The sequence below is a fragment of the Lycium barbarum genome, chromosome 2 (assembly GCF_019175385.1).
Source record: "Lycium barbarum isolate Lr01 chromosome 2, ASM1917538v2, whole genome shotgun sequence".
NCBI lineage: Eukaryota > Viridiplantae > Streptophyta > Magnoliopsida > Solanales > Solanaceae > Lycium > Lycium barbarum.
The window spans coordinates 2,013,707-2,157,885 of NC_083338.1; the positions used below are offsets into that span (position 1 = coordinate 2,013,707).

Genomic DNA, 144,179 nt, shown 5'->3' on the forward strand with positions numbered 1-144,179 from the left:
ATATTTTGTTTAATAGAAATATATATGTTTCCTTTCAGAGCTCGAATGGAGACCAGTAATTGTAGATCAGAGAGCCTGCAATGCTACTGCAGCCAAAGAAAACGTGAAGCAGTAGGAAATAATCCGTGTTGTAGTGATCATGATTACATGCAGACTATTAATGTCAATATTGACAAAAGTGGGGTAAAAGAGAGGACCAAAGATGAAGGAGACACTGTTCTTTTCAGATGGCATCAGACTTGTGATATACAAACAAAAGCAGTTCAAACTCCTAATCTTCTTGGCAATGCTGTTCAACAATCTGAAAATTTTAAGGTACTATATCCCTTATATTTCTAGTACTATCGGATTGCTTTTCCCTTAGTTTATCTTACTATCTTGATACTGTTACTATTACTTGAGCCAATGGTCTATCGAAAATAATCTCCCTATTTTCACAAGATAGAGATAAGGTCTGCGTACATACTACTCTCTCCAAACCTCAGCTATGGAATTACACTGTTTTTTTTGTTGTTGTTATTGTTGTACTACCCCTTATAGCTAGCCTTCCCTTTTTCTCTAGCTATGTTGCTCAAATCTGTCCAAACATGTCGTCAAGTGTGTGTTGAATCCTTCAAAAGTTATATTATACTCCTTTCGTCCCAATATATATGGTGATTCCCATTTTGAGAGTCAAACAATATTTTCTTCGACTGCAATATTTTTCGTATGCTTTTTAAATATTTTAATTCGTTAATTGTTGTAACTTATAGTAATTTTTATGTAGTTTTCAAATATGTAATTTTATTTCGAAAACCTTAATAATTTTATGTCCGAATTAACAGTCAAAATTAAGATGTTTGACTCTTGAAATCCGAACTTTGACACATAAATTAGGACAAATCGAGTGTATTATTTGAGGATCTGACAAGAAAATGACATTTTTGTAAAATTTGAGTGCAAACGTATTATTAGATGTTGTGGTCTTAAATATACAATTTCAATGGGAAATTTTCAAAAATATACAGCCCAATATAAACTATTATGCTACGTAGCTCAATATACAATAGTATACACATTATACCAGGGGAAAGCATCATACATAATGTATCAACCTCATATAAAGTGTATAATAGTGCATAAAGGTGTTTACACACAACTATGGGCTAAACCAGCTGGTAACAAACTCAAAATATGGGCTACGTAGCGTAAATATTTTCTTCCAATAGACATAAAGTGCAATTTTCCCAATTTGAAAGAGTGATTATAATGAATGCACGTCATCAAAGATAAAATGAAAAGAGTTTCCGGTATAAAAAGTGTCATTTAAGAGATTAAAGAAAAAGGTGTCATGTAAAATGGAATAAAGAATATTTACTATAGGACTAGATTTTTTTCTTGTTGAAGAGTCGAGATCATATTTATTGCTAGTGTTGGTCATGTTTGGACATGAACGAATACTTTCACAGAAATTTTTGAAAATATGGTGGTGTTCGAATTTTGAGAGTCAAACAAAGCGATATTTTTCGTATGCTTTTTAAATATTTTCAATTGTGAATTATTGTGAGATATAATAATTGTTACGTGATTTTCAAATATATAAATTTATTAAAAAAAACATAGTGATTTTATGTCTGAATTCGCATGCAAAATTTAAAAGTTTGACTCTTAAAATCCGAACCGTGACACATAAACTAGCACAAATAGAGTGTATTATTTGAGGATCTAACAAGAAAATGACATTTTTGTAAGATTTGAGAGCAACGTATTATTAGATTTTGTGGTCTTAAACATACAATTTCAATTATGTGATTATAATTAATGCATGTCATTAAAGATAAAATGAAAAAAGTTCCTATATAAAAAGTTTCATTGTTTATAAGAGATTAAAAGAAAAAAAGTGTCATATAAAATGGAATAAAGAATATTTAGATAGGACCAGATCCTTTTCTTGTTGAAGAGTCGAGATCATATTTATTACTGGTGTTGGTCATGTTTGGACATGAACTAACATTCTCAGAGGAATTTAATGCTGCAGTCTAGTTGTTTTACCTAAAGCTTCTATATTTTATTTATAGTAAAAACTAAGCTTTAATTTGACCATGTTTTGGGTAAAGAAAATTCCTGACGTTAAATCTGGAGCTAGGCTGTTCTTGTTATGATAGAGAATATTGGAATCGACTCTAAAAATTGTAAAATCCCAAATGGATATCAACGAATATGGAAATAGCAAAAGCGATGACTTTATAACAGTGGGGCCTATCATTTAAGAAGTAAATTAAACTGAGTGAAAACTACTGATACCGTGAACTTTTCTCCTTCCTTCTGATCAAAATGCAGATATTTTTGCCATTTAATGGTATATATAGGCGGGGGCGGATCCACCCTGGGTGGAGGTGGCATAGCACTCCCTCGATTAATAAATTTTTTATATACTTATGTTGTAATTTGCTTAAATTAGGTTAAATATTTGATCCTGCCATCTTCAGTCGTAAATTAGACAAAGGTGTCGCGGCTGGTAGAAACAAGTTTGCATTTATCTTAAACATTTTGCGACTCTCGTTTTTCTTTGCACTTTTTACTTCCTTTGTACTGTAATTCCCTTTTCGGCCTCCCAATTTTCTATTTTTTTAAGAAAATTATTTATATTGCCTTTCCTCTTTTTTATTATTTTATCTGTGACCGCTACCGAGAACACACAAATAGAAACTTTAGAATCACTTAAATTAAGCATTTCTCTTAATCTCAAATCTGTGAGTATTTAAATAAAAAAACTTGAGTCTCAATGGGAATTTTGAATTGAGATCAAAATTCATTTTTTTTTTATAATTTCTTTTGTTTATTACTCCCTCCGTCCATGTTTACTTGTCTATATTTGACTTGGGACACTCTTAATAAACAATAAATAAAATGAGAAATGAATTGGAGTACTTCATAATAAGGGTAAAATAGGTATAAAATGGTAAATTATGTCTTGATTTTCCAAACTATATAACTTATAAGTAAAAGTAGACACATATTTTTAGTATAATGGACAAATAAAATTGGACAGAGGGAGTGTATTATAAAAATTTATGCTATTCTATAATTGTTAAATTCAATTTAAATCACTCTACTAATTAAATTGTGATGGAAATTTCGTAAGCACTGCTTAGAAAAAACATGAAATTTATGATTTATTTTTGAGAACTAATAGTTTATCTAATTCTACATTTACTTATGAGGAGTATTTACCTATTGAAGAGTTTTTCTATTATTTTTCTTATTATGATTGGTGTAATTCCCTTATTGAAAATGTTAGTTTACTTGTGCAAATTCATTTTTTAATATACATAAGAGATGCAAGTCCCTTGGTGAAAATGTTGATTTTACTTCTATTGTTAATGGGTGTTAATGAGTGTGATTCCTTGTTTAAGATGCTAATTATGCTCGTTTCTTGATTTTTGAGACGTAATTTTCATATTTGCAAATAAATAAGTCTATTAAGTTGACCCGAATAAACGAAAAAGAGATGGACCAGACCCAAATACATGTTCCTAACAAGATGTACATTGAAGAAAATTATAGCACCCGCCACCTTCAAATCCTAGATCCGCCCCTACATATAGGACCAAATTTTAGGAGACACCTGCTGGCTGTTAATTCATTTGGAATTTGGAACGGTGGGTCTTAAAGGCCTTCTTTCCTAATTTTTTAAAAAAACAAGGATTTTAAGTACAAAATATATTTAGACAATCAAATTATTTAGTGGGTAATTCCTTGCACGAAGCATCTCGCATTCTTGTAGGGTTTGTGAAATGGCCGTATTTCAAAGAGGTGTGATGTAGGTAGTCTACCCTAACACAAACAACAACGCCTAACAATTTCATAGTGATTTTTTTACGACGTGAATCCAAATTAGTCGAGCCTGTAAGTTCCAAAAAAACGGATGGTAAAACAACCAAAATTATTAGCAAGCCAAAAAAGACCATGCATCATGGGGGAATGCTAGAGCGGCTCGACCAGACCTCTTTTGTCAAAAAATTATACTATATATATCAGATTAAAATTATTTTTTATGTATATGTAGTAGCTGTTAATTCTCGTTAGCTTCTTTGTGTGTTTACTCGTTCATATCTTCAATCCTTTTAATGAACCTTTACCACTGCGATGCATGGATTTGCTCCTTGGATCTTAAGTTTCAATTTCTGATTTAACATCTGCATTTTTCATACACTTAATGGATAGTTTTGTTGCTGATCAGTTGTCCATGCAACAGGATGACAACTGGAAATCATCAGAGAAGTATAAATTTGAGAGCTTAAGGAAGATAGAGAACGGAGAAGAAGAAGAAGAAGATAGTTATGGATTGGCATTGTCTCTCTCATTGCACCATCCTAATAATTCTACTCAAAGAATTGACACTTCAGCTTCTATAAATGAGGCAATCTCTTCATACTCAGAAAAGCATAGTGTCAATCTTGACCTATCTATTGCCTTGTGTAGCAAGTGAATGTTAATTCGTAGGGTGAATTTTGTAGATTTCACTGTTGGGGTACTTTAGAAAAAAGTTGGTACTTTCTTTAACTATTTCTTACCTCATCCGTCTAACCGTGTTAATAGAGAAACCCTTCAGTAGACATAGAACATTAAAGAGCCGTTTGGACATGAGATGAAATCATGTTTGGACGTGCAATTTGGATTTCTTAAGTTGCGATTTTTTTTATAAACATAAAACCCCTACAAGTTGTGAAAACCATCAGATTTTCCTAATTCTTATACAATCTTACCAAATGAGTAAATCATAGTTCATAATAAAATTAATACGCTACTAAAAGACCTTTCTAAAAGATACAACATTAATTGATCAAACTTTAGTTCAATAAAAAGGAAAATTTAACATGAATAGTAATGTAACTACTCTTTAATATAATCCTCCCACATGATTGACAAATATATTTTACCAACTTGCAGATTAATATTTAATACAAATGGTTGGTAAACATGATTGGTAAATATATCTACCAACTTATGGGTCTTTTTTTACAAAATATAAACGTATGAGTCAAATTTTATATTTATATTTTTTGAAATCATGATTTCAAATCCCAAATCATGCCTTTTTGAATGATTTGAGATTTCATCTCATGAGATGAAATCGCATGTCCAAACGTTGATTTCATCTCATGAGATGAAATCGCATGTCCAAACGCCTACTAAAGGTCGTGGTAGAATGTTAACTTTTCCGTCTTTAACTAGCGATTTCAGGTTCAAGTTTTAGGAATGGAGTTGTCTTCAGTCGGAAAGGCTTTTACCCCCAATACAGGACTTTTCTACATGAATCCAAATTAATCAAGTCCCAAAGGATGTATTGGACGCCGGTTGAAAAAGAACAAAAACACTAGAGATATAGGGATCAGTAGTTTATCAGTTTTGGGGAAAATATTCCATTTTCAATGTCTCCTCTTTTATGCAAAAACTCAAAACTGTATTTCTTTTTACACAGCTTCCAAGTAAAAGCTTTTGCATAACTAGAATTACTTTGCAACTTCTCACTAGTCTCATAAACTGATTATCCAACAACGAATCTATAGTAAATGTGGTTGAGCTGCAATTCAAAAGAACCACAAGGAAATAAATAGTTCTAACCTAAAACGGGCAAAATTATCAGACACCTGTTGCCTACCAAAACCATCATCTTCACTGCATATACTGGTTAAAAGACAATACAAAAATGAATTTCAAGGTTTCCCCTTTATAGTTTAGACGAAAAAAATTTCAACCAGATCCGGCAAACACCTGATGATGATGTAAAAATAATAAGTTGTTACACTGCAAGGCGTGACATTGAAAGTGCAAGTCGGCAAACAACAACAAAGCCTGTGTCAAACAAGTTGAAATTGACTATATGAATCTTCGCTGACCATGTTTTCTCATTTAAATTCATCTCAAGCCAACATTATATAGAATGCAAATAAAAATGAAAAGTACTAGAAGTTCTGATTCTTCCTACTGCATAAGTAATCTTTAAATAGGGCTAAAAGAAAGCGTGAGTCTACACAACACAATAAATGAGAATGGTTGAGGATAACAGCACAATCAACTAGAAGCTCCCATCTCCTTAAGCTCTGTATTTTATACCAAAACTTACAAAAATCTCCACACTAGAAGATAACTCCAAGTAACTGACAGAGAATTGAAAATCTATGTCCTCTTTGGTATCTGAGAATGAGACAAAGAAAACTTCCCATTCGTGGAGAAACGTTATTTTTTCTTCTTATTCAGCTCTTTTGTATCTGATACTAAGGCCTTGATGCAGAGTCGAGGCTTAGTACTAACAAGTGCTCGTGGAAGAACCGATACACCAACTATGGCTGTTTTATCAGGTACTCCGGAAAGCGGAAGAACCTCAACAAGCACGCAGAGCTGCAAAAAAAGAAGCTAAATTCAGTACACTCAAAGATACGGAGAACGTAAAAGGCTAAGAGCTTTGTCACTTGACGACAAATATTTTGACCTCAGGATCTTTCAAATCCACTATTGAATCTGGGACGATTTCTTTCACTGCTGCTGCTACGACGCTGAAGCATTTGTTGCGGTCCAACAAAGCAAATATATTAGGATCAGTAGAAGCTTCTTTTCTTAGATTCTTCATCTCGGTTTCCTCAATCCCTCTCCTGTTATAGCCAACTGCAAACTATAATGTCATTAATTCTATGTTTTATCTTTTTTCATCAAAAAAAAAAAAGTTTGATGTTTTATCTTTCGAACGATCGACCCACAGAGATAATACTGCTCAATCATTGTAATAAGAAAAAGAGCAATTGATAAAAAGATATATTTAGAGGGTGTTTGGCTAAGTTTATAAGTTGGTCAAACTAGATTATAAGAACCTTTTGGCTTATCTACAATTTAATAACAATTTCAGCCAAAAGCCATAAGTTGGTCACCCTGGACTTACGGTTTTTCAGCTTATAAGCACTTTTAGTTTGACCAACATTTTTTATTATTTTATCCTTAATATTTTTTCTAATTCTCAAAATACATTTTCCGAAACAAAACCTTTAACTTCCTCTCAATTCCATATGCGCCGTTCATCCTTTTCCTTATATAGATACTTTTAAATCTATAATCTTTTTTATAAAAATTAAGAGTATTTTAGTCATTTTAGAAAACCAGCTTATCAGCATTTCCTTTACCAAACATGTCAATTGTTTATTATCAGTTTCAACACTTTTATCCAAACATGTAACTGCTTATTTATAAAATTGATCTGAGCACTTAAAAGTGCTTATCAACGTTTAATGATCATCAACTATTTACAATCAACTAACTCAAAACATACTCTTAATCAACTTATTCAACATTAGTGAGCAACCTAACTAAAGAAGAAAACCTTGGATGCAGAGGATAACATTGAGCTAACTGATAGAGGACCTATTGATGGTAGTTCATATGAACCGAGATGACTTCTCAGGTAAGTCAACAAAAGAAAAATAAGGCAAAGGAAAGCAGAAAAAGAAAGGAACGTGAGTTTGTCGAGCCTGAGTGAATGAATAATATTTCTTAAGAAAGCCAAGGTTTACCTTAATAGTGTTTCCAGTCTCCTTCTGCCTATTGTTCATAAACTGATCAACAAGCTTTGTTACAATCTTCTTAAGTTCCTTCTCATCTAAACGGCATGTACCTTGAATTGGTAATATCCGATTGCACCAGCTGCATAACATGATAAAAGCCATAATCATATTAGTTCTTCCGTATTTAATCTTCGAGAAGCTGTTTTTCATAAGACAAAAAAGTTGTTTTTCTCCAGAAACGCTTTTAGAGCCTTGGCCGAGCACAAATTACTGATCTAATATTGGCAAAAGGGCACGAACTGCTACTCTCCGAGGGTTCTTTTTTTAAAAGCATTTTTGACAAAAAAAAAAAAAAAAAAACACTTTTCAAACTAAACAGATTTTGGAAGTTTGGCCAAAAAGGCTATTAGGTTCTTATACTTATTTAGGTAGTTTGTAACTTGCTTAATTCTCACATCTGCCAAAGTTAGAAGTGGTTCCTAACATTTTTACTATTCCGATTTATTTGGAGTTTTCGATCGGTTTCACTTGGCCCACATAAAGCAATATTGCATGTATAACTATATTAAAATTAGTTTTGAAATCGATCCAAGAAAGTGAGCAACTCACAGAGGAGACTTCAATATTCCAGATTCTATGGATTGAAAAATCTGTGAAACGATGTCAACAACTGCTGGAGACTTGTCGAACGGAAATTTAAAGAGAACCAATCCGCTTCTCGTTAACTTAACAAGTGAGAGAATGTCACTTTTCTCCATAGAAGTACCAGATTCTGCAAGGGGCAAAACAAAGACTTTTTTTGACCCTATTCCGAGTAAACCATTGTCTCAGTAAATCCGATATAATGACGGAAATGGTCCCTTATCTTTGGTAGTTGGTTCAAAGTAGTCCCTTAAGTATCACCTGAGCTGCTTTGGTCCTTCACAGTTTCGATTAAATTTAACAATCAGAGTTCGGTATTTTCTCAGAGGAGGAGTTCGGCCTATATGATTGGTTCGAAGAACGTCTCGAGATTCAAGCAATTGTGGATGATATAACTAGTAAACACGTTCCTGTTTGAAGAACGTCTCAAGATTCAAGCAATTGCGGATGATATAACTAGTAAATATGTTCCTCCCCACGAAAATATATTTTATTGTTTAGGGGAAATTAAGCTTGTTTTTTTAGTTCAAGTAGCTATTGAGTTTGTATTGACAGAGATCAAAAGTGCTCACTTTTCACAAACTCAACGGACCAAAATAGCTCAGGTGATACTTAAAGGACTACTTTGAACCGACTACCAAAGATAAGGGACCAATCCTGTCATTTTCTTCAGTAAATCCACACAGATATATGAAGTGTTAATACCAGAATTCACAAGATCATCAGCTGCAGCTTCTCGTGACCCGTTGCATTCTTCATTATCATCTTCCGTGCATATTTTCCTTCTCTTAGCATCTGGATTTGAAACAATATACTGAAAGAAAAAACAGGAATCCCAACTATGTTTAGCATTCTTTCCGACACGAGGGTCACCTAGATAAATTTAACACCAACTTATAGGTGCAATACAAAATAACAAGGATTTTTAATGGGAAAAATAACATCATTTGAATAGAAAGGAACTCGATAAAAGGTTTCCACAGCCAGCTGCAAGCCACCAGAAAGGTGCATATTACAGAGCTTGTCTAGAACCTTTTCGAAGAAATAAATTAAGAAAGAATTGAAAGTACCGAAGAGCAAAATATAACCTTTTCAAGGATACCAGAATTGAAAGTACCGAAGAGTAAAAATATAACCTTTTCAAGGATACCTATAGCTTCTTTTGTTGCACTTTTCTCCCTCTCTGAGGACAAAAGGAAAAAACTCTTAGGAATACCAAAGACTAAACAAGTAAACTTTTTTGTATTATGACATGCTATGCGATAAATAGAAGCTATGTTATCAGTCAAGTAATGGAGTTATTCACAGTATCCACTTTAAGAAATAAGTTCAAAGTACAAGCATAGAATCCTACCTTTCACTAAAATCCTATCCTCAACATAGGTCTCGACCTTTTTTAGTTATAGGGCACTAAAGACACATTCTTAATCTAAATACAGTAAGACAACATATAACTGATATTATCAATAGAAACTTGTGAAATAAAGCAGCAGAAGAATCTTGAAGCTTTCAGATTCTTTTCTAACCACAAAGACTGGTACAATGGAGCAGAATAAGTCCAAATTTTCAAAAAAAGGCCATGAACATTCATGTACATTTCAAAAGTAGTTCTATGATTTCCTTTATTTTAAAATAAAGGTGGTGTCCGGACCAACTTGCGCTCACCTCGACTTCTTCATGGATACCTGCTATCTCCCACCAGCACGTGTACCGGATAACTCCTCCCTTCCAAGCTTAGGAAAATGGGAAGAAATCACCTATAGAATGCTTTTTGTTTCTGCAGACATTTGAACCCTGGTCTTTAAGGGTTTTTCACTCACTTAACTGACAGCTAGGCCCTACCCTTGGATAAAGTAGTTCTATGACTTATTCCACATGATTTCCTGACTTCGTAAATTAATAAATACTAGCACTACTTGAATGCTGTATCTAATCCCAATACGATGTCCATACAAGATCAAAATTAAGGCGGAATTAGATTTTATATTCATATTGTCCTGGTGGAGAACTTATAAACACATTGGCTATCTTAATTGTTCTATTTCTACCACTTACCCACCTTTTATGTTAATATTTCCTCCTTATCTTTTAGTCAAGTTCTTTTCTTTGAAAAGTACTGTTCTCTATAGCCCAAAACTCATTCTAGCTACTTCCCAACGATAAACTATATTATAATGTATAAACTATATTATAACATATGCATTATCAAATATGAAACACGCCCAGAAAATGTCTGATAGGAAAGATCCTTCAGACTACAAAGAATATTTTACAATTTTTGAGAATATTTTACAATTTCTCCTCGAGTAAAGTAGATGATTTTTAATGAACTTCATACTAATAAGCAAAAGTCCACCAACATAACAGTATATACAACAAACCCCAAAAGTAGCCTAACTTCCTGATTTTAAGGCCTAACTTCCTGATTTTAAGGTATTATCACCTTCGCATTCTTCTCTATACTGCCCAGAACAAAACCTTTAACTTTTCATGAAACAGTACCCCACCTGACAACTGCTTTTTAAGCAAGTTTTACACAATTACTAGCTGAAGCAGATTCCCTAAAGGTAGCTTTCAACAGACAAATAATACCACAAAAATCTTTTCAAAGTTTAAGCATCTGTTAAAACCAACAAAAGAAGAAAAGTGGACACATTTTAGCTAGCAAGATTACATTTTTTCCCAGTATAAGAAAGAATCTAGTGAATCTTCATTCAACAGCACATTCAACAGCACCCCCATTTGCCAAATAATTTCAGTCCCCTAACTGATATACTTGAAAAGCTAGATGAATTTCAATCAATAAACTATTCCTAAACTAGTTGGGGTTGGCTACACGAACCGTATGCATCCAATCCTCTCCATTCTAGCCCATTTTCATTCCAATACTAGTACATTAACTTGTCTTTTTAACCCACCCATAATCTAGTGGACACATTTTAGCTAGCAAGATATCCCTTTTCCAATTATAAGAAGGGAAGTGAATCCTTATTAAACAGCACACCATTTGACACACAATATTAATTTCCTAGCTAATATACTTGAAAATCTAAATCAATTCCAATCAACAACTCTTCAATCCCAAACTAGTCTGAGTCTGCTATACGAACCCTCAGCATTTGAACCTGAGACCGGGTAACTCTGTCAATGCCTTGGACAGATGGAAAGAATTCACCTAGTATTTTTGTTGGCATTTGAACCTGATACCTCGTGGTTCTCAACTCACTTCATTGACCACTAGGATTACACCCTTGAGTGCAGGAAAATGGACACATTTTAGCTAGCAAGATCACAATTTTTTCCCAATATAAGAAGAAATCTAGTGAATTTTATTCAACAACACACCATTTGCCACACAATATCAGTTACCTAGCTAATACAATCTAAATCAATTTCAATCTATCAACTATTCCTCAATCCTAAACTAGTCAGCGTCCACTATGCGAACCCTATGCATCCAATCAGCTCTATTCGACCCCATTTTCATTCCAATACTAGTACATAACTTGTCTTTTAACCCAAATTATGGGTTTTATAAGACCCATAATCTGGCGGACAGATTTTATCTAGCAAGATTACATTTTCCCAATTATAAGAAGGAATCTAGTGAACTTTTATTCAACAACACATCATTTGACACACAATATAGCTGAAATACTTGAAAAGCTAAATCAATCAACTATGTCTCAATCCTAAACAAGTCGGAATCTGCTATACGAATCCCTTTGCATCCAATCCGCTCAATCGGAGCCCTTTCATTCCAATAGTAGTACATTAACTTGTCTTTTTGGACACATTTTTGCTAGCAAGATTACAACTTTTCCATCTATAAGAAGGAATCTAGTGAATCTCTATCCAAAAAACACACCATTTGCCAATCCTAAACAAGTCAGAGTCAGCTATGTGAACCCTGTGCATCCAATCACCTCAATTCGAGCCAATTTTCATTCCAATAGTAGTACATTAATTTGTCATTTAACCCAACCATAATCTAGTGGACACATTTTAGCTTGCAAGATTACATTTTTTTTCCCAATATAAGAAGGAATCTAGTGATTCATTATTCAACAGCACACCGTTTGCCACACAATATCAGGTACCTAACTTATATACTTGAAAAGCTAAATCAATTTCAATCAATCAACTATTTCTCAATCCTAAACTAGTCCAAGTCTGCTATTAGCCAATACCATATGCATCCACAATCTGCTCAATTCAAGCTTATTTTCAATCCAATACAAGTACATAAAATGTCTTTAACGCAAATTACCCAAAATTTAGTGGTGACGCTAGCAAGATTAAACTTTTCCAATCATAAGAAAGAATATAGTGAATCTTTATTCAACAGCACACACCATTTGCCACACAATATCAACTGTTTCCCAATTCAATACTAGTAAACTAAATTGTCTATTAACCCAAAATTGTAGGCTTTGTAAAAAACCAGAGGGTCTTAAAGAAACAAAATGGGAATTCATTTGAGCCTCAAATATTCGAAAAAAGCAAACACCGAGAAATAGGCACTACTGACTGATGGGGCAAGTGATGAGAAACCCCGAATGGGAATTTCGGAGGAGGGAAGAAGAAGCGTTGTAATCGAAACGAGGGATGCTTATTACAGCAGAATGCTGCTCCCATGGCTTCATCTCTTCACTCTTTTCTCCTTCCTCTTTTTCTTCATAATCATCTTTATGAATATACTTGTCTCTTTCTTCTACTATTTTGGTTCCCACTTCAGCCATTTTTTTTTTTTTTTGTTGAGTAACTATGATGTCTTGCTTTTTGTTGAGAGCAAAGGAGGCGCTTCAAGTTGAGGGTTGTAAACCTTTTTATGAAATAATATTAAAATTTAAAGTATAAGACCCCACATAACTAATCTCCAATTTAAAAAAGGGGCAATTTTGCTTTTGAACTATGCAAAATGGAATAGCTTTGTCCTTCTTTAATAGATTTGACCAAACATGCTTTACCATTACTAGTTAAGGTCAAATTTGCTCATGAACTATGCGAAATGAGATAAATTTGATTAATATTTTTAAATGAACGATAAATTTGAACCTTTCGCATAGTTCAAAAGCAAATTTGACCTTTCCCATCTAATTTTAAGTTTTCTTAAAGAGGATTTATTTCTCCTTTCTCTTTTTCCGCTACTAATTGATGGGATAAGTGATGAGAAACCCAAAATGGGAATGGCGGAGGAGTGAAGAAGAAGCGTTGTAATCGAAACAAGGGATGCTTATTACAGCAGAATGCTGCTCCCATGGCTTCATCTCTTCACTCTTTTCTCCTTCCTCTTTCTCCTTTTCATCATCATCTTTACCTCTTCCTTCTACAATTTTGGTTCCCACTTTGGCCATGTTTTTTTCTGGTTGCTTTGTTTGAGTCACAATAATGTCTGCCTTTTGTTGAGATCAAAGGAGGCGCTTCAAGTTGAGGGTGGTACCCTTTACTAATCCCAGACCCCACTTGTGGGAGGTATGTTGTGGTTATTGTGTTGTATAATTAATCCCCAATTAAAAAGAAAAAAAAAGAAAAAAAGGGTCAATTTGCTTTTGAAGGATGTGAAATTGAAAAAAAATTGTCCTTATTTTTAAACGGTGGAAGGTTAATATCTGGTGATGCCACCTTTCACGCGATTAAAGATTAATTTTTTAAAATAAAGGATAAAATTTGAATGTTTCGCATAGTTCAAGGGCAAATTTGACCCTTCAGTCTAATTCTGAGTTTTATAAAAAAAAATAAAAAGCGTTGTAATTGAAACAAGGGTAAAAACTTACCCGCACCAGGTGTTTACACCACACCAATACAACTTATCATGGTTAAGTGATTTAATGAAGTAAAAGTACACATTAATTAACCATGATTAAGTAAAATAATACTACATCCAAACACATAGCATGCATGTATTGGTTTGGTATAAAGATCCGGTGCGGGTAAGTTTTTACATGCAGTAGAGAATGCTGCTCCCATGGCTTCATTTTTTTCTTCTTTCCTCTTTTTCTTCTTCATTATCATCTTTATCTCTTCTTTCTACCATTTTGGTTGCTACTTCTTCCTTGCTTTCACCTTTGGCCATGTTTTTTTTTTCTTTTCTGGTTGCTTTTGTTGAGTAACAATAATGTCTCCCCCCTCCTCTTTCCCTCAGAAGAGATGAAGATGTGGACTATTCAGTAATGTTTTTTTTTTTTTAAATTAAGTATAGTGTTTTATTTTATTAGAAAGAAAGATAAAACAAGGGTACAAACAAAAGACCCCCTTTTCCTATTTGCTAGGTTTCCTATCTAAGAAAGGAAACCCAAATCAACAACAAGAACTTGCTCAAATCACATATGCACAACCTCCCAAACCCAGATCAATTCGCCGATGCTAGAGTGAATCCACTAAATTGTTAAGATTCCTTCGTTGCGCGGAGACTGTCCAAATTGAGAGCTCTTTATCTTCATAATCAAGCAAAATTTCAGCTGAGAAGAAGCCACTTAAGTAATCTCCCTTCTTCCCCAACTAACCCCAATTTTAGTGTGGGTTGGCCAGTTAAGATCTCTCACATTCAAAAGATGAAAGTTGCCAAGATGAGAATGTTGAGATGGATGTGTGGGCACACCAGGAGTGACAGGATTAGGAATGAGGCTATCCGGGACAAGGTGGGAGTGGCCTCGGTGGAAGACAAGATGCGGGAAGCAAAACTGAGATGGTTTGGACATGTGAAGAGGAGATACACATATGCCCCAGTGCGGAGGTGTGAGAGGTTAGTCATGAATGGTTTCAGAAGAAGTAGGGGTAGGACGAAGAAGTATTGAGGAGAGGTGATTAGCCAGGACATGACGCAGTTACAGCTTACCGAGGACATGACCTTACATAGGAGGGTATGGAGGACTCAGATTAGGGTAGAAGGCTAGTAGATAGTATCGTTTATCCTTTCATATTAGTAGTCGCATTATCGCGATATAAGTTCTTGTGATTTGATTTCTGCTACTATCTGTTATTTTCTGTACTTTGATTATCTTATTTTATTTGTGATAGCGACTGCCCCTTTGCAAACTGCTTCATCATGGCTTAGTCGCTTTCGTTATTTTCATTTCCATATCGTTTTGAATTTCTTGGCCTTATCTGACCTCTTTTTATGCTTTTTATTGAGCCGAGGGTCTTTCGGAAACAGCCATGTCGTTTTGAATTTCTTGGCCTTATTGGTAGGAATAAGGTCTGCGTACACTCTACCCTCCCTAGACCCCACGTTGTGGGATTTCACTGGGGGGTTGTTGTTGTTGTTGTTGTCTTAAATCTTCCAAATCTCTCCATCCAAAAACCATGTTTTGTACACTTCGGATATTCTTGCTCCCCGTGAGTATCTATTCGTCAAAAAGCTTTGCGACAATGTTCGAACAGCTGAACCGTACTTAAAGAACGGCGTGTGGGAAGAAGTGGTGGGTGGGATTTTGACCACATTCTGGGTGAGGAGAGCGGTGTTGTTTGGGATTTTAATCACATTTTTACCTGTTACCATTGCATACGTGATGCTCGAAAAATCATGGTCAGTGACGCCAATGACTTTTCTCAGTTGAAAGAAAGACGATTTCGTGCTATTGTGGTAAAGTCATATCTTTCAGTTGACTTAGCACTTCTTAGGATAGTTGACACTGCTCACATAAACATTAAGCCCATAAACATAAATTCACAAAAAGTTTTTGCAAGTGATGAGATGTTTACCATCGGTGCCGCGGGTGGGGTGTGGTTGAAATCTTACCTATCTGGTGTGATTTCTGGGCTGGATCGTTGTGTGTGTTATGCGCTTACTGAGGGAGCTAATTCGAGGGAATTCCATGGTTTTTTACAAACTACAGTTGGGACAACCCCGGGGGTTAATGGTGCACCTCTCTTCACCGGCTCGGGACATTGCATCGGAATTTACTCTAGTTCTCTAGTCCCCGGGGTTGCATAGTTTATTCCCCTAAATAAGGTATGTATTGCCTTAAACATTGTGCTTTATATGTCATATATATAATACTAGATGATGAAAGCCCGTGCTAGCACGGGCCCAACACAAAAAACAGTAACACACTTTTCTTTTTAGTCTGTCTAAAAAAGAATAATATATTTTTATGTTTAAAAATCATTTAACATGAAACTTCCCCTTTTACCTTTAATGAAATGATTTAAACCCACACAAATATTTATGACTTGTTTTAGACAACAAATTTCAAAGATCTTTCCTTTCTTTTTTAAACTTCGTGACTAGTCAAACTATGTCACATAAATTAGGACAGAGAGAGTACCTTTTAGTCATATAATTATGGATTTTTTATTATAGAAAGTATTACAATTCAATTAATTGAAAATATCAATAAATTATGTTACTTAGTCCGCTTCTCCCATATATGACTTTCTTGGTTTGGTTCTCCAATTGAAAGATTTGAAATACACCTGCTCCAATGGGTTTCATGCCATCATCTCTTTCTACTCAATAACACTGAAAAGCGCTTTCATGTGTTAGCATCTGTTGTAGTCTTAAATTTTTAAGTATAAACCAACTTCATCATTTTAAGAAAATATGTGTATACGTTTCTTGACCGTTTATATTTCGTCTTCTTGATGTTATTCCTCATTATTTGTGTGAGACGTATATGTCTAAAATTAGTGCATTTTTATCCTTACCCAAAGGTATAAGTTTTAAATCTTTTGGTTTTATGACTACTTTAGCAGTTTTTGAGTTCAATTTAAATCGCTATTTCTTTTTTCCTGAATTTCTCTTCTTTAAATTTCTACTATTATAGAAGAGTGGGTTTGGTCGTCAACCCACTCTTCTATAATAGTAATTGAAAAAAAAAATTAAGGTGAGGTCCACGTGAAGAATTAGGAGACAATTGCAAATATATATATATATATATATATATATATATATATATATAAACTTATTATCATTATTTAAATGTCCCCTTTTTTTGTGCAATTGTCTCCTACTTCTTCTCGTGGACCCCACCTTAATTTTTTTTTTTAATTACTATTGTAGAAGAGTGGGTTGATAGTTTATATCTTTTGGTTTTATGACTTCTTTAGCGGTTTTTGTGTTCAATTTAAATCGTTATTTCTTTTTTCCTGAACTTCTCTTCTTTAAATTTTCTTTAAGCGTACCTTTACCATTTTTTGAACTTTGAGATTAGTATAGGGTTTCTTTCTCTTTTCAGTTTTCGTTCTTAGCTTAGTTTACTTTCCCTTTTGCCTTTTCTTACTTTATTTGCTGAACCTTTGTTTTTTGATTAATTAATAAAAAGCCCTTGTGGCATCCACTTAAAAAAAAATCATTTAAATGTCCTTTTTTTTTTTTGGTAATTGTCTCCTACTTCTTCACGTTGACTCCACCTTTTTTTTTTTGCAATTGTCTCCTACTTCTTCACGTGGACCCCACCTTATTTTTTTTTTTTTTTTTTTTGTAATTGTCTCCTAATTCTTCACGTGGACCCCACCTTAATTTTTTTTTTTTTATAAAGCACTATTATAGAAGAGTGGGTTTGGTCTAATTACTATTATAGAAGAGTGGGTTGACAACCAAACCCACTTTTCTATAATAGTAGAAATTTATTCTCTTATATTTTTTTTTTGTTGGATTCACAGGCATTAACCAAGGAGCTTTATCTTAACTATCCTAAGGAGTGGTAAGTCAACTGAAGGACATGACTTAACCACAATAGCACGAAATCGTCTTTCTTTCAACTAAGAAAATTCATTGGCGTCACTGACCATGATTTTTCAGCCATCACATATGCAATAGTAACAGGTAAGAATGTGATTAAAATCCCAAATAACACCGCTCCCCTACACCCAGAATGTGGTTAAAATCCCACCCACCACCTCTTCCCACACGCCGCTCTTTAAGTACGGTAACAACTGAAGAATTCAACTGTTCGAACACTGTCGCAAAGCTTTTTTATGAATAGATACTCACGGGGAGCAAGAACTTCCTTAAGTGTAGAAAACATGATTTTTGGATGAAGAAATTTGGAAGATTCAAGACAACCCACACTAAAATTGGGGTTAGTTGGAGGAGTGGCTTCTTCTCAGCTAAAATTTTGCTCCGACTAGCTCGATTTTGAAGATGAAGAGCTCTAAATTTTTCAGTCTCCATGCGACGAAGGAATCTCAACAATTTAGTGGATTCACTCTAGCACCGGTGAATTTTCACTAACTTAATTGATAGCTAGGCCATACCCTTGGGTAAAGTAGTTCTATGATTTATTCGACATAATTCCTTGAGTTGGTAAAGTAGCAACAACAACATACCCAGTGAAATCCCACAAAGTGGGGTCTGAGTTGGTAAAGTAGAGCCAGATAAAAACTAGCACTACTTAAATGTTGTATGTAATCCCGATATGCTATCCATACGAGATCAGAATTAAGAAGGTATTTTATTTTACTTGCATATTGTCCTGGTGGAGAACTTATAAACGCATTTATATCTAGTTGTTCTACTTCTACCACTTACCATCCTTTTATGCTGTTATTTCCTCCTCTCATTTCTTTATAGCCCAAAACTTATTTCTTCCCATTGATAACTACAATTTTCAAGAATGAAATGTGCTATATTCTTGTAATCCTCTTTCCCTGGCGTAGAGTCCTTCGGTAATTTGTCTTGTCTTACTTGTTATAGAAGCTTAACCAAATAAGAAGTCCAGATTCGGATGCAAATTTCTTTCAACCCGGACAATTTCCCCAGATTAATAAAATGCTTAGGCTCCTAATTCAAGTTAAATTGTGAGAGGTTAAGTATTTCAACTATAACATATGGATTATGACATGCACCAGCAAATATGAAACACGCCCAAAAAATAGCTGATAGGAAAGAAGCTTCAGACCACAAAGAATATCTTACGATTTTCTCCTTGAGTAGAGTAGATGATTTTCAATGAACTTGATACTAATTAGGTAAAGCACACCAACATAACAGTGTAAACAACAAACTTAAAATGTAGCATCCAAATCAATTTCAATCAATCAACTATTCTTCAATCCTAAACTAGTCGGAATCTGCTATACGAACCCTATGCATCCAATGTGCTCTATTCAAGCCTATTTTCAATCCAATATTAGTACATAACTTGTCTTTTAAACCCAAATTATGGGTTTTCTAAAACCCTTAATCCAGTGTTGTCAAAAGCGCGCTTAAGCCCTGAATCAAGGCTTAAAACATATTAAGCGCTTCGCCTCGCTTTATGTGCGCTTCAGTGTCATCATCAAGGCTCTAAGACATACTTTTCGTTGCCATTGAGCCTCTCTTGAAGAGGTGACACTAGATGATTGATACTTCACTTTATCGTGATGCTTTTACAATTTCTTTGTCCATATATTTGTTATTCATGCTTACTATTATTAGTCTTGGACTAAACATAGATATATTTGTAATTTTGCACCATTGACCTTTTTTTCACTAAAGCCCCACACTTTATTTGCGCTTTGCCCTTAAAGCCCCAGCTAACCTTAGAGCTTTTTTGCACTTTTCGCTTTTGATAACACTGCCTTAATCTAGTGGACACATTAAAAGCTAGCAAGACCTAACTGACATACCTGAAAAGCCGAATCAATTAACTATTCCTCAACCCTAAACTAGTTGGAATATGCTATACGAACCCAATTGCATCGAATTTGCTCAATTCGAGCCCATTTTCATGCCAATTCTAGTACATTAACTTGTCTTTTAACCCAAATTATCTAGTGGACACGTTTTGAACCAGCAAGATTACACATTTCCAATTATAAGAGGAATCTAGAGATTTTTTATTCAACAACACACCATTTGACACACAATATAGCTGATATACTTCTTCTTCTTTTTTATGACATGGGAACCCGCACTGTTACCCTTCGGGTGCGCACAGGGTAAACCCAGCCCCTATGCAATAGCTCGCAAACCACACAGGAATATAACTGATATACTTGAGAAGTTAAATCATTTCAATGAATCCACTACTCTTCAATCCGAAACTTTTCTGAGTCTGCTATAAGAACATAACCCAACGCATCCAACCAGCTCAATTGGAGCCCATTTTCGTTCCAATACTAGTAAATTAACTTGTCTTTTAATACAAATTATGGGTTTTTTAAAACCAGAGGTTCTTAAAGAAACAAACAGAAAATTCATTTGAGCCCAAATATTCAAGAAATACAAAAAGCAAAGATGGAAAAGTAAGCAAAACGTTTTAGCATCTGGTAAAACCAATAATAGAAAGAAAGTGGACACAGTTTAGCTAGAAAGATTACATTTTTTTCCAATACAAGAAGGAATTTAGTGAATCTTTTATTCAACAGCACACCATTTGACGCACAATATAGCTGATATACTTGAAAAGCTAAATCAATTTACATCAATCAACTATTCCTCGATCCTAGACTAGTCCAAGTCTACTGTACGAACCCTCAACCCAATCCTGTCATTTCAAGCCCATTTTCATTCCACTAGCAGTACATTAACTTGTCTTTTTGGACACATTTTAGCTAGCAAGATTACAACTTTTCCAATTATAAGAAGGAATCTAGTGAATCTGTATCCAAAAAAACACACCATTCGCCAATCCTAAACAAGTCAGAGTCAGCTATGTGAACCCTGTGCATCCAATCAGCTCAATTTGAGCCTATTTTCAATCCAATACTAGTAAATAATTTATCATTTAACCCAACCATAATCTAGTGGACACATTTTTAGCTTCCAAGATTACATTTTTTTTCCCAATATAAGAAGGAACCTAGTGATTCATTATTCAACAGCACACTATCTGCCACATAATATCAGGTACCTAACTTATATACTTGAAAATCTAAATCAATTTCAATCAATCAACTATTTCCCAATCCTAAACTATCAAATCCGCTCCATTCAAACCCATTTTTAATCAAATACTAGTGCATTAACTTGTCTTTTAACCCAAATTATGGGTCTTGTAAACAAAATGAAAATTCTTTTACTCCCTCCGTCCCAATTTAAGTTTGACTGGACACAAAGTTTAAAGAACAAAAAGAGATTTTTGAATCTTGTTGTCCTAAATCAAAGATGTCTATAATGTATTAAAATGTCCTCTGAATCTTGTCCTTTGAAATATATAATCTTTTTTGGAACAGACCAAAAAGGAAAGTAAGACCCTTAACTTGGAACTTGATGGGGTAACTTTTAAGCCAAAATATTCAAGAAATAGAAAAAGGCAAACATGGGAAAGTAAGCAAAATATACTGAGAATAGCAGGAGGAGGGGAAGAAACTGACTGATGGGGCAAGTGATGAGAAATTGAAAATGAAAAGTCTTTTAGTCCATCCATTTCAATTTATTTGTCTTACTTTCCTTTTTAGAGTCCATTTGGACCGGCTTATGGCTTTTGGCCTATTTTTGTTACTTTGGCTACTTAGTCTGTTTCAGAAAAAAAAAATGCCTCTTTCTTCTTTTATCTAACTCTTTAATTTCAACTTTCCGCATGACATATTCAAGATCACAAGATACATTCTACCTATCTTTAGTTTACAACTACACTACGAGATTCAAAAATATACTTTACTTTCTGAAACTCTGTGTCAAGTCAAAATCAGACTCCTCTGTCCCAATTTTATACGACACACTTTCCTTTTTAGCCAATCCAAAAAAGAATGACACATTTCCTTATTTAACAACAATTTAATTTTAAACTTTACCTTTTACGACCACACAAATATCTTTGAGATTCAAAAGTCTTCAGTTATTTCGTAAACTCCGTGTTCAATCAAACTACAGTCATACAGAACTGAGGGAGTAACTTTTAATCCCAAAAATTCAAGAAATAGAAAAAAGGCAAACATGGGAAAGTAAGCATAATATACTGAGAAATAACAAGAGGAAGGAAAACTAACTGATGGGACAAGTGATAAGAAATCCAGAATGGGAATTTCTTAATATTTTTGAAGAAGCGTTGTAATCGTAACGAGGTATGCTTATTACAGCTGAATGCTGCTCCCATGGTTTCATCTCTTCACCTTTTTCTTGTTCATCCTCATCTTTATCTCTTCCTTCTATAATTGTGGTTACCACTTCCTCTTTGGGTTCATCTCTAGCCATGTTTTTTTTTTGGTTGTTTTGTTTGAGTAACAATAATGTTTGCCTTATGCTAAGACAAAAAGGAGGCACTACAACTTGAGGGCGGTACGAGGAAGGGAAAGAGGTATAAGAAAATGACAAAAATATTCCATTATATTTGAGGGCAAGTTCAAACTAGTCCTTAAAGTATGCACTTAACAATGTTGTGGTACCTTAGGTTTATCAAATGTTAACACTTTTAGTCGCCATCAAGCATTTATCAATTTATGTTCGTTAGATTTGACGGAAATAGAGGAATTTTTTTTAATCATAAATACCAAGAAAGACTCATCAAATACTACAATATGCAATACAAAAAAATGCACCTATTTTTTTTTTTTCTAAATATCCCCTTTTTGAAACTTTGTCATCTTCAGTCTTGAAAATCCTTTTAATATTTAAAGAATAAAATTATCCTTTCGGGAGTTGAAAAAGGAGTGTAATAATATGTAAATATTTGTGCTTCATAATTTTAGTGTAGATTCAGATAAGGTAATCACATTCAAAAGGGGGAAGTACACAATATCACCAAGTATAAGTGTTATCGAGGATGGGAATAGCTATCTCATGCTTGTAGGTATTCTTGTATTTCAACACATACACAGAGTCATTGCAGCGGAAAATTAAACAAGAACTTACCTTCAGCCATAGTTGTTTAATTGTGAGAATCGCCTTCTTCTTTTACCACCGAATTGTAACCCTAAAAAAAAAGTAAAAACCCTAGAGCCTTCTAGCATATACCTATCACAATTTTCAGAATGCTGAACTGATGGAGTCATAGACGTATTTATAGATAGGCTAGGGACTCTTAGGGAGTAACTTTAACCCTAGGAACTTCTCCATAAAATATGATTACCCTAGGGACACCTAATAAATGTTTCCTTCCATCAAGGAAACTTCCGGATATGCATAACTAATAAAATATTATCTGCTATAATTGTCACGCCCCGAACCATGGCCTGGGCATGACACGACACTAGGTGCCTGACTGTCTATGACCGAGCTAACCCATGGCTACTGAGTCTAACAGTTGTATCATGAAAGCATGCAAGATATAAAATGAACCAAGAGAATATTCTAACTCCAATATAATAGAGGATGCGGAAATAAATGTTGTAAGGCAAAACCAACATAACTGACTAATGACTGTGTCTATGAAACCTCTATGATGAAAATACTGTAAGAATAACTAGGTCAGGACAAGACCCTAACATGCCTCAAATACTAATGAACTAACTAATACTCGAAAGCTGAAAATAGATGGGAAGCCCTGAATGAGGTGGCTCACCAACTAGCTGATGTAATCAAAGTGCTGGAAGCTAAGCGACTGTTGTATCCTCCTGAAAGTCAGACTCTGCACTGTGAAGTGCAGGCCCATGCATAAGGACGTTAGTATATTTGAATTGTACAAGTATGATAAGCAACTGAAGCAATGATAAGGGATACATGAACAATAAAGCATAATGAAACTGAATACTCATATCATAAGTTGATCTGTATAGAAACCACCTGTGCAAATATCATGTAACTATGGCCTCAGGCCCAATAAATAATGAGATCTTAAAGCTATGGCCTCAGGCCCAAAATAATTACATATGTATATGAATCATAACTATGGCCTTGGGCCCAATCAAACATGAAGCAACATGGGTAAAACTGACTACTGACTCTTTATCATGACTGATGACTTAGACTGCATTTTGAGACTCGTAGATTGAATTACAAGTCTTTTAGATTAAGATAGGGTCCATAGCATGCATAAGCAAGTATAGATTAAGCTAGGGTCCATAGCATGCATAAACAAGTATGAACATAATCAGAAAACTGAACTCTAACCCTAAGTTATGAAAATCAAGAACTAGGGCAAAATCATGAACTTTCTGGATTACTGGGAATTATGATTATTGAGGTATGAGGATGATTAAACAATGTTCCTCATGTAGATAGTATGCTCAACATACCTAGAATTGCTCCCAAACTTGAATAAAAGACTTGAACTTTGAAGAAGATTTCCAAAATCTTGAATCTTGGACCTTGAGATGGGTTTTCTTGAAAATCCTAGGTTAGGAATGATGATTTCTTGTTTAGATTACAAGGATATATATTAGAATTGACTTGGAATGATTAGAATAGGCTTACCTTGGTGTTCTTGATAATGGGAGAGGGTAAGGGGTCGTTCTAGGGCTTGAAGGAATGAAAAATAATTATTTGGAATGATATGGACGAATATATACTGTTCTAGAACATTAAATTTTAAGCCCAGCAAAATATTGGCCGTATTTTCAAAGATGAACCGTATTTTGAAATACGGTCCATATTCTGTTTGGACTGCACTGCGACTCTTCAGTAAAATGATCATAACTTTTTGTACCGATGTCCGTTTGACCCCCCATAATATACTATTGGAAAGGTATTTCAAAGCTCTACAACTTTCATCAAGGAAGTTTTCCCAAATTCCAAATATGATTTGAAATACGGGCCGTATTTCAAAATACGGTCCGTATTTAACAATGAAATCTCCCAATTCCAAATTCCAGAATGCTCAGTGATCTTTGGTGCCAACTTACGACTTGAAATACAGGTTGTATACTGAAATACGGTCACTGTTCATGGGCGTAAACCCCCATCTTACAGCTGAAGAGGAAATTTCAATTCCCACATTCTTTATCTGGTCTTCTAAGTCTAGAATCATGGTCAAGGCTTAGGTTAAAGGTACGGGGTGTTACAATAAGTATCATTTACTTGGGAGACAAGGTAAACAACTTGTTGCCATAATATGTGGGCCACATTAAATTCTCATTAAAGAGACATTATTCTTACATTCTCCCACTTTGCCCACATATTATAATCAGATAATTGTTTGAGTGATAATCATGGCCATAAACTTTATTCACTCAACTAATTTGTTATGCAACAACCACTTCAACTAGAACACGTTACTACACGAATCATGGCAGTCATGCTCTTAAACAAACACTTTTTTCCATGCATTACAATGTATAATATGTCCTAACAAAGTGTCCAACAACTTTATGAAGAAACTTACTATAAGTCATTCAGAGTCCAACTTTTATTGATTCAATGATCACAACACAATACATGAAAACCAAAATGTGCATCGTCATGTATAACAAAGAAACAATAGTGTATAGACCAAGTGTAAAGAACAAAGCAAGACTTAAAATGAGTTACTAAGACCCATACGAGTTACATGATCCTTGAAAACGTTAGGTAAACCCTTAGTTATAGGATCAACAATCATCAAAGTAGTACTAATATGTCCAGAACTCACGTCTTGTTTCTTAACATAGTCTCTAACCATCAAATACTTTATGTTAATGTGCTTGCTTCGGCTGCCACTTTTATTATTCTTTGAATAGAATATTGCAGCTGAATTATCACAAAAAATTCTCAATGGCCTTGCAACAGAATCGACAACTCTTAAGGCCCAAAATGAAATTATTTAACCATAACACCTGTGATGTAGCTTCATAGCATGCTATAAATTCATCTTCCATTGTGGATGTTGCAACAATGGTTTGCTTAACACTCCTCCAGGATACAACGCCTCCAGTAAGAAGGAAAATGTATCCAAAAGTAGATTTACCAGAGTCTTTGCATCCACCCAAATCAGAGTCTGATTATCCAATGAGTCAGAATATTTGTATGTGAGCTTAACATCCTTGGTTCCTTGCAAATATCTCAAAACCTTTTTACCAGCTATCCAATGTCAAGACCAGGGTTACTTTGATATCTGCTAAGCATTCCTACTGCAAAGGCAATATCAGGTCTAGTGCAGACATGTGCGTGCATAAGGCTCCCAATAAGTGAAACATAGGGAATGCCTTTGATTTGCTCTTGTTCCAATGCATTTTGTGGACACTGATTCAATAAGAATTTGTCACCTTTAATGATGGGTGCTGCAATAGGTGAACAGTTCTTCATTCCAAATCTTTCTAGAATTCTTTCAATGTAGGCCTTTTAAGATAGTCCAAGTAATCTTTGAGATATATCTCTGTGAATCTCTATGCCAATGACATAGGAGGCTTCACTCATATCCTTCATTTCAAAATTCTGAATAAGAAACTTTTTCATCTCACGCAACAATCCCAAATCATTACTAGGAAGTAGAATATCATCCACATATAGGACTAGGAAAATATATTTGCTCCCACTTATCTTAAGGTATATACATTGATCAATGATGTTCTCCGTAAATCCAAATGAAGAAACAACACAATGAAATTTAATATACCATTGGCGGGAAGCCTATTTTTGTCCATAAATGGATTTATTCAACTTGCAAACAAGGTGACTATTATCCTTATCACAAAAACCTTAAGCTGACGCATGTATACCTCCTCTTCAAGATCTCCATTTAAGAAAGCCATTTTCACATCTATTTGGTGTAACTCTGAATCAAAATGAGCTACTAATGCCATGATTATTCTTAATGAATCTAGGGGCGGAGCTACACCTCACGAAGGGTGGTCAGATGAACACCCTTAGCCGGAAAATTGCATTGTATAAATAGGTCAACTACTGTTGTTTACAGGGATATATAATTCAATGAACACGTTGCACAACAGAGCGGCTTGGTAGAGTGGTAAAGGGTGTTCAAAAGGAGGCTCACCTCGCTGGTTCAATGCCCCCCGAAGTATTTGTTTCCTTAGCTTTTAACTTGTTTAACTTTTAAATTGAATGCTCGATCGTGAGTTCAATTCCCACTAAAGGCATGCTTTTCTGTAACTTTTAAACTGTCAAATTAGATCTCCACTCAGAGGCAAATTTATCTTTTCCTCTTTTGTTTTTTATTATTTTTTAAAATTCGTTCTAAGTATTAATCTTAAAATATCATTAAAGAGATGAAACAAAAATGTTTCACTCAGATTTCTTGAATACATAAATAGCTTAACTATCATATTGTTAAATTAATATAATCATATATTAAATTCCACCCAACACATATAAAAGTGAGATTTTGTTTTTTAAAAATAGATTTTTCCTTTATAAGATAATCTAATAATGAAGAATACAGTTCAATGTAAAATATAATCTAATTAAAGTGTTTATATTTGTGATTTTGTTAATATATTATTATATTCATATGCTTGCAAATATCTCGACTAAATTTAATGATGTTTTTCACACCATACAAAACACAGGCAATTTTACAAACTTTATTTAGAAACAAAAGTCCACTTGAATTGCTTTTAAAATTACTTCGAGAAATTTATTTAAAATCTCGTCGTCTTCACCCATTGGACGTTGCGGAAGTTGGATAACTGGTTCATTGTTCTTTGTTATTTTTTTTATTCTCTTTTGTTATGTTCCAACTTTTCTTTTTAACTCGTGTCTGATGAGTTTCTTTATTGGACTCCCTTGAGTGATTTCTCTTTATTAAATTTTTAGCGTAAACTCAAAAGGACTTTTTAAATTTAGTGTTTGGATAATGTTTTGAGGACAAATTACAAAGTAAAATGGCAAAATAAAATATTATGTAATTTGATTTAAAAAAATTTAGGCACCCACTCATTAAAAAAAATTATCTTTATAAATTTGAACACCCTTAGTTAATTTTCTGGCTCCGCCACTGAATGAATCTTTCTTTGAAACTGGAGAGAAGGTTTCATGGTAATCAATGCCTTCTTTTTGAGTGAAACCCTTGACTACAAGTCTGGCTTTACATCGTTCAATATTACCAGATGAATCTCTTTTGGTTTTACAAACCCATTTGGATCCTATAGTAGAGACTCCTTTTGGTAATTCAGCGAGATTCCAGACTTTATTCTTGGCCATAGATTCCAACTCTTCTTTCATGGCATCATACCAAAGTATGGAGTTCTCTCCACTCATGACTTGTGAAAAAAAGCATGGATCATCTTTTAGTCCAATGTCATGATCAGACTCTTGAAGGTATACAATATAGTCACTAGAAATTGTTGGCTTGCGAACTCTTGAGGATTTTCTTACTCCCACTGGTTCAGACACTCCTTCAATGGGTTCAGGTAAATCGGGTTGATCTCCATGTGGCTCCTCATGTGGTGGTAGCTCTTGAACTTGTTGCTCTTCAGACAATTCACGAGAATTTGTCTGAACTACATTCAAGTTCCCAATATATAAAGGTACCACATGTGGTTCCCTTATCTCTTGCAATTTCACCACTTGAGTCGAACCATTCCCACTTACTACATGTTCCTCAAGAAATTTAGCATTTCTAGCCTTAACAATTTTAGGAGAATGAGAAGGACAATAAAACCTAAATCCTTTAGAGTTAACTGCATAGCCTATAAAGAAACCACTTATTGTTCTTTCATCCAACTTTTTCAAATTTGGGTTATAAACCCTCACCTCAGTTGGACATCCCCAAATGTGTAAATGGATTAAACTAGGTTTCCATCATTTTCATAATTCAAAAGGCGTCTTGGGGACAGCCTTGGATGGAACCCTATTTAAAATATACACAATGATTTTTAAGGCTTCACTCCATAAGGATAAAGGTAAACTTGATCTGCTAATCATGCTTCTTATCATGTCTATTAATGTTCGGTTCCTTCTTTCTACCACTCCATTTTGTTGTGGTGTTCCTAGCATGGTATATTGGCCAATTATACCTTCACTTTCAAGGAACTCAGCAAATAGACCCTTAACTTGTCCCTTATCTGTGTACCTACCATAATATTATCCACCCCTGTCAGACCTTACAATTTTGATCTGAGCTCCTGTCTGTTTCTCTAATTCTGTTTTGTAAACTAGTCATCAATAAACGAGATAAAATATCTTTCACCATTCGAGCAAGGGGTGGGAAAAGGTCCACAAATATTTGTATGTATGATCTCAAGCAATTGAGAAGTCCTTTTGGCACCTTTAATGGATTTGTTGGTCTGCTTACCCTTTATGCAGTCCACACAAGTCCCAAAGTCAGAAAAATCAAGAGCTTCTAGAACTCCATCAGTAACTAACCTTTTGATTCTGTCAATTGAGATATGTCCCAATCTCTTGTGCCAAAGACTTGATGAGTTCTCATTGATAGTACATCTCTTAGTGCCAATTTCTTTATCATGCAGAGTTAAAACATTACATTCAATCGTGAGGTCTAGCTCAAATTTAAATAATCTTCCATCCAAATTTCCAAAACCAATAACTTTATTATCTTTCAAAAGTTTCACTGAAGAATAATGAAAATTGAAATCATAACCAGCAACTGATAGTCTTGAAAGAGAAATTAATTTTTTAGAATATGATGGAACATAAAAAAAAAAAATCTAAATCTAATTGAAAACCATCTTTTAAAATGAGCCTATAAGTCCCCACGCCTTCCACATTTGATGGCATCCCATTGCCAAAATAAACCTTTTGTTCACTTCCCATCGGCTTCCTTAGAGTTAGAAAACCCTGCATGGTTTTGGCAATATGAGTTATGGAACCAGAATCGATCTACCATGTATTATTAGAAACTTCAGTAAAATTAGATTCATAACATACAAAGGTAAAATTACCTTTCTTCTCAAGCCATTGCTTGTATTTCAGGCAATCATTCTTCCAGTTCTTTTTGCAGAAACGGCAAGAATCTTTATCAACAATTCCTTTCTTTTTCATAGGAACACTTTTGCCCTTTTTCGCATTTCTCTTATCACGAGTCACCAAATTAACACTTTCAGGTATCTCATGCTTCAACCTCTCCTCTTCTTGAACACACATGGTCAGGAGTTCATTATTTGACCATTTATCTTTATGCGTGTTGTAAGATATCTTGAACGGACCATATTCCGTAGGAAGAGAGTTGAGGATAAAATGCACTAGAAATGGTGCAAACATATCAACCACAAGGGACTTGAGTTTAGCAGCAATGTCTCTCATCTCCATAATGTGCTTGCGCACTGTACGACTTCTATCAAATGTCATACTTGAGAGCCTCTTCATAAGGGTGCTGGCTAGTGCCTTGTCAGAGCTTACAAATTGTTATTCAATTGCCTTCATGTAAGCTTTGACCTTATCGTTATTAAGGATGGAACCCCTAATACTTTGGCTTATATGAGCCTTTATGAGTATTAAGCTCAAGCGATTGGATCGCTCCCACCGCTCATAATAAGCCTTAGCATCAGGCGTACTCGAATTCGCGGGTTTAGGTGGTTCTTCCACACAGATTGCCAGATCCAAATCCAAGCACCCTAAAGTGAGAAGGACTTTCTCCTTTCATTCAGTAAAGTTGTCACCAGACAGCATCGGAATTTGAGCATTCTCATTAAAGATAGCAGTAGGAAAAACTGTGAAAACTGCAAAACAAGGATGCACACATAAGCTATGAAGTACAAACCATCAAAAGTGAATAGCGTAAATACCGATTCTAAGTAAATTCAAGACCTTCCTGTGGGCAGAGGCTACAACCCATGCACAAAATTTATTTAACTTTATTAGACTAGTAAACCAAAATAAAACTAGAAAAAAATCCGTACCTGTGGGCATAGGACAGTTTTCAAACTAAAAGGTTTACTATCTTGTTCCAATTAATCTCACCAAAATAGTTACCTCCCTGTGGGGCCGGGTTACTATTTTAATGAGATAACTTAACTAAATAGAAGTCATTACAATTTAATCACTAAACTTCATGCGATTAAATAACTTAATTTCTTTTATATCAAGTACTCAAGATGCTGTGGCTAATCTTAAGCACGAGATACAAAGCAAACTCAAAAACGACATCTCAGAGCAATTATAGTTTATTATCAACTTAAATGAAAGTTGATTAATCTGAAAATGGGTACACAAATTGAATAAGCATAATGCATCAATGACTCCTTAACAATAGTACAACGGAGACACTTCATATACAAACAAGTATACATATAATATTATCATGTTTGTACCAGTACTTAAACTAGAATTTGTCCTAGTTAATTCTAAATCCAAGTTCCTCTTTTAGAGTTAAATTTAAAACACAGAATACTAGAACCAAATTCATAATGGCACAGTAACAGACATATAGGCCAAAGGATTGACATAAATATTCACTCTAATAATTAAGAACATCTCAAATACCATAGATCTCATATAAGTAATTCATGAGTTTCGTCTGAGAGTGAATGTGCGGTAACATTATTAAATTGGAAAAACCTTTTGGTTACGGAAGTGGAGAAACTAGATTTTTCCTAATTTAAATCCAAATTTTGTTAAAATTGAAAAGCAAACAAGGTTTCACAACTTATTGTTTTCATAGAAAATCACTTTCAAATCTTGTTATAATTATCAATTATTGCAGGGAGTCAAAACTTGGTTGTCGGTTGGGTACCCTTTCCAATGACATAATCATGGTTTTCAATGATTAAATAAACAAAGAAATTTAAACCAGTAGACTATGGAACGAAAATTCCAAACTTTGTTCCAATACAGAAACGGGTACGTAGGAGGCCAAATACATAGATGTCAACCCGTCTTAGCAAATAACACATAACACAACTCCACTAATATATGTTATTTCTAGCGTGCCTTTATTTAACCCTCTCAAACTATCAATCGGAACGACTACAAGATAGTAATTGCGTCAATAGGTTTTCCAAAAACATTGAACAAAACAACTGAAGGCGGGCTCTGATACCACATGTTGTACTTCAATACATACACTGAGTCATCGCAGCGGAAAATTAAACAAGAACTTACCTTCAGCCATAGTTGTTCAAGTGTGAGAATCGCCTTCTTCTTTTACCATCGAATTGTAACCCTGAAAGAAAAGTAAAAACCCTAGAGCCTTCTAGCTTATATCTATCACAATGTGAGAATGCTGGACTGATGGAGCCACATGCGTATTTATAGGTAGGCTGGAGACTCTTAGGCAATAACTTTAACCCATGGACTTCTCCATAAAATATGGTTACCATAATAAATGTTTCTTTCCATCAAGGAAACTTCCGGATATGAATAACCAATAAAATATTATCTGCTACAATTATTATTTACTTAGGAGACAAGGTAAATAATTTGTTACCATAATATGTGGGCCACATTAAATTCTCATTAAAGAGACATTATTCTTACGGGTATACCTCCACAAAGTTGAGGGCTGCCAGAGTCAGGTTCAAAAACCCACACTAGCAGGTGCTAATTGATTGCCTAGGAGATTTACCAACTATTTTTCGAACCCCCTCGGCGGGAAAAAACACTGTTTTTACAAGGTTAAAATTATTTTTTATGTATATATAGTAGATGTTAAACCCCCTTAGTCTTCTTCGAATGTTTACTTTTTTATATTTTGAACCCCTCGGTTGAAAATTCTGACTCCGCCACAGCTAGAACGAGGTTCACTCAACGAGTAGTATTACAGGTTGAGTTCCAATCATGTCACATTTTAGTTTGAGGTCGTGACATTTTATATTGTTCAAGTATTATCATGTCTAATCCATAAGCCAAAGTTGCCAAACAAGACTACAAAAGAAGAAGAGATACAAGAAGGCCATGGCGTGCGTAATATTAGTATAACTAACAGAAGGTTGCAATCAAAAGTTGCCAACAACAGTAACCATTAACTCCTAGAAAACAGAACAGAACAATTCTGTTTCTTGAGTTCAGATGATCTTATTTCATGACAAGCACAAGAACAAACCGAGAAAACACTGATTAATTCATATTACACAGCAAAACACTATAATTAACAACAAGACTATAATTAACAACAAGAACTCCGATCCAGAAATTTAATTAATTAATTTAACAGTGTCTAGTACAGAAGCAACGGCGACGGAATCCACGACAATGACCCCCGTTAAAGCCCTCAGTATGGCAGACGGAACCACAGTTGTTCTTACTGAAGCACAGCCCCCTGAATCGGCGACTCTGCGATTCGCAAGTCCTCGCCTCTGCCACCATCCCTGTACATTAAAACGTAGAAGCGAATTCAGAATCTAGAGTCACTAGTGTTGAGCGAAGAATATATAATAAGGTAACTAACAATGTAATTTTTTTTTTTTTTGTAGAAGTTTAAGTTTTTAAATGAAATGATTTTAATATGTGTCAGAGTAACTGAGGTCGTAACTTCTAGTCTCACACGATAGTCATTATCAAACACAATTTCCACGTGTTTGGCCTATAAAGTTATCAGACCCCCACATGCGACGAGACATGTCGAGAAGAATAAGTAAGTAAATTGAGTTTATGGTTAAAAACACACCTAAGCTATCACTTTTTTCTTAAAAGTCTTACCTGAACTATCAGGTGTGCGAATTTTATACCTGAATTATCACCAACTATTTATCAATACACACCTTAACTCAACTATCAGTTATTCACTCTCCTACCTGAACGATGGTGATAGTTCAGGTAAGAAAAAGGAACAACTAGTTGGTGATAGTTAAGATAAAAAAGGGAACAACTTAAATCTTTAGATGAGATGATCACACACTATATACTGTCTCTATTTCAATTTATGAGACATAATTTGAATCTATACAGAATTTAAAAAAGAAATGAAGATCTGTGAAACTTGTGGTCATAAACATATCATAACATTTGTGTGATTATAAATTTCTAAAATGTGTGACCTTAAATATGTTATATAACAATTGCGTGAATACAAGGATTTCTCATTAATTAAGAGTATGAGAAGTATAAAGTTAATTATTTTTCAAGTTAGAAGTATGTCGTTCTTTTGAAAAAAATAGGCAAGTATGTCAAATAAACCAATTGCCTATGAGGTTCCGTCTTTTTTTTTTCAATGCAACACAAATGAATTAGAAAAAAAAAGGTTAAAAGAAGAACACTACAAGAAAAGCTTTGTTGTATATATGAAGAACCAAACAAGAAATTAATTACCAGAAGCAAAAACCAGCATCAACATAAGGAAGACAGTTGCAACTACTGTCAAAAAGCCAGCCATATTGGAACTCTTCTTTTATTTTTCTTAATTTCTTTTCGTGGTACTAAAGAGTGAAGAGGCTACTACTAGATAGGTCTATATTTATAGTCATAAGAGATGATATTGAACTGTGCCAAACAAGAAATTAATTACCAGAAGCAAAAACCAGCATCAACATAAGGAAAACAGTTGCAACTACTGTAAAAAAGCCAGCCATGTTGGAACTCTTCTTTTATTTTTCTTAATTTCTTTTCTGTGGTACTAACGAGTGAAGAGGCTACTAGCTACTAGATAGGTCTATATTTTTATAGTCATAAGAGATGATATTGAACTGTGGGGTGTGTTATTTTGAATAATCCAGAAAGAAAGAAAGATACACATTATCTGTATCTGTAACAAGTCATGACCACTCGATGTCCACTAACCTTTGCTCCTCTATCATGTTACATAATTGATTTAAAGTTTATCAATTTTAAGTATTGTCCTTTTCTTTTTCGAGCCGAGTGTCTATCAGAATCAATCTTTCTACTCCACAGAGATATGAGTAAGGTCTGCGTACATCCTACGATCCTCAAATCTCACTTGCTGGAATACACCGGCTATGTTGTTGTTGTTGTAATTGTTCATATTTAATATATTTTTTAATCTATATAGGGTCTTGACTAAACCTGTTGGGTTAATTCGCAGGTAATCTTCTAGCTCTGCTCTTATACATACTTATTCATTTTTTGATCGAAACGTACTCCCTTCGTTTCGATTTTTTATGGCGCAATTTGACTAGCACGAAATTTAAGAGAAAAATGAAGACTTTTGAAATTTATGATTTCAAATATACTACAATATTTTTGTGTGGCTATAAAAATTTTGAAACTTGATTTTGAACATGCCATAACATTCATGTGACTATAAAAACTAGTCATTAAGGGTAAAACAAATTCAAAATTAAATATTTTTAAAATTTTAAATCATTTCTCTTAAACGAACTGATAATGAAATAGTGTCATTGTCTTTGAAACGAAAGGACTATAATTCTAGCACATTCTTCCCCAAACCCCACAAAAAATAAAAGCACAAAAAAGGTACTAAAAGAAAGCACAATAAATAAAAGCACTAAAAGAAAGAAAAAGATGTAAAAAGGAAAACATGAAGGTATGAACATTCACTTTAGATACCTAATTATGAATTATCTCCAAAGATTACATTCTGATCTGAATTGCTGGCACTTTCTAGCTTTCTGAAAGGGATTGCTTATATGAGTTGGGAAGTTCTAGTTGTGGAAAGCGAGTTCATTTGTATGAAAGGAGGTGAGTATACAATTCAAGATTATTTTTTATTACTAACCTAAATTATAAAACCTAACTTTACAAGGGATAACGTTTTTTTTTTTTTGGATTGGTTATATCACGAAAGAATATTGAGATGGTATTATCTCAACTCAGGTTTGTGGTGAGATGGATAAAATTTATTCACCTTTGACGATAGATTGCAAGTACGATTTTAGGATATGAATAAAGTCCCAGTGGGAAGCTCTTCCCTCTTTAATGAGCATTACGCGGCATGATCCGTAATTTTCCAGTTATGAGGTAACCGAATAAATAGGCTCAACAATAATCATGGACTCGTTAAGTGAAGTTAAAAAGAAACTGAGCCAAGCCTAAATTGTTTGCCTATTAGCTAATAAATTTGAAATGACGAAGGATTACCGCTAATTGGGACTCAACACTCCCTTCTATACTATCTCATATATATATCACCTCAACACTATTTAAAGTTTCAAGCCCGAATTCGGGCGAATGGATCCCCTCTAGTACTACTAGGGTGGACATGGTACGGTATTTGAAACTTCGGTTCGGTAATTTTTGGTTTTTGGTATTTAAAAATACTATACCATTGGCATACCAAATTAATTCGGTATGGTTCGTATTTTTAAGTTCGGTTTCGGTATTTTGTGATACGGTAATTCGGTAACCATAGTTTGTTCGACTACGACTTACATATATATGTATAATAAAGAATTAAGACTTCGACTATTCAAGAAATGTCTCAATTATATTATACTAACACTTTGCACGTGTAAAAATATTCAAAAGAAAGTACAAGCAATGCCCTTCGTTAATCAATTACACAAAAAGGGCATTTCAATCAAGATATATATGCTTCGGTACACAAAAAGGGCATTTCAATCAATTATATCATATTAACATCTTACACATGTGAAAATATTTAAAAGAAACTACAAGAAATTCCAACGTCTAAACAATTAGTTTGTACTAATACTAATTATATATTTTCGGTATGGTATTCGGTATTTCAGTATTTTCTTTATCAATACCGAATACCATACCAAATACCAAACTTTTCAAAAATGCATATCAAATACCGTACCAAATACCATAATACCGAAACCGCGGTATCAAAAATGTATATTTTAGGGGAAATTTCAACAATGTATGATCTAGCATATAAAATTACATTTGTGTAGTCATATTTTTAAATTACATCCCGCATAGCCACTTTTTCACAATATACAACAATATACAACTTTATACATCTGGAGTAGATAATGTATCAACCTTGTATAAAAGTGTATAATATTGTATAGAATGTATAATAATGTATAAGAGGTGTTTATATTATAGAAAATTCAATTGTATATAACAATATACAACATTTTTCTCAATTATAGTGAGAGAACAAATATATGCTTTTGAAGAAGAGGGTACAAATTGGGCCATTTCGGGTGATTTTACAAACATGGGCTATTTCGGGTAATTATTTTTCCTAAATAGTCATAGAGGGTTGTTTTCCCTATATTTTATGTATATTATATTGTTATAATATAAAAATATATAATTACTGGCTATTATTTTTATAGGTGGCTATTTATTTCTTTCTCTAAAATTGTGTTTTCACTAATCCCCAATTTAAAAAAAAAAAAAAAAAAAGGAAAAAGGATTAAATTTGCTTCTGAACTATGCAAAATGGAACAATTTTGTCCTCTGTTAATAGTTGGGATCAAATATGATTTTGTCGTTAGTAGTTGGGGTCAAATTTGCCCCTGAAATATGCAAAATGGAACAAATTTGTCCATATTTCTAAACGGTTGAAGGCTAGCAACCGGTAATGCCACATCACGCATTTGAGGATTAATTTTTTCACATAGTTCAGGAGCAAATTAAAACATTTTACATAATTCAGGGGTAAATTTAAACCTTTCGCATAGTTCAAGGACAAATTTGACTCTTCCCGCTAATTTTGAGTTTTTCTAAAAAAAATTATTCCTCCTTTCTCTTTTTCTTTTTCATCTTCTTTGTCTCTTCCTTCAACAATTGTTGGTACCACTTCCTCCTTGGGTTGCTTTGCTTGAGTAACAATAATGTTTGCCTTTTGCTAAGAGAGGCACTACAAACTTGAGGGCGGTAGGAGAAAGGGGAAGGGGTACATCAAATGTCCTAGAAAATGACAAAAATATTCCATTACTAGCAAACTATGTCCGTGCAATGCACGAGGCCCAACATCATTAATTTGATTACTCAATTTAATTAGTCTTTATGGTTTGTGGGATGGGGGAGTACTTCATTTATTAATTCTTAAATAACGTGAAAAGTTAAAAGTGAACAAGTAAAAGTGCACGGAGGAAATAAATATGTGTCGGAGAATTAAAATTGAAGTGCATACAAGTATATATGAGAAAAAAATAAATATTCAGCAAGAACCTGAAATGTCAAAAGTGAACAAGTAAAAGTGCACGGAGGAAATAAATATGTGTCGAAGAATTAAAATTGAAGTCCATGTGTGTATACATGAGAAGAGAATAAATATTTAGTATTATGACATATATCCACATGGGATTTATTAATTCTTAAAGAAAGTGAACAAGTAAAAGTGCACGGAGGAAATAAATTTGTGTAGGAGAATTAAAATTGAACTGCATACGTCTATATATGAGAAGAGAATAAATATTCAGCAAGAACGTGAAAAGTCAAAAGTGAACAAGTAAAAGTGCACGGAGGAAATAAATGTATCGGAGAATTAAAATTAAAGTGCATATGTCTATACATGAGAAGGGAATAAATATTAAGTACGATGACATATGTCTACGTGGGATAAAATTCTCCTTAGTGAGTCTTCATATATTTTTTTTCTTTTCGTCTTATTTTTCCCCTTAATTTCTCAATTGTTGTTAAAATTTGTCTTATTTTGGTTATGTCCGCCTCTTTTTATATTTAATAAGTTGATAGTTTAAATATCCTACATGTCAAGTTTATAATCTCAAGATTCTAAGGATATTTTATTATATTATCACATTTTTAATTTAGAACCACAAGATAGTCTATCTTTATTTCTTAAGCTCCGTGTCTAGTCAAACGTAGACACTTAAATTGAGACAGAGGGAGTATATGCCAAATGAAAGAAATGAAAAGACAATTGACACATTGTGGACACGTGGGGACTTAAAAAGTAAACACATAATAGGTAGTATTAATGTTAAACTTCTGAAATGTACACATGTTAGTCCTGACTTAGAGTACAATTTCAGTTGCTTTTTGTACAACTTATTGTTGTTGTGTTTGTCCACTTGGGTGTTTGTTGTTAAAAAATAAAAAAAAGTTTTCTTATTTTGTTTATGTCCGCCTCTTTTTATATTTAGTTGTCACGCCCCGAACCTAGGCCTGGACGTAACACGGTACCCGGTGCCTGACTGCATGTGACCGAGCGAACCAACTGGCTGGCTGAATCAACATATGATATCAAAACATAACTGAATGTGGAAACAACTAAACACATGCTGATATACTAAAGGTCTGACTGAAATCATAATGCGAAAATACATAGACAATCTGAAATATCTGAACGTAGCCAACATGGCTTAAACCAAAACAACTGAACAATTGCCAACAAGGCTAACATAATAAATATCTGACTGTCTAAACTGTGTCTATGAAGCCTCTAAGAATACTGAATAACAGAGCTGTCTATAAACTGAAATAACTGGATAGCTGACAACGCCCCGAAGGAATTTGGGGCTCACCAGTAGCTGATACGTGCACTCCTAAAGAGCTGAGTTGTCAACCTGTATATCGTTGCCTGCACCAAGCAATAAAAGGGACACCAGCACATTTGAATTGTACTGGTATGTAAAGCAACTGAAGCAATAAAATACTGGAACTGAAACTGAACTAAACAGGAAAGCAAGAAGCTGAAGTACTCCCTGTTCTGGATGAAGAATCACCTGTAAAACTGTAAATATAACTGTGGCCTAGGGCCCAAATAATGTGCACAAAAAACCTGTGGCCTCAAGCCCAAGCAATACGTATGCATAAACTGTGGCCTAGGGCCAAAAATACAGATACAGGTATTCAACATAACAATTTACAAGACTGAGACTGGCTATAGCTGATAGCATGATAATTGTTTCTGATTATGGGGCTCATGCAAATAACGGGTTATGCACTGAGTGAGACTCATGTGATAACAATGCATAAGTCTACAAAGATTACATTCTGAGTTCATGATGTTCAAAATGACAACCATGAACGAATTCTGTAACTGCAACCCTAGAAGATAGCATTTCTATATCATATCATGAAACTAGCGCTAAACTATATTCTGAGTCAAATTACTGACAAGTATGAAGAATGAGGCGTAGGGAGAATCATGAATATTCCCTAACATAGATAGTTAGCCTCACATACCTGTATACGCTCCAAGTCTTGCAACTGTGGGTCTGAAATTGAGAAGAATCCTAAAAGCTTAAGTCTTGAATCCTTTAAATGGGTTTTCTTGAAAACCCTAGGTTAAGAATGATGAATTCTTGCTTAATGCTCATTAACATATGTTAGAATCTAATTGAAATAGGTTGGGATTGCTTACCTTAATGTTCTTGGTGATGGAGAATGAGAGTTATTCGTTCTAGGGCTTGGGAATTGGTGAAAAGTGAATTTGGAATTGAACCCCTCGTTTTTATATAGTTTCTGGTAGACGCGGGGAAAGTACAGCCTAATGTACGTCTCGTACTTTGAAGTACGGCTCGTACATTGTGGTCGTACTTTGGGTCCAACTTCCAGTAGTCCATTATTTTTTTTTCGGGGGAAGTACGGGATCAAGGTACATCCGTACTTCAAAGTACGTCCCGTACCTTGTTGCCCGTACTTTGCTTTAAGGGCTTCAATGCTCTCTGCTAAGTCCCGCCTAAGTACGTCCACCAAAGTACGTCTCGTACTTCAAAGTACGGTCCGTACTTTGGTCGCAAAACATACTTTTCACGTTCTGAGCTAAATTTTCCAATTCTAACACTTTTGTCTTGGTTTCTAAGTCCCTGAATCATGAACATAGGCTAGTTAGGGATACGAGGTGTTACAATATCTCTCTCTTGGGATCATTCGTCCTCGAATGATGGATTCTGGTAAGGAGTGACTGCTAAGACATGTGTACACTAGCTAACATGCGCACATGAATGCTGAACTAAAGGGCTGAACTGAATTATCTGTTGAACCGAATAACTACTAAGCTGATTGTCTAACAGGATGAATACTGACAATGTGAAAACTATGGAAGGAAAGATCTAAGAGGGGAAGTACAATACCTTCACCGTTTCCTGTTGATTCTTCGAAGAGATTGGGATATCTGGACTTCATGTCTTCTTCTGCTTCCCATGTAGCTTCTTCAACTTTCTGACTCTTCCATACAACCTTAACTGAGGCAACTTCCTTAGTTCTCAACTTGCGAACTTGGAGATCAAGAATGGCTACTGGAATCTCTTCATAGGTTAGGCCATCCTTAACCGTTATAGTATTAGCAGGGACAACCAACGATGGGTCTCCTACATACTTCCTCAACATGGATACATGACATACTGGGTGTACAGCGGCTAAATCTTGTGCCAACTCAAGTTCGTAGGCTACTAGACCGACCTTTTGCAAAATTCTGTAGGTCGAATGTATCTGGGACTGAGTTTGCCTTTCTTGCTAAATCTCATAACACCCTTTATGGGTGAGACTTTAAGGAACACCCAATCATTAACTTCAAACTCTAAATCTCTCCGTCTAACATCTGTGTAAGACTTCTGGCGACTCTGAGCCGTTCTCAAACGCTCCTGAATTAGCTTGACTTTCTCTATAGCCTGATAGATTAAATCCGGTCCTAACAGCTCGGCTTCACCAACTTCGAACCAACCAATCGGTGACCTACATCTCCACTCAAAGAGCTTCAAACGGTTCCATCCCAATACTAGCATGGTAACTGTTATTATAAGCAAACTCGATAAGAGGTAGGTGATCATCCCAATTACCTTTGAAATCAAGGACACAAGCTCTCAACACGTCCTCAAGGGTCTGAATGGTACACTCTGCCTGACCATTTGTCTGAGGATGGAAAGTTGTGCTGAGGTTCACCTTAGTACCCCAATCCTTTCTGGAAGGATTTACAGAAGTTCGTTGTGAATTGAGCACCACGATCTGAAATAATAGACACTGGGTTCCCATGCAATCTAACAATTTCATTAATATACAACTTGGCGTAATCTTCTGCTGAATCTGTGGTCTTGACTGGCAAAATGTGCGCTGACTTAGTAAGCCGGTCAACGATCACCCGAATAGAGTTATGCCTCATAGCTGAACGAGGTAGACCTGATACAAAGTCCATAATGATCATTTTTCATTTCCAGACAGGAATATCAATATTCTGAGCCAAGCCACAAGGCCTCTGGTGTTCGGCTTTCACTTGCTGGCAATTTGGACACTTAGCCATAAAATCTTCTACATTATTTTTCATATCTTTCCACCAATAAATCTCTTTAAGATCATGATACATTTTCGTGGAACCTAGATGAATGGAATGCCTAGAGTTATGAGCTTCTGACAAAATTCGCTCTCTGAGCCCATCAGCGTCTAGAACACATAATCTGCCTCGATACCTCAAGGTACCATCATCTCCCCCTTGTTCGAAAGTCGTCATCTTATGTTTGTGAATCCCCTCTTTCAGCTGCAACAAGTAGAGATCTTTATACTGCTTCTCTTTAACTTCAACCACTAAAGAGAAAAGGGCTCTATTCTGAATAACCACACCGCCATCCTTGGAGTCCAGAAGTCAAACCCCAAGACTGGACAAACGGTGAACTTCCTTGGTCATAATTTTCTTATCTGCATCAATATGAGCTAAACTTCCCATGGAACGCCGACTGAGAGCATTAGTTACAATATTGGCCTTCCCTGGATGATAGAGAATATCCACATCATAGTTCTTAAGCAATTCGAGCCATCTTCTCTGCCTAAGATTCAACTCTCTTTGCTTGAAAATATATTACAGGATTTTATGATCGGTGAAAATATCCACATGCACTCTATACAAGTAGTGTCGCCACATCTTAAGTGCAAAAACCACAGCTGCTAACTCTAAGTCATGAGTCGGATAATTCTTCTCATGAGCCTTAAGCTGTCTAGACGCATAAGAAACAACCTTACCACGCTGCATTAAAACGCATCCGAGACCAACTCTCGAAGCATCACAATAAACAACGAACCCCTCGATTCCTTCTGGTAGTGTCAAAACTGGAGCAGAAGTCAATCTCTTCTTCAACTCTTTGAAACTCTGTTCACATGCATTCGACCACTGAAACTTAACCTTTTTCTGAGTCAGTTTCGTCAACGGAGCTGAGATAGAGGAAAAACCCTCCACGAACCGCCTATAATAACCTGTCAGACCCAGGAAACTTTTGATATCTGATGTTGATGTGGGTTTGGGCCAATTCTTAACAGCGTCAATTTTTTGAAAGTCCACTTTAACACTTTCACCTGAAATCACATGGCCTAGGAATGCCACTGACTTAAGCCAAAACTCGCACTTTGAGAATTTTGCAAAAAGCTCACGATCCTTAAGTGTCCACAACACTATTCTGAGATGCTCTGCATGATCTGTCTCACTACGGGAATACACCAATATGTCATCAATAAACACTATGACGAATAAATCGAGATAAGGCTTGAAGACTCTGTTCATAAGATCCATGAAAGCTGCTGGTGCATTCGTCAACCCAAACGACATGACAGGAAATTCAAAATGACCATAACGGGTTCTGAAAGCGGTTTTAGGAATATCAACTTCCATAACCTTTAACTGATGGTAGCTTGATCTGAGGTCAATCTTAGAATAACACTGAGCACCATGAAGTTGATCAAATAGGTCGTCTATTCTGGGAAGAGGATACTTGTTTTTAATAGTGACCTTGTTCAATTGGCCGTAGTCTATACACATACGCAAGGATCCATCCTTCTTCCGGACAAACAAGACCGATGCGTCCCAAGGTGAGACACTTGGCCTTATAAATCCCTTTTCAAGAAGGTCCTTCAACTGAACTTTCAACTCCCTTAACTCTGCTGGGGCTATCCTATACGGCGGAATAGCTATCGGCTTATTGCTGAGAAGTAGGTCAATTCCAAAGTCAATTTCCCTATCGGGAGGGACTCCGGGTAGGTCATCTGGAAAGACTTCTGGAAATTCACTGACAACTGGTACTGACTGAAGAGCTGGAGTCTAGGCATCTGCATTCCTGACTCGAACTAAGTGGTAAATATACCCTTTGGAGATCATCTTTCTGGCTCTAAGGTAGGAAATAAATCTACCCCTGGGTGCTACTGAATTACCTTTCCATTCTATAAGTTCATCGGGAAAATCAAATGTCACAGTTTTGGTTCTACAACCCACTGAGGCATAACAGGACTCTAACCAATCCATACCCATGATTACGTCAAAATCTACCATCTCCAATTCTATTAAGTCTGTTATGGTGCTGCGGTGGTAGATTAACACTGGACAACCCCTATAGATACACCTAACTATAACTGATTCCCCAACCGGTGTGGATACTTTGTAAGGTTCATGTGGGTTCTATCCCAAATTTCTTAGCAATATACAGGGTTACATAAGATAGAGTGGATCCTGGGTCCATAAGAGCAAATACATCGAAGGTGAAGACTGTTAGCATACCTGTGACAACATCTCCACGAGCCTCTGTATCCTAGCGACCTGATAGTGCATAAAGAAGGTTCTGACCACCGGCCGTATTACCAGACCTTGCTGCCCCGCGCCCCTGCTAGGCTTGGGAATTTCGGGGAGCTGTTGAATTTGTGAACTGAGCTACATTACTGTTACCTCAGGTATTTTGTCTTGCTGATGGACAATCCCACAGAAAATGACCTGGCTGACTACACCCAAAACAACCATCCATGCCTAAACGTCATACTCTTGAATGTCTCTTACCACAAGTGTTGTAAGTAGGGTGTTCAAAACCACGGTCGGTCATGTTGGCCTGTGGCTGTGAGCCTGCCGTTCTGAAGTTTCGGCCTTTCTGGTTAAACTTGGACCTCTGAAATGGAGCACTAGCTGTAGAAGGAATAGGTCCTGATGACCTATTCTTAAATAACTGATGGTTGCCACCTCCCTGAGATCCTCCATGACTGAAATTAGCAGCAGACTTAGCCCTCTTGTTGAGCTCTCTATCGTTTTGCTTCTGCAGGGCTTCTTCTTCCTTCAACCTTGTCTCGTTACCTTGCACAAATGCCACTGTCTTATAAATTGTCATCTTGTCATTCTGAGCAGCAATATTGGCATCCCTGTGCAATTCGGGTTTAAGTCCAAGTGCAAACCTTCTAACCATGGCCCTCATATCCGGAACCATGTGAGGAGCATGCCTGGACAATGACACAAACTTGAGATAATAGTCCTGAACAGTCATGTCATTCTGCCTTAGATTTTCAAACTCAGTGGCCTTGGCTTCCCTGACCTCAATGGGCATGAAATGCTCAATGAAAGCATCTGCAAACTCGTCCCAAGTAGCAGAAGGTGCATCCTCCCCTCGAGACTGTTCCTATGTCTTATACCAAATATGGGCCACATCTTGCAGCTGGAAAGCTCCGAGTTCTGATGCCTTTGTATCAGTAGCATGCATCACACAAAATACTTTCTAGAGTCCATCAATGAAATTCTGGGGGTCTTCTTCCTTCCTTGACCCTGTGAACACTGACGACTTCATCCGCATAAACTCCTGAGTCCTAGAACTGTTTGACCCACTACTAGCACCTGAGCTAGGGGTCGTTTCTTGTCACTAGGCCTGATTAGCCAAAATCTAGGTGAGTAGCTAAATAGCTCCTCTAACATCCGCGTCTGAAGTATTAGGAGGCATAGCTGCAGCGTTAGCTGGGGTGGCTGTCTGGGCCTGAGTGCCCCCTTCTGTTGCTGCATCAACGGTAGTCCTCTGGCGGTAGCCGTATTTCTCTGGTTGTACTTCATTTTTTGAGCCATTCCTGAAATACGTAATTCACACGAGTCAGAAGAATTCCTAAAAGCATTGCTCTATCTGCACGAACTAGAGTATGAAAGAAGTGAAATAAATCCTGAATGTCTTGGTAGTCAACTGTTTATATGTGTGAGGCCCACACACATATAAATGTGACCCCACTGAACATGGCTTCATAGACTCCCTAAGACACTTGAACCTAGTGCTCTGATACCAAGCTTTGTCACGCCCCGAACCTGGGCCTAGACGTAACACGGCACCCGGTGCCTGACTGCATGTGACCGAGCGAACCAACTTGCTGGCTGAATCAACATATGATATCAAAACATAACTGAATGTGGAAACAACTAAACACATGCTGATATACTAAAGGTCTGACTGAAATCATAATGTGGAAATACTTAGACAATCTAAAATATCTGAACGTAGCCAACATGGCTTAAACCAAAACAACTGAACAATTGCCAACAAGGCTAACATAATAAATATCTGACTGTCTGAATTGTGTCTCTGAAGCCTCTAAGAATACTGAATAACAGAGTTGTCTATAAACTGAAATAACTGGATAGCTGACAACGCCCCGAAGGAATTTGGGGCTCACCAGTAGCTGATACGTGCACTCCTAAAAGGCTGAGTCGTCAACTTGTATATTGTTGCCTGCATCGCGAGATGCAGGTCCCCAAGCAATAAAAGGGACATCAGCACATTTAAATTGTACTGGTATGTAAAGCAGCTGAAGCAATAAAATACTGGAACTGAAACTGAAACTGAACTAAACAGGAAAGCAAGAAGCTGAAGTACTCCCTGTTTTGGATGAAGAATCACCTGTAAAACTGTAAATATAACTGTGGCCTAGGGCCCAAATAATGTGCACAAAAAAACTGTGGCCTCAAGCCCAAGCAATACGTATGCATAAACTATGGCCTAGGGCCCAAAAATACAGATACAGGTATTCAACATAACAATTTACAAGACTGAGACTAGCTATAGCTGATAGCATGATAACTGTTTCTGATTATGGGGCTCATGCAAATAACTGGTTATACACTGACTGAGGCTCATGTGATAACAATGCATTAGTCTATAAAGATTACGTGTTGAGTTAATGATGTTCAAAGTGACAACCATGAACGAATTCTGTAACTGCAACCCTAGAAGATAGCAGTTCTATATCATATCATGAAACTAGGGCTAAACTATATTCTGAGTCAAATTATTGACAAGTATGAAGAATGAGGCGTAGGGAGAATCATGAATATTCCCTAACGTAGATAGTTAGCCTCACATACCTGTATACGCTCCAAGTCTTGCAACTATGGGTCTGAAATTGAGAAGAATCCCAAAAGCTTAAGTCTTGAATCCTTTAAATGGGTTTTCTTGAAAACCCTAGGTTAATAATGATGAATTCTTGCTTAATGCTCATTAACATATGTTAGAATATAATTGAAATAGGTTGGGATTTCTTACCTTAATGTTCTTGGTGATGGAGAATGAGAGTTATTCGTTCTAGGGCTTGGGAACTGGTGAAAAGTGAATTTGGAATTGAACCCCTCGTTTTTATATAGTTTCTGGTAGACGCGGGGAAAGTACAGCCTAATGTACGTCTCGTACTTTGAAGTACGGCCCGTACATTGTGGCCGTACTTTGGGTCCAAATTCCAGTGGTCCATTAATTTTTTTTCGGGGGAAGTACGGGATCAAGGTACGTCCGTACTTCAAAGTACGTCCCGTACCTTGCTGCCCGTACTTTACTTTAAGGGCTTCAATGCTCTCTGCCAAGTCCCGCCTAAGTACGTCCACCAAATTACGGCCCGTACTTCAAAGTACGGCCCGTACTTTAGTCGTAAAACGTATTTTTCACGTTCTGAGCCAAATTTTCCAATTCTAACACTTTATCTTGGTTTCTAAGTCCCTGAATCATGAACATAGGCTAGTTAGGGATACGAGGTGTTACAGTAAGTTGACAATTCAAATATCTACATGTCAAGTTTATAATCAGAAGATTCAAAGGATATTTTATTATATTATACACATTTTTAATTTAGAACCACAAGATTTGAAAGTCTATCTTTATTTCTTAAACTCTATGTCTAGTCAAACGTAGACACTTAAATTGAGACAAAGGGAGTACATGCCAAATGAAGGAAATGAAAGGACAATTAAGACACGGTGGACCAGTGGGGACTTAAAAAGTAAACACACAAGAGGTAGAATTAATGCTCAACTTCTGAAATGTACAAATGTTAGTCCCTGCTTAGAGTACAATTTCAGTTGCTTTTTGTACAACTTATTATTGTTGTGTTTGTCCACCTTGGGCATTTATATATAAGAAGATAAGAAGAAGAAAAATATAGAATAGAAAAATAGACATATATTTTTAGTAATGTGGCCAAGTAATATGGGACAAAGGGAGTACTTCATTTTTATTAATTCTTAAAGAACGTGAAAAGTCAAGTATAGTAATATGGCCAAGTAATATGGGACGGAGGGAGTACTTCATTTATTAATTCTTAAATAACGTGAAAAGTCAAAAGTGAACAAGTAAAAGTGCATGGAGAAAATAAATATGTGTCGGAGAATTAAAATTGAAATGCATATATATATACATGAGAAGAGAATAAATATTCAGCAAGAACGTGAAAAGTCAAAAGTGAACAAGTAAAAGTGCACGGAGGTAATAAATATGTGTTGGAGAATTAAAGTTGAAGTACATACGTGTACATATGAGAAGAGAATAAATATTCAGTACTATGACATATATCCACATGAAATTTATTAATTCTTAAATAACGTGAAAAGTCAAAAGCGAACAAATAAAAGTGCACAGAGGAAATAAATTTGTGTAGAAGAATTAAAATTGAACTGCATACGTCTATACGTGAGAAGGGAATAAATATTCAGCAAGAACGTGAAAAGTCAAAAGTGAACAAGTAAAAGTGTACGGAGGAAATAAATGTGTCGGAGAATTAAAATTGAAGTGCATACGTCTATACATGAGAAGAGAATAAATATTAAGTACTATGACATATGTCTATGTGGGATAAAAAAAATAGTCGCGTAAAGTGTACAAGTTATATAGCTTATGGTTCAAGCATTCATTGCGTGTACCGTTTGTAAAGCTTTTGGTACAAGTCGGTGATGCTGTGTTAGTCTATAACGTGAAAAGTCAAAAGTGAACAAGTAAAAGTGCACGGAGGAAATAAATATGTGTCGGAGAATTAAAATTGAAGTGCATGCATGTATACATGAGAAGAGAATAAATATTCAGCAAGAACGTGAAAAGTCAAAAGTGAACAAGTAAAAGTGCACAAAGGAAATAAATATGTGTCGGAGAATTAAAATTGAAGTGCATACGTGTATACATGAGAAGAGAATGAATATTCAGCACTGTGACATATATCCACGTGGAATTTATTAATTCTTAAAGAACGTGAAAAGTCAAAAGTGAACAAGTAAAAGTGTACAGAATTAAAATTGAACTGCATACGCCTATACATCACTACAAGAAATGTGACTTTTGGTGACCACATCTTAACGACGGGGCATGGGTTCGGTCGTTATAAGGATACCAATAGCGACCCAACCTTTATCCGGTTGTTAAAATCAATTTTTAGATCTTCAATAACGAAGGGTTATTTTGCGGACATTAAAATGCACAATTTTCAGTCGTTAAAACCAAAATTTAAGGCGCCAGCATTTTTCCCCGCCCTCCCCCACCCAAAATTGCATTTCCCCCAAAAGAAAAATCAAAAGGGCAAAAATTAAGACACAAACACAAAGCCTGTCGTGTCTCTGCCTTCTCAGATAACCACCTTCCCTCCCGATTTGGATTCATTGCCAGTATTTTCCCTTCTCGATCTCAGTTAAATGTTTCAGTCTTCATTCCATTGTAGAATCAATCCAATTGTTTGTTGATTTTGTGGAATCGACTTTTTATTTATTCATCAAGTAGAGTATTTGAGGTTGATGTGTTGAAAATTTGATTTTCTCCTTTGGTTAATTTTTTAAGTGGGGTTTATGTTTTGCGGATTTTTCTATGATTCTCGGATTTGATTTTCATTTATCACTTCCCAAAGTTTGAGACTATGTGGTCGATGACTTTAGGGTTTTAATTAACAGATGCGTCTGATCAGAGTTTGAAATTAATTCATGTTTTCTTTTCGATGCCATTTTGATGGATATTCTCTTTCGATTAGTTCATCAAGGTGTTGAAGTTTGCTTCTTTTCTTAGTTTAGGTTTATTCAGATCCTACTGTCGTGTGAATATTCTTGGAGGGAGTTATCAGAAAATCATGGCTTAGGGGTAATTAATTAATGCTCCTTCACGCTTTTGCTTCTTTACCAAAACTCTCTTTCTATGTTTATCTTTATTATCTGTTTCTTTCTTGTGTTTTTTATTCCTGCAGTTGGTGTATTCCTTGATTTAGATTGTGAGTAATTTGACTGTAGCAGCTCGACACCATTTGAATAAGGTAAGCTAAGCCTACTTCTCAGATAAAATTGTCATTTAGACATTTTATTTCCAGTGTTCTGGAAATTAGAGTGCTAATGTTGTCTCTACATTAGAATATGTAGTGTCATAAAAGAATAAAACAAGTGAAGGACTGTTTGTATATAGATGCGCCAAACTGGTAGAACTAAAAATAGCAGCCTACATATGAATTCTCTTAATCTATTCCTAGTACTTGAGAGAAGGAGTTTCCATTTCATGGTTGTCTAAAATTCGAGCAATTTAATATTGGCCATTAGCTTCTTATCATCGAGTACTCTGTAAATTTGTTGACCATACATGCACTAAGACCAATCCCTTAGATATTCTGTGTCAGGGATGATTCTTAGAGTGCTTAGTTACAGTTATTTTTTAATGAATTTAAAAAGATCGATTAATGAATAGACATGCTATGAATAGTTGGAAATGGAGAGGGAATACGAATAGATGTTGTGCTCTTTGACTAAGAAGATAGTCAATAAATTCTTTATAAATATTGTTGTTGTAATATTTTTGCATCTAGATTCTTGCCCTTAAGCCCTTCAACTATAGCCCTGCTTGAAGGAACTTGTTCATTGTTACACTGTGATACAAGGATCTCTTTTCATTACTTTTGTAAGAACTGAAATGAACCAAGGACCAAAATAAACAACTATAAGGACCAAAATATTTATACTGGCAGTGAAGGGCTTTTATATTTCCTGGCATTTATACTTGTTGAACTCATTTCCTTCATGTTTGTATTAGCAGTAATGTCATTAGCAAACCACATGGTAATACTTCGATAATGAATTACTTATCCTCTTCATGTACACTAATTTTTAAGGTGTTCCTTTTTTCTCTTTTGGGTTTCTTGTGGACGGGTTTGTTTTCCTTTATCTGAGGTTTGTTATGGAGACATTCTAGGTGTTTCAATAGATCAATGCTTGAAGAATCCTCATAGAGATGACAATTGGTCCAGACTTCTAATTTTGTAATGGTTTTATTTTTGCAAATTGGATCATGTTGATTAAACTGCTGATGAGACTGCATAAAGTTAGCTTTGTTGTGTTCTTAATAATAAGAGGTTGTATTGGTAGTCTTTAGTGAGAATTTTTGTTTATTTTCCTCTCATCTTCAAGTTATCCTTTTCTCAATTAGCGGACAAATATTAGACTACCAGGGAAAAACTATTAGAACAAGTGGAAATATCTTATTGTCCATAGCACATTTCAACCTCTAACAAGAATCATTTGTTTCTTAATCTGAACTTGTGCAGGATATGTGCTTTCCATTACTTGTGGATAGTGGCCTCATTGGTTAAATTAAAGTGGTGCCATAAAAATAAAGTAGTCAAATTTATACTGACCAAATTTTTTGTTGGTCATCAAAGTCAATTTTCAGTTTAGTATTAATAAGGGGATAATATCTGAAGCAGTAATTATTTCTAGTATGCTTATAGTCAACATCGTTTAATAACAATGTTTGGCCCTACTTATTGCCTATGTCCGGAAAAAGAAATGGAGAAAAATGGGAGTCTCAATGTGAGATCCGTTGCCGCATTTTCTTTGCTTAAGCGTGCATACAATCAGAGTCTTATTTTAATTATTCTCTTTATCCTTGACTTGTCGCTGCCCGTCTTAAATTGTTATAGTATCTGGCCTTCTCTATTTATTTTCAGTCTCACAGGTATTTTCTGAACTTTATTATTTGCAGTGATATGAAGGCTTCTTATTTGTGATTTTTCTGTTGGAATTAAAAAAAAAAAAAAAAAAAGGCCATTCCGACTAACATGCTCTTTTTTGTTTTTAGTTTCATCAGTGTATTCTTAAAGTGATCCCTTAAAATATGCCTTGTATGTTGTGATATTCATGAATTCATGCCTTTGTTTCTTCAATTTAAATTAAAAGGCGTTGGTGCTTTGGCTTTGAGAGAAGGATCAGGTAAAGATGTTGAAGCTGGTGGTCTTAATTCATTACTGATGCTTTTTAGTAATTCCAAGAATGATACCATCGCAAAATAGCATCTGGTAAACTGGTGATTCTCAATCTATAGCTCTCTTTTTCTCTCTTTATTTCCCCTACAGAGGATACTTTATGTCCTTGTCTAGGCCCTTTGTATCCTAAGAGCTACTATGTTCTGAGGAGTATGCCAACCAGGAACTTATAATAAATCAAGGTGGAATTACGCTGTTAGCGGAGCACTGCTGATGCTGAGGATCCTCATTTGATAAAATTAGTAAAGTGACCAACTCCTTCATTGACTTAATTAACTGTTAATATGTGCTAATGCTCTTTTCATTTAAAAAGGAAGGACTTCTTAAGTTCTGTATAGTAAAAACCAGCAAAATCTCCCTTCCAAAAAGGTAATATTTCCTAGACATGCTCCAATGGAAATTATTAATTGTTTGTAGTCAGTTAATGTACATGTCTAGAAAATGATCTGATGGCATGGATTAATACAGATACTTTCAGAGTTCTTTTTTCCTAAGCTTGTAATTGTCCACCTTTTATGTATTTCAAATTCTCTGCGTGGACAGGTTCTCTCCCAATTTCTTTCTACTATCATCATAGGTTGATCTTTCCTACTACTAGGCCAACTTAAAAGTTTGTTAGCGAAAAGATTTAACGTCATGGCTAGTGCTATAACTTGACAAATGCTAGTAGAATAGATTACTTTATTTTTAGAACTTTCTCTAGGTTGAAATCTAAATTGCTTCCTATTGAAACAGAAGATATACTTTCTTGAAGCTATTGATGGTTTGCATTTGTTCAATCAAAATAGTACTCAAAGTATTTAGTTAGTGATTAATTATTCATTTGTTTTCTAAATGAAGTAGCTGTAGGAATTCTGTCACTTAATTGACATGAATTTGTTCTTTTAACAGATCACGACTTTGAAGTTCGAAGAACATGTCCTCTGAAGAGATTTCAGAGCAAGTACAAGGGCAATTGGTTTTTATTTTGTTAGTGGTGTTTTAAATCATTTGTACATATGCTACAATTCTACCTTTTTAGTTTTTAAGGAGTTGATAAAAGTAATGTCATACAACTTGGATGTTTATATTTTTTTGAAATATATACCTTTAGTTCATTGCAATTAACAGTGTAACTTTATAATAACATTGATTATTTGGTATATTTTTCGATGCGGATGTGTATATGTAAGTGTGTTAAAGCATATGAATTAATGATTACTATTCCGTAATCACTTCGGAAAATATATATTTATCTAATTATATTTAATAAAAATTTACATTAGTGAAGGGAAGTGTGGTCTTTAAAACCCTTTAACAATCGGATTGTTGAATCCTTAAATGGGCATTAACGAAGGGAATTTCCCAATAGCGAAGGGAAAATTGGTCGCTAAAAGTAAATACAACGACTGGAATTTTTCCGTCGCTAAAATATCTTTTACGACCGGGCCTCAAATCCGGTTGTTAACCTTTAACGACAAGGCTTTTAGCGACCAGTGACAACCGGATTGTTTCCGGTCGTTATAGACTTATAGCGACCGGATTTGAACTTTTAACGATTGGATTTCCCCTCGCTAAAGGTCATTTTTCTTGTAGTGCATAGAAGAGAATAAATATTCAGCAAGAACGTGAAAAGTCAAAAGTGAACAAGTAAAAGTGCACGGAGGAAATAAATGTGTCGGAGAATTAAAATTGAAGTGCATACGTCTATACATGGAAATAAATATTAAGTACCATGACATATGTCCACGTGAGATTAAAAAATAGTTGGGTAAAATGTACAAGTTATATAGCTTATGGTATAAGCATTCATTGCGTGTACAATTTGTAAAGCTTTTGGTACAACTTGGGTATGCTGTGTCCATACCTGCAAGGCACTTATATATATTAGAAATGTTTGAGGGTAAGTTCAAACTAGTCCTTAAAGTATGCACTTGGCAATGTTGTGGTACCTTGGTTTATCAAAAGTTAACATTTTTAGTCGCCATTAAATATTTAATAATTTATGTTCATTAGATTTGACGAAAACAATTAAAATAATAAATTAAACATATCAAATCCTACATGCAACACAAAAATTTCACTATACACTATTTTTTTTTCTTTCTAAATAACCCCTTTTTGAAACTTTGTCATCTTCAGTCTTGAAAATCCTTTTAATCTTAAAGAATAAAATTATCCTTTCGGAGAGTGCAATAGTATGTAAATATTTGTGCTTCATAATTTCAGTGTAGATTCAGATAAGGTAATCACATTCAGAAGGGGAGAGTAGACAATATCACTGAGCATAAGTGTTACCGAGGATGGGGATAGCTATCCTATGCTTGCGAGTATACCTCCACAAAATTGAGGGCCGCTAGAGGTCAAGTTCAGAAACCCTCAGCAGGTGCTAATTGATCGCCTAGGAGATATACCAACACTTACCCTGCATGATGTCAAATCCTCACGTACGGTAAGACTATGGTATGATTTCAGGGAGATAGGCCGACACCATCCTGGACGTGATGTCACTCTTCACGGACGATATGACAACGATTATGATTTTTAGGGAGATATGCTGACTCTTTTCCGTGCGTACTCCCAGATCTTCACGTGTGTATAGCCACATTTCTGATAAGTTCTTTTTGCTTGTCTTTACTTTTGCATTTCATTAAGGTTATATATATTACAAACTCTTAGCGGCTCATGACTGTCGATGGGTTCAAATCTCAGACATTATCATATTAGAATCTTTACGCAGTTGTTCTCAGACATTTAATTAAATTTTATTATTAACATGTTAAGCTCAGTAATATCCTTTCATCAACTAGAACGAGGTTCAGTCAATGAGTAGTAGTACAGGTTGAGTTCCAACCACGTCACATTTTAGTTTGAGGCCGTGACATTTTATATTGTTCAAGTATCATCATGTCTAATCCTTAAACCAAAGCTGCCAAACAAGACTACAAAAGAAGAAGAAGAGATGCAAGAAGAGCATTGCGTATGTAATATTAGTAGAACTAACAGAAAGTTGCAATCAAAAGTTGCCAACAACAGTAACCATTAACTCCCAGAAAACAGAACAGAACAGAACAATTCTATTTCTTGAGTTCAGATGATCTTATTTCATGACAAGCACAAGAACAAACCGAGAAAACACTGATTAATTCCTATTACACAGCTAAACACTCATAATTAACAACAACAAGAACTCCGATCCAGAAATTTAATTAATTCATTTAACAGTGTCTAGTACAGAAACAACGGCGACGGAATCCACGGCAATGGCCACCGTGAAAGCCCTCAGTATGGCAAACGGAACCACAGTTGTTCTTACTGAAGCACAGTCCCTTGAATCGATGACTCTGTGATTCGCAAGTCCTCGCCTCTGCCACCATCCCTGTACATTAGCAAATTCAGAATCTAGAGTCATTAGTGTTGAGCAAAGAATATATAATAAAGTAACTAACAGTGAATTTTTTTTTTTTTTAGAAGTTTAAGTTTTTAAATGAAGTGGTAAACAGTTTAATATGGTATAAGAGTAACAGAGGTAGTAAGTTCTGGTCTCACATGATAGTCATTATCAAACACAATTTTTACGTGTTTGGTCTCTAAAAATTATCAGATCCCCACGAGCGAGGAGACATGTTGAGAAGAATATATAAGTAAATAGAGTTAATGGTTAAAAACACATCTAAATTATCATTTTTTTTTTTAATTCTTACCTGAACTATTTTTTCTACCTGAATTATCACCAACTATTTATCAATACACACCTCAACTATCAGTTGTTCATTTTTCCTACCTGAACGATGGTGATAGTTCAGGTAAAAAAAGTGAACAATTGATAGTTGGGGTGTATTTTGACAAGTAGTTGGTGATAATTTAGTTCATGTAAGAAGCTCACGAAAAGCACAGTATCATAAACATATCACAATATTTGTGTGACTGTATCACACATATCACAACATTTGTATGACTATAAACATATCACAAAATTTGTGTGACTATAAATTTCTAAAATTTATGACCTTAAACATGTCATATAGCAATGACATGAATACAAAGATTTCTCATTAATTAAGAGTCTCATGAGAAGTATAAAGTTAATTATTTTTCAATTTAGAAGTATGTCATTATTTTGATAAAAATAGGCAAGTATGTCAAATAAACCAACTGCCTATGAGGTTCCATCTTTTTTCAATGCAACACAAATGAAAAAAGAAAAAGGTAATTAAAAGAAGAACACTACAAGAATAGCTTTGTTGTATATATCAAGAACCAAACAAGAAATTAATTACCAGAAGCAAAAACCAGCATCAACATAAGGAAAACAGTTGCAGCTACTCTCGAAAAGCCAGCCATATTGGAACTCTTCTTTTATTTTTCTTAATTTCTTTTCTGTGGTACTAAAGAGTGAAGAGGCTACTACTAAATACGTCTATATTTATAGTTATGAGTGTAAGAGATGATATTGAACTGTGGGGTGTGTTACTTTGAATAATCCAGAAAGAAAAAGTAAAAGAAAAAAAAAACAGTACACATTATCTGTATCTGTGTAACGAGTCATGAACACTCGATGTCCCCTAATCTTTGCTCCTCTTATCATCTTTACATAATTGAGGGCTAAGGCAGAGTCAAAATTTAAAATTTGTGAATTTTAAATTATAAAGTAGTTATATCAGGTATTGTCTTTTACTCTCTCGAGCTGAGGGTCTATCAGAAATCATCTTTTTACCCCACAAAGGTAGGAGTAAGGTCTGCGTACATTCTACAGTTCTCAAATCCCATTTGTAAAAGTACACTGGGTATGTTGTTATTGTTGTAATTGTTCATAATTAATATATTTTTTAATCTATATAAGGTCTTGACTAAAGCTATTAGGTTCAACTGAATTTGCAAGTAATCTTCTAGCTCTGCTCTTATACATACTTATTCATTTTTTGATCAAAATGTACTCCCTTCGTTTCGCTTTTTTATGGCGTAATTTGACTAGCACGAAATTTAAAAGAAAAATGAAGGCTTTTGAAATTTATGATTTTAAATTTATTACAATATTTTTGTGTGGCTATAAATTTTTTGAATATGCCATAACATTCATGTGACTATAAAAACTAGTCATTAAGGATAAAACAAATTAAAAGTTAAATATTTTTAAAATTTTAAAACATTTCCTTTAGACGAACCGATAATGAAATAGTGTCACCGAAGGGTGTATAATTCCAGCACATTCTTCCTCAACCCCCCCCCCCCCCCCCCCCCCAAAGAATAAAAGCAGAAAAAAGGTACTAAAAGAAAGCACAATAAAGAAAAGCACTAAAAGAAAGAAAAAGATGTAAAAAGGAAAACATGAAGGTATGAACATTCACATTAGATACCTAATTATGAATATCTCCAAAGATTACAATCTGATCTGAATTGCTGGCACTTTCTACCTTTGTAAAAGGGATTGCGTATATGAGTTGGGAAGTTCTAGTTGTGGAAAGTGAGTTCATTAGTATGAAAGGAGGTGAGTATTCAATTCAAGATTATTTTTTATTACTAACCTAATTATAAAACCTAACTTTACGAGGGATAACATTTTTTTTGGATTGGTTATATCACGAAAGAATACGTGGGGTCCAGTCCCCTATCTCATATTTTAAGGAAGGAAGATTTTTCTTCCTTTGACAAAATCACATTGGTAATTGTGAAATTGGCCAACAAGCCAATTCTTTTGTTCACATTTTCGTGATGTAAGCGCTTACCTCATCATAGTCGTGACGTAAGCGCTTACCTCATCATAGTCGTGACGTAAGCGCTTACCTCATCATAGGAAATTCATTCCTATAAATAGGCAGCTTATGATTCATTTGTAACACACCAAGATCATTTGCTATACACATCAAAATCTCAGACAATACATCTGAGTGAGAGCAAAGTGAGGTGTTCCATAGACTGTAAGAAAATAGTCTGTGAAGAAAAATAGAGTGTGAGTGATATTATAGTGAGGTGGGAAAATCAAAAGAGTGTTATTTCTTTTGAGGGTGTAGTGGTCTTAGGAGTATTTGTACTCGTTACTACACAGTGTAAAATTTCTCGCCATAGTGATATCAGCTGCTCCTCTTGGCCGTGTTTTTTCCCTTATTTAGAAGGGTTTCCACGTAAAATCTTGGTGTCATTATTGCTGCATTTTATTCTTGCTAATTTAACCATAAGTTAGTGTTCCACGTTTATCACTAATACCGTGAATATTATTTTTTGCGGGTCTATTTTATTCCCAATAGAATATTGAGATGGTATTATCTCAACTAAGAATTGTGGTGAGATGGATAAAATCTATTTGACTTTGACGATAGATTGTGAGTACGTTGTTTGGATATGAATAAAGTCCTGGTAAGAAGCTCTTCCCTCTTTAATGAGCATTACGCGACATGATCCATAATTTTCCAGTTATGGTTCTAAGAGGTAACCGAATAAATAGGCTCAGCAATAATCATGGACTCGTTTAAGTGAAGTTAAAAAGAAACTGAGACAAGCCTAAACTGTTCGCCTATTGGCTAATAAATTTGAAATGACGAAGGATTACCGCTAAATGGGACTCAACACTCTCATTCTATACTATCTCATATATACAGAATACAGTATCTCACCTCAACACTGTTTAAAAATTACAAGCCCGAATTCGGGGGAATGGATCCCCTTCAGTACTACTACGTCCACTAATCCTCAATGGCGGGATGTAAGCCACAAGTACAAAATGAATGTTAGAGGCTAGGATCATTTTCTTGGTACCCATTCAAAGAATTGTATTCTTTAAATCCAAAGTATTTATATATTAATACTCCTTGAATTTTAGTTATTATTTATTGTACATATTTAAAAGTAACTTAAAAAGTAAAACATAAATAAAAATTATGAAATTTTCAGATTCTCGAAATTAGTTTTATTGTTCACAATTCAAATAAGAGCACGAGAAGTACTAAATCCACTTTTATGAAGGAAAAAAACATTATATAGTACTGTTTGAAACAAATAAAAAAAAATTGAAGAATTATTAACAAAATGATCCATAAATAATTTACCTTGGGTTTCTTTTAGTGCAGGAATAAATAAATAAATAAATAATTCTTTGAAGAAGTACCAAGAAAATGATCCTAGCCTCCAATGTTCATTTTGTACACGTGGCTTTTACATCAACTGCACCATTGAGGATTACTGGACGTAGTAGTACTGGAGGGGATCCTTTCCCCGAATTCGAGTATTGAACTCCGGGTGTTATCAATAAAAGTTCACGTAAAAAATAAAAAATTAGGGGTTGTTTGGTTTAAAATCAGATTATATTGTGATTATAATCAAGATTATCATTCTGGAGTTATAACTAAGAGTATCCTCATATCACCCTTAACAAAACACTAAATAAATTTATTATCCTCATATCACCCTTAACAAAACACTAAATAAATTTATTATCCTCATATCACCCTCAACAAAACACAAAATAAATTTATTCTTATATTTTATATAGGTATTCCACTTAAATCCTCCCACCAAACGCCGGCCCCTTAATGTTTTCTATCATAGAGAAAAAAGGTATATAGAATACTAGAATTATTACAACCTCTTATTCAATTTTCTTCTTCTTTTATATTGTCAAATTAAACAAAAAGAAATGAATGTATTGAACAGTTTTCCGATCCCTTCCCATGAATGTTTTGTCGTAGTGTGATGGCTACTTTGGAGATCACTACCTTTTGACTTTCACCATGTGGCTCAAGATTTTCGTGCTACAAAAACTAAAGAAAAAAAAAAGAACCATCTGTTAATGTCCTTCGTTTTCATTGTAGATATTTATTTAAAAAAAAGGGTTTGTCGACACATGAAGAGGGAATTAGATAATATAAAGAACCATCTAGTATTTTCCTTCGTTTTCATCTGATCTTGTCCATAACAGTGATTCTACGAAATGTTATTAGATAATATAAAAAATTATTATATTGTGTAAGTTAATAAGATTTCTATATTAGGTTATTTACGATAAGATTTCTACAAGGAAGCTGAGGTATACACGTTTAAATGAACTCTTTTGTCATAATCTTTTCTGTGTCATACTAATTAGGCTACTTTGCCCCTTAATCAAGGGCGGATGTATAGGTAGTTCGGCAGAAATCAACCGCTTTAATTCAAATTTTATATTATTTTAAAATATTAAGTATTTAGTATGTATAAGATATAAATTTAGAACCCATAATTTTTAAATTGATTTTGAATCTGCATATGTTGTTAACTAGCATTGATTTTTCTATTACATATTCTATCTTCGCGGGCGACCTATTACACACCTCTTCTATTTTGAACCGTTAAAACACCACATTTTTCAGGTTAGTCGTGGTGGGTAGCGGTGAAGGTAGTTTATGATAGTAATAAGTGTAATGTACCTAGCGGTGTAGGAGATTGACAATAATAATGTTAATTATGATATGGGTGATAAGTGATGGTGGGTAATTGTCGATAATGGCGGAATTAGAATTTTTATTAAGGGATGTCAAATATAAAATAAAAAAATATACGAAGAAAAATTAAGAAAATTTAACATATAATATATATACATAAAACAATCTTTTTGTGGTTGGAGTAGAGGAGGCTGATGCCAGAGGTACATGATCAGTAACAATCGCTAGTTGTTTAGGTACCTCGTGGTAAAGGTAGCTGGCAACGACTATAGTTTGTGTTTATAATAAATAGAGTACATACAATAATTTATTTATTAAGAGTGAATGAGTGATTATAAAAAACCAAAAAACGTACTCAATAGATTGATCTAAATGATTTAGCTTCATACCTTTATTATGCGAAAAGAAATATTACTCTTACCTACCTTAGTAGGCGTTTGACCATCAATTTTCAAACCATGGTTTCAAACTATAGTTTCAAATCAGGGTTTGATCATCAATTTTCAGTCATAGTTTGAAATCATGATTTGAATCCAAATCATCCAAAAAGCATAGTTTGGGGTTTGAAACCATGGTTTCAACTTTTTTAAATACAAAATTTAATTCATAAGTTAATATTTTGTAAAAAAAATCCATAAGTTGGTAACTATTTTTAACAATTACCCCCATCAATCATTTATCAATCTTATTAATTTCCACCAACCTTTGTTTATGTCTACCAACCTTTAATTTATGTGGGAAGATTATATTAAATAGTAGTTACATTACTATTCATGTTACATTTTCGATTTTATTGAAGTAAAATTTAATTAATTGATGTTGCATTTTTTAGAAAAGTCTTCTAGTAGTGTACTAATTTTGTTATAAACTATGATTTGCTCATTTGGTAAGATTGTATAAGAATTGAGAATGTTTTGATAGTTTTCACAATTTGTGGGGTTTTTATGTCTATAAGAGAAAATACAACTTAAAATATTCAAATTGTATATCCAACCATGATTTCAAACCATATCCAAACGGGCCTTAGTGTCCTTTTCTCAAGATATACCTTGTGTCTCCTTCCCAAGATAAAAATCGATTCTTGAAAACTTTAACGACGTCTTTATTTTCGACTCAAATGTTTACCCCAACAATATTGTCGACGTAGACATTAGCTTTGAGAGAAGGACATCATAATTTAGTAAGAGGAAGAAGTGAATTAAATGAAGGAAAGCAAGGGACCTCCTCCTCGTGAGGTTACCACTTATAGGTCCATGATTGTTACATCTCTTATTTTGTTTGAAACTCTCTTCTTTTAAATCTGATAGAAAAAATCCCTTCCTCTCTATTTATATAACGTAATTTGATAGATATAAAATCTAGGTCGTAAGGGGAGGATGATTGCCCAGGCCAAGTCCATATAAGGAGAGACCTTGGAACCTTAACCCCCCCCCCCCCCCCCAACAGACCCCCACGCTCAGGACTGGACATTTGGAGTGTGACGTGTGGATAATATAAGATGGGACCCAACATCAGAAACAATGAATTGGGCGGGCTGTAGGCTCCAATACCATGTAAAGAAATGAATTTTGGATCTAACTCAATCCTAAAAGCTATCTCATGTGGGGAGGATTGCTCACTGCTCGGAGATGAATACTTCTCCAAATAATCTCTCTGTTTCTTGTACTCCTGTTGAAACAGAACGATTTCATGTTCTTTCGTCGATTGATTATTATTTCTCTTCGTTCTTATCTGATTCAATTGGCATTGACATAATAGGAATATTCTCTTTTAAAACTTATGATCTAAAATAATATATAGATATTTACGTGGTTATAAATCATCTCATCGGGGATAAATGAAAATTTTAAACTCAAATTATTTTCAAATACAAAAAAAATTGATGACATTCTTTCTAGCTGGAATAAACTACAAAAGAAGCGTGCCACATAAATTAAAGTAAAACAATACTTTTTATATTTAAAAATAATTTTATTTTGAACTTCTTTTTATTTTTAATGAGATCATTATAGTTACATATAAATATTTATAATTTATTAGACCATAAGTTTTTTTTTTTCTAAAAAATATTTGTTTCTAGTGCATATACAGCTAGCTTGACAAGATCGAACTTATTGGTGGTGGTCCATCGTGTGATGAGATAAACGACTCGTGAAGCTACGTACAGCTGACAAGTGCTTGTTGGTATTCCATGATTAGCTTTTAACACTTAGCAATTGGATGTTGGAACAAACGTTTTTCTCACCTATATATACCCCACTCAAAATGAAGATGCTTTTAAAGTTTAATGTAGAAGTTGGAAGAAAAGAGAGAGAGAGATAAGAATGACCTAAAAGGGTTTGTAATGTAATTGTATACGGTAAAAATTGGGTATGATGCGAATCGGTGGAACGAGGAACCGGCGGAAGGAAGGAATGAGAATGTGCAGGATACTATTCGACCTTGACCGGGGTAACGCTTGGACCGGAGCTAAGCGAGGGCACCGACTGATCTGCCTTCTTCGTCATTGAAGCGGCCAAGTCCGGTGACCCGAGCATTCGTAGTCGCTGGTCCGTATAGCCGTTGGCCCGTGTGACCGTTGGTCCGTGTGGCCGTCGCATGCGAACCACGCGCCAGTAGCGTCCTGCCATGGTCAACTACCCACCATGCGTGTGTCAGACGGCGCCGTCAGTCTAATCTCACCAAATCCGTTCAGAGCTATCCTTATTACTATTATTTTATTAGTTCACATTGTATGAGGCCCATAGAGGCATCACTATAAATAGAGCTCATTCCCTTCCTTTAAGGGGTTGACTCTTTTACTTTCTAAGAACATTTTGCAATAGAAAAGTCCATATTTACAATCTCTCTATAAATATCTGATTCGGCCAAGATCGTTTGTTTCCATTTTATTGTGTGTCTTTCACCAAGTGATCCACATTGTTTACAAACATTTATATTCATAGCAAATTATCATCACTAGCCGTTTTATTGAAGAACTCTCATATACATATTTTCTCTATCTAACACACATCAAGACCCAAACACATATCCTATACCTACTTATAAATTTAATTGATTATCCGATTTCGGGGTAAACAGTAACAAGTATTTCTCAGTTAGAATATACTGGAGAAACACGAAGGATAATATTCTTGTTGGGTTAGTCCAACTCAAATATATTCTTGATGAGGTATTATATTGACCATTTTGAGTCAAGTCTGTGTAACTTTTTTTTTTAAGTCTTAAACCATGAAGAGCATTCCAACTTTTTATATGTAGCTTTTCCTTTTTTTTTTTTCAGTTATTAATGTGATGGGCTATTATTCTGGCGCCCAATAATCCCCCTCGACTAAGTACATTCCACATGATCCATCACCGCATGCGTTTATCTAGAGATTAACTGTGTGCCACCACATCGTCTAGTACTTATAACTGAACGCAAGCGCTAGCTTCTTTTTGTGTATGCATCTAGATCTCTAAACTAACGGCTAATAATTTCATTTTACTGTATTACATATTGTTGGTGCCCCATCTAATTACGAACGATCATAGACAATTTCCCTCTATTAGTGCCGAATTGGCGCAGATGATTATACTAAAAAAAAATAGTAATGCTTAAGAAACAATAAATAAAGGGACAACATCACTAATTGCCCTCAAAATACAAAATATTTATCCGTCCATGTCCCCTTCCAAACTATTTTTGCTTCTACCCCCACCGGCTAAAAATATTTACCCGACATACCCCTCGGCCAAATCCTTTCCTCTCGGTGATACCATCGCAGTATATTTATATATCACGATGGTATCATGGAGGACTAAGAAAAAGACTGAAACAATCCTCCATGATACCATCTCAGTATATTTATATACCATGATGGTACCATGGTCCTAAGGAGTGTCTCATTGAAGGACTGAAGCAGTCCTTCATGATACCATCACGGTATATGTATATAAGACGATGGTATCATAGAGACTTTTTTTTCAAAAAAAGTGTCATTTTTAATAAATGAACATGATTATTCATAATACTGTCTCGATAAATTTATATACATGATGGTATCATGGTGGAATAAGAGAAGGATTGAAGCATCTTCCATGATACCATCTCAGTATATTTATATACCATGATGGTATCATGGAGGACTAACAGAAGGACTGAAGCATCTTCCATGATACCATCTCAGTATATTTATATACCATGATGGTATCATGGAGGACTAAGAGAAGGACTGAAGCATCTTTCATGACACCATCTCAGTATATTTATATACCATGTTGGTATCATAACTCGGAGGCATCTTGGGTAAATATTTTTAATTTATTTTGGGGACACGAAAATAATGGGGGTATGGGCGGGTAATTATTTTTATTTGAGGGGGCATCCGTGATCTTTCCCCATAATAAAACTTTAGAAGTAGATAAGTGATAACTAATTATACGGGCCAAACTCAAGGGATACAAGGGCAATTTGCATGATTGCCCCTCGTTAGGTGTGGTCTTTAGCTTTTGCCCCTCAAATTGCTGCTCTTTAATTTTTACCCTTCGCCTAAAATACCCCGAGATTCTGGGTTCGAATCCTGGCTTAGTCATAAAAATAAAAAATAAAAATCACAAGGCAAGACTTTGCAAAAAGTTATGCCTTATGCGGCAGACTTTGCCTTAAGGCATAACTAAAAGTCTGCCCCACAAAGCAGAACTTTGTCTTATAAGGCAAACTTTTAGTTATGTCTTAAGGAAAAGCTCTGCCTTATGGGTCAGACTTTGCCGGCAGAACTTTCCTTAAGGCATAAGTAAAAGTTTGTCTTATAAGGCAAAGTCTATTCCTTAAGGTAAAGTTATGTCTTACGGGGCAGACTTTGCCTTAAGGCATAACTAAAAACCCCATAAGGCAGAACTTTTCCTTAAAGCATAAAAAAAGTTTGCCTAATAAGGCTAATTCTATGCCTTAAGGAAAAGTTCTGTCTTATGGGGCAGACTTTTAATTATGCCTTAAGGCAGAGTCTGCCGCATAAGGCATAATATTTTGCAAAGCCTTGCCTTGAGAAATTATTTTCTTTTTCGATTGAGCAGTGGTTCGAACCCAGAACCTCAGAATATTTTCGATCACCTTTTCAAGCGAAGGGAAAAATTTAAAGACCACAAATTTGAGGGGAAAAATTTAAAGATCACCCCAGAAGAAGGATAGTCTGCGCAAAAAAAAGGGGATACAAAACATATTGGGCTATGTGTAATATACTAGTCTTGCTTACACTTTTTTGTGCGGAGTGCCCTTCAAATGCACTGGTCTTTAATTTTTGTCCCTCAAATTGGTGGTCTTTAATTTTTGGCCCTTTCGCCTAAGACCATGAGGTTTGAGATTCGAACCCTGGTTTAGTAAAAAAAAAAAGATAATTTCGCCAGGCAGAGTTTTGTAGCAAAGTTAGGCCTTGGCATGCCTGTAGCCAAAACTCTACCTTATTAGGTAGAGTTTGACTGCAAACTCTACCTTAAGGTAACAAAACTCTGCCTGAATCCAAAATCTACCTTACGAATTTCTTTTAAATTTTTGACTGAGCGGGGGTTCGAACCCGAAATCAAGGAATTCTAACGAAGGCCAAAAATTAAAGACCACCAATTTAATGGAAAAAAATTAAAGACCACCCAAAAATAAGGGCATTCCTGCGAATTGCCCTCTTGCTTATTAATCAAAACCACAACAAAATGGGCGTGAGGGGAGGGTGATTGTCAGGCCAAGTCCATATAAGGAGAGACCTTGTAATCTTAACCCCACCCCCCTCGCCCCCATGTCCGAGACTGGACATTTGGAGTGTGGACAATATAAGATGAGGGGCCCAACATCGGAAATAATGAATTGGGCGGGCTGGAGGCTCTAATACCATGTAAAGAAATAAATTTTGGACCTAGCTCAACCCTAAAAGCTATCTCATGAGGGGAGGATTGCTCACTGCTCAGAGATGAATTCTTCTCCAAATAATCTCTCCGTTTCTTGTACTCTTGTTTAAACAGAGCGATTTCATGTTCTTTCGTCGATTGGTTATTTCTCTCCGTTCTTATCCGATTCAATTTGCATTGACATAATAGGAATATTCTCTTTTAAAACTTGTGATCTAAAATAATATTTAGATATTTGTGTAGTTATAAATCATCTCATCGAGGATAAACGAAAATTTTAAAATTAAATTATTTTCAAATATAAAAAAAATGATGACATTCTTTCCAGCTAGAATAGATTAAAAAATAAGCGTGCCACATAAATTAAGGTAAACAGTACTTTTATATTTAAAAATATTTTTACTTTAAACTTCTTTTTATTTTTAATGAGATTATGATAGCTGCATTAATATTTATATTTTATTAGACCATAAGTTTTTCTCTAAAAAATATTTGTTTCTAGTGCATATACAGCTAGCTTGACAAGAGTTTATTGGTGGTGGTCCATCATGTGATGAGAGAAATGACTCGTGAAGCTACGTAGCTGACAAGTGACAACTGACAAGTGCTTGTTGATATTCCATGATTAACTATTAACACTCAGCTATTGGATGTTGGAACAAACGTTTTTCTCACCTATGCATCCCCCACTCAAAATGAAGATGCAAAACTTTTTAAAGTTTAATGTAGAAGTTGGAAGAAAAAAGAGAGAGAGAAATGAGAACACCTAAAAGGGTTTGTAATGTAACGTTCTTGTTGGGATATATTAGAGAAACACAAAGGATAATATTCTTGTTGGGTTAGTCCAACTCAAATATATTCTTGATGGGGTGTGATATTGATCATTTTTAGCTAAGTCTCTGTAATTTTTCTTAAAGTCTTATACCATGAAGAGCACAGGGCGGAGCCACATATAGCTAAGGGGTTCATCCGAATTCCTTTCGGCGGAAAATTACACTGTTTATGCATGGTTAAAATTATTTTTGATGTATAGATAGTAGATGTTGAAACCCCTTGGGATTTTCGTGTGTTTAGTTCTTCATATTTTGAGCCCCCTTATCGCAAATTCTGATTCCGCCATTGAAAGAGCATTCTAACTTTTTATATGTGGTGTGTGATTATTCTCGCGCCCAATAATCTCCCCTCGACTAAGTACGTTCCACATGGCCCATCACCCCATGCGTTTATCTAGAGATTAACTGTGTGCCACCACATCGTCGAGTACTTATAACCGAACCCAAGCGCTATCTTCTTTTTGTGTATGCATCTAGATCTCTAAACTACCAGCTACTAATTCCGTTTTACTGTATTACATACTGTTGGTGCCCCATCTAATTACGAACAATCATAGACAATTTCCCTCTATGAGTTCCGAATGGGCGCAGATGATTATACTAAAGAAAATGAGTAATGCTTAAGAAACAATAACTAAAACTTTAGATAGTAGAAGTAGATAAGTGATAACTAATAATACGGGCCAAACTCAAGTGATACAAAACATATTGGGCTACGTGTATTATACTAGTCTTCCTTAAGAATCAAAACCATTTTTTTTTTTTGCGCGGATTATCCTTCATTTTGGGTGGTCTTTAATTTTTGTCCTTCAAATTGGTGGTCTTTAAGTTTTGCCCTTCGTCTAACACCCCGAGATTGTAGGTTCGAACCCCAGCTCAGTAAAAAAAATAAAAATGGCAAGGCATAATTTCGCGAGGCAGAATTTTGCAAATCTGGCCATGCAAGGAAGAATTTGGGCCTTAAGGCAGAATTTGCATGGACACGTGCAGAATTTCTGGCCATGCAAATTCTGCCTGAAGAGCAAAATTTAAAGACCACCATTTTGAGGGATAAAAATTAAAGACCACCCCAACGAAGGACAATCCTGCAAATTGCCCAATCAAAACCACAACAAAATGGGCTAAGATCCATAATCACTCCTTATAGAAATGCCTATAATCCAGATGAAAGAAAAGTGGTTAGTTTTGATCAAGTCAAAAGAGTTTTATCTCACACAAAAGTTGCTAGTTTTAACTTTTAACACGATGAAAGAAATGTTGTTAGAAAGAAAAGTTGTTAGTCTTGACCAAGGCAGAAATATTTTACTACGCATTTCAAAAACCAAATCAAGAATTCATACACTATCATTGAATATAAGTTAAATTGATCAAATTTTTAGTTTAAAATATTTTATAACAAGATTAAAATTGTTTAATTTCGCTACTCATTTGATTGGTCAAAACCTAAGACACACTACTAGAAACATAGATTTTTCCTATCGACATTCGGTGAGAAATTTGTATTATAAAATATAATTTTCCCACCTCATTCCCACTGAACCAGCTCACTAAGAAAACACATGATGGGAAACAGGTTCCCTTTGAAACGATGAGCAATTTCCTAATTTTTTTCATTTGAAAGCATTACTATTTAGGTTTTTTCATCGACATTCAGTGGGAAGTAGCCACTAAACATTTTTCAGTGGGAAGTCAGTGGGAAATAAATATTTTTTAGCAGTGACAAAGCTCGAATTAAAAGGAAGAATATATTCATAATTTTCAAAGACCGTTGAAAATTTGACTTATATTTTAAGTTGAGAAAAGTATTAATACAGGTCAGATTCATTGCCGAGAACAACTGTAAAATCTTTTAATTTTAAACCCATAAAATGCACACATTATTACCCAAAGTATTTTTTTCTCTATAAAAATAATATAATATTAAGCCTGTCCCTTCACAGCAAGATTGTCCCTAATTTTTCAAACAATCATCTGTTTTTGGAAACAGGTGAGGAAGGGGCTTTTAAAAAAAAAAAATCATTTGTTGACCCTTGACTTATTATTATTATTTTTTTTAGTCAAAGTTATTTCTCCAATTACAAACTTATGTTGAACAGGACTCATTCACTTCATCTTTAACTAAACTGTTAAAAACGTAAGATAGTGCGTCTATTTCTAAACATTTCGTATTAGCGTTCAACATTTAAAAAGTACAAAACGCAGGACTCGTTTGAAAGCATACATATAAATATATATATATATATATATATATTTATTACGGACATAATTTTGGGTATAGATAATTAGTTCTTAAATCATAACATCCATTAATTAGAGAAATATATATATATATATTTGAAACATAACGCATGCACTTAGAAGCGAACTTAGGATTTAATATTAATCAACTCAGTTACTTTTGAAATTGTGAATATAGGATTAAATTTATACTAGTAAACTTTAGTTTTTTCCCCAGTAGAACTCATGGTAAAGTTCCTTCCGATTCTTCATGCACCAACATAATAAGGAAATGTCTCTAAATAGCCATGTTGTTGAAAAGAGAGAGGGGGAAATGGAAATATCATTATTTAGAAATGTCTCTAAATAAGTCTTTTTTAAAAAGATTTTGGTGACAAGAGAGGGGGGAGGGGGAAAATGGAAATATTATTAGGAAAATTAATTAAGTTTAACTAAAAAAGTTGTAAAGGGGTAAGGTGACATTTTTCTCTCTTTTGACTATTGGCATTACGTCCCCCCCCCCCCCCCCCCCCCAAAAAAAAAAAAAAATCAGGTGTGCAAAGATGTGCACCGTCCTGTCCTTAAAAAATGAATACTGTTATCACTTTCGTTAGCACAAACGCGAATGGGAATTAATAAATTCATTTTTTGAAACATCGAAGCGCAAAATTGAACTGATCTATTAAAGATAATATAATAAAGAAAAGAAAAGGAAGTTTCGTCTTCCCAACAAAATATTAGTACTACATACGTGTATTGAACTTAGAGAGAATTCTTAAAAGAATAATTGAAATTTCGAAGTTGATGTATCTTCATGGTTTTTCTACTTGTTTTTGGATTCCCGCTTTAAGGGCACTGTACTAATCCGGATTTGTATCGAAAAATTTCGCTTTAGGATAAAGTATTCCTATTCTTAGCACTCGAATTAGAATTTTTAATTAAGAATGGATAAATACTTATCCAAACCTTTAATGGTTAATATATGTCTTCATAATTAGTATGATCTCCATATGGAATATATTGAAGTTTATATATTATTAGGCTAAAATTTCAATAATGCATATTAATCTTTTTTTCTCTCCAATTTAAGGATTTTGAAATCGGTCTAAAAGTTAAGTTATGGTTTGAGATGAGAAAATACATGCGATTCTTTTTTATCGCGTTTAAAGCTACTTTACATTATTCAGAACAAAATTGAGTGCTATCATAAAGCTTTATATCGGCTAAGTTAATGAGTTGGAGATAAGTCGACTTGAATTGCTGACATCCACTACAGGATAAACCGCCGCCTCTCAGGATTGGACACTGAAGGAATATTCTTTTATTTTTATAAAAAATAAAAACAAAAAACTCTGAAAACTCACCAATAATTGGGGAAATAAATGTTCAGACTTTTTTTTGGTCAACGAAGAACAACTTCACCATATTAATTCGTAAGAGATCTCAAAGAGTCAAATGATATATCAACATCATTTAAAATCCATCTTGAAAATATAAAGTCTAAAGTAATCAAATCTAATTTCGCAATAGAGCATTTGACTAAACTTCGAGCTAACACATTAGAAGGTCCAGTAATATATAATTACAATATTAATGTCATAAAAAAAAACTCATCAACTAGTCGATTTTTCACTCAATTCAACGTTCATATCTTGTTTGAAAATAATATCTCATATATTGAAGCTCACAAAGACTTGAGAAACTGATATGAGTGGTTTCTTTGTCTTAGAGTGGTCATATACCAATCTACTTTTATATCAGGTTTGCGGATGAGCCTTATTATATTGACTTTAATTTGTAGAACAAACTTAAGGAAAAAGGTCAGAAGTCTTTCTTTTTACTTGAAAAAATAAACAAGTCTAAATCTTTAAGTTGTTATGACTAGCTAGAGTTTACGTACGTAAGTTAGGTTTATAACGAGGAGCTAGAATTTTGAATTTATGAGTTTTAGATTTTAGAAAAGACAGTTTACTGAGTGCTGGATAAATTATTTATACACATTAAGTAGATTTTAAAACACAAATAAAGGATTGAAAATTGGTTATATATAGAAAGTAAAATTGCACTTAAACATATAGAAATAAAATACATAAATTAACATGAAATAAGTACAAATGTATAATATTAGAATTGCTTATATTTCATATTGATTTAGAACACGTTGAGATATAATTGCCTTATTGTTACCTCTTTTTGTAGGAAAAAATACCTTAAAAAAGTGGACTATTTTAGTTTTTTAATACAAACGATAATTTCCATTACTTAGATTATGGACTTCGATTCTTTATGGTCATTCTTTAATTCTGCATTCTTTGTTTGGCATATATTCTGTTTTTCATTTTTCTATTGTTACTCTAGTTTGGCATTCTCCTGAATTAAACATTTTTTATTGACTTCCTTGCAAAATCTGGTAATTCCGTAGTTTCGGAATATTTATATTGGTAAAATTGTGTCATAACTAACTACTAGCAAGAATTTTCTATTCTACATGGTCATTGATGACTTCGAACAGTAGTAAAGCCAGAAATTTAACTAAGAGAATTTATATTATATCAAATAATATAATTTTTTGACAAATCGTGTCCAATTGAACCCTCTTGCACCCCATGTCGCCGGCGCCCCTGATGTCAAAAGTCAAAACATCACCATTAAAGGTCCTGAAGGGTGGTAAATATTCTTCCATTTTTAATTAGAAGTCCAAGTTTGAGTCTCGAGAATGAAGTCGTCTTTACTATAATTTACTTGACACCCTTAAGTGGGACTTTCTGGTCCGAATCAAATTAGTCGGGCATCAAAGCGATATGCACCGGATGTTAAAAAAAAAAAAAAAAAGTCAGAAACACCGCCAATTTGACAATTTGCATAGGGAGGGTAGAAAGTTAATTAGGCAATCCAATTCTATCCCTAATGTTTATTATACGTTATAATTGGTCCCCATTTTTCAAATGTATCAAAGACATAATTAAATCAATTTTCAGATTTTATATACCCTGTGCATGTAAAAATGTAAAAAGAAAAATACTGTATTTTTTGCATGAGGTACTTCAAAACATGTTTGTAAAACTTAAATAAATCATTTTTAGCTCCACCGACCTTATATAGGTATTTAAACTCTTATTATAAAACCTGAATTTTCCCATTTATCTCATTTTCTAGTACTATAATATCGATATTTCAAGAGTATTTATAGAACAATAATATATAGGTTCATTAGTATTATTTTGGTTTCAGTTCTGTCATCTTACATTAAAACAATTCGTGATATTATCATCTCAATTATTTAAATCACTAGTTCTCAGCAACATTTCCTCCAAAAAAATCATAACATGAGAAAATAATCATTTAAAATTCAAATCCCACCGACAAAAGCCTTCTAAGTGATTAGCACAACCACCGGGGTTATAGCTGGACAGTGGCGGAGCCAGGATTTTCGCCGAGGGGGTTCAAAATATAAAAAATTAAACATACGAAGAAGCCTAAGGGGTTCAGCATCTACTATATATACATAAAAAATAATTTTAACCTTGTAAAAATAGTATTTTTTCCCGCCGAGGGGGTTCGGATGAACACCCTTGGCATAGTGTGGCTCCGCCACTGTAGCTGGATAAAAATAATCCCTTTTACTTAGAGGTCTCGGATTCGAATCCTGAAATAGAAAAATTTGGTAAGAGAAGAGGCGAAATCAGAATTTAAAGCTTAGGCGTTCAGGATTTTAGCCTTTTTAAGTTGCGGAGTTCTAAATTAATAATTTCTATATGTTAAATGAATTTCATAAGATAAATACCGTGTTTCGACCAAGGTTAATTGCTGAGTTCAAGCGAACGTGTATACATTGGTCTCTAGCTCCGCACCTGATAAGGAGTGTTTCCCTTACATGACGCACGCCCGAATTAATCAAAACCCAAAGTGGATACCAAATACCAAATGACAACTCATTAGTTTCTTCTAGTAAACTTTGGCTTTAACTTTGTTCATAGTACTTCCCCTTTCCAAGACATCGTTTGTCAAAAAAGAATAAAATGTAGAGAGGAAAATGCGTAAAACCAACGGAGCCAAAGGTAAGTAGACAGTGGAATATATCAATTCAGTGGGTCTCATTGGTAGTTATTATTACTAGGAAGAGGAATATATGCTTTTCATGGCTCTCACTTTTCGAAGAATGTCTTCTTTCTCCGAACGCTAATTTATTTGAGTATTCTTATTTCTCCTAACACTAATTTATTTGAGTATTCCTTTCACACATTAAGAGTAAATTTGGATCTTTTATTTATCTAACGTAATTTTACTATGCAAAATATCATAGCAAAGCTAGACAACGTTGGAGGAAGGAATATATTTGAGACAAAAGATAATTATGAAGACTTTTGGATCATATTATTACTATATATGATAAAGGAGGATCGAATTATTTTTGTCGTCCTCAGGTTACATTGCAACTAGGATAGCCAACTAAAAAGTTTGTTCTTCTAAATTTACCCCTATCTCTGCCCTTTATTGCTTCAAACCACTAAAGTGTGTTGGAGTAAAACAAAGTACTGTGAAGCCCTTTTCGGTAATATGCAATCCCTCAAACTAACTATTTTCTGGTGACATGATCATAGCTTCTTTTTATACTTCATATTTACCCCTACTTTACTTCTTTATTACTAACATTGCCACATACAATTTGGTAAAAATTAAAAAACTTCAGCCCTTTAGAAATGCTAGCATTTCTGAATTGGGAAGATCCCACACGTCACTGTGTATAACTAGATTGGAAAAAATTGAATGTGACGAATTCATTTGACATTTAACATTACTCTGGAGATGATATTTTTCACCCGATGAATTCTGAAATTATTTTTAAATTGTCTGCTCTTGTTTTTTGTGTAACTTTTTATTTTGAAAATATAAATTTAGGTATAATGTTCTAACACAATTTTTTTTTAATTCTCTGCTCTTGTTTTTTGTGTAACTTTTTATTTTGAAAATATAAATTTAGGTATAATGTTCTAACACAATTTTTTTTTTTAAAAAAAAGGAAGACAAATTTCAAAATTGATGTCTTCGAAAAATGAAAAGCAGGAACGGACAATATGATTAGCTACTCTCTCCGTCTCAAATTATCTGTCATTTTATCGTTTTAAACGCCGCTTTAAAAAATTAATTAGGAGGGAAAGTTGATTAACTTCACCCTTATTTACGTCTAAGTTTTTCAATCATGTCGTAATTGTTTAATAACGAAATAATACTCTATCCAAATTTGGTGTTACCCTAAGTAAAGCATGTATTGCATGCAAGAACATTGTAAATTCTCTGATTAACAGCTTGTAGAATCTTCAATTGTTTAATGTACAACTTTGTGAATTTAACAATAAATTGGTCTTTATATTAAAATATACTTATTTATTGTTCACTATTTTTTATAAGAACATTGAGATTCGAAGCTTAAATCATCACATTTAACAAACATAACTCCTTGTCACATGGAATTCATAGTGAAAAAGTAATAAATACCAAAAGAAATCGATTTCTATTTATTGCTAAAGAAATTATATGCTCACAAATTCATAAAAATGCCAAATGTTCCCAATTTATGATCTTCATGGAGTTATGATTAATTGCATGCTGATAATTTTTTTTAGTTTTTTAGAATATTTAATCACATGTGTGCGCCTTTATTATTTGTTAATTCCCTTCCAAACTAGCTTCTTCATAAAAATCGTCTTCTTTTTAAACATTATCCAATTATGTGATTAAGACTTCGATTCTTATAAGAATTTATTGACAAGACATAACATAATTAACGTGCTACTACCGTAAATTAATTATGCAATAGAAAAGTGTGATACAAATTATACTATAACTGAATTTAGAAATTTTCACTTTTGACTTTGGGTCCGGGCTTAGCACGAGCCTGTTGAACTAGTATATATATATATATATATATATATATATGAGAAGTTAAAGATAAAATTGTGCCTTGTAGATAAACGAGAAGTTAAGCACGACACTTAAATTCTTGAAAGAACAAAATCTTTGAAATTAGCTACTCCATTAGGAATTGATGTATTTACCAAATGCGCATATTGGTTTAACTAGTACTTGGTAAACAAAAATTTGGTTTAGTTACTACTAGAACATTTCCCATATAGAAACTTCGTTAAAGTTAATTTGTTCTAGAAATTACTTCAATTCCAGAGGTTGAAAATCTTCAGTAAAAAAAAAAAAAAGAGTTACTACTGTCTTTCAGGAAAAACTTTTCAAAACGAACACTTCATTAAAAATATTCAAAAACTTACTTAGTAAAACTTATTTTTGCAAAAACTCAAACACACGCAACCTTAACCTTTGAAAACTTGTCATATATACTTGAAGAAACTTTCCTTTTTGTTTAATGGACGAACATATTATTACTTTGAATAGCATTTATTAAAAGCACAAAATATTTCTTTGAACTTTGCTCAATAAATATAACAATTACTTTTCAATAGTATTATTGAAAGCACAAAATATTTCGTGGACTTAGCTCAACATATAACAATTCAAGCACACAACAACGTGGTCAACATGGCTAATTTTTTTTCTTTCACAAAGTCTTTCGATAAGGTCAATTTCCATGTTCCTCGCAAGTCACAAATATGCACCAATTGGAAGATTCCTCTCTTTCCATTTTATGCCTTTGAATTATCTTCCAAGAAAGTCATCAATTGGACAACTATAAATACCATTGCCCTTTCTCCCTTTCCCTCCAAGCAATTACCAAAAAACAAAGTTATTATAACTCTCTTCTCTTTTACACAAGTCTAAAGTTCATTTGTTCTCTCAAAATTTTCTTGTTCTTTATCTACATATTACCAACATGGTTCTATCAAAAACCTCCTCTGAGTCTGATGTTTCCGTACACTCCACTTTTGCCTCTCGCTATGTTCGAGCTTCCCTTCCAAGGTAAACACCATAATAAGTGTCGAAATTAGAAATTTCGTTAAGAGTGTCCAAGATTTAGTATATATGTGTGTATAACGTTCAGAGACCGATTTGATGAGTTCAATCTTTATGTTCTTACTGTTGAACTCATTACACATTTAAAATTATGGGTTCAGAATCTTTTATTTATTGAAATATGAACTCATTAGTCATTTCTTATATTGTCCGTCTGCCACTAATAACATTAAGGGTGTTCAACATTTTGTATCTACATATAATATTTACAAAATATAATTTTCGACAAAGAGTATTCACCTGACCATCCTTTGTCAGTTCTACTTCCGTCCTTGACCATAACGTTTTACTAACTTTTGTACAATATCTTAGCTCAAAAAATTGAAAATTGTGAACTTTTCTTGTTTTAACATTATTGTTATTTGTTTTTAAGGTTCGAGATGCAGGAGAATTCGATACCAAAAGAGGCAGCATATCAAATAATTAACGATGAATTGATGCTTGATGGGAACCCAAGACTGAATTTGGCATCATTTGTGACAACATGGATGGAACCAGAATGTGATAAGCTTATGATGGCTGCCATTAACAAGAACTATGTTGACATGGATGAATACCCTGTTACCACTGAGCTTCAGGCAATTTCTCATCTCTCTCTCAAACATTATGATTTTGGATTTAAGTTACACGCACTGAAAATCAGATTATGATTTTGGATTTAAGTTACACGCACTGAAAATCAGAGGCAGATTCAGAATTTTTAAGTGTATGGATTTTAATTTGTAACACAGATCGAATAACATTCTAGATTAGAGACTGTAGGATTATTTATACATTTTAAGTTAATCTTTTTGTATTTCTACCAAACCCGTAACTAATACCATAGATTCGGAGGGGGGTCTGGAATTTGAGTTTATGGGTTTTAAATTCTAAAAAATACAACTTACTGAATTCTTGATAAATTATTTATATATATTAAGTAATTTTTTAAACATAAATATAGAGTTTGAGCCAAAGTTAGTGTCTTTATGTGTGTTTTCTGTATGTGTTTTATGTGTGTTTTCTGCTTCTAATACTTGAAGCATCATGTTAGGAAAACCGGGGGAAAGAAAGAGAGAGTGAAAGGAAACCAGTGAAAGTTGAAAGCCACATGGTTTTCTTTTCTTTAGTTTGGTTTTGAAAGAAAACAAGAGAAAATTTGAAGAAAAAACATAATACTCTGTTCGTCCTAATTTAAGTGTCTTAATTTGACTGTGCACAAAATTTAAGGAGTAAAAAGAGATTTTTAAATCTCGTGATCCTAAATTAAAAATATTTCTAATGTACTAAAATGTCATTTGTGTAGTTTTAAACTTGTCATGTAGGATGTTTGAATTATAACTTACTAAATATAGAAAAAAAAGGCTTTTTTAGGACAGATAAAAAAAAAAAAAACCAAGACACTTAAATTGAGACGGAGGTGGCACTTTTCTTTTTTCAACTAAAAGGTGTGTGAAAGAAAATGTTTTCTAAAAGGTGTGTGAAAGAAAATGTTTTCTGTATTCTTTGCCCTTTCCTTTCTCTAATATCCCAAAATCACGAACTCTTTCTCCTGATTAATATTTTGGTCATATCTAACCTTTTGTCTTATTTTTCCTCTCTTGTTCTCCTCTCTTGAGCCGAGGGTCTTTCGGAAACAGTCGTCCTATCTTTCAAGATAGAGGTTAGGTCTGCGTACACTCTACCTTCCCCAGATCCCACATGGTGGGATTATACTAGGCTTGTTGTTGTAATATTTTGGTCAAATTTTTATGACAAGAAAAAGTTGAAAGTGGGGTAAAAGTGTCAATAAAAGAACTTTAGATGACTTTTATAAGTTTGACGACCGCATTACACGGAAAAGCTGACAGCCTTCAGTAGTATTTTAAAGCGAAGGCTTTTATGTTGATTAATTAATTAATTCACGTTTCTTATTGGATTAATAGAAAAAAATTGCAATTTAGAAATCAGAATATTAGTAAAACGTTATTGCCTTTTACTTGATTTAAATAGTATCCAAATAATATTACCCCCCCCCCCCCCCCCCCCCAAAAAAAAAAAAAAGAGAGAAGCACCTTGGATTTTGATTGCCAAATTAATTCTCCTTAAATAAAATAGGACCGGTTCTTTGGATGGATGACTAAATAAGTTTAGAAGAAAATGAATGCAATTCTAAATCATGTCTTTTTGTATAATTTATATTTCAGAAACAAAACGAAAAAATTAAACTTATTTCGCACTTGTGTTTTACACCAACCTAAAGAGTACACGATACATGACTTTACATACACTCTTATGAATAAACCATAATTATTTATTATATACGGTCTTCATGTAATTTATGACTTAATCATCATAAATTTTGTATGCTTTGTTGTAAACGTCAGATCTAAACCAATTCATTAATTATGATTGCGTAGATGCTTACCAAAAAAATTAGGACCCCATAATTACATTTTTTTAATGTATTATTAGATTATAAAGCTCGATATTTGTTTAAATAAATATAAATATATAAATTGCAGAATCGGTGTGTGAACATGATAGCACGTTTATTCAACGCACCCTTGGAAGAGGAAGAAACAGCAATAGGTGTGGGCACAGTGGGCTCATCTGAGGCCATAATGCTAGCAGGCCTTGCTTTCAAGAGAAACTGGCAAAACAAACGTAAAGCTGAGGGCAAACCTTATGATAAACCCAATATTGTCACTGGTGCCAATGTTCAGGTATCATATTCCTCTTGTCTCTCTACTGGATATACAAATCTTGTGACACTAGATATAATATAACCTTGAGACTGACAAAACTATCGCTTAAGGTCTATAAAGTTTTAGACTGTTTCTCATACGATTTTCAGTTTATTCAAACGAGATCGTTAGATCGTGATCTAAAATATTCATAAATTGTAATTATGAAACAATACTCCTTTCATTCCGGCTTGTATGACACTATTTTTTTTTTACTTTGTTCTTTAGAGAGAATAACATTTCTTATTTCGAAATAATATTTTACTTAAGTATTTTCAATTCACCCTAAATGAGAAGCTTTTTATAGCAAAAATGTTATGACATGTTTAAAGAGATTCTTACACTACACAACAAACCAACAAAGCCCACGATAAAAAAATAACTATAATATTTGTTTTCTTACAAATGACCCAGTATAATCACTATATAGTTTGTGTATAATTAATGTTTATATATTATGCACTTGTTGTACATTGGTATACACTGACAACAGCGGTACACAATTACGGCTAGGCGAGTGATATTTTTTTAGCCGCCTCACTAAAATGTTATAAGATCTCATGTTTAAAATCACAAGTTTTAACGTCTTGACCAGTCCCCACACGCACACAAACATTTCAAGAACATGTAATATGGAGTAAAATTAGTTTTCACCTTTTCTGTGCCTATTATTCAGGTGTGTTGGGAGAAATTTGCAAACTACTTTGAAGTGGAATTGAAAGAAGTGAAGCTAAGGGAAGGGTACTATGTGATGGATCCAGTCCAAGCTGTGGAGATGGTAGATGAGAACACTATTTGTGTTGCTGCAATTTTGGGTTCAACTCTTAATGGAGAATTTGAAGATGTCAAGCTCTTGAATGATCTCTTGATTGAAAAGAACAAGCAAACTGGGTAAAATACTTCTACTCTCTAATTATTGATACTCCCTTCATTCCAATTTATGTGTAGTAATAGTGTGTCTTGAAAAAGATTATTTTATTTTAAAATTTTCATTTTATCTTTAATGACGCGGCTTGTCGGATTCTCACCACCCCATTCATTTAAATGAAAAGACATGTGAAACTCTCACTATCTGTCGTTTAAAAATATAATTTTGATACACTTTGCATACATTTGGCTTACATGGCAAATGCATCTTTACGCAAATAGCCGACCAGTTTCACTGTTTACTTTTTCTTACCGATATACATAAATTATATATTGATTATGCACGGTTAAACACATATTGAACAATAAATATACACATAAATATTCACCGACTATTTCTAATTTAAGCAGTTGATGGATGGCTATATAGATAATTCCTCTTTCTTTCTTAAACTTCATGCCTAGTCAAATATGTGTATAAGGTTTTGTTACAATGAGAGATGGTTAACTAGTAAGAGTATTAACTACTATACTAGAGTATTTGCTTAAATATAGGAAGCAAAAGGAAAAGAAATTTGCACTAGATTTGCAAAAGGTGAAAAAATATTTTTAGCAAAAGAATTAAACTATGAGTATTTATGATTTTGTTATTCTTTTTCTTTGGGCAGATGGAACACACCAATTCATGTGGATGCAGCAAGTGGTGGATTCATTGCTCCATTTCTTTACCCAGAGTTGGAGTGGGACTTTAGGCTTCCTTTAGTGAAGAGTATCAATGTGAGTGGCCACAAGTATGGGCTTGTCTATGCTGGTATTGGTTGGGTTATTTGGAGGACCAAACAAGACTTGCCTGAAGAACTCATTTTCCACATCAATTATCTTGGTGCTGATCAACCTACTTTTACTCTCAATTTCTCCAAAGGTAAACTTCGATCAACTACTAAAAAAACAGAAATTAGTTATGGACAAAGCTAATCATTTTTAATGACAGATTAACAACAGAATATTAAAAAAAAAAATTATGTTAGCTCGGAGCTATTCGAAATTCGCAGCTTAGTTTTTTTTTCGTGATCTCTCAAGTTCTTTATTCTTCCTTTGATTCCTCAACTCTTTCTGTCTTGTAAGGTTTTACTCCCTTCCATCCTAATATACGTAGCGTATTTTCTTTTCTAATTTATCTTAAAAAAGAATGATGCTCTTTTTTCTTAAATAAGATTGTTATATATTAAAATTGTTATAATTTTGTTCTAAGCCTCAATATAACATAAATTTTTGTGGGAATGTAGGTTCAAGTCAAGTCATTGCTCAATATTATCAGCTTATCCGCTTGGGCTATGAGGTAATCCCTAAAAACAAAATCAATCATGTGACATTACTAAAATTAATTAAACTCGTGATTCATGAATATAAAATGTTTAATTAGATACTTATAATTTAGTCAACTTTGACAAATTGCAGGGATATCGAAACGTAATGGAGAATTGTCGTGAAAATGCAATTGTACTAAGGGAAGGACTTGAAAAAACAGGACGTTTCAACATAGTCTCAAAGGATGAAGGTGTCCCTTTGGTAGCCTTTTCCCTAAAGGACAATAGCCTTCACAATGAATTCGAGGTCTCCGAGACGCTCCGTAGGTTCGGGTGGATCGTCCCGGCCTACACCATGCCAGCTGACGCGCAGCATGTCACAGTTCTGCGCGTTGTGATCCGGGAGGACTTCTCCCGGACCCTGGCTGAGCGTCTTGTGCTCGACATTGTTAAGGTGCTACACGAGCTCGACACGCTTCCAGCTAGGTTGAGTGCTAAAATGGAGGAGACGGGGGAGAATTTGATGATCAAGAATGGAAAGAAAACAGATCTTGAAGTTCAAAGGGAAGTTACTGATTTTTGGAAGAAGTTTGTTTTAGCTAGGAAAGCTGCTGTTTGCTAGAGAAGGGTGGTAGTTAAAGGAATAAGTATAACTTTTTATTCAGTAACAAAACTATGATTTTTCGGTTATTTTTTCTCTTAAATTTCGTTGAGTAACTAACAAAAGTTGATTAAGGATGATGACTGTATATCATCAGTTTTTTTTATTGTAATGGTAACTTTTTCTTAGAACACATGTTCGCCATTTGTTCTATTGAATTAATATTATTATTGTTATGTTACACCTATTTTTATTACGTCTTTTGTGGGACTTTTGATCTTTTGTTTCATTCTGTTTATTGGCACTTAAATTCTGTTATTCGTTCAAGTTATATATAAGGTAGTATCTTTTTCTTCTTCTTTTTGAATTGTACAATTAAAAAGGTAAACAAAAGCATAGACTTCCTCCTCTTGTTCTGTCTAAGAATAAAAAGACTAGTGTGGTTCCTACTTTTTCCACCCCAACCAAACATAAAACTTAACAAAATCATTGCATCGTGAATTTATCTTAAGTCGCAGTACAAGCAATGGCAGCATAGTTGGAAATTTTAAAGAGGTAATTCAAGATAAAGCACGAATGCCAAGTTGAATTTCAAATAAAAATATCTGAAGTTTAGGATTGATCAAGTTAAAGTACAGACAAAAATGTCTGAAGTTTGGGATTGGCCAACCAAACTTCTGATAAAAATATTTGAAATTTGCTTGTACAAGCAAATACCAAATTTCAACATTTTATCCGAAACTAGATGACAAACCTAATTTCAGACACTCATATAACCGAAGCTGATGATTGAGCTTACAAATGTATACGCACAACATGACAATTCCTCATATAATGATCTCAAAATTGACTATATATACGTCGCCACAAGATTTCGAGTCTTGTTATAGGCCCAAAGAAAGCTTCAATATTTCCAGCCAGACATATTTAATTTGGATTGCCCAGCAACTAACAAAAGCCATGTGTCAATTGCTTTTTGCTTGTGTATATTTTGTTGATCGTGTTTAAAAATTAGACTATATTCTTTATAACTATTGCTTCACAGATTGTTCTCTTCAGTAGACAGTAATCAATAAGCCTCTTATATATTCATCTTGTTATTTTCCTTTACCCTAAATAAAAGAAAGAAAAACACATGATAACGAAGTTATTGGATATGCTAGACAAATACAATATGCTGGATTTCGTACAATGCAATGTGTCAATTTCTTATGAAGAAAATCATTACAACACTGAAATACTGAATGATTTAGTGCACGAACTTAACCATTCCAACTTTCCACGTATAGTTTCAACCAACCCACTAAGCAAAAATCAATATCAATCCGTTGCCCTTTTCACATTTCAAAGATCACACAAGAAACTCTCCCACAACATTAGAGGTGTGAGATGAATAAAATCCTTCTATCTTTAATTAGAGATTTTGCGTTCAAGAGAGAATGAAAAATTCCCTGACGGGGGAGCGTTTTCGCACTAAAAAAAAAAAAAAAAAAAAAAAAGGAAGAAAGAAAGAATTCGCAACACATAATTTCTGTCGCTGAAAAGGAAGAAGCTATCGTGAATCCTATGATTTAACGACGGATTGCTGATGAATGATCAAAAACTTATGTTAACTTCGGGTTATTTGGCAATAGATAGACGATAAATTTCATTGCTAATTCCTAATTTCTTTTATAGGGTTAAATGAATCCTATGCGACACGAATCTGAATTAGTAGAACCAGTGAACTCCAAACGCGAAATGATTATACAAAAAGAATAAAAGTGACTCCTCCACAATAAAACCCCTATATAAACTCAAGCCACTAAGTCCATAACACCACCAACCACATTTACACACTCACAAAGAAACAAAGACTTCTTCACTTCACCAAAGTCATGGCTTCCAATTACATTTACAACATTTGCTTTGTGTCCTTACTCATTTACTTGCTATCCATAAACAACAATTCACTTCTTCCTCAAGCAAATGCAGCAGGAAGAAGAGGAAGTTGTGGAAATGCACCAGCTGCTAGCCTAGCCCCATGTCTTGGTGCAGCTAAAAATGCAAGGGCTAAAGTCCCTCCAATGTGTTGTGGCAAAGTTGGGGCATTGCTAAAGACTTCTCCAAAGTGTCTATGTGCTGCAATATTGTCACCAGAAGCCAAAAATGCTGGAGCCAATCCTGCTATTGCTATCACTATCCCAAAGAGGTGCAACATCAAGAATAGGCCTGTTGGAAAGAAATGTGGACGTAAGTGTAACAAATGTTTTTGTTTTTACAGCCACTTGATATTTGGTACCCACTTGCTCGACTAATTCAATCACGTCTCATAAGATTTTTTATAGCTTGTCAAGCAACTTCTAAAATCAGCTTATTTCGAAAAATGTCTTGTCAGGAGTGTTTTTTCAAAAAAAAAAAAAAAAACTTTTGAAGATTAACATTTTTGTGCTTGACTAATCAATTTGAAAAGCATCACTTTTGTCAATATTAGACCCAGGAGTGTACATGAACCGTGTTAGTTTGGGTTTTTCAAATACCAGATCAAACCAATCTTGTCGGGTTTTAAAATTTATAGACCAAATCAAACCAACAAAATTCGGGTTTTTCAATTTCGATTTGTCTCGGGTTCTTTTGTGGCTGATGTAAAGCATCTTACAATAGCATTTGCTTGACCAAAAATAAGTATTTTTTGGCCCTTTTTCTCTGTCTTTTGTTGGTTATGAACAAAAGAATTCTTTTTCCCAAGTTAAACATGCAGTACACTAATAACAACGCCAAAATATTTCTAGCTTTCAAGTTTCAACGATAGTAATGAAAGTAAATTGATAGTAGTTTGTTCATCTGTTGGGCCTTTAGGCGTGTAAAAGTAGTTTTGGTTTTTTTTTTTTAATTTGCTGGATGGGCTAAAAATATAAGTCCAAACCTGGTGTCAAATTATTATGAAACTAAAACTTTGATAAAGTTATAAAGGTATTTGTGTATTATATATGTATAAAAAATAACTAAAAAATTGTAAAACATATATCGGGTCGGTTTGATTTTTCGTAGTTAAAATCAAATCAAACTTATTACAGCCGGGTTTTTTTTTTGTTTTGTTTTTATTCAATACCAAATCACTAATCTGTTTTTTTTTTTTTTTTCCCGTTTTGGTGTGATTTTTTGGTCTTCCTTGTACACCCTAATTAGACCAGTAAATTATGCATGATTGAGGTTCTAATTTCCAAAAGTGTTTTTGACGAAAAGCAACTATTTTCAGCATCTGAAAAAATAACTTTTGCTATTACTCAAAAACACTTTTTTTTTCTTAAAAGTTGGACGAAACACTTTAATTCTCTAATATAAACACTTATGGCTCCCCAAAAACTTCGTGTAACAAGCAATTAAAGGGGGAAGCACTCCAAAATTTGCTAGAAGTTTGCTTCCACAAAAAATATGCCAAACTTCAAGCTAATTTGCAACTTCAGACGTGGATATTTTTGCAACTTTAGTTTGAAGCTGCTAAACTTACAAAGTTTATTAACTTAGGTGGATACCTGAATGGGATTCCCAAAAGGGGACAATAACCTAATAATACCTATTTAAGACTCTTTATTACAAAACATAAGGATATTTTTTCTTATTTACAAAACATACCAACAAAATTACAAAGTATACCTAAAATCTATCTTCTCTCCTAGTATAAATTTTCAAACTAATATTACAAAGTAATTTTGATTACTAACTAGTGTATTAATTGTATATAAAAATTGATTTGTATCGTTTTGAGTTATATATGATCATTGTGTTTTGAAAATCTGTATAAATTATATAAACTGTAGTTTTAAAAAATGTTGAAAGCTAATATATGTATGAAATGTGTATGGAGTCTGCTATATGTCATTTTTTAGATATATGCGACACAATGTGTATGAAATGCGAACAAATTTGATATCAATTAGTCTTAAAAATGTTGAAAATTGATATGCGTATGAAATGTGGATGAAATTTGGTTTGTATCAATCAGAAAACTTATTATACATATATACTTTCTCATAATCTATACATACTTTGATCAGATTTTATACAGTTTATATGTACTTTATCATAATCGTAATATACATGCAACTTTTATTACATATTTCATACGTAGAAATTATAACGAATTTATAGATTTATACATATTGCATACAAAAATTAATATATATTTATTTTCTGGTGCATGAACTTTGTATAGAATCTGGTTTGTATCAATTACAATTTTATTATACATATTCTCAAAATTTATACATACTTTGATTAGATTTTATATGTACTTTATAATAATCAAAATACACATGTAATTTTTATACATATTTCATATATAAAAATTATAAGATCTATACAATTATACATATTACATACGAAAATTATACATAAATGTTTTTTGGTGTATGAACTTTGTACATAGAAATTACAGATTATAATGGACTTTTTTGAGTAAAAGTTGGAGAAAATTAGGTAACAATATCTCTTAATTTTGAATGAAGAGAGAAAAGTGGATGAAATAAGGAAGCAAAAGTTGGAGAAAATTAGGGAACTATATCTCTAAATTTTGAATGGAGAGAGAAAAGTGGATAAAATAAGTAAAACGATTTACTTACCTTATTTAGTGTGTTTTATTTGTTTCTTTTTAATTTACCTAATTCGTATAGATTTTGTAACAAATCTATTAATATATTTTGTAAACTGAAAAATATCATCATGTTCTGTAAATATAACCTCTTACCATGTACATATATGCTTTTTGCCCCTTCCCAAAATCCGCTATATGTGCGCTTGCACCAACTGTGAATAATATGGGCTCAAATTGAGCCTAAATGAATCTTTGGGCTTTTTGAATGTGTAGAGTGGGAGAGTCATTTGCACGATTGTCCTTCAAAGGCACTGGTCTTTAATTTTTGTCTCTCAAATTGTTGGTCTTTAATTTTTTTTCTCTTCATCTAATATCCTGAGGTTTTGGGTTCGAATACTGGCTCAGTCCTCAATTTATTTTTATTTTTTTGCAAGGCAGAGATTTATGGCAAAATAAACCTATTCGGGCAAAAATTAAGCCTTAAGGCAGAGTTTTACCTTAACTTTTTCCTGAAGGTAGACTTTTGGCCAAACTTTGCCTTGCGATTTTTTTTTTTAATTTTTGACTGAGCGGGGATTCGAACTCGGAAGCCATGAGTTTTTAGGTGAAGGACAAAAATTTAAGGCGCAAAAATTAAAGACAAGTGCCTTTGAAGGACAATAACAATAACATACCGAGTGTATTCCCACAAGTGGGTTCTGAGGAGGGTAGGATGTACGCAGACCTTACCCCTACCTTTGTGGGGTCGGGAGGCTGTTTCCGGTAGACCCTCGGCTCGAGAGATGACAACAAATTAGCTAGACAAAAGCAAAATAAGAGACCATCAATTTTTAGACAAAGGACAAAAGTTAAAGACTAACCATTTGAGGGACGAAAATTAAAGACCAGTGCCTTTGAACGACATTCCGCGCAAAAAAAAGGAGTGGGGAAAGGTGTATGGGCTTGAGAACTGAAATATTAGCCCATTTATTCAAAAGCCCACTTCACTTGGTTACCTATTTGGGCTCTATTTTTCTTGTTCAGCAAATCATTAATCAAATTCTTCTTTATACCCTTGCAGGATATACGGTTCCATGAGCTTAGAGTCTCAGCTTGGGTGGAGGAATAAAGATGAATTTCCAGCTGCTTGTGTTATTATGTTTCATAAATATTAGAGTATTTCCAGTTTGCTATAAAATAAATTGTTGCTAGTTTGATGTTATGTTTAACAAATGTACTACACTTACATAGCTCTATTCATCGTGTTTAGATGATTAAATGGACTATTAGCTTTCTTGTTTTCCCTATTCCAATAAATTGACCCTCTGTTCAGGTAAGTTTAAATATAATCAAGGATAGTAGCACTTTTGGTCTATAAGTTATTGATAAATTACGCTTTTAATTTTTGTGATACATAATTCAATATATTTAACCTTTAGTTAATTATAATGAGTGGTTTTTTGCCCATTTTGGTAGAAAATATGTTATACTTGACTATTCATGAAACTATCTTAACACAAATAGGGAGTAACACTACCAACTTATCATAACACATAAGTTACTAAGTGATGAAACGGTTAATAATTATGGCAAAATTTGTGAATATTCATAAACAAATGGATTAAAAAGTGCACAATTCAATTAATTGAAGGTTAACTTGCTTAGTCACATAAGAATTTAGCAATTACCGAGGGACCAAAATTTTTATTAACCCTAAAATCAATAACTTTTGATTATTTCGGAAAGGACATTACAGATATTAAGAAGTCACAGCTCGAACTATAGTATCATGAGTTTAAATTCTGCTAATTGAGAGTCTGAGACTTCTCTATTATCCTATTAACTGAGTAAAAAGAAAAAAAAAAGAATAAAACAGTGTCTACCTAACTTCAATAGTCTCAAATCAAGGAACAATTTAATATGAAACACATACGTAATACGGTAATAAGTAACTTTTGTACAGTCCAAAAAAAAATAATACATAATATCATTAGCCGGATTGTGAGACATGGTCATATGTTTTTCCTCTATTTTGGAATGTCAAAACTCATGATATATATCTTAAATCGAGCATCCATCAAGTGTATCCCATCTTTGCAAAACATCATATTATACTAAAAGTGAGAAGCCCCCACCTTTAAAGTTAGTTTAAAATTTTTCCCCTACTGAATCAAAATTTAATAAATAGTTAAAATTTAAATTGCATAAAGGTTGAATAAATAATTACCATTTCGTTGAATAAATAATTACTACTTCATAGTACATTGAAAGTGAATGTAGAGAAATTCTTCTATCTACCCATAATCATTGTAGGTGTAAATTTGCTTAGTTATTACCTATATTTATTTCATTCTTTATTCATTATTTTTTTTTCATCTTCCCCATTCATAGCAAGGAAAATAGTAATATCCAGAGCTATTTTATTCATTACTGTTTGTTTCTTTGATCTTCCACATTAATAGTAATATCATCATATCATATTTTATTGTATAAGTAGGAAGCCCTGAAAGGGAAAAATTGAATTACCATATTATTCATCAAAAGTTAAACGACTTTTGTATCCTTCAAGCAGAAAATACTATAACAACTTTTTTGTACAAAGATGTTGTTACGTTTTCTAATAAAATAAATAAATTAAAACCAGCATATTAATGACACTTATCATGTTTCCAGCTAAGTGAAACACTACACTTATAATTAATTTAATTCCTCCATGAACTCAGTTGTATAGTTGTACATTTTTTATCAGTGAGAAAACTGAAGAATACAAATAGGTAAATGACTCCTCAGAAGTTAGATCTCAAGCAACTCTAGATACAATGTATTAGCACAACTTCATAGTTACTTGGCGATGTTTAAAATTCTAAGGAAATAAATAGCACTTAAGTTTTGCAAGTCAAATTAAATGAGGTAACAAAAACAATTATGTTGCACCAAAATTATAAGAACCGGATAGAGCCAAAGCAATATTGAAGTGATCAACAATGGTGAAGTCCACGAACAATGTATATATTTAAAACTTAGTAACCAAGAAGCTCCAGAGGCGGAGCCAGGATTTGAAACTTGTGAATTCGGGGTTCTAAATTAATAATTTGTACATATTTGACAAAAAATTAATAAAAATATATGGTTCGGACCAAAGCTACTGCGTTCGGCCGAACCCACGCTCGAAGGGCTTACTCCGCCCCTGACAAGCTCCATATCTCAAATGTCCCTATTTATTTAGGAATTTCTATGTTAACAAGATTGTTTATTCAATATATATATATATATATATATATATATATATATATATATATATATATATATATGTGTTTTTTTTTCTTTTTTGGTTATCCTAAATAATAGTAGTTTGTGACAACCCATTTTCCCGCATCAACAACTGTTTGTAGCATGATGATAAAAAAATATGAATTTCAACAAATGTTTTTGGTCAAAAAAGGTAATTGAAACACAGAACATACACCAAAACCGTCTACGAAGTAGTATTATGTGTATGCGCCTTACAATATAAAGTTACATAATTGTAAATAGTATCTAACTTAATTTAATTATTCAATTCACACATAACCAATTATTTCTAATTTATGTATTAGGCTACTACTAATAAATAAGATTAATATTCATTATTCTTGCAAACTTGCATTTTCGTATACTTATTCCTACTTTTTGGTTCAATATGTATTTTTTGAGTGTCTACAATTTTCGTATCAATTAACATGGGATATACGTGCAACGCACATATCCAGAAACTAGTAGTTATGCAAAATCACGAGAAGCCAACTCTTTCTTCTTCTTTTGTCAGCGATCAGCTTAATAATTATTCAATCGTAAATGAGTAAATCATGAATCAAAGATGGAAGATGCGCAATCCACTCCATAATATCAGACATAGAACTTGTAGCCCCAGCTAACATGTGGGCTCAATGATTTGCTGACCGTTTAATGAAAGACAAAAATAAAGATGTAAAGTCACCCATGAGTGTTATACAATCTTACACAAAAATATCAAAATAAAAATTGCCACTCTCAGATTGTTCAGTGCTTGCTTGGTTAGAAGGCAATCCATCTCAGCAACATCGGGATCGTGCGGAAGAACTTCTTCAACCAGCTCAAAGCTTCACAGACTGTTAAGATTTCAGCCATTAGCGCATCATATGAAGCTTCCAGTGGTGCACTAAATCCTCTAACAAAATTTCCGTGAGTATCACAAGAAGCAACTTAGCTAGTAAGCCTATGGATATTTAATTTAGGAGTTTAAGTACTAGGGAATAAAGTCTTGTTATAACCTGCACAACCTCGACCAAAATCAAATATAAGTTGAATTGTGATAAAAGATCATCACTCCCATAGTAAGTGCTTTTGGATTGGGATGCACCAGAATAGAGTGCTTAACAAAATCATGACAGAGTTGTGGTCCAATGGATGTGTTATCCTTTCAAGCCCAATGAAGCCAGATGCATAGACTATTTTAAGTAATGCCTCCAACAAGGCTTTTTCTTGTTGAAAGGACAACATATAAGGGTAAAAGACTTTAGGATTGAGATTATGACATTTGAAGAGGAAATGTTTGTGACATGTTGTAGGCAACACTTACCGGGATTCATGATTTGAAATCTATGGGTTTCTATAGTAATTTCAAGTTAATATATGATAATAACTGGGTCCATAATGAATATTACAATAAATATATAGAGTTTGAACAAAAATTATTGAATTCCTATGAACCCGCACGCGACATGCTAGATTGCCCTTGTTGAGATATCGGTTGAGATTACTTATCAAGCACATACACCCGGTGAAGTGCCTTTGTCGTCACATAAGTAACTTGAAAAAAATCTCATATTCTTTTGCATAAAAACAACTCTGCCATGCTACTGTCAAGGGTTGCAGTGGGATGGATAGAATTTCACCACCTTTAACAAAAGTTTTCAGGTTTGATATAAGAGGATGCAGCTAGTGTTGCAGTACCGAGTTCATCTAAACATACATCAAGCATAAATTTGTGTAAAAATTTACTAAAATTGTAACAAGCAGTATGTATGTACACACAATTTTTAAAATGCAATGAGCTTAGTTCTAAGAATCTTAAATGTAGAACTCATAAAGCTTAAATCCTAAATCAACCTCTAGATTTGAGTTTTGGATGTCAAAAAGATACTAGTAAGGACACCATCGGAACGTTTTAGATATTAAATTTTTTCAAAATTTTGATTCTCCTCATTAGAGTTTTTGACTCCGCCACTTCAAAAGAGTTAGTACCATTAGTAGAGTGCATGACATTATTACAGAGTTGTGGTCCAATGGATATTATCTTGCGATTAAATTCAAGCCCAATAAGGCCAGAAATTCTATTTTAAGTAATGCTTCAAACAGACCTTTTCTGGTTGAAAGGAAGACATACAACAGGAAAAGACTTTAGGATTAAGATTGTGACACTAGAAGAGGAATGTTTGTGATAATATGTTGTAGGCAGCACTGACCATGCACATCCCGTGTGAATTGCCTAGTGTTGTATGGTTGTGGTCACATATACTTAAATTAGGTCTCAGATGTACTCCATTTCACAGCTTTAGATGCATACTCTTGTGTAAGTTACAACTCTGCTATATATGCCTTCCACATCAACTTTGTTGTTGAGGCAATATGAGAGGACGAGTCCAACCAATAGGACGGAACTTTTAGCATATGTATTCAATGTTGACAATGGAGAAAACTGAGAATATCGCTAATGATGTTTAAGAGTGTTCAAGATTGAATATATATGTGTCAAAAAAATATTTGCTTTGTTATTGCTTTATTCTGAGCTGAGAGTCTATCAGAAACAAGTTCAGTACCTCTCAAGATAGGGGTAAGGTCTGCGTACACTATACCCTTCCCAGACTCACTTGTAGGATTACACTGGGTATGTTGTTGTTATTTGTTGTATATACACAAGATTATTGATCTATGTATACACCGTATATAATTTTCCAGCAAAAGGTATTCAAACCTTCGGCATACGTAGCTACACCCCTGAATGTTGAACCAGGGACAGAGCTAGCTTAATTAAGTTACGGGATCATGTGAATAACTTGTTTTTCTAAGATCTACACTATATAACTATATATTAAGAAACTCACTAAACATCTAAAATATTTTAAAATAAACTCAATTATTATTGTATATTAATTTAGGGTCACTATAGAAATACTTTAGCTTTAAATTCTGAATCTGCCTCTGTGTTGAACCCAAGCCACTCGAACATCGACAATTGCTATTTGCATCTGGATATCCAGCGTCGTGTAGCACGGATGCTCCTCCATTTGTTATGATTGCCCCAGTTTGAGTGCGTAGTGACGAGACTAGTACTACGATTGATTATGCTACAAAAAAAAAACTTTGAGATTAATGAGTCTGAGTAATCGAGGGATCAAAGAGCCTAATTAAGTCAGCTCATCACACCTTGGTGGTAATTAGTTATACTGGCTAGTTCATCAAGATTCCTGTGCGTATATAGAGGTAAATTCATAATTTAAATTTGATGAGTTCGATTTTCAAGATTTTAACTATTAAGTATTAAACTCTATGAACTTGTAACGAACGAGAGGATTTTGCTGAAATGGAGAAGTGTAATTAGAGGTACCGAACTACCCATACAGGAATTTGTTGTTGAATAGATCTCAGAATGAAAGGAAAAACAAAGAAAAGAAGAAGGTTCCTAAAGAACTCCATGTAAACAACTAAGAAAAGAAAAATCAAGTTTTAGCATAGTCCGATAATATTTGCTCTAGTATATTCAGCCATCTTGACACAATGCAGATCCTCCTTAATTTTAATCAGGGATTCAAATGTAACTAGATAGTTGTCCACAAGATCCTGTAGGTTAGCCTCTGGACAAATGTCAATCATTACAATACTTTGACATCATGGGTTTAAATGTATACTTATTAAAATTCTAATGATATTTTACATAATTTAACTATGTTCTAACAATAATTCGGTATCCGCCGCACAAAGGCTGCATTCTTTTTTGTTTATTCTAATAATAAGTGACAAGTAACTCACTTTTTTATATCCAATCGTGTCGCACTTAGGTTTGTTGTTATGTCTGAAATTTTGAAGTATTTCAGCTGTTTGGTTAAAATATGTTTGACTTTTAGATAGAATAGATATCTTTAGATAATCAAATTAGCATAAGTTACTTAAATTTTAAAATTGAAATTTGAAATAAGCAGCTTGACAAGGATAGGAGTACATATAACTGGATGTCCACATTTTCGTCCGCAGTATTAAACAAAAATACAACAATGAACTAAATACTTAAGGTGTTTTTGGTATCGTTCCAATATTTCCGTGTTTCGTTTCTAGGGAAGCAAGTTCCTAAAAATCGGGTGAAAAAATTATCATAGTAGAAGTAGGAAAAATAAGTTTCATAAGTGACATGTATCTCCTCCACCCTCCCTTGCGCCTACCACCCTCCACCTTGAACCCTCACCGTATTGTAATTGTCTAAATATATAAATATATATATAGGGTGCTATCATGGTAGAAGTAGGAAAAATAAGTTTCATAAGTGACATTTGTCTCCTCCACCCTCCCTTGCGCCTACCACCCTCCACCTTGATCACCCTCACCGTATTGTAATTGTCTATATATATATATATATATATATATAGGGTGAAAAAACTATCATAGTAGAAATAGGAAAAATAAGTTTCATAAGTGACATTTGTCTCCTCCACCCTCCCTTGAGCCTACCACCCTCACCGTATTGTAATTGTCTATATATATACACACACATATATGCTCTTGGGATACTATTTTCTGTTTACTTATACACGAAAATATTTTCCAGCTAAGTTAGTATGAAAGAATAATTGCTGCGCCGCATGAATTTTCTTTCTATACAAGTTCTTAGACGAGAATTTTGAATAGAAATTCGACAGGCGAGCTTCTCTCTCGGTGCATCTGCGCACCAACATACCTGCAATCAAAGACCAAACAGATTATCAAACTCTCCACATTCATACCAAAACCCTTAATTTGACTCTAAAGTCAAATCATTTTGCTTAAACTATTACAACAGTACACCTACTATGTCTAGGTTAGCTATAATCTGACTCTGACCTATGTCTAAGCCCCTTATATTTCCAACGACAACATTTCAATGATATGCAACACAAATTACAATGTCATCGACCCAAAATTTTACTTTCTCCGTTTTAATTGTTAGTTGTTAGTTCGACACTTCGACTTATATGAAAATTAAGAAAGTAAAAATGACTTTTGAATTTTATGGTATTAAATTAAAGATATATATAATGCATCAAAATGTCTTTTTATCTCGTGATCTTAAATATATCATGTGAATATTAAAATTAAAGACTAGATAAATTAAGCAAGAAATATTTTTTTAAAAACAGACTGAAAAAAAAAAAAAAAAAACTGAAATTGAGAGAGTATTATTAGAAACCAATCGGTCTCATTCACATAAATTTGGATGTTCCTCACTTCCCGAACAAAGACCAAACTTCTTGCTCCATGTTTGAAAAATCCATTAAAATATGGTCCCAAATCTTACAAAATTCTTCACCTTTGGGCCCACAGACCATTTGACCTAAAGCCAGCATTACATTTTGTGGGTCCCACTAAAGTTTTATATAATTAGAGTGCTAACCAACCCCATAGAAACTCTCAAAAGATTTTGGGGGCTACTTTTTTTTTCCTTTTGGTGTGATATGGTAACTGATATGACGAAGATTAAGCCCCACAAACAACCTAAAGTTTGAAAGGAGAACAGTTGGGAACCATGTCAGTATATGTAAAGTTCCAAAAAAAATAAAAATAAGAAGCATGCAGACACACTCACACAGTGTTTGAAAATGCAGGGCATGATACAAGAATTACTTGAAGATATTTAGGCAAATGGACTATCTCAGTGTTGCTGTCTAATTTTTTTTTCCCCACTTAAATAAGTGTGTAAAAATAAATTTCAATTCAAAAGTTGGAGTTAATTTCTGACCGATCGTCAGAAAACTTGTCTTGCACAATTCATAGCGGATCACCAAGAGTTTAGACAAATATTCTGGCGGCTCATCAGGAGTTTTCTCGTGGATGGATTTGCCAGAACTCATGGCGGATCACTAAGAATTTAATACAAACAAATATCCTAACGGGTCACAAAGAGTTTCTAATGGATAAACTTGTCAAAACTCATAGTGGATCACCTGGAATTTAGTAAAATCTAATTAGCGCTAGCATCTAAGGGTAGTAATTTGACTTAAAACCGGGAGAAAGCCTAGGTCGAACTGAGATTGAGAGAGAAAAGTGTTTCTTGAATTTGAGACTAATTTTTCTCCCCCCAATTTCCTTCAGTGAAATTGTCAATATTTCTTTATAACACGTACCTTTTCTGTTTGAAGTCCTCGTTAAGCCTAACTTAATATTCAAAATTCACGGAATTTTACAAATTTGATAATAAAAGTACAAAAATCTTAAATTACTACACATCAAGGAATACACAAATTTAAATCAACTTCAAAAGCTAATTCATAATATTGGAATTATCTAATTGCCCATTCTCTTAATTGATGTGGACCATCTAACAGACGAACTATTCATTATGTTATTACTCAAGTTCTTATCAATTGGATTTTTGGAAAGAGAACTTCAAAAATAAATAAAGTAAAAGAAAGGAAGAAAAAGCAAGAAGGGAGAAAAAGCTGAATTTGAATTTGTGTTTGTCTGTGAAGCATGTAAAAATATGCAGTGCTTCATGCATTGCCTTAATAGTAGCCAGCAAAATGATATCATGAGCACTACAATTATTTAGTCCCCCACACACACTTATTAAATCATGCAAAATACTAAAAAGTTGAACAATTTAACGAATCCCAAGATAAAAACAAAATCTATTTATTTTTCTTTCTTTGAATTTTGCTTACTTACTTGCTGGCCGTTGACTGAATTGCTTCTTCTAAAATCATGATCTCACTATCACTTTATTTCTTTTCTTGTTCCCTTACTTTACTCCTCTCTCTTCTCCAAAGTTTTAAAGACATGAGAACCATGAATTTTGAAATAAACTTTAATAAGGAAAAGTCTTGTTTCGAATTTATGAATGAGGAATAACTTTAATTACTAATGATTAGAAAAAGTACTAAAATGAATATCAAGAGAGGAAGAGGAACAAGAAGAGGAACAAAAAGAGTAAATTGCCAAATCTTATCTGGAGGCTAATATTTTTTAAACCGTGGCTTCGGAGGCTAACATTTACGGGGTATCAAACAAACCAGAATTCTCTAACACAAATATAAATAATCACTAATACCCAATTTACAACTAAAACTCTCAAACTACTGAATTACAATAGAAAATACTAAAATAACAACTAAAGATAGAGATAAAAATGGAGATGAGAAGTTAGACTTTGAGAAAATGGACGAATGGAACTTGTTCTTTTTTTTTCCGCATGAAATGTCCTTCAAAAGGACTAGTCTTTGATTTTTGCCCCTCAAATTGGTGGTCTTTAATTTTTGCCATTCACTAAAACCCCAACTTATGCATTAAGGCATAAGTTGGGTTCAAACTCTGCCTTAAGGCAAAAAAAAAAAAAAACAAATTTACTTTGCTGGTGTAACACCTCGTATCTTACAACAAAGGTTAGACTCGTATAGTTAGAGTTTTAGAGGAAATTTGAAGGTTTGAACGTTTTGCTAAAGTGGCTGAGGGGCCTACCTCGGGAAACCATAACTTCTCGATTAGTTGAGAATTTTGAAAAGGTTCCTTAATGAAAGTCGTAGTACGTGGAAGTACCTTTACAGACATTTAAGGATCAAGACAATTGGAGATCGGACGAGATATGATCCTCGCAAGGTGGCTGATAGTAAGGTGCTTAAGATGCGATGGAATCGCCTAAGTTTTTGATAGGTCCTTCTTCCAACCCAATTTCGTGAAAATCATTGGGAATTTGAGAAATCTTAAGCATGAAAGTAGTAGATCTTTGAAATACCATTCCAACGATATATTATGGAGCCAAAACGGAGCCATGTGCTAGAAGTTATGACTATTTTACCACCTTGCAGAGCAAGTCGATGCGCAAAGACGGACAGTCGATACTCAAGGACGGCCGTCAATGTCAACATGTTAACAACCCGTCAACTTGCACCATCAAGTTGCACAGCCAGTGCAAACCCTCAGAACCTCTTCTGATTTTGATAAAGGACGGTCACAACGACGAACCGTCAATATATGGCAACCGGAAAAAGTATAAATAGGGCCCTTCAGTCTAGGAAATCAGTTTTTATAATCCATTAAGCCCTAGAACGAAGTTTCTCTTCTATAAACAATACAAAGCTCTAAGGTAAGCATCTCAAACACTTCCAAGTCAATTCTAGCATAAGATTACGCAACCTAATTAGGGAAACATTGTTCTTAACCTAGGGTTTTCAAGAAAACTCACGCTCAAGGTTTAAGACACAGGTTTTGGGGATTCTTCTCAAGTTTAGAATTATAGATATAAGTTTAAGAGCATATACAAGTATGTGAAGCTAACTATCTACGTCAGGGGATGTTTATTATTCTCCCTATGCCTCATTCTTAATGTTTATCAGAAATTGACTCCAAACACAGTTATGCCCTAGTTTCATAATTCGTTCATAGTTATCATTTTGAATATCATGAACTCAATATGTAATCATTATGGACTTGTGTATTGCCATCACATGAGTCTCAGTCAGTGTATAATCAGTTATTGGCTTAAGTTCCATAATCCGAAATAGTTATCATGCTATCAGTTATATCTCAGTCTCAATAACATGAATTGTTTAATGTTGAATGCCTGCATCTGTATTTTGGGCCCTAAGCCACAATTTATGCATACATTGTTTGGGCCTGAGGCCACAGTTTTGTGCACATTTATTTGGGGCCCTAGGCCGCAGTTTATATTTACAATTATACAGGTGATTCTTCATTCAGAACAGGGAGTACTTCAGATCTTTACCTTCCTGTTTGGTTTAGTTTACAGTTATTAGTTTCAGTTTCGGTACTTATATTTCTTTCTTTCAGTTGCTTTACATACCACTGCAATTCAAATGTGATGATATCCTTTTTTATTGCTTGAGGGTTTGCATCTCGCAATGCAGGCAACGACTTACAGGTTGACGATCCAACTAGCTAGGACTTGCTCGTATCAGCTGCTTAGTGAGCCCCAGTTCCTCTAGGGTGTTATCCTTCTTTCAGTCTTTCCAGTTTTAGATAGTTATCTTTTTAGTATTCGTTAGGAGCTTCATAGACATAGTCCAGTCAGTCAGATATTAGCAGACTTTGAAATGTTGGCCTTGTTGGCATTTATTTCAGATGTTTTACACTTGAACCATAAGTCCGCATTTAATATATTTCAGTCATACTTTTAGTAGATCAACATGTGTTAGTCTTATTTTCTTATTATTGCATGTTTTGATATCACATGTTGATTCAGCTAGCCTATGGGTTTGCTCGGTCACATGCAGTTAGGCACCGAGTGCCGTGTTATGCCTAGGCCATGGTTCGGGGCGTGACAACTGGAATTTTGTAAACCTCTACCTTGAGGCCTAACTTTGGCCAAAGGTTAGGCCTTACAGCAGGGGATTTACCTTAAGGCCTAATTTTGGATAAAAGTTTGCCTTAAGGCATAAGTTGCAATTTTTTTTTTACTTAGAACCCAGGACCTCGAGGTATTAAGCGAATGACAAAAATTAAAGACCACCAATTTGAGGGGCAAAAATTAAAGATCCCCCCCCCCCCCCCCCCCCAGCGAAGGCATCCCTACAAATTGCCCGAACTTGTTTCTTCATAATACGCATACCCCGTTCTTTCCAACTCTTAGTTCTTTTTAACCACATGCTAATTGGGCCTGGATCCCAACTAAAACTTTTTTTTTTTGCGCGGATTATTCTTCTTTTAGGGTAGTATTTAATTTTTGCCCCTCAAATTGATGGTCTTTAATTTAGCCCTTCCCCTAATACACCGAGATTCTAGGTTCGAACTTCAGCTCAATAAAAAAAAAAAGGAATTTCGCAAAGCAAAGATTTGGATTCGCAAGACAGAATTTTGCCTTTAAAACTCTGCCTGCAGACCTAACTTTGGCCCGAATAGGCCTAACTTTGTTATAAAACTCTGCCTTGCGATTTTTTTTTTTGACTGAGTTGGGGTTCGAATTCCAAACCTCATGGTATTAGGCGAAGGGCAAAAATTAAAGACAACCAATTTGAGGAGCAAAAGTTAAAGACCACCCCAAAATAGGGGCAGTCCTGTGAATTCCCCAACTAAAACTCTTCAACATTTCAAAGGCCCAATAATCTCAACTAGATCTCTAGCCCATAGGCACTTACAGAGTCAATACCGGCTTATATCTCTCACTATCGCAAATATCGAATTACTCTATTGATCAAGACTTGAACAAATAAAAAAATACTTAAATATTTTTGCGGTTAGCTACCCTTATGACGTATAGATGAATGCTCAAAAGCTGATCCCTGTATTGTTTAGAGGAAAGCTAAAGGACTAGATGACAAATTTCATGGATCTTTAAAAAAGATGAACGGAGAATAAGGAGTAAATAAAGTTGATATAAGTAAATACCCTTTTTAATGAATTTCAATATTTTTCTTCTTCCTGATGTCTCGAAACAAGAACGGATAAGTAGAGGCAGATTAGACTTTGCAATTTATGAGTTTTCAAAATTTAATTCTTTTTGAGCCCTAAATTAATAATTTGTACTTATTAAGTAATTTTTTTGAAAATACGAAGTTCGTTCAAAACTATTAAATCCTGCCAAACTTGTACTGTCAACTCTAGATCCGTCACGCTAGCAAGCATTTACGTAGAGTTCATTCCCTTATAAAATACTTTTATTTCTTCATTTAACAAGTTTAAAAAATATCATATAGCCGACATCAAGGGGCGAAGGTAAGGGCGTAAGCTGTTCATCTGAACTTTTCCTGGCAAAGAAATTAAATTGTATATACGAGGGTGAACATTATTATTATGTATATATTATGTTAAATCTCATTGATTTTTGTATGCTTACTTTCTTATATTCTAGTCCCTTTACTGACAAATCTGGTTCCTCTATTATCGACCATTACTTGTTTATAATTGTCACTAAGTTTTAAGAATATATAAGCTCAAAATCTTCTTTTGAAATATTTTTAATTCCCCATTTAAAAAAATTTCCCTTTTTTTTTGCACCTTGCCTTTTATTTTTCGTACTGTGGGCCATATCTTTTGTCTCTACTTATATACTAGACGATGACACATTTGGAACACTCCTACTCTTCTCTCCATCACAAAAATATTATCAGTCAAAGAAAAGGAATGGGTGACCTCCACTCAATTGCTTATAACAGCAATCTCCATAACTTCTCTTCCCTAGGTTGTGACTTCCATGGCCTTGAAGTTTTCAACAATGACATTTCTCCATGTAAAAATCTACTTACTTTTCACTTTTTAATTTCTCTCTTCTTCTTCATTCTCTCATTCTCTTATATGAATTAACATTAGTAGTTGAACCAGAATTCAACATTTACTATATATAATAATTTTTGGACCTCATATATTATGATGTGATTTTCTGGTGAAAAATTTTGAATGAACCCTCTAGCTTCACCAACTGCCAGCTAGCGAGTGTTTTTCAGTTTTTAGTTTCTCTCTTCTTCTTGTTCTCAATTTTCTTATTTAACTTACCTAACAACAGTGAAGGCGAAATTTTCACTGAACAGTTCAATATCTATTATATATAGATAAACAATATATATATAATATGATTTTTCGACAGGGCGTTCAACTCGAGGCAAGATTTTCACCAAGCAGTTTACTATCTGCTTATATACATATAAACAAAAATTAACCTTATATATAATGTGATTTTTTGAAGAAGGAATTCAGATGAACCTCTTTTCGCCCCTCTAGCTCTATCCCAACTAATATTTGTCTTTTTGATGGTATATATAGTTATGGAGAGCACTCCACCATTTTTGTCAAATCTTGATTCTGACTTCTCAAGTGGATATCTACAAGATGCTTTATTCAAATTCAACTCTAAAAGAAGGCGTTTGTTATTGTTTGATGATGATGAGAAGGAGAATTATCAAACTAAAGATTCAAACAATTCCATTGAGGTAGAATTAATTACATTTTTTTTTTCTTTCACTTAGTTCTTTGGAAACATTTTTTTTTTTGTTGAATTTAATTCAATGTTTTCTTTTCTTATTTATGTTGCAGAATTTGTGGAGTTCCACAATGGACAACCATTTCTCTGAGGATTATGATTCCTTTAGCCAGATAACTAAGTGTGATAGCTTTTCAGGTAATTCCCTTTTAATTTATCTCACTAAAAAAAATTCTCCTGCTTGAATAATTTAGAAATGGAATTGAATCCCATTGTCATTTAAGAGGCTGAAGCAATTCCCTATGATTTAATAAATGTAGATATTATGTTCTGTTTCCTATGAATTTTTTCTACTATTTAATTTATAGACAGTAATAGAGAATTTTTTTTTTACATTATTAGTGTAAAGATTTATATGTAATTAATTAATAAATCGTCTGATAGCGTGCATATTTTTAGTGTAAAAATTTGTCTGTAATTAACTAACAAATGATCTAATTGCATGAATATTGTTTACATTATCAATGCATAAAACTTAAACTCTATTTAAAATTATTTCCAACAAATCACTACTTTTAATTTTCCTAGTTTTGCTCCTACACCTACCTAGAAGTTTTTAATCATTTGTGAAAAATACCGTTTGGGATGGACTAATGATTAGCAACAACCGTTATGGTTTGCACATTAAATTGAATTAATTTCTGTTATTTTCTTATTAATTTCTGCAATGATCATAATAATAAAATAAATATTTTTTTAATGCTTATGGTGTGCATGGGCGTTATTAATTACAGGGGATCCTATGAGCAAAATGAGTGAGGAATATTCCAAAAGGACAGAGGAGGAAGCCATATCTGAAACTTATTATTCTTCTTCATCAGCATCATCATCTCATCATAAGAATACTCAATCCAATTCTCATAAACAAGTCCTACAATATGGTACCTCTCTCACTCTTTTTTATTGGTCGTAGCAAAAGCGAATTCAGAATATTAAATTTATGTAATTTTTTAATTTTAAAAAGTGAAACTTGTTACGTTCTTAATAAATTATTTATACATAGTCAGTGGATTTTTAATACAAATAAAGAATTTTGGTCAAAACTATTAAATGCTGCCAAATCCGTAATTAGGACTCTCGCTCTGTCGCTGAGCTGTAAAAACGTATTTTGAGGGATTCGATGTGTTTCAATTAAAGTTATTACTTCGAGCTTCGCGTGCGTATATACGACAAAAAATTAATATTTTATATATAATAAGATCACACTGATTCTGACTCCTATTTTATTTTTTTTTATTTTTTTTTAGGGGTGGGTTGTTTGTATTTCTCTTTGATTTCTTTTCTTTTCTTTTCTTTTGTGGGGACGGCATATCATTTTTTTTCTCATGAGGGCAAAATTGTGCATATGGATTGATCTTTGCTTGTCGTGGGATTTTTCTCAACAAATGTTGAACGAAAAGACATACCGTTTGACATTTTCAAAAATTTGCATTAAAAAGTCTATAAATTAATTAAAGTGCGGCTTTTATCAGAATTTTCAATTACTACTGTTGAATGGCAAAAATTGAGAAAAAATGGTGCAAGTGTATATATTGCACACTCAAAGTCCAACTGTAACCACTACTGTTAGTAACTTGCTTTTGTATTTGAATAATATTCCGTAACTGCAGGGAAATTAATTTATTAATTAACTATAAAAACGTTACAATAGTTTAATGAGTTTAATTTCTTATGTATTTTGTAGGAGGAGGTGATAAAAAAAGATGCAAGAAAAGGATGGCTGGAAAAATTGTGTATCCATTTGGGCTAGTGAAGCCAGGAGGGCAAGAAGGGGACGTGACATTAAACGACATCAACGAGAGGATTCTGATGAGGCCGACCCGGCCCGTAAGGCATCCGGTCGGGGACTTCGCCTGTCGCCCGACCGTATCTGCTACCGGGCCGGGGTTGTCCGGCAAGACGGTGGTGGCGCTCACTAAAATTCATACCCAAGGGAGAGGGACAATTACAATTATAAGGACTCGAGAATGAGCACAAGAGAAAACCTAGCTAGGGTTAGCTTTTAATTCTTCTTTAAGAAAAAGAAGGGAAAATCGAGAAGAGGAGTAGGATAGAAATATGTAATTTTATTTTATTTTTTCTCTTTTTGATGAAATAGGCTTGTAAATAGGAAGGAATGGTCAATATATCTTTGACAGCTCAGATAGAGAGACATCGTATCGTTCTTGTGACATTCTATGGTTATAAGTAATCTCGAAGAGAATATGTAGTTATTTAATGACAAGGTGGTTGATATTGGTACTTTGTTTTGTGGGTAAAAAGCAAAATTATTGGGTGAAAATGTATAGATATGGAGGTTAGAGAATCCACAGAGTTATGATTGTTACTGAAAATTAGAATGAGATATGTTCTGCTTTAAATTTTATGTCTGACAATTTAGAGATTTCCTAAGGACTATTTTGATCTTCGAAAGGTCCTTCTTTGTACGTACTTAGCAGAATGGATTGAAACAAATCCTTTTAAAGTCGAAAGTCACTCACTCGAGACTAACAAAGGTCCTAATTAATGATATGTTGAAATGTTAATAGAAACAATCGAGTTGTTGGTTGTGGATTTATTAAAACAATGAGCGGTAATTCTTTTTGTAGATTTGTATGCAAAATCTCAGCCTTTTAGCCCTAGCCATCGAGTCGGTCGAGACGAGCCGAGCTCAATGATCTTATTATAATATCGAGTCGAGACGAGTTCAACCGAACTTGTCATGGTACCGAGCCAGGGTCGAGCTCGAGCCGAGCCCAATCGAGCACTTTATCAAAATATAATCGAGCTCGAACTAAGCCGGAGTGAACTCTTTAATGTTTAATACCTCGTGTAATAATGCTACACCATTAGAAACAATCAAAAGGAAAATAAATTGATTGATTATGAAAAATAATTATTACAGTATAATCAATAATTGGATATATTATTTCTCCTATGTTAAAGTTTACTGTAGTCTTAGCTTGTGTGTCGCAGTACTATTTTTCTTGAAAAGGAAATTTAAATAAATTGGAAGAGTCGAGTCAAAGTGTTTTCCTTTTCTTTATTTTGTGTTAGGTAAGTTTCAATTTTTATATAACACTTGCTCTTGGTGGGTTAGTAATTACTACTACTCTACTACTACTAGAAAGAGACATCAGGAGAAAAGCTCATATAGGTTAAAACGCAAGGGTAGCAATTAACAATATTCAATAAACTGTACATAATTTATTAACATTTTAAAATCCCTAAGTAGTCCCTTTGCATCGTGTTGACAATTATGTTACTGTAACAATAATAAAATGATCAAATAAGTGTCAGGCCTATTTTTTGAAAAATTAAAAGAAGTGTCAGGTTATAAGAAAAAGAAATACAAGGATGAAAGCAACGCATGTGACTAAAGAGAACTATCTCTTTGACTATTACATCTAAGGCTTAATATAATAAGTTGAAATTGGTAAAGGAGTGAAAGGGAAAAAGGAAAAGAAAAAGAAAAATAAAGAACTAGAAGAAAAAGAAAAAGGTAAAGCCTGGATTTAAAAAAAAAAAAAATCCTTGACATGTACAGTTGCTGCGTGGATAAAGAATACTGGAATATTTATTTTAGTTATTAGTTGTTCATTTCTCATTTGAACTTTTAATCATGAATTTCGATAAATTGAAACTCAATTGCTTCAAAAGAAAACAGTGATTTGACTAATGATATTTTCAGAATAATTGTCTCAAAAAGATTAACAAGTATATTTATTAGTGTCGATCCATCCATTACCCGTCACACCATTGCCCCGAATTACATTATTAGTGAAAAAAATAAGTTTAGAATGTCTACTAATTAACTATGATTCAGTAATAAAATTTAAAAACACATATTATTTGTGTAAATTGTTTTCCATATAGGTACAACAAATATTAACTTTTAAAAACTATATAAAAGTAATTAATACAACTATAATTTGTGTGATTTTCTAACTTTTAGCCGCACATGCTTGCACTTATGCTACTTGCACCAAACAATGTGAGTGGAAAGGTCCATACTCTAATAGTCCATAAATTTTAAATATGTACAAATTGCAATGAGTAGCTATTCTAGGGGCACATGTCACCATAAGTTTCATTAAAAAAAGGGAATAGTGTCGCCATAAGTTTCACTAAAAAAGGACCATTTCCCATAACACTAATAAAGGAATAGTCCTCCTACATATCGATTGGTAAAACATGATTTGGTAAAAAGGAAAATCATCGAAAATCATCACCTTTGTTTAAAGTATAATGGGTAGGGACCCTAATCATTAGTTTAATGTTGAATAATTTATGCTTAATTTGAAATTCATTAATATTAATAGAGTATTAGTGATTAGGTTGGTGAAGGTGCTAAACCTTGTTTGAACACTACGAAAAGAAAGGATAAGAGAAGGAAAATATTACTCTATTATCCTTTCCTTTGTTGGGAAAGGACGTGAAAGTACAATAATTTGAATAGTAAATATTCCCCCCCCCCCCCCCCCCGCCCTCTTCGGGACTCGCTGAAAAAAAGGAAAAGAAAAAAATATATGAATTGTATCTCTATTATATCAAATTGAAGTAATTCAACACAAAGAGTTAGTTTAGGAAATTTACAAGCTTTCTTTGCGGGAGCGGATATTTCTAAACCAAGATTTGAAGTACTAGTCAGATTATAATCATCACGTTAGTGGATGAATTCCTTTGATCTCAACAGTGTCTTCAAATTATGCAAGAATTACTACTAAACAAGAAAGCGGCCACGGACAAATTTTGTGGCTAAACAATAAAGTTTGTTACTAATCTTATTAAGCTACGAATTAGTGACAAACTATCAAAAAAATGTGCTATTTACGAGCAACTTAGCAACGGATTGGCGACAAAGTTGGTAACTAGCTAGTTCCAATTTTTTTATAGTGAATGTTCCCAATCCAACGCGTTCTACTTTCCTCAATTTCGGGCTTAAAACCAGTAGTTCTAGCGGTCGACTCGGTTCTTTCAAATTGTTTCTCATTATTGAGAAAAGGCAACAAAGATAAAATACGAGCTTGTTTTATAGCAAGAGTAATTAATCGTTGTTGTTTCAAGGTCTGAATAATTTTTTAAACGCATGGTGGTGTACTTAGAGACACATATTAAGGTTTAGGCAGAAGATTAGAAAATAGACAAATAACTTAATTATCACCCTTTATGGGTGGATTCGATCCAAAGGCAATATTCTAACACAAATATTTGAAGGGAATATTGATGTTTCAATGAGAACTCTAATAGGCACATACTAATGTTCATGCGGGAGACAAGCTAATAGGCAAATAACTTAAGTATTACCCTTATAGGTAGATTCGACTCAATAACAATATTCTAATACAAACATATGAAGGGAACGATGGGTCAAAGAGAAATTTAAGAGACACATTTTGTACGATATTAAAGTGCCCAATATGTACGAGGCTTGGTTTAAATGTCAAAATGAAAATTGCTGAAAATTTTAAAAAGCTGTCTGTGTTTGGCCATCAAGAAGCTAAGGTATCTAACACAGGAAAATCCTATGAAAGTCATCCCTCTATATTTACTAGACGGCTTATGCCCGTGTTGCGCACGGGCCCAACACTTTAGATTATAGTGCATCTATGTGTATGTAGTTGTCTTTGAATAGTGATTATATATATATATATATATAGAGAGAGAGAGAGAGAGAGAGTATATGTTATGTTTAAAACATGATTAATATAACATTAATTGTAGTTTGCGCTCCGTATCTAAAATTTTATTATATTAATGTTTGCTACGAATACAAAATCGGAAAATTTATTAATATTTTTTAAAAGAGAAGACTTGTTGTAGAAATTGATTTTCTATCTAAACGAAGAAATACTATTTTTTAATTGTTGGTAAATATTCTCGGTTTAACTCATTTTACTTGTCATGTTGTCTTTTGCATTAATTTCTATCTTATTTTAAAATATAAATATTTTAAGTATATTTAGTGAACATAATAACTTGATTTTGTCAATATGGGATACTATGTTCAAAACACGATTAATATAACATTGTATTTTGTGCTCCGTATTTAAAACTTTATTATATTAGTGTTTGCTACGAATACGCATGGTGTTTAATATGGGGCCCACATTTTTTTTTAACATTGTTTGTTTTTTAAATATGGGATTCACTTTTTTTTTTTCAATATTGCTTGATTTTGTTAATATGGGTCCACTTTTTTTTTCCCGTGAGTTTGGATGTGGTGGGTTCCACTTTTTTTTTAATACTGGATGGTGTTTAATATGGGGCCCACAATGTGGGATTCATTTTATATATATATATATATTGCTTGATTTTGTCAATGTGGATACTATGTTCAAAACACGATTAATACAACATTGTAATTTGTGCTCTATATTTAAAACTTTATTATATTAGTGTTTGTTACGAATACGCACGGTGTTTTATATGAGGCCCACAATTTCTTTTTTTTTTAATATTGCTTGATTTTGTTAATATGGGGTTCACTTTTTTTTCCCGTGAGTTTGGATGTGGTGGGTTCCACTTTTTTTTTTTTAATACTGGATGGTGTTTAATATAGGGCCCACATTTTTTTTTAAATATTAGTTGTTGTTTAATATATATAGGGCCCACAATTTTTTTTACAATTTTTTTAATGGACTTGTTTAATATGAGGCCCATTTTTTTTTTTTTATATATATATACTATGTTCAAAACACGATTGATATAACATTGTAATTTTTGCTCCGTATCTAAAACTTTATTATATTAGTGTTTGCTAAGAATACAAAGTCTACACTTTTTTTTTGACATTGTTTATTTTTTTAATATGGGATTCATTTTTTTATATATATATATTGCTTGATTTTGTCAATATGGGATACTACGTTCAAAACACGATTAATATAACATTGTAGTTTGTGCTCCGTATTTAAAACTTTATTATATTAGTGTTTGCTACGAATACACACGGTATTTAATATGGGACCCACAATTTTTTTTTAACATTGTTTGTTTTTTTAATATGAGATTCACTTTTTTTTTTAATATTATTTGATTTTGTTAATACGGGGTTCACTTTTTTTTTCCTGTGAGTTTGGATGTGGTGGGTTCCACCCTTTTTTTTTAATACTGGATGGTGTTTAATATGGGGCCCACATTTTTTTAATATTAATTGTTGTTTAATATATGTGGGGCCCACAATTTTTTTTTTACAATTTTTTTATGGGCCTGTTTAATATGGGGCCCAATTTTTTTTTTATTTTTTTTTATATGTACTATGTTCAAAACACGATTGATATAACATTGTAATTTGTGCTCCGTATCTAAAATTTTATTATATTAGTGTTTGCTAAGAATACAAAGTGTGTACCTTTTCTTTTTTTATATGTTGCTTGATTTTGTCAATATGGGATACTATGTTCAAAATACGACTAATATAACATTTTAGTTTATGCTCCGTATTTAAAACTTTATTATATTAGCGTTTGCTACGAATACGCATGGTGTTTAATATAGGGCCCATTTTTTTTATAATACAGGTTGGTATTTAATATGGGACCCACAATTTTTTTTAAATATTAGTTGTTGTTTGATTTTGTCAATATGGGATACTATGTTCAAAACACTATTTTTTTTTTGTCAATATGGGATACTATGTTCAAAACACTATGTTCAAAACGTTTCAAAAATAGTATTTAAAAGTTTTTATTTTGATCACGAACTACGTCTGGCCTGATTCCTTTGGGATACGTAGGCAACCCGAGGCGGGTTCAGCCCTTCTATTTTTAAATTTTTAATATCTTCGGATTGTCCAAAACATTTTAGTTCCTATAAAATATATAAAGATTTTTATACAAGACTTGGTCTTCCCACCGTTTAAATTCACGTGTCTTAATATCTTGAAACTGGGATCAATTTTTGAAATCGGTCAAATCACTTTCAAAAATTTTTCATTACAACTTTCTCACATTTCGATTGTTTAGAACCAAGTGTCTCCAGGACTTGAAACTGGGACAAAATTTTGAAGTCGGTCAAATCACTTTCAAAAACTTTCATTATAAGTTCTTGCTTTTCAATTGTCCAGAATCAAGCATCTCCAGGACTGAAACTGGGACAAATTTTTAGAAATGGCATAAAGGTTGTCTTAAATATTTAACCATTTTTTAATAAGAATCTATCCATATTTCTAAAATGCAAATAAATTCAAAAATCAAGTCATTTTACAGATTAGAGCCACTAAGTATTGTCTTTCAAAATCATCCAAATCTCATTACTTTTATTTTCAAAATACATTTTGTATAACTGAAACTCCCCGGCAAAGCAAGATGTGTGGTGAAGCATCAAAGAATGAAGGATGCGACCGAGACAAGATCAATTCAAGGGCCAAGTTCCCCGACACGCACAAGTCAACTAATTTTTCTTTTAAACTCACGATTGTTCTTTGATGAGGCAGATTCAATTAACGTGAAGGTTGTGCATATTCGACTCATCTTAAAACTTTAATTATGGGCGTGATCGAAAAGTTAGCTTTCTTCAAAAGGGCAAACATTCTTCAACGTGGATGCAAAGGTAGCTTATGCCGAACGGCGGACGTCGTTCCACTCATCACGAAATTTCAATTGCAACAGTGGACACAAATTCATCTTCTCAACCAAGGGCTGTAAGTATAATTCTTTCAGACCCAGCTATTTATTCTTATCACTAACGGTTGTTTTAGCTCGTGACATTCCTCGATGGATCGAATACATATAATCATGGACACTGACCTTGATCACCTGTTATTGGTTAGAATTCCTCAATTTCATCATCACTTCATACATGTTCAAATCATTATCAAATTCTTTTAGAATGAGGTATTTTAATAAGATGACAAGATCGAAATATTGCATCATATATCAAGTTGTGAGGTTAATTGTAGATGTAACTTCCGTCACAACGGGACATGGATTAAGATGTGGATATCTTTCGACGATACTATTTCTAAAGTGGACGTGGATTTACATTTACATTGTGGATGCGAGCATGGAAGTGGGAGTAGAATTATATTACAAAAAATATACATATAATTGTAGAAAGTGGATACAGATTTATATTTTCGAAAGTAAAAGTGGATTTATTTTTTGCGTCGTATAATACGGACGTGAAAGTAGATGTAGATTTATTTTATACCGTATAATACGGACATGTAAGTCGACGTGGATTTACATTTTGTACCGTGAAATGCGGACGTGGATTTATATTTTGAACTGTGAAAGTGGACTTAAATTTATTTTTCTGCACTCTGGAAATGGATATGGATTTACATTTTTTGCACCGTGGGAAGTGGACGTGATTTGGCACCCACCTTAGAATGCGGGTATTTCAATTTTTAATTTAGGCGCCCACCTTAGAATGCGGGTATTTCAATTTTTAATTTAGGCACCCACCTTAAAATGCGGGTATTTCAAAATTTAATTTAGGCACCCACCTTAAAATGCGGGTATTTCAAAATTTAATTTAGGCACCCACCTCCGAATGCGGGTATTTTATATTCAAGTCCAGGCACCCACCTCCGAATGCGGGTATCTTATATTTTATTTCAGGCACCCACCTCCGAATGCGGGTATTTTATATTCAAGTTCAGGCACCCACCTCCGAATGCGGGTATCTTATATTTTATTTCAGGCACCCACCTCCGAATGCGGGTATCTTATATTTCATTTCAGGCACCCACCTCCGAATGCGGGTATCTTATATTTATTTCAGGCACCCACCTCCGAATGCGGGTATTTTATATTCAAGTCCAGGCACCCACCTCTGAATGCGGGTATCTTATATTTATTTCAGGTACCCACCTCCGAATGCGGGTATTTTATATTCAAGTCCAGGCACCCACCTCCGAATGCGGGTATCTTATATTTTATTTCAGGCACCCACCTCCGAATGCGGGTATTTTATATTTCAGTTCAGGCACCCACCTCCGAATGCGGGTATTTTATATTTCAGTTCAGGCACCCACCTCCGAATGCGGGTATTTTATATTTCAGTTCAGGCGCCCACTTCCTAATGCGGGTATCTTATATTTCAGTTCAGGCACCCACCTCCGAATGCGGGTATCTTATATTTCAGTTCAGGCACCCACCTCCGAATGCGGGTATTTTATATTTCAGTTCAGGCGCCAACCTCCGAATGCGGGTATCTTATATTTCAGTTCAGGCACCCACCTCCGAATGCGGGTATTTTATATTTCAGTTCAGGCACCCACCTCCGAATGTGGATTCAACTTTCGAAACAGGGGGCTGCGAGTGTAACTCCTCCAACCCTGTCTTATTTACACATATATTTCTTTATTGCTAACATTTGTTTTTAGCTGGTGGCTTTGAACAATATCAAAATTGGCATCACACATCAAATCGTGGAACTATTTCTTCGGCAGCGAACTGGGGCAATTTGTCGGGAAGGATAATTAGACTTCCCGACACGGGTCAAAGATCTACCTCGAACACTCGTTTCTAATTACAAGTATTCTCTTGCATTCTAGCAATTCAATTTTCAGAATTCTCAAGTTTCTATCATAATACCCAGTGTTATCATAATTCAACACTGGGACAATATTTTGCAAGTTTCGCGCCAATCGGGGTTCAGGTGTCGTAATTGTCCCAGAACTACACTCGACCTGATTCTCGTACAGCCCGAGATATGTAGGCAACTCAGAGACCGGAGTTCGGTCATAATCCTTTCAAGTTTCCTTTAGCCGGGACAAAATAGGCTACTGAGTCAACATCTTTGCCCGACAACTCTTTTCATCATTACCGGGCAAAGAGGGACAAGTTGTTGACACCCAATTTTGTCCCCCTCTCCTCCGAAATATCTATTTGCGCTTCTAATATTTTGAATATATATATATATATATATATATATATATATATATATTATGCCGCCATTGCATTATTCTATCAATTATTATTATTACTATCACCGCATTTTATTTATTTATTATTATTATTTCCGGTATTTCACCAACTTACGCACACGCATCGCATTTATCTTGGCATAATTAAATAATAGTACTTATTTACTGTGGATTTTCGAAATATTATTACACGGCTATTACAACGCCATTTATTATCCGAACACTAATAATCACATATTTTATATTTTAGTCCGTATTAATTCAGTCCATAATTAAATCTTAAAACTATTTTGGGCTAAAGCCTAATTTGTGAAACCAACCCAATTTTTAATACCCAGCCCAACATTTTCTCAGCCCACTATTCAAACAGACCAGCCCATACCCGTTTGGTTACCCGACCCGACTGGACCAAACCTTTTCCTAAAAACCTAATCTTCATTTTCTCCTTCATTTTACATCTCTGCCGCACCTTCCCCCTTTTCTCCCTTTCCCTTTTCTCCTTCACCTTCCCTTCTTCGTCGCATCTGCCTCCCCTCTTTCCTCTCATCTCCGCCGCGGCTCTCCCTTCCCCTCCTCCCTTTTTCGCCCGCCGCTCCTTTCCTTCATCCCTTCCTTTTCCCTTTACCCCTAAACCCTAAAAGCCGCACACACCCCTCACACTCTCTCCTTCTCTTCTGACTTCGCCCATACCCCCACGTTATCTCTGACACCCTCCACTACACCTCTACCGCCCATTTCTCTTTGTCGCCCACCCCACTCGACTCTGTTCCCCCCACGCGTATGACACCCTCCACGTTGCTCACTGCCCTTCCACTTCCATCTGTCCTCCGCTCCCCTCTCTCTCTCTTTCTTCATCAAGAACCCTAAACCCACCTTATAAATGGTCTTTTTCTTGAATCCGAGGGGGAGGGGAATTTGGCTTTCGTTTGCTCTGTTGTCTTTTCGAAAGAAGATTTTGTTGGAGGAGAATACGAAGGACGAATTGTTTTAGCCGTAGAAAACCCTGAAAGATTAGAGTCGAAAACCCCCTAAAGTTCTTTTTGCCAAAATATCAAATTTGCAAATTCGTTGTGACAGTTCAAAATACCGAATCGAAAAACATATATATATACTCAAAACAATTTTCGTCTGTTTCCTTCTTGTTGTGAGTCCGAGTTTCACAACCACGAATTTGAAGTGTTTCGAGTGTATATCGAAGGCTTCATACCCACTTCGCTGCACCCAAAGAAGGTAAACTCCTCCCCTAGTTATTTTCTGTTTATTTAAGTTGTTTGTTCATACTGTTTATGCTATGTGTTTAATACAGTGGCAATAATAAGTTTTGATTAGGAGATTACTTTATTCTGTTAAGTTATGTTCTTTTTTATAACTATAATAGCAAGCATAATTAGTGGTTGGATACTTATACTCCTAGGTCACTTAATTAAGGCTTTTGTTTAGATATTATGTAATAAGTATGATTAGAGTAAAAACATGCTAATATGATTATGCTGTTTGATTTAAATCATAAGATGTCATTAACCAGTTTGTCTGGAAGTATTTAGCAGGTTGTTCAATTAAATTCTTTTCACTAAAAGTCTATTTGAGTACTCTAGTTGTTGATTATCAGGACCATGTATAAGTCTATAAACCCTGTTTAATCGCATATGCTGTCAATATTAGTATAGGTCATAAAGAGATCTAGGAAACCATTTAGACTATCCTTCCATGTCTTGTGTTCCTACCAGTGACAATCTGAATTGGCTTTTCATATCATTGTTGTCCAAATGTAGTCATGCCCACCTGTTTATCTGATGTTTAACCTGTACCGGATGTCTAAGAATGTCTGATTACTCTTTTTACTGATATCTAAGACGTTGTCATATGTTTGAGATGTTTTACATAAACACTTTGACTTTAAATTTCTGTTTCAACTTCAGTACTGTGTTATTTTTAGTCCTAAAACACACTAAAGGACATCACTTGTATCTTTTGAGCTTACCCCTACTTATGATTTGAACACTGGTTGTCGCCTAAACTAAACAGGAATCCCATATGCCTATATACAATCAGTAGCAGCCTACAACGTTCCCCTTTGTGAAACCAGTGTTCCTCATGCCTATTTATATGCTAAATCAATTCCTTTATATCATTTGCCTATCCTCTAGTCTCTTTCAAAACTTTAAGTGGTCTGAATCTTGTCTGTGAGGATAGTTGCTGGTGTGGTAACAGTATTTAGAGATTCACTTCTCTGGATAGATGATAAGTGTGTAAATTACAATAGCAATGTTGGGCTGAGTTTTGTATGAAGGTTCATTTTCCTGAAACTAAAACTGGAGCTGTTTAACTGGTGCTTTTTTTTCTAAATCAGTGTGTATGAATCATTTAAGTTGTGGAGCTCAGGAACTAATAACATCACTAATAAGAGTTTGTGTGCTGTTCCCCCATACTGTGATTATTGCCTTGCCTGAAATTCAAATTGTTGATCTTGTTATATGTAAACATGATTTAGTCCAGACCCATTCATATAATCCTATTTGTGACCCTCATGTAAGCTACGTATTTATCATCTTTATCCCATTCCTGAACATGCTCCTGCCCGTATCTAATATGTGCAAAGATTCCAAAAGAATGATTCCAAACTTATCATGATCACTTAACTGCTTTGCTATTAATTTTACAGCATAATTGTGTTTCTGCTCAGCTCAGCTAAGATTGATGGCCTTTTGTGACTTGAGATTATCAAATCTATTAATGCCCTATCTTAAATATATGTGTCAAAGACTAATTTCTTGAAATATCTGCCTAAATGACATGCTTTACAAGACTATACGTTGCATTATGTTATCATGAGTATTTAGACTGGACTATCTGTAACTGCCTGCTGTCTCCCTATTTATGACATAAAATGTTGTGGGTTCTGTTTGTTTGCCTATGTAAATAGCGAAACTGAAATGTAAACTGGCAGTTATCTAGACATGTTGAAGCAGTTCATGCTGATTTAAAACACATGATATGTGGCTGTTTGGTTCCTGTCCATTGTCTGAGTATCGTTTCGCTTAGATTGTAACGCGTTGCGCCTGAATCATGTATACGCGTGTGTATGGCTAGTATACCCTCATTGAAACACGTCGAGTATACATAATGTATTGATCGGTTTTGAGTTTATATTTCATATGCTTAACATCATTTATTAATCATCTACTAATCCTTTTCCTTTCGTTTTATGCATGACCATCGCATACGAGTCTGAGAGACTCGTTCTTCTCCTACATTCCATGTAGGGCTAAAAGCCCAACGACGTCTCCTCCGTATCCAGCTCTGTCCGCAGCCAAAGGGAATAAACATGGAGTTTTGGGTTAAGCCCCAAATAAAAAGAAAACAGCATCAACAATCCTTAAAATGGGTTGAGCCCATTTAGCTCATTTTTTTTCTTCTATCTTGTTTTGCGTACTTAGTTTTGTATTGCATGATTAACTCTTTATTTTGTTTTATCTTCTTAACTTAGATAAACCTTAGTGGAATCGTTGGGTTAGTTTAATATAACGGGTAGTCAATTTAAAGTATCTATAATATTTTTTGTTAAGATAGTTGATTTTCAATAACATACTTGGAGCAAAAGAAATCATGTTCTGCTACTTTAAAATATTATATTTAAAAAAATATTGCTAATACGCAAATACAAACTCTAGTCTATTTTGTAAATAATTCTTCAGATTTGAATCAATCGAGCATACTTTTTTTTAGCTAGGCATAATTAATAAGAAGTAATAAAAGGATAACAGAAACCAATTTCTTGTTGAATCCTATTTATAAGTCTAGATTCTTCTACATTGTCACATTCATATAACATAAGTTATCCCAAAGTTTAAAATCGCTAAATCTTTTTCTCAAAAGCTATTATCTATAGGCAAATCATTAAATTTCTTACAAATCTTATCTTCAATTGCATTTATTATATTTTAACAACATTTTAAGTTTTATTTAAATAGCATTTAAAATTCTCTTTCATGCAAATTACTCTTTATAGGCTTTATTTCTAAACAATATTTTTTGGCTAAAGCCTTAGTAATATTTACAAGGTTTATTTAAAATAGCATTCAAAGTCCTCTTTTATACAAATTCTCATCTTAATTAATTAACCTAAGTTTGGTCGGATAACCGTAAGTTAACGGATTCTAAAAGATGCCTAACCCCTTCCCTTTAGGATAATATAGAGCCCTTACCTAGAATCACACTGGTTAAGCAGACTATTAACGGAGGTTTAGTTTTAAATTTACATTAGTTAACATTTAGATGTCCTAATTCATCGTTAAATTAATTAGGTGGCGACTCCTTAAAACAAAATAAATAGGAATCACCAATACGTCATACCTCTTAAATCTACCCGGTTAAAATGGGGTGTGACAAACACGATTAATATAACATTATAGTTTGTGCTTCGTATTTAAAACTTTATTATATTAGTGTTTGCTACGAATACGCACGGTATTTAATATGGGGCCCATAATTTTTTTTTAACATTGTTTATTTTTTTAATATGGGATTCACTTTTTTTTTTTTTTAATATTATTTGATTTTGTTAATATTGGGTTCACTTTTTTTTTCCCGTGAGTTTGGATGTAGTGGGTTCCACCTTTTTTTTTTAATACTGGATGGTGTTTAATATGGGGCCCACACTTTTTTTTTAATATTAGTTGTTGTTTAATATATGTGAGATCCACAATTTTTTTTATGGGCCTGTTTAATATGGGGCCCAATTTTTTTTTATTTTTTATATGTACTATGTTCAAAACACGATTGATATAACATTGTAATTTGTGCTTCGTATCTAAAACTTTATTATATTAGTGTTTGCTAAGAATACAAAGTCTGCACCTTTTTTTTATATGTTGCTTGATTTTGTCAATATGGGATACTATGTTCAAAATACGACTAATATAACATTGTAGTTTATGCTCCGTATTTAAAACTTTATTATATTAGTGTTTGCTACGAATACGCATGGTGTTTAATATGGAGCCCATTTTTTTTTATAATACTGGTTGGTATTTAATATGGGGCCCACAATTTTTAAAAAATATTAGTTGTTGTTTAATATATATGAGATCCACAATTTTTTTTTACAATTTTTTTTAAAGCCTGTTTAATATAAGGTCCAAAAGTTTTTTTTTTTTTTAATGAGGCCCATCAACGGACGACAAAGAGGGACGACTAAACTCCCTCTTCTAAGTAGTAAGATATTAGAGTAGTATTACTTGTACTTTGAATGTTTCTTTTTATTATAGTGTAAAGTTTATTAAAATTAGAAGTACTAGGCGTATATTTTAATTAGCTCACATGCTTCTAAGTTCACACTTCTTTTTGAGGGGGGGGGGAGGGGGGCGGGTGTCGGCTGACATGCGTTATATATATGAACCATTTTATGTCCAAATATTGCAACAACAGAAAACATCCCTAGTCAAGAATCTCGACAAAATGTATTCAAAATAATCCTCAATGAAAAGCAATAAGGAATTGACTTATATCTCATTGACAACATATAATGATATCTGTGCATGTTAACTTACAAGTCTCTTACCTTATTCATTAGGTACTAACAGACAGTTATTATAAATGATTATCCTTAATTATTTACTGGTATTACAGTACTTCGAAGATTTCTTTTTATTGAATATGTAACTATTATAAAAATTACAATTAGTTAGTATGTTTTTATTTTAACTCATGCTCCTAGCACGCGATAGAGTTGCATGTTAACATGTTGTAGTAAATCACTTACCTAGCTCATTTTTCAGGTAATTAATCTATACTTTTTTTCTTTTTTTCCATAGACCATTACCTATTATTACTGTTTCATGTGTTTTAATAATGCAGAAGTACTTTACAAATAATGTATATAAATTAAAATCAACAATTATGGTAGGCATATCTCATAGCTGTATGGCAAACCAAGCAGACCTATACGAATATCTAAGATAGGTATGAATTATTAGTGTCTGTTAGGTGAAAAAGGACAATTTGACGTTTCTGTGGACACATATTCTATTTTTAATTAGTATTTTGTTGTAGTAGGTATGGATTATTTAATAAGTTAGGTGTACATCAGCGGAAATCTGCTAGTCTATGATTGATTCCTCCTCTGTTTGTTAATTATCTTATATCTCTCTCTAGCTCTCTCTGGTCAGTATCCCTATCCTATTTCATATTATGTAATTTGATTTTAAGTGTTGAATTGATTAAATTCATGTAAAATCAAACAAATTATTGCTGATACTGAAAATGATATTCCATTCGTTTTAATTTATTTGTCTTAGTTTGACTTGACGCAGAAGTTAAGAGAGTGAAAAGATTTTTGGAATCTTGTCATCTTTTAAAACTATGTATAATGCACAAAAATATTTTTTAATCTTGTGGTCTTAATCATGACACATGCGATATTTAAATTAAAGAGTTATTAAATTATGAAAGAGACATTCTTTTAAAAAATAAAATAATAAGACAAACAAATTGAAACAAAGAAAATAATAAATAAGCCAAATAATGGGACAATTTGTTTCATAAGATAGTAGACTAAAATTCCCTTTTTTTTTCTCTGGTACTTTCAATTTGCCAAATTCTGAAGTTTTTTTTTTTTTTTATCTTATAACTAAACTCAAAAGTATTTATTATACTTTTTTCTGGCTTCTGAGTGAATGACGTTACAATATAGAGGGAGACAAAAATGACGAGAGGGAGATGTGTTGTGCATGCTTTGGTCAGAGAAACATTCTCTGGAAACATTCTTTCAGACATGAAACCATGATATCTCACTACTTCTCACTTCTCTGATATATTGTCCCCTCCTTTTCTCTTTAAGTCTTAACTACTCTCTTTATTTCAACAACCGGTATAATCCCATTAAATGAGGTTTGAAGAGAATAGAGTGTAAGCAAACTTTATTCCTATTTGAGGAGGCTGCTTTCGGTAGACTCTCAGCTTAAGAGAAGGTGCAAAGACAATAAAACAATAGACAGTAATAGCAACATATAATCAAGATAAATGAAGTGCAAGAAACAATCAAGTTGTATTAGAGATCTATAGAAAATAAACAAATGTACAAAGATAATAATACTCCTAGTATGGAAAAGAAATTCTCGCGCCGCCTACTAGCCCTCTACCCTGATATTCGACCTCTATACCCTCCTATCAAGGGTCATGTACTCGGTAAGTTGAAGTTACGTCATATCTCGCCTAATCACTTCTCCCCAGGACTTCTTTGGCCTACCCCTTCCTCTCCCTAATTAAGCCCACCATTACCAGCCTCTCACACCTCTTCACTAGAGCATCAATGCATCTCCTCTACACATGACCGATCCATCTCAACTCTCTTTATTTCAGTTTACAGAAAAAGATTTGAAATGCTCTTCAATTATTTTCATTCATTTGACATTACTTTTACCGTCAGCCAACAAAAGAAGACATGCCCCCTAAATGATTTTAGTAATTTATGGGCATTTTTTAGTTTATTTTAGAAAAATCATGTAAAATAAATTTAATTTATATTTGTGATTTTACTTTTAATGATAACTTTTTGTAGCCACACAAATATTATGACATAATAAAGAGTAAATAATCTATTTTAGTGTCTTATTACGAAATATGACAATCAATTGTAATATAGATTTAGTTTTGAAATGATTTACTCACTCTTTGGAGGATTGCAGTATTAAACAGAGTTATTGATTTGACTTTCCATAAAAAGTAGCTCCTCACTTCAATAAAGAAATTACAAGTCAAGAGGTCAGACCTCCAAATTTTATGTAATGCCATGCAATAATTTTTCTTTTTCTCTAAGAATTTATAAAAGTGTGAAGTGTAATTATTTTATCTGTTTTAAAAAGCAATACACCTAAAACATTATATTAGCAGGAAAGGTAGATGTTCAATTTTCATAACAAAAATAAAAATGTACACGTCAAGTTAGAAATTTATATTTGAAACCATTGTAAGATGTATTATAGATCAACTTTCAAAATTATAAAGGCCAAAATCATAGATGGACCCCTGAACTTGTCCTGATTTTTCATTTAGACCCCCCAACTGAAACGTTGACCATCTGAACCCCCGAACATAAGATAAACTGTGCCATTTGAACCAATCGTGCCAGCTGGGCACACGCGTGAAGCTCACTGCTTTAAATAGAGCGTGAGAGACCAAATTTTTTTTTTTTTAAATTCTTAATCATTAAAAATTAATTATTATTTTTTTTGATGAAAAAAAAATTAATTTTAACAAAAACCCTATTTAAATAATTAAAAAAAATTGAAAACCCAACCCATCCTCTCCGATAGCCCACTTCACCGCCGACACTGCCGCCGCTGCCTCCTCCTCCGCCGCCGCCGCCGCTTTCTTTTTTAAAATTTTTAATCATTAAAAATTAATGTTAACAAAAACTCTATTTAAATAATTAAAAAAAAATTGAAAAACCCAACCCATCCTCTCCGATAGCCCACTTTACTGCCGCCACTGCCGCCGCTTTCTTTTTAAATTTTTTAATCATTAAAAATTAATTTTAACAAAAACTCTATTTTAAAATCTATTTAAATAATTAAAAAAATTGAAAAACCCAACCCATCCTCTCCGATAGCCCACTTCACCGCCGCCACTGCTGCTCCACTTCAAAATCTATTTAAATAGATCTCCGAGGAAAAACGACACCATTTTTTTAATTATTTAAATAGATTTTGAAGCGGAGGCGGGAGCAGCGGCAGTGAAGTGGGCTATCGGAGAGGATGTGTTGGGTTTTTCAATTTTTTTTAATTATTTAAATAGATTTTAAAATAGAGTTTTTGTTAATTTTTTTTTTTTGTTGACATGGTTTTTTTTTTTTTTTATTTTATTTTTTATAACAGGTAACATGACATGGCTTATTTTTCCATGTCATAGCAAGTGAGCTTCACGTGTGTGCCCAGCTGGCACGAGGGGTTCAAATGACACATTTTATGTTATGTTCGGGGGTTCAGATGGTCAACGTTTCAGTTGGGGGGTCTAAATAAAAAATCAGGACAAGTTCAGAGGTCCATCTATGACTTTGTCCAATTATAAATAACGTAAAACAGTTTGAGGAAATTGTGTGATACTAGAAAGAAAAGTCAACCTTCATTATTTTACAAAGATTGGAGACGAAAAAATTATTTCAAAGAGGAAATTAAAACTAGAGTAACGACAAAATTAAATTCAAGAAATAATAATGCTTAATATTTCGATGTTCACATAAAATAGAATAAAAGGTCCAATATCTAGCTTGCAAAGTAGGAAAATACTTTGGGATGAAAGTACGAGATTCACTTTTTTACTAATTGAATTTAGAGATAAAAAGCAAAAAAAGAAAATAAATGGAAAGACAAGAAGCATAAAGAGAAAAAAAGAAAAAGAAAGATTGTTTAAAGCAAAGAGAAGAACCGTAGAGAAAAAAAAAAATAACATAGATATACGTGAGAAGTAGAATATATCTTCTACCTTTTACTTTTTCTCAAATCCCAAATGAATACACAAATTAGATTCTCTATGAGATATATTCCCTCCAGATAAAAAAAAAAAAGAGTCCACTTAACCATTTGCACACCCTTTAAGAAATTATTTACTAAAAAAAAATGTAAATTGACTAAACTACCCCTAATTAAATAGGCATGAGATTTGATCACATAACACTTAATAGGGACAGATTAGAAAAGATAAGGTTAATTGTTTCTTGATTTAATAAGTGAATATTTTTTTTACCTAAAAAAAAATGTTAAGTGGACACTTGTTTTTATCCGGAGGGAGTATATACATATGTATACTATTGTATCCTTGGGATTTCATTAACTTTTATTGAGTCCTTTAATAAACTTCAATTTACTATTAAGAGTGATGACGTCAACATAATGCAGTTCCAACGTCATTATGGTATCAAAGTTGGACCAATAACGACCCATGAAAGAAGAAATTGCACGATTTGACCTTTCAAATGGGTTGGTCTTTCCTTAGAAACCAAACTTATTATGCCTAGCGGCGCATAGATACTTTAAGAGGGGGAGGGGGGGGGGGGGGGAGGTGAGTCATAATTTTGGGATATTATGATACGAAAATATAAATTTATGATCCGTAAAAAAAATTATTTGCCTTGAGAGGAAAAAAAAATAAAAATCAGCACAAAATACGCTCAGAAGTGCAAATTGGATTGGACTAATTCCTCTCAATTTTTGAATGTTAAGCCCAAATACATTAGTCGGCCCACATCCAATCTGGTTTGCACTTGTACGGAAGCCGATTTTGGAACCTTTATTTAAGCCATGACCAATAAAGATTTGCAAGTTTAATCACTTCTGACTGAATTTACAAATTTCGCGTCTAATTTTACAAGTTTTATCTGAAGTTAGACATATTATTGGTGCAACTTAGCTTCCTTAATCACGTGTACATATATGATCCCACAACTATTTGTCTCAAACAAAGGCTATCCAACTAATGCTTCTTTCTTCCTTTTATATTTGTAAATTTAGAAAAAAACACACAAAGGTAGCTAGCTAGGAGTCTAAATTGATAAGCAGACCTCAGTATTTTCGACACGAGACATAAATTTATATGTAAAAGTTTATCAAAATTACAACGAATAGTAGATATGAGCCCATAACTTTAAAGCATAATATGTTCAATGCTAAGAACCCTAAAAGACGAACCCATAGAGTCTAAATCCTGAATTGGACTCTAGTTGGCATCTCATACCGACAAATAGGGCAATGATGACTCTTCTTTAATCAGTTTGTAATGCAATCTCCATGAAACATATGTGAGCAAGACATGCACAAAATCTTGCTCTCCATCAACCCCAGTTCTTCTAAACAAATCATGCAGTCATCATTCATACACTGGTCGTCATCAATCTCCATGATGGATGACTTACTAGCATGCACCATCCCATTGAAGCGCGACATTAGGTCTCCTAAAAAAAATACTCCCTTAAAAAAATTGGCTAACGGGTAAAACTGCACATTCAAGTTGTGGCGACCCTTGTTAGACTCATCATCAATGATTTCACGTACTTTGCCTAATCATATTATGGATGACAATGTGACGATAATTCTGAACAAATTCCTGATTACCCCCATTCTCGAGATTTCCTTGCATGACATAGTAAAACGTGTACATGAATACATAAGGGGGGAGTTTGAGATGAAGTGACTTGCTATGAGTTGCTTGATATTGTTCTTGGTATAGTAAAGGGTCATGGGATAGGGTATGCCAATATGGTTCATGAGTGTGAAGTCGAAATTGAATAGATAAAGAAGATGGAGAAATATTACTATGGTTATAATTGATTATTAATGCTTGTAGTTGCTGAACTTTGAGACTTGCAGCGGCGCGAGGAGGGAAGGTGCTCGCGGTATAGGAAAACAGCCTCCATATTTTGTCGCTAAATTGCTCGTAACAAATAGAATTTTAATTTTTTGATAATCTATGCTAATCTTTGTTGTTGTTTTTTTTTTTTTTTTTTTTTTGTTATCAGAAAGAATGAATCATGAGTACACAACAATAGCTAAAATCAACTCCATGTTGCTTTAATAGTATTGAAAGACATATAACAGTTACAACAACTTAAATTTCTGTCCAGAAAGACCATGCAAACTTGTATGGTAGATAGGAAAATAAAGTAGAAGCAAAAAGTATCATAACATATGACAAACAACAACAACAACATACCCACTATAATCTCATAAGTGGGGTCTGGGAGAGTAGGATGTACGGGACCTTACCTCTACCTTTGTGGGGTAGAGAGGTTGTTTCCGATAGACCCTTGGCTCAAAAGAAACGTAGTCGATGCAGGATTGTTGAAGAGCGACAACATCACAGCTCTGCACGTATTCATTGCAAGGCTCAACAGTTAGACGTTCCTCAATGAGATCATCGATTGAGACAAGGTCGTCCACAATGGTAACCATGATTTGCAGTTTCTTAATCCCATAACCAACATCTACCAATTTGGATGCTTCCCACAAAACAAAAGCCTTTCAATCTGAACACTGCAAACTGCCTCTTCCAGCTTCTTCATATCGGTCTTATCATCCCAAGATTCAACATCCAAAGGAACAAATGATTTTCCACCTGGAAAGGTCACAAGCATTAAGAACATGGCAGAACATATTATATATGTATAAAATATGTATATTAAACGTTTGTTAATTAGAAAAATAGGGAAATATGATGGAAGAAGATAATGACTTTGAGGCGTGAAAGAATCGACTTTCCTTAAAGAGATATTGTCCGTATATAAATTGGGGAAAGTACAAGCAATTCCCTTCAGAATACAACAAAACCACTATACCTGCAGTTTTTTCTTATGCTACTTCAAAAATGTCTTTATATTTATTCTAAAAGATGACTTTACAGAATAGTCATGCTCTTTCATGAACAGATGTGTCTGTTCAATTTAAGACCTCTATATGTAGACACGTGATTTTTGACCCTCCCTAAATTTTTACCATGTTTAGTGTCTAAAATTTTCTTTTTAGTCTAATCATGCATTTTTACTTTTGTTTGATTTTTAGTATGTCTTAGTTATAAATTTGAAAACCGCATAAAATATTATCAAAGTATAGGTTATAATTTTTATTTTGATTTTCAGAAGAAAAGAAAATTTACAAAAAACAAATTATGGAGCTGCGAAATTGGGGTTTAAATTGAGTGGGTATTGTTGAATCTAGTTGGAAGAATCTCAAAGAACCAAGAATTGGATGTGGATTCAAAGGTGAAGTCGTTTGAGGTGGGTTTTGGGATATCATTATTTGAGCGTGTGTTTTTGTTTCTTTCTTTTTTTCTCCATGAAAGAAGCTGAAGCTTGATGATCGTGAAGATGATGATAGGTGAGTTGGGGCTAGTCAATGAAGGAAGTAGGCAATTTTTTTGAAATCGGGTAACCTAAGAAGATTTGAGGGTTTCCATCTAAATAGGGGTATAAGTGTGAAGTTTGAAGACGACAGGGGTATAATTATCCGTAATGTGTAACGGAGGATAAAATTAGTTAATAAACCAAAATAGAGGAATATATTTGGCCTTTTTCCTCTATTAAAATTATCGGATACTTTCTATATGTTTTTATCACTTTTTCCAACGATTTGTTAAATAACACGGAAAAAAAAAATGAAATTAATTAATTTTTAAAAAAAAATTAGGAACCAAGAGATTGGTCCTATAACTCTGACAGAAATATGGATAAATGTCGATATATAGAAACTTAGGACACTAGTTTGAATTAAAAAAATTGTGTTAATGATCCTATTAACTGTTCTATAATGTGTAGCATTAACTGATGAAAACATGGATGCATGTAGTATTTCATGAAAATATATATAAAAGTTCATATCTTGCATTTAAGAACCCACGGAGTGCAAAGTATGGATTTTCATGGATTATGGACAAATTCTCAATCATCAAAATGGAATATAAAGAACATAATAACGAATTATTAATACAAACATGGTATATCATGGTACATGTACTTAGGGTTATCATGAACATGTCTAGAACCCTAATTTTTTATGAGCTTTCGTATAATCATGGATGAACATGACGTAGGGAAGAACAATGATGCTCCCCACGTAGATAGAAACCCTACATACCTGTAAATGCTCCAAAACTTGTAATAGAATTCCAAAAGCTTAAACTTTGAACCTTGAGATGGGTTTTCCTGAAAACCAAACTTTTTTTTTGTTGCTTTTGAGACTGGATGTTCACTTTATTTAATAATCAAGAACTTTACAAAAGTTGGTTATTAGTAAACCAAAATCTAGATTCCTACATGGTTGGAACTGGCTCCAATCATTACCAAAGTAGGTATACATTTCAGCTCTCAAAAAGGGCTGCGAATAAGTGACTCTTTGCTAGAGTCTTCCCTATACAATTCAAAACTTACGGAACATCAAAAGTGTAATTTCTAAGAACTTGAGTATCCAGGATGACTTTGTTCTTGTTGTGTTTATGTTTGAATGAAGGAAAGTGATGCTTGTGCATGTTGAATTCTCCTTTAACTTCTCTAGGCAACTGTTGGAAATTTGCGAATCAAGTAGTTTGGTTATATTCTATACCACAATTTGACAGTTTATCAACAACTTTATTACCTTCTCTAAAACAGTTAAGTACTTTATAACTGTCAAAATTATCCAACATGCCTCTAATCTTGTTGATGTCTCCTTGTAGTTTCTATGGTGTGGACATATTCTTCAGAATCCAATTTACCAAAAGTAGTGAATCACATTCAATTTCCAGATTCCTTATTCCATTTGTCAAACACTAGTCCACACCAACTTTTAAAGCTACTGTTTCTGCATAATTGTTTGTCTCTGTTTCAAGGGGCATGGAATATGCTATTTGTAATTCTCCAAGACTGTTTCTAATAATTCCTCCTCTCCCACATTGACCTGGATTTCCTTTTGATCACCCATCTGTGTTCTGCTTCAACCATCCTGTCTCTGATGCTGTCCATTTCACTGCTACAATAGTAGTGCTGATTTTGGCCTTCTCCATGAGTTCAAACTAATTGGTCCACTTAATAGATGGAGGGATCTTTGGAAATTGTTTATGAGCAATGATGTTGATTTGCTGAGTAGATCTCAAAATAATTATGTTGGAAGACATCTTAATTCCTTCAAACCTGCATCTGCACCTGTCTTTCCAAATAACAACTACTGGTAATACTTGTAAAGTTAGTTTATGTTCATGGTTTTGGTCTTTAACCATCCACCAAGTGATCAGATTATGTTTGATACTTATTTGCTCCTTTCTAATGCCAAATATTTGGTTGAAATATTTCCAGACAGTTTTCCCAACTAAACTATTCATGAAAAGATGTTCTTCATCCTCTAGGCAAGGATTTATGCAGCAATCACATTTAGATGCTTGGCATAGATTAAATCTTCCTCTATTAGAGTCAACATCAGAGCACTTTCCAAACAAAAAAGGCAGTCTTGAAAGGGACTTTTTTATGCCAAAGTAAATTATTAATCAGAGAGGAGTAGGATTTATTTCTAACAATATTCCATGCAGAATTACTATTGAATCTCCCATCTATACTAGCAGTCCAAACAGGTTGGTCATAAAGAAGAGTAGAGTGAATAGTAATTTTTAGAATATTTTGAACCATATCAGGGGGTAGGTGATTAGAAAGTTTATCCATATTCCATTGACCATTGTTGATATAGTCAGACACTTTTGGTTTACTAGAAGTAGATGCTTGGATATAAAGGGAAAATCTGGCCATACATGACCAATTATCCCACCAAAAGTTAGAATAACCTCTGTTGATCTTCCAAATGTATTAGATGATCCACCTTGAATCTGATTTTCATTAGTCTTCTCCATGTATGAGAATGTGTATGATTCCACTTCCTTGCCATAGAGTGAATTCTTTGAGAGTACTTCGCTTTCATGAACTTTGTCCACAAAGACTCCTTGGTTCTAAAGTTCCACCAGAGTTTACAAGAGAAAGCGTTTGAAATGTCATGCAGTCTTCTAACTCCTATACCCCCTTCCAGTGTTGGTTTACAAAGGGTCTCCCAGTTTGTCCAATGATGTTTATGTTTCCCTTAAGAACTTCCCCAAAAGAAGTTTGCAAGAACCTTTTCAATTTGGTTTAGAGGTATTTTGGGAGGTTCACAGATTGCAAGCATATGAAGGGGCATAGCACCTAAGACATGGTTAATTAGGATTCTTTTACCTCCTGTAGATAACAAATTACAACTCTATGGCCCCATCCTTTGAATGATTTTGGTGACCATGACTGTAAAGTAATGTACTATTTTTCTTCCATAGAACAATGGGCATCCTAAATAGTTGATAGGGAAAACATTGTGCTGAAACTTAAGAATTTTTGCCACAATGTTTCTCCTTTATTGTGTGACCTGCTCATCCATAAGAAAACAACTTTTGTTAGTATTAATGAGTTGACCAGAGTTTTCTTCATACTCTGTCAGAGTTGTTTTATGAGATGCAAAGTAGCTGATTTTCCTGAACAAAAAATGATTATATCATCAACATATGAAAGCTAATTTATTTTGGGACAATTCTGATACATACTGAAGCCAATAAAGCTAGGATTTTCAAAAATTTTATTTAACAGTCTAGATAAAACTTCAGCAGCAATCACAAAAAGAGAAGGGGAAATAGGATCCCCCTATTTGACTCCTCTGCCAGACTAGAAACATCCATATCTCTTTCCATTCACAATAACAGTATACCAATTGTTGGAAATCAGGTTCCTGATGATTGTTATCCATTGTTCTGCAAAACTCAATTTCCTCAATACTGCATACAGAAAGGGCAATGAAAAAGTCTATCATAAGCCTTATTCATATCCAATTTGATCACAATATTATTACCCTTATTAGGATGTCTGATGTCATGAGCAATTTTGTGTGCAAGTAAAACATTTTCACCAATAGTTCTGCCTTTAATGAAACCACTTTGACTTTCAGAGATTAAATTAGGAAGAATTTTGGCCAGTCTTTCATTTAGAACCTTAGACACTACTTTTTGAGAAACATTACTAAGGCTAATTGGTCTAAAATCAGTACATGATTGTGGAGCTTCAGTATTAGGAATGAGGACTAAACAAGTTGAAGTAAAACAATTTGGCATTTATTGACCATCAAAAATAGCTCTGACCATTTCTAGAATATCATTGCCAATGATAGCCCAAGATTTTTGAAAAATCATACTATGAAAACCATCAGGCCCAGCAAAACTATTGTGATTGATGTCAAAAATGGCATTTTTAACTTCATCCATAGAAGGATCAGCAAGGAGCCTAGAGTTATCAGAATTAGTAATGTTTTCTTCTAAAATTAAGTTTTGATAGAACTTCACAGCAGCATCAACAATATTTTCGCTTCCTTCTATCCATTGATCTTCTGCATAGATTCTATGAATATTGAGGAACTTCCTTCTGTCGTTGACCATGTTGTGAAAATATCTATTATTTTCATCACCCTCGAGGTGCCATTTGAGGTTGGCCTTTTGCTTCTAGAAACTATCAACCATTTTATGGTGAAGAATCAGTTCAGTTTTGGCATGATTGAGGTGCATCCTGTCATCTTGACTCAAGGTATTCATGTATTGAGCTTCCAATTGTTCAATTATGCTTTACATAACGTTAGTGTTATAAAAATATCCCCAATTTTATTCCTAGACCATTCACTAAGAGCTTTGCTGGTTCTTTTCATCTTCTGATGAACTTTCCAAAATATATTCCCATTGATCTCAACCTCCCATTTTTGCTTCACAATTTCGAGAAAGTCCACTTGATCTACCCAAAAGTTTAGGAATTTGAAGTATTTTATATAGCTTTCTTCCTTTTCTTCAGCAATCATAAGTAATGGGCAATGGTCAGAACTGACCCTATGTAAGTGCTGGATAGTTGTCTTAGAAAAGCAAGAATTTCATTCATCTTTGACAACCAACACGTCTAGTCTTTTCCAAATGATATATGTACCCTTTGTTTCGTTGCACCAGGTGAAAGGTTGTCCAAAGTACCCGACATCTTCTAGATTACAGTAAAAAAGGCATTCCATGAAAGGGAGACTCTTGGATAGTCTATGTGGATTTCCCCCCAATTTCTCATCAACATTCAAAATGATATTAAAGTCACCTATAATAGCAGCCCAAGGGGTGGAAATTGTACTAAATAGAGCTCTCATTTCATCCCATAGATCCTCTCTTCCAGTTTTACTAGTCTTGGCATACACTGTTGAGATATAAAAATCTTTGTTGGACTCTTTGGTAGTAAATTTACAAGTAAGCATTTGGGAATGGTTAGAATATACATTACAATGCACTTCTACCCTCCAAAAAATCCATATCTTGTTACTTACATTTGTATAACTGTCCTGCATTCCCAGAATTCTTTTATAGTCATCAATGCAGGTCTCTTGAAGAAATGGTTCTTGAATGGCAACAAAATTTTTGTTATACTGTTTGTGTCACGACCCAACCCCGTGGGCCGTGACTAGTGCCCTAACTGGACACCCATACTCATTCACTTACCAAATCGACATATCAAAGACTTATTCATATTTAACATACGTTATTTTGCACAGATGCTGAGAACAGACGTCGTCTTAAGCGGTCACCTGTAACAGAAATATCATACAGAAGCCGACAGGCTGGCGGAATACACATCACCCGAATATACATACATATACATACATATGGGCCGTTTCGGCCATAATAGCAAACGGGACCGCTTAAGGCACAAGTCACAGACATCACCGAACAAACACGACCCATGACCCACATATATGTCTACAGGCCTCTACAAACCACAACAGAAACATATGACGGGACAGGGCCCCGCCGTACCCCAAATAGTCGTATATACAGAAACATATAGAACAAAAGATATGTACCAAAAAATATGGGCTCCGGATCAAAGGAGTACTCCAAATAGCAGAATAAGTATCCTACACTGGCGGGTCACCAGAACGAACGTCTGCACCTGCGGGCATGAAACGCAGCCCCCGAAGAAAGGGGGTCAGTACGAAATATGTACTGAGTATGTAAAGCATGAAATACAGTAATCCAAATCATAACTGAAGTGAGAAGTACGGAAAATGGATACAGAATTAGTATATCAAAACCTGCGCTGAAAACATAAGTAATGCAAATAAAAATCATGCATAGGGCTCAGGAACGTGGTCGCCACTCCGACGCTGGCGCCACAACACATCATACTCCAGAAGGTTTCAAATCTCCGTACAATCCCGAACATATCGTATCATCATAACATATCACAACGTCATAACACATCATATGCCATAACACATCATAACTCCGTATATAAGCGGTACCCGGCCTTATGGCGAGGGACTCGAGAACCGTAACACATCATACTGCCGAATATATCATAGTGCACACGATAGCAAAACCGGCCCGGGACCCGGCGAATGATGTCATAGTAGTATGCACGAGCAGAGTAGTGAGAAATCGTATGCACGTAAATCAAGACTCAATGAATACGTATACTTACCGACTCCTGAAGGCTCAGAAACAAGTTTCGGGTCAATCGGAATTAGTATAAGAAAGTTACGAGCTTTTGAAGTACCGAACCTTCTAAAACGTTTCATAAGCCATATTTGGAAATTCAAGTAACAATCATATTAGGTAACTTTCAAGTATCATTATGGATCAAATCAAATAGAGCCTTTAGAACTATATGTACGTATCAAAATATATATCCACGACTTTAGTCATATCAATTATTTTCCGAACAACATTCAGAAACATATCAACTAGAATCTCCGGACATCATATATATGCGTATCAAACCATATGGAATGGTCTATGGAAGTCAAAGACATTGGCCATCCTAGTGGCTCTAAGAATAGGATTTTCATGAAATTACACTTATATGTCAAATGCTCATTTCATAAAGACCATGCCAAAAGAAAGAAAGGTTAGGCTTTACATACCTGTCAGCGACTATTCGTGAATCCTTTTCGCCTCGTCGCTCTTTTAGCCTATTTATATAAAAGTAACGTTATCGTTAGTAACTATATTTTCTAGTCCACAATTCTATAACCCATTTCTTATTGAACCTATATTTTAGTATATATATCCTTATTTAGGGTTTTTTTTTATCCAAAAATCTAGCGAAAATCCGGCAGCACTTCCCCTATACATTCGCCTATCCCAAATTTCCAATTGCTCTCCTGTTGACACAGAAATACCAACAACAACATATGGATACAATCATATCTTCAATTCCTTCAATTCAACGAAAACAACAACATATTCATATCAACAAAATTTCAACTTTAACTTTCTAATCCTTTTGTCATATAATCCATGATAACAACAACCATACTACTAATTAAACTTAATTTACCATAGCTAGTTTAAATTGGCCCATATGGCTCAAACTCCACTTCCATATCAACATACACAACTCTTGCAATTTCTTCCACATCCACCAATTCATACAAAGACTAATCATCTTCTAAAACATGTAGGAAAATATTAAACCTTACCTTAATAAATTTGGCTAAAAAAATATACCTTGGCCGTGAGCTTCCTTCACTTTTTCTCCTCCAATTGTGATTGAAAATTGAACAATTTAATGGTGTAAGGTGGGGCTGGCCGTGAACAGTGCCCGTGAACTTCTCTCTCTTTAAGTTGAGAGCTTCTCTCACTAAAATACACTTTGTTAAATCTGAAAAATGAGATATATGACTCATATTTCATGAATTTTTATATGCCTCCCTTGGATTGACATGTGTCTCATTATCATCCATGTACCAAATCAAATTTAGCCACATGTTGTGGGGCCTACTTAGTGGTCTAATTAACTTAATTAATCTGCATTAGTCACTAATCCCCATTTAATAATCCAATCACGGTAAATTAATCCCAAATCTCCACTAATATTTCCACTAATTGTAATTAATTAGCAAACCGTGCAATTATTAAAATCGGAATTAAAAGTCCTTGTCTCCTATCCAAAAATAATCTTGTCCTTGGATTTATGTTGATTAACTTACGAATAATCCGTCGTATAAAAATACGGGGTATAACATCCTTCCCCCCTTTATAACATTCGTCCTCGAATGTTAACTGGTCCTGAGCTCCCAATACTTCCTTAAACGTTCTTTTACTAAATTATGTCCTTCACATGCCTCTTTCCTTGGTCAATCCCTTTACTTTATTATAACGTATTCCAGATCTCTACATAACCATTCCCGTAATATTTCCTCCTTCCGTTGCTTCTCGAGGTAATTATCCCACGTCGTTGTCGGTACTCTCCTCTTCATTTCGCAGTCGGTTGTCAGTTGTATTTTGAGCTCTCCTGCTGAAGGGTTACTCTTTCCCTTGTCTACATACTGTTCAGTTGTACTGTCACTGATTGATTCAGACTTGTATTCCTGGTGCACTTAGTCATGACTCAACTTTTTTTTTTCTATCATTACTCCCTTAAGATGATGATTCGTTCATTTCACTTTACCCTCTTATCTTTAAACAAGATCTTGTAATGTGTAGACGTCCCTCGTCGGTTCATTAGACTTTAATATCCCTGGAGTATTGCATGCCTCTGGTAACCTGTAGGCCCTCCGCAGGTTCTTCGAGTAAAACGAAATTTTCGAGAGGGTAACATTTTTGTACTACAATATCCTTGCTTTACTCTGCTGTGACAGTCCGTATTCTGGAATCCCCAACATCATGTGTTACTTTCTGACCTTCTTTTAAAGGTCTTTAACTATCACTTGCTTTTACTTCTTGATCTCGATCTTTAGGATATCATAACTCTACTGTCATCCAGTAACCAGTAACCCGCTTGTTCTGATTGTCTCGGTTAAATCATTTAGTAATTTCCTTTATCCTAACTGTCAATACTTTAGGCATATTATCTCGTGTCGTTTCTCTATTTTTGACTCAAACTCTTCGATTGCCCCTTTACTCAAATTTTCTCTTAGCTCTCCTATCACACATCCTATTGCAATCTTTACACGAGTATGTGTAAGTGCTCAAATCAGCCCAGAAAATACCTTAGTGTCGCTACGCTAGTCTTTATGCAGACCCTATATTCTTCTCCTATCTCCTTCAATTGATATCAAGGCTCAACTATGGCTTTTGCCCTCAATGCTATTTATACCTCTGTAGTTTTGCCTCAAACCACCTTACACCTTTCTTTGGTGTACCCAAAATATTGCAACTGCATTGTTGTTACTGAATTCTTACCTTTCTTATCAAGTGCTTACTTGGTCTCGTCCTTAGCATACAAATACTCGTAGGTTGCATAACTACTCTTGTACAATTCATACAAAGTGCATCCAATCTTAGTCATAGTCTTTCTTTCTCTTGGTTTATTCTGCTCTACATATCTTATTGTACTAAAACTCACTTGCTGTCTATTTTGTCATACTCCTTTCCCTTCCTTTACTTACCATTAAATTTTTTCATATTCTACTATAGGAGATCCTCTATCCCCTCTCCTTTTCTACTTGCATATCACAATATCATTGGCCAATAACTCTGTTGCCAACGTCTTAACTTCTAATCCAGTATAGCCTTGATATCCCTTATAATATCCTTTAAGTTACTCGTTACCATTCTCTTGTCGTATTCTTCCTTTTTATAAGCATCCACCTTATGATGTCATATTATCCAAGGTCTTTACCAATAATTCTCAGCACTGTCTCAAATACCATCTTGGCTACTATTCATTTATCGCTGGCTTTTAGATCTTACCAACTTGTTTCAGCTTGGGATCTCACTTGAAGTTTGAGTATCCATATTTGATATATTATAGCGTCAATTGTTTCCATTTGTACTTACTTTGCTTTCACCCGCTTCCCCCCTTTGGGGTTGTGCTTATACCATGTCCAGGTCTTTTTTTTTATCATTTATAACTTTGATTCCCCACGTGCGAAACCTTAACCAAATCACGAGGCGATGAGAACTCTCAATATATAGTACAAAATCTTATCTGATGGTTGGTACTCGAGTAATGCAATTAATGTAACAATTTATCCAAAGTCACATTCCATTTATTCCGATCAGTAATGAGCTAGTGTTTATAGTCGTTTTAAATTTCCAATTAGGTAGCACTTATATTCTAATGATAAATGTCCCAAGCTTTCTTATAACAATATCTTTATCCCAACGGATATCATCTGTTCCCTCTAATAAATTCACAATACATCAGTTGTTTCGCAAGTCCACAATTTTTGTCCTTTAAGGATTTCACTATTTTCGAGGTAAAGTCACATATACGCAGTACTCCTTTATGCCTCATGTTCTTTCACCCTTGTTGTATACCCAATGCTAACTTCTAAATTACTCAAAATCATATCAAATTCATCTTAATAGTGGTCTTATCTTATCACCTTCTCGTCGTGCTACACCTTAAGTTCGTAACTATATATTTCCCTTTTATCCTATACTCATGCTCAATTAATTACGTCTGTCTTGAGTGCTTCCTTTAGTATTCCTTTCGTTTCTCCAGTCTATATCCATCTTTCACGTTGTGCACTAGGAAGCTCATGCTACTCCTGTATCCTTCGGAAAACACTATTTCTATATAACCCCTTTCTCGTTTTCAAAACATATTTTGTTCATCTCTATTTGTTCTTATCATACCAGTCATTTCTGGTATTTATTCTGTCTTGTTGCTCATCTTCCTTTAGGTTGGTCTTTCGCAATTTTGTCACTTGTATTACTCGTTTTCCAAGCTATACATGTCATAACGCATCGCTGCACTGTAATCCCACTCGATTTCTTCCTATCTCATTCTTTCGATTAACTCCTTCTCTTCCTATGCTCGCTTTCACTTTCATTACCACCTGATCTCTATTCTAAACTTTCCCTATAGGACTTTGTAAGTCTTTCTTATTCGTTCTATATTTGCCTTTCCGTTTCCCACTGATCACATCATATCCTTTAGTTACTTCCTTGCTAGGCTTTACTCATTTGTATAGCAATCCTTATGGTGTTCACAGTACATCATGTTCGTAATCCATCTTATAACGTAATACTTCTTAATCTTATTCACGATTCTTCTACACTCTGCGGACTAGGTGTACTTGACCCTTCGCCCCTTTCTGATCAATCCTATCCTTAATATCTCACAAGCTGTCTTATCAACACCTTCAAGATTTGGTATAACTCTTCCTCTTCTGTACTTTTATCTCAATCATACTGTTACTCTTTTTAATTGTAACTCGTCGTAATTTATACCTGCTTATCAGTTCACTCGATACCTCAATAAAATGTTCTGTACGAGTTGCCACCTTTTCCTATATCATCTTTAGTATTTCACCAACAACACATGAAATATATGATCCTAGACAGCCCACAAGTTTAAGTTTTTCTTCCACAAATTCCATCTCCAATTAGTCGATGAGAACTGATAAAATGTTACTATGAGGCATTCTCCAACCACCGGCAGAAGAAAACTAGAGTCTGACAAGCACCACAGAACTTCTTAGTGCTTGATTCACATAGTTTACCTCCATATTTATTTTTGAGTCGTGAGCGAATCATTTAATTCCCAACTGCTTGTCATACGCTTTGTATTCTTCCAATAAGGTGAAAATTATTCGCCGGACATTTTTTTCCTCCAACATAGGCTTTTTCTAAAGCAAAATGTGGTTGGAACGTATTCTGGTCTGTTTAAATGAATTGCGAATTCGCTGCTCATATATGCTTTCTCGAAATAAAATTTCCCAAATAAGGATGATGCTTCTTACGAATGACATGGAGGGTATCTCTTAAGCTTTAATCCAATATAATAAATTTACCCTATCGGTATCGACTTTCAAGACATATTATGAACTTATATCTCATTCTCTCTTTTATATTTCTGGGAAAATTTGGGCAGAGGTTCCTCTATACTTCTTACTATCCCAAAACCTGCACGCAGGAAATACCAACAATACCTCATAGGGCTAACATATATACGTATATATCATATCGTATCATAGCCACACAGGGATAACAATTTCAAGTAAAAGTATAAAGATGTCGAGACTTACCTCACATGTCCAACTCAAACTGCACCTGTTACACTTTCCTGTTTACTTTCCCTTTCAATCTTCAACTTTATATTTCAATCGTACTTCAAATACTTTACCCGACATACAACTTTCATACCATTGCTTACCTGTGTACTGCGTAGCTTCCAATATCATCAGTCACTTTCTTCTGTCGATGCCGTTCTTCAGCTGAAATCAAGGGTTAGTAAAAGGAATTTCATTTCCTATGGCTGGGCTCTATCGCACGATCTTAGATATGAAAGAAAGGTAACATCCTAAATGTCCTGTAGCTTCCTGTTTATAGATGTGGTGCACAACACACCGATAAAACAAGACTCTACTAGACACGGCCTGTAGATATTCCGAGGACGAACCGCTCTGATACCACTTTTGTCACGACCCAACCCCGCGGGCCGTGACTAGTGCCCTAACTGGACACCCATACTCATTCACTTACCAAATCGACATATCAAAGACTTATTCATATTTAACATACGTTATTTTGCACAGATGCTGAGAACAGACGTCGTCTTAAGCGGTCACCTGTAACAGAAATATCATACAGAAGCCGGCAGGCTGGCGGAATACACATCACCCGAATATACATACATATACATATATATGGGCCGTTTCGGCCATAATAGCAAACGGGATCGCTTAAGGCACAAGTCAGAGACATCACCGAACAAACACGACCCATGACCCACATATATGTCTACAGGCCTCTACAAACCACAACAGAAACATATGACGGGACAGGGCCCCACCGTACCCCAAATAGTCATATATACAGAAACATATAGAACAAAAGATATGTACCAAAAAATATGGGCTCCGGATCAAAGGAGTACTCCAAATAGCAGAATAAGTATCCTACACTGGCGGGTCACCAGAACGAACGTCTGCACCTGCGGGCATGAAACGCATCCCCCGAAGAAAGGGGGTCAGTACGAAATATGTACTGAGTATGTAAAGCATGAAATACAGTAATCCAAATCATAACTGAAGTGAGAAGTACGGAAAATGGATAAAGAATTAGTATATCAAAACCTGCGCTGAAAACATAAGTAATGCAAATAAAAATCATGCATAGGGCTCAGGAACGTGGTCGCCACTCCGACGCTGGCGCCACAACACATCATACTCCAGAAGGTTTCAAATCTCCGTACAATCCCGAACATATCGTATCATCATAACATATCACAACGTCATAACACATCATATGCCATAACACATCATAACTCCGTATATAAGCGGTACCCGGCCTTATGGCGAGGGACTCGGGAACCGTAACACATCATACTGCCGAATATATCATAGTGCGCACGATAGCAAAACCGGCCCGGGACCCGGCGAATGATGTCATAGTAGTATGCACGAGCAGAGTAGTGAGAAACCGTATGCAAGTAAATCAAGACTCAATGAATACGTATACTTACCGACTCCTGAAGGCTCAGAAACAAGTTTCGGGTCAATCGAAATTAGTATAAGAAAGTTACGAGCTTTTGAAGTACCGAACCTTCTAAAACGTTTCATAAGCCATATTTGGAAATTCAAGTAACAATCATATTAGGTAACTTTCAAGTATCATTATGGATCAAATCAAATAGAGCCTTTAGAACTATATGTACGTATCAAAATATATATCCACGACTTTAGTCATATCAATTATTTTCCGAACAACATTCAGAAACATATCAACTAGAATCTCCGGACATCATATATATGCGTATCAAACCATATGGAATGGTCTATGGAAGTCAAAGACATTGGCCATCCTAGTGGCTCTAAGAATAGGATTTTCGTGAAATTACACTTATATGTCGAATGCTCATTTCATAAAGACTATGCCAAAAGAAAGGAAGGTTATGCTTTACATACCTGTCAGCGACTATTCGTGAATCTTTTTCGCCTCGTCGCTCTTTTAGCCTATTTATATAAAAGTAACGTTATCGTTAGTAACTATATTTTCTAGTCCACAATGCTATAACCCATTTCTTATTGAACCTATATTTTAGTATATATATCCTCATTTAGGGTTTTTTTTTATCAAAAAATCTAGCGAAAATTTGGCAGCACTTCCCCTATACATTCGCCTATCCCAAATGTGAGGACCCACAGCTGGGCGCTAACCATATTGTGAACCCCTGGGTACAGCTGGGCGCTAACCATACTGACCCCATGAACATGCATACATACATACATACATGACATGCATACTCAGGTATTGTATGGGCAGGTGCCAACAGACAATTCGATATACGCTGCAGCGGCTGGTATCGAACCCGTGACCTCCCCCCTTTTGTTCTCCCAAAGGAGACGACTCTCACCAATTGAGCAGCTGTACCCAGGGGTTCACAGTATGGTTAGCGCCCAGCTGTGGGTCCTCACACCAAATTTCCAATTGCTCTCCTGTTGACACAGAAATACCAACAACAACATATGGATACAATCATATCTTCAATTCCTTCAATTCAACGAAAACAACAACATATTCATATCAACAAAATTTCAACTTTAACTTTCTAATCCTTTTGTCATATAATCCATGATAACAACAACCATACTACTAATTAAACTTAATTTACCATAGCTAGTTTAAATTGGCCTCATACGGCTCAAACTCCACTTCCATATCAACATACACAACTCTTGCAATTTCTTCCACATCCACCAATTCATACAAAGACTAATCATCTTCTAAAACATGTAGGAAAATATTAAACCTTACCTTAATAAATTTGGCTAAAAAATATACCTTGGTCGTGAGCTTCCTTCACTTTTTCTCCTCCAATTGTGATTGAAAATTGAACAATTTAATGGTGTAAGGTGGGGCTGGCTGTGAACAGTGCCCGTGAACTTCTCTCTCTTTAAGTTAAGAGCTTCTCTCACTAAAATACACTTTGTTAAATCTGAAAAATGAGATATATGACTCATATTTCATGAATATTTATATGCCTCCCTTGGATTGACATGTGTCCCATTTTCATATATGTACCAAATCAAATTTAGCCACATGTTGTGGGGCCTACTTAGTGGTCTAATTTACTTAATTAATCTCCATTAGTCACTAATCCCCATTTAATAATCCAATCACGGTAAATTAATCCCAAATCTCCACTAATATTTTCACTAATTGTAATTAATTAGCAAACCGTGCAATTATTAAAATCGGAATTAAAAGTCCTTGTCTCCTATCCAAAATAATCTTGTCCTTGGATTTATGTTGATTAACTTACGAATAATCCGACGTATAAAAATACGGGGTATAACAGTTTGATCATGTATACAAGTCTCTCAGTAGCAGCTTGAGACTTCATGCCCACAATGTTCCAGTTTAAGAGCTTAATCATTAAACAGGTTTAGCATTGTTGGTTCGTGTAGATTTCTTCTGGTTCCTTGTAACAGGAGATTTCTTTCTTGACAGGAGCTTTAAAGGTATTTCATGCTTATCTATGTTGTCTTCTTGTGCATCCTGAAATATGTTAGTCTCCCTATTCCCCCCAAAAGCTTGTGCCAGTAGTTCAGCTTTATCATCTGTAGTTTCCTGTTCTATTTCTTCTTCTGAAGTTTCTTCCTCTTCAGTAGTAGTTTCCTCTGCCCATTCATCTTCAAGAGGAGCCCTTTCATGTTGACTCTTTGTATTGCTAGTACTCACTTCCCCTTTCTGTTGAGTCTTATTTTCCAGAGTTTTCTATTTTTCATTAAGGCTCTCAAACTTATTATTAGCCTTGGAACATCCTTTGTATCATTTGAAAAATTTTTGGTCCTCTGAGCAGTCTTCTTTGGACTTGCCACTGTTGGTTTGTTTCTTGAAAATCTCCCTCATCTATGCTTAAAACAACATGTAGTGCATTTGGATCAGTGATCATAATCTCCTTGCTTCCTTCAAGTTGCACCTGTTGATCATTGTGCATCTCCTCATTGTTTTTTTGTTATCTGCCCAGATTCTCCTCTAACATTATTTACATCAGTGGATGGAGATGATTCTCCTCTGTTCATTTGGAGATTTTGCTGGGTTAATTGTTTTTGTTTTTTCTTCCTTGTTAGGCATTATTTCCTCTATGTCAACCGGTTCACACAGTTTCTCAGTTTCTTTTCCTTGACTGATCACCTCATTTGTGGGATGAGATTTATCTATACCAAAAATGACCCCTGTAGGTTTATAAGTTTGGTTAGGGGGAGCACTTTTGCCTCTCGTAGGAACTGTTCTCCCTTTTTTGGTTTGCACTTCTCTGCCTCTTTGTTCATTCATTTTTGTCACAATTTTTGGAATTTCTTGAGCTTTTGTAGAAGGTTCTGCTTTGCTCATAGGACTTTCTTTTTTAGTTGTTGAAACTTTCTTTTCCTGTTTCTCCTTTTCTAATCTTCTACATTGATATAAAGTATGTCCTAATAATCTACAATGGGTACAATATTTAGGCACACCCTCATACTCAATTTTTTTATCAAAACCTTGTAAAGGATTCATCATCTCTTTGTCCAATAAACAACTAATTTAGCCGAGGTTTTCTAAGATCAATTTCAACCCAAACCTTGGCCATACTTGGCCTAGTTCTACTCCTTGTCGCTAAATCCAATGCCAAGGGAATCCCGATTGGACTAACAATTTGTTTTAAATAGTGCTAAGTATGTAAGTGGAAAGGTAATTTAGGTAATAGAACCCATACCAGAGTTAACGGGTTGTCTTCCTCTGGTGTGAAGTTTGGGGTCCATCTGCTCAACCACATCATCTGACCATCGATATCTATAGCATGTCTGAAGTAAATGGTGTTAAAATCTTTCTCATTGTAGTCGTCGAAAAAACACATTCTGATTATCATAGACCCCAATATGAATTTTCCCTTTGATAGGGATTGATTCTTTCACTGTAGCTCGAATTGTTTCAATTTGGGGTTGGGTTTTTAGGAATCTGCCATTAATAGAGAATTTGCATTCCTCTGCCATTAATCCATGATAGTCATCACAGTCAAATAGGACCGCCAATACGCCGTTATGAGTTGAGACATCTGCAATTACTGATTCTTTTTTTTGAGTTGAAATCAATTTTCCACCGGCAGCAACAGAGAGATAGTTGGGTTTTGTGGGAATTTTTCCATTGGGTGTTATTGCTTTGCCATTTGGATCCAATAGTTGAATAAGACGCGTCGACACCTGTCTGGACGTCCCTTCCATCAGAGTCGCGTGAGACTTAACAGTGGGATTTTGTCAAATTAGTGACCGTTAGTAAGAGAGAGAATATGAGCAACTTTTCTTCTAACCAAACCCTAGGTTAAGAATGATGAACTCATTACATGAATACATGTTAGAATTGACTTGGAAAGGATTGGAATGACTTATCTTGATGTTTTGGATTGATGGGAGAAGAGAACCTTCGTGCTAGGGCTTGGGAATTGTGAAAACTGATTTTCTAGAATAAAGTGTCGTATTTATACCGATTGCTGTCGGGGAGAATTGACGGTGCACTTGGCGATCTGTCAAATTATTTTGACGGTCCCTGTCCGTCGATTTTACCATATTGTCAGTAGTCTGAGAAAGTCCAGAGAGTTTGCAAAACGAGGCTCCTAGGGACGATGCATTTTGATGGGCCATTGATCAATCGGCGGTCCGTCCCTCTGGCCGTCGAATGCCACCTGTAGAACTGAGTCTGGTTTTTCGACTTAAACTCCACCTTTTTACTTCCGAGATCCCTGAATTATAGACGCGGCTTAGTTTAAGGATACGAGGTGTTACAATTTATGTATAATAAAAGCCATAAAGACAATTTGACAATAAAGATAATTTAATTGGTCAAAATTGAATAGTGATATGTTGGGTAATAAATTTGTTTTGACCAAATTGAATTGAAGACATTAAGGAACTTAATGGAATGATTATTATTCTTTTTGAGATATAATATTTTTTTAACAATCCCCCGCTATCACAAAAAGAACAATAAGGAATTAAGAAGTTTTGTTGGGTTTCCACATATCTCAAAAGGAAAAGAAGAAGAAAGAACCTCTTGCTAGGTTTCCACATATGAGTACAATGTATTGAATTTGGTGTCGCGTAGACTATGAACTAGACCTAGATAAAATAAGATTAATGATTGGTGAATTTTAGAACTTGTATGAACCAAGAATTCTTTTGTAAGCTCGTGGTCTTATTCTATCACATTATACTAGCACAATCTTTGTCGTTATTGCGGTTTTGCGCTAAGAGGCCATGCGAGTGTCATGGTATTCATGAGTGCTCTAGAAATCTCTCATAATTTCGTAGGAGTGACAACACTCCATACTCATATAGGTCCACCCATCAAGTGTATTCTGCAGAGTAATACACTACCTATAAAGGATACGATAATGGATTAAGAGTTTATAGCTCAGCCTCACTTCACCTTACAGAACTGCATTATATTCACACACCATAGAAAGAGATATAATTTAATAATGCACTTTTGATCAACTAATGACTTGTTATTACCCATATGAACCTAATTCATGGGATCTCCAATCACATAGGTTGGGTTACTATCATTGTTAATTATTGCGTCCAAATGCACACGCAAGTGTGCGTGGTCGTACAAGTAATATAGTGATTATATAAAATCGGATGTCGAACCCACAGAGACTTATGACCAATACTTTCACGAAAATAAATAAACTATTGCTACTACCTATGCAAGTAAAGAATAAAAAATTTGATTTTTTTGTAAACTAATGCTGTAATAAAGATAACTAACAATGTAACCCGAATTTATGCTAAGAACGTATTTGAATACTGCTTTTATCAAGATTTTAGAAGTATTCCAAGGTCATGGCTGTTCACCAATCCTATTGAGTCATTCAAGTATCACACCTTAGCAACTTTGTTCACAATTGTCAATTAAGCGGATTATTAATCTCGTAGTATTCTCCCGAACCACTACTCGCCGATTCAAAATAACTCGCCTCTTATATTCCTATGGTATTGACCTATCAAGAATGAAATAAGAGCACGGCATGAAATTGATTGCGGTAACTAAGTATATTCTTATCCTAGTCACAAATCCTAGCCTAACTTATAAGGATATTCATATCACAATCTCGTTACTTCTTCTCCATATTGACAATGTCTTTCCCAAGAACGAGTATCAATTAGTAAATAGAACTCAACTGTTGCGCAGACAATCAAGCAATTAAGCACAGAAGTAAAGAGGCAATTGCATACGAACAAGCTACTAAGATTGAAATACTTGTCAAACGTCAATATTCATGGCTACGCTACAACCCCAGAATTACGGTGTTTAGTTACACATGATTCGAGAATGGAAACAAAAATTCATGATTAACATAGGGTTTTAATGTAAAGAAAAATAATAGAAGAGGAATAAAACCTAGAAAGAGTTTCACAAGTCTCAAAATTCGTCCAAGCCGTCTTTCTAATGTTAAAAACGACTATTTATACGCT

At 34.3% G+C, this 144,179-nt stretch overlaps 8 protein-coding genes and 1 long non-coding RNA gene across 14 annotated transcripts in view; 5 read left to right on the plus strand and 4 right to left on the minus strand.

Moving 5' to 3' along the window:
- The window catches only part of LOC132629207 (putative Myb family transcription factor At1g14600), a 7,067-nt gene extending 2,522 nt beyond the window's left edge, over nt 1-4,545 (plus strand). Inside the window, exons 5-6 of the mRNA XM_060344922.1 lie at nt 39-315; nt 4,238-4,545. Coding sequence (XP_060200905.1) covers nt 39-315; nt 4,238-4,471 — 511 coding nt within the window. The 3' untranslated portion in view covers nt 4,472-4,545. The remainder of the gene's footprint in view (nt 1-38; nt 316-4,237) is intronic.
- A 1,313-nt stretch (nt 4,546-5,858) lies between these two features.
- Nucleotides 5,859-22,344, minus strand: LOC132625822 (uncharacterized). Of its 4 annotated transcripts, none has more exons than XM_060340400.1 (7): nt 22,035-22,344; nt 9,266-9,360; nt 8,883-8,991; nt 8,145-8,307; nt 7,545-7,674; nt 6,476-6,655; nt 5,859-6,384 (listed from the first exon to the last, which is right to left on the minus strand). In XM_060340400.1, exons 1-7 carry the CDS (start codon nt 22,237-22,239, stop codon nt 6,223-6,225), a joined length of 1,044 nt encoding a protein of 347 aa, XP_060196383.1. In that variant the 5' UTR covers nt 22,240-22,344; the 3' UTR covers nt 5,859-6,222. The 4 variants fall into 4 exon arrangements, with proteins under 4 accessions (XP_060196383.1, XP_060196385.1, XP_060196381.1 ...); XM_060340402.1 differs by having other exon boundaries at nt 9,314-9,360; nt 22,035-22,341; XM_060340398.1 differs by lacking the exon at nt 22,035-22,344 and adding an exon at nt 12,709-13,919.
- Nucleotides 22,345-29,462: 7,118 nt separating this feature from the next.
- LOC132629208 (uncharacterized) lies at nt 29,463-30,523 on the minus strand. Its single transcript, XM_060344923.1, has 2 exons — nt 29,757-30,523; nt 29,463-29,652 (listed from the first exon to the last, which is right to left on the minus strand). Exons 1-2 carry the CDS (start codon nt 30,178-30,180, stop codon nt 29,618-29,620), a joined length of 459 nt encoding a protein of 152 aa, XP_060200906.1. The 5' UTR covers nt 30,181-30,523; the 3' UTR covers nt 29,463-29,617.
- Nucleotides 30,524-32,694: 2,171 nt separating this feature from the next.
- Nucleotides 32,695-34,443, minus strand: LOC132625823 (defensin J1-2-like). 2 transcript variants are annotated; one of them, XM_060340404.1, is made up of 2 exons: nt 34,256-34,443; nt 32,695-33,119 (listed from the first exon to the last, which is right to left on the minus strand). In XM_060340404.1, exons 1-2 carry the CDS (start codon nt 34,317-34,319, stop codon nt 32,959-32,961), a joined length of 225 nt encoding a protein of 74 aa, XP_060196387.1. In that variant the 5' UTR covers nt 34,320-34,443; the 3' UTR covers nt 32,695-32,958. The 2 variants fall into 2 exon arrangements, with proteins under 2 accessions (XP_060196387.1, XP_060196386.1); XM_060340403.1 differs by lacking the exon at nt 34,256-34,443 and adding an exon at nt 34,060-34,219.
- A 14,562-nt stretch (nt 34,444-49,005) lies between these two features.
- LOC132625824 (uncharacterized) lies at nt 49,006-53,024 on the plus strand. 2 transcript variants are annotated; one of them, XR_009577004.1, is made up of 3 exons: nt 49,006-49,697; nt 49,801-49,866; nt 51,773-53,024. It is a non-coding gene; the product is annotated as an uncharacterized LOC132625824 (long non-coding RNA). The 2 variants fall into 2 exon arrangements; XR_009577005.1 differs by having other exon boundaries at nt 49,006-49,356; nt 49,631-49,697; nt 49,801-53,024.
- A 1,872-nt stretch (nt 53,025-54,896) lies between these two features.
- Nucleotides 54,897-56,277, minus strand: LOC132625825 (defensin J1-2). Its single transcript, XM_060340405.1, has 2 exons — nt 56,118-56,277; nt 54,897-55,216 (listed from the first exon to the last, which is right to left on the minus strand). The coding sequence occupies exons 1-2, from the start codon at nt 56,179-56,181 to the stop codon at nt 55,056-55,058; spliced, it is 225 nt and encodes a 74-aa protein (XP_060196388.1). The 5' UTR covers nt 56,182-56,277; the 3' UTR covers nt 54,897-55,055.
- A 19,618-nt stretch (nt 56,278-75,895) lies between these two features.
- Nucleotides 75,896-81,877, plus strand: LOC132625826 (glutamate decarboxylase 4). Its single transcript, XM_060340406.1, has 7 exons — nt 75,896-76,102; nt 76,530-76,734; nt 78,640-78,840; nt 79,538-79,752; nt 80,397-80,650; nt 81,015-81,067; nt 81,187-81,877. Exons 1-7 carry the CDS (start codon nt 76,017-76,019, stop codon nt 81,655-81,657), a joined length of 1,485 nt encoding a protein of 494 aa, XP_060196389.1. The 5' UTR covers nt 75,896-76,016; the 3' UTR covers nt 81,658-81,877.
- Nucleotides 81,878-83,439: 1,562 nt separating this feature from the next.
- LOC132625827 (non-specific lipid transfer protein GPI-anchored 15) lies at nt 83,440-87,488 on the plus strand. The gene is made up of 2 exons (XM_060340407.1): nt 83,440-83,868; nt 87,270-87,488. The coding sequence occupies exons 1-2, from the start codon at nt 83,514-83,516 to the stop codon at nt 87,284-87,286; spliced, it is 372 nt and encodes a 123-aa protein (XP_060196390.1). The 5' UTR covers nt 83,440-83,513; the 3' UTR covers nt 87,287-87,488.
- A 12,997-nt stretch (nt 87,489-100,485) lies between these two features.
- Nucleotides 100,486-103,738, plus strand: LOC132625828 (protein XRI1). Its single transcript, XM_060340408.1, has 5 exons — nt 100,486-100,631; nt 101,162-101,328; nt 101,432-101,516; nt 102,113-102,259; nt 103,063-103,738. Exons 1-5 carry the CDS (start codon nt 100,526-100,528, stop codon nt 103,347-103,349), a joined length of 792 nt encoding a protein of 263 aa, XP_060196391.1. The 5' UTR covers nt 100,486-100,525; the 3' UTR covers nt 103,350-103,738.
- Nucleotides 103,739-144,179: the final 40,441 nt, after the last annotated feature.

What these genes read in the sequence shown, in the direction of transcription:
- LOC132629208 (XM_060344923.1), bottom strand. Translation starts at nt 30,180, where the DNA reads ATGAAGAGGCTCTCAAGTATGACATTTGATAGAAGTCGTACAGTGCGC. An exon ending in GCAATGGCTTGAGAAGAAAG is followed by an intron (nt 29,653 to 29,756) that starts GTAATTTTACCT and finishes AAAACCATGCAG; the next exon opens with GGTTTTCTAACTCTAAGGAA.
- LOC132625823 (XM_060340404.1), bottom strand. Translation starts at nt 34,319, where the DNA reads ATGGCTGGCTTTTTTACAGTAGTTGCAACTGTTTTCCTTATGTTGATG. An exon ending in GATGCTGGTTTTTGCTTCTG is followed by an intron (nt 33,120 to 34,255) that starts GTAATTAATTTC and finishes TTTAATGTACAG; the next exon opens with GGATGGTGGCAGAGGCGAGG.
- LOC132625826 (XM_060340406.1), top strand. Translation starts at nt 76,017, where the DNA reads ATGGTTCTATCAAAAACCTCCTCTGAGTCTGATGTTTCCGTACACTCC. An exon ending in GAAAAGAACAAGCAAACTGG is followed by an intron (nt 79,753 to 80,396) that starts GTAAAATACTTC and finishes TTCTTTGGGCAG; the next exon opens with ATGGAACACACCAATTCATG. An exon ending in TTATCCGCTTGGGCTATGAG is followed by an intron (nt 81,068 to 81,186) that starts GTAATCCCTAAA and finishes GACAAATTGCAG; the next exon opens with GGATATCGAAACGTAATGGA.
- LOC132625825 (XM_060340405.1), bottom strand. Translation starts at nt 56,181, where the DNA reads ATGGCTGGCTTTTCGAGAGTAGCTGCAACTGTTTTCCTTATGTTGATG. An exon ending in GATGCTGGTTTTTGCTTCTG is followed by an intron (nt 55,217 to 56,117) that starts GTAATTAATTTC and finishes GCTAATGTACAG; the next exon opens with GGATGGTGGCAGAGGCGAGG.
- LOC132625822 (XM_060340398.1), bottom strand. Translation starts at nt 12,919, where the DNA reads ATGGCTGAAGTGGGAACCAAAATAGTAGAAGAAAGAGACAAGTATATT. An exon ending in AGACTGGAAACACTATTAAG is followed by an intron (nt 6,656 to 7,544) that starts GTAAACCTTGGC and finishes ATGACATTATAG; the next exon opens with TTTGCAGTTGGCTATAACAG. An exon ending in TGGATTTGAAAGATCCTGAG is followed by an intron (nt 6,385 to 6,475) that starts GTCAAAATATTT and finishes CTTTTTTTGCAG; the next exon opens with CTCTGCGTGCTTGTTGAGGT.
- LOC132625828 (XM_060340408.1), top strand. Translation starts at nt 100,526, where the DNA reads ATGGGTGACCTCCACTCAATTGCTTATAACAGCAATCTCCATAACTTC. An exon ending in ATTCAAACAATTCCATTGAG is followed by an intron (nt 101,329 to 101,431) that starts GTAGAATTAATT and finishes TTTATGTTGCAG; the next exon opens with AATTTGTGGAGTTCCACAAT. An exon ending in TAAGTGTGATAGCTTTTCAG is followed by an intron (nt 101,517 to 102,112) that starts GTAATTCCCTTT and finishes TATTAATTACAG; the next exon opens with GGGATCCTATGAGCAAAATG.
- LOC132625827 (XM_060340407.1), top strand. Translation starts at nt 83,514, where the DNA reads ATGGCTTCCAATTACATTTACAACATTTGCTTTGTGTCCTTACTCATT.